The 144,179-nt window shown below is 40.5% G+C and overlaps 1 protein-coding gene across 5 annotated transcripts; it reads right to left on the reverse strand.

The window, feature by feature from the left end:
- Nucleotides 1-4,427: 4,427 nt before the first annotated feature.
- Nucleotides 4,428-110,398, reverse strand: ADRA1A (adrenoceptor alpha 1A). 5 transcript variants are annotated; one of them, XM_082616118.1, is made up of 3 exons: nucleotides 107,075-110,398; nucleotides 12,045-12,430; nucleotides 4,428-7,349 (listed from the first exon to the last, which is right to left on the reverse strand). In XM_082616118.1, the coding sequence occupies exons 1-3, from the start codon at nucleotides 107,955-107,957 to the stop codon at nucleotides 7,341-7,343; spliced, it is 1,278 nt and encodes a 425-aa protein (XP_082472244.1). In that variant the 5' UTR covers nucleotides 107,958-110,398; the 3' UTR covers nucleotides 4,428-7,340. The 5 variants fall into 5 exon arrangements, 4 of the variants coding, with proteins under 4 accessions (XP_082472244.1, XP_082472243.1, XP_082472242.1 ...); XM_082616117.1 differs by lacking the exon at nucleotides 4,428-7,349 and having other exon boundaries at nucleotides 8,460-12,430; nucleotides 107,075-108,616; nucleotides 109,892-110,398; XR_014293573.1 differs by lacking the exon at nucleotides 4,428-7,349 and adding an exon at nucleotides 90,980-91,118 and having other exon boundaries at nucleotides 12,349-12,430.
- Between the last annotated feature and the right edge of the window lie 33,781 nt (nucleotides 110,399-144,179).

Below are 144,179 nucleotides of genomic sequence, written 5' to 3' on the forward strand. Positions count from 1 at the left end.
ACGTTTTATCAGCACTTGAGGCGTTTTCACCTCCACCATTTCATTTGCTTACCCATTTCACAGATGAGGAAGACCAAGGGGGCCAAGAGAGGTCACATGACTTGTCCAGGATCACTCAGGTGCAGAGTTGGGGCTTGAAATGAAGCCCAGGCCTTGTGGCTCCCAGGCCCCTGCTTACAGAATCCACCAGTTCCCCTCCTATGATGGGCTCTGGGGTAAAGTCAGGCCAAGGGTTCAGCACACTGGCTGCCCGCCCGCACAGGTGAACCCCAGAAAAAGGTGCACAGAGAGCTCAACTTTTTCCAGTCTTTCTCTTTTTCCTGAACTCCCTTATGATTTTACTGTTTTTATTCTTCTCACACCCATATCACTGTGGTGGTTCTCTGTGAAAATATTTCTTGGTAACGTGACTGTAAAAATTTACATTTTACCATATCAAAAATGTGCAGAGGGCTTGGCGCATAGCAGATGCTGGAAAAATGTAATTTTTACTCTTCAGAATTTATCTCTATGTATTCCATCACAGTGCCTTGTATGGAGCAGACTCGTTTCATTGTCTGCAATATTGGGTTAAGTAGGTGTGGTAATACTGGAAAATGGATTGCTTATGGCTTGTTATACCCCAGAGACAAGAGTAGCTATTTTCCTCCCTCAACATCTGATGAAGAAAGCATGTGTTTTGACTCAGGCTTTACAAGCTGAAGCAGAATTTCTGTTTCAGGATGGCAGCTCTCGTGTGCTGAAGTTTAGGGATCAAGGTTGTATGTGATGTTTTGAATAAAGAGGCAGAGAGTCAGGGGAGCTCTTAGGAATGGAGACAAGAGCAAGAAGGGGACCCCACTGTTTTCTTCAATGACTCCCTAACAAATGTTTAACTCCGTTAGGAAAGTATGTAGAAAACGAGCAATAACTTGTTATGTAAATATTTGTAATCCTTGCCTCTTTTGCTCTTAAAAATACTTCATCAGCCTACTTTTTAACAGCCTTCCTACTTATCAGATTGAATTTGAGCATCCTTATTTTTTATTAAATCTGCTCATTTATCTACCCAGTCAGCAGTGCTCCCTCTTTCCCAGCTCTTTACAACCCCTGTCACCTCTGCTATGACACGGGGCCTGGGTGGGGAGGACGCTGGGACTCAGATGCGTTTATACTGATGCTCAGCTTCTGATGAATGTGCCCAGGGCCTACCCACCCTTGAGACTTCAATTAGCCAAGCTGCAGAGCTAAAATCTTTTCACTATTAAGGTAAGGCTGGGTTTAGCAAAAGGCATGGGGACCAGAGTGGGGAGGAAAAATAGTTCTTTCTTTTTACTGGATAAATCAATAAGCCATTGCGACACACATTCAAACCTATTTTTGGATGGTATGGCTTAAATACACTTAATGGTTTTGTAGGACCTGCCTTTTCATGTGATTTTTCCTCCTGTAATTTCTAGATTGGATTGAAGCTGGCAATCCACGTTACTCTAGACAAAACTGTGTTCCCTTGTGATAGATATTGTGGAACCAGGAACACTTCCCATATGAGAGTCTCTGGGGAGGAGACGGGGGGACGGGAACCGAAGTGGCATTGTTCTTCGTCCAGAAAGCATGACAACAGACACTACGCTGATTCTTCCAAATGAGGTTAAATGCTCGTGCTTCTCAGCAAAATCCAGGCAGAAGAGAAGGCATCTCTCTACGGCTGTCAGGGAAGCACCATGTAGGTAATAAATTTGTCTACAATGAGGGGCTTGGGGGAGGGTTGATGAAACAGAAATGGGACCAGGCCAAGGTACTGTAATGCCACACAGAATGGGCAGTGGGACCCAAGACGCAGGAGCTACAGCAGCTGAGATTGTACCACCACAGTCACTAAAGGTGTGGGCAGTAAGAGTGGGAGGTGGTCTTCAGAAGGCCTGAATGAAAAGGCCTCTGAGCAGGGAATGGCTGTCTACATCCTCATATCCAGTCAAGTCAGTGTCCTTTCCTTTCCTCTACTCTTAGGCTGTGAGACAAAGCAGAGTAAAAACAAACTGGAGGCTGGTTGGCACCCATTTTCGAAGCTAATCCTGATGCAGGGCAGGCGTTGTTGAAATAGCACTCACCCACTGCTGGGATTGGGGCCCCGTGGTGATCACAGCCTCCCACGTGCTCCTCAGTGACCCAACTCCCAGGACTGCTGGGTTCTGCCTTTGGTTCTTTTTTTTTTTTTTTGGCCACAAGGCATGTGGGGTCTTAATTCCCTGACCAGGGATCGAACCTGTGCCCTTGGCAGTGAAAGCACAGAGTCCTAACCACTGGATCACCAGCAAATTCCCTGGCTTTGGTTCTTGATCCTCTCACCTTCTCTCAGGGTCTAGAGTCTGTCCCATTCATTGATGGCTCTGGGGAGGGAGTCCGCGCCTGTGGGTCTGGAGACAGTCACTAGCCTGGGATTCCCCACTGCTGGGTTCTGAACCCTGATTAGAACCAGAAGCCTCTTGTCATCAGCTATTACCCGAGCCTTCCTGGTGGAGCATCTGGTGTTCCCAAGAACCTGTGGTCCTGGTCTCCCAGCCCCTACCTGTAACTAGTGCTTGAATTAGTGGTCCCTTGCTTTCTCCTTGCCTGCTTATGAGGGGTCCCAGTTCTCAGAGATGACCACCCAGGTGCTGAGGACTGCTGTGGGAATAGGAAGCCATATGACAGACACTTCCTGTTCTCCAAGAGTTTTCATCTAGTTGAGAAGACGAAACCTATATAAGTAGAGTGTAAAATACGTTTTAAAGTGAAAAAATAGTTATAGATTTTAAAAGCAACAGAAAGATCACAATAAAGTGCACAAGTAGCTAAATACATTTTATAGACAATCGCTGTAGGAACTTGGAGAGGGTGATCAGGCAGGGCTGCATTTGAACTTCTGATTTGGGAAAAGAATTGTGGAAGAATTTTTATGGGCAGAAAGAAGACAGAGGGAAGGAGAGTGTTATGGGCTGAATCGCGGCCCCCCTACATTTTGTATGTCGAAATCCTACTCCTAATACTGCAGAATGTGACTGTATTTAGAGACAGGGTCTTTAAAGAGGTAACTGCAGTCAAATGAGGTCATTGGCATGGGCTCTGATCCAACAGGCCTGGTGTCCTTCTAAGGAGAGGAGTTTAGGGCACAGACACACAGAGGGAAGGCCGTGTGCAGACACAGGGAGAAGGTAAGCCTGTAAGTCAAGGAGAGGGGCCTCAGAAGAATGAACCCCGCCGACACTTTGATCTTTGACTTCCAGCCTGTAGACTGTGAGAGAATAGACGAATGCTGTTTAAGCCACTCAGTGTGTGGTACTTTGTTATGATGGTCTGAGCAGACGGAGGGATTGCAAATGCTAGGAGCTGTGTCAGCAAAAGCAGGAGCACCTTTGGTAGGAGAGGACCCTTTGCTTGCAGTAGAAAGTCTCCCGGTGCAAGGATATGATGAAAGAATAGAAGGAGTCCAGGAACAAGGTCCAGGAGCAAATGGGCTGGTGGGATAGGGACGGGGCACAGCAGCACCAGAAAAGCAGGAACACCTTGTACCCAGTTGGGTTTTGCCTACAGTATTTCTTCTGGGGGACTAATCATTGTTTCACGCTAACATGAAACCAAGTTTACAAGATTAATCAAGGCCTCAAGGCCCTGAGGCACACATGAGAGGGAGGTGAAAGGAAAAACAGCCGCAACAACAAAGGCAAGAGACACAAGTTGAAGAAGAGAAAGAGAAGGGGACTTTGCAGGGTCCCTAAAGACTTCCGAACTGTCTGAGAGTGAGAGGTGGCGGATGGTGAAAGGAGAAACGCACACCTTGGGGGAGGGAATAGATACCACTCCTGACTCTTTTCTGAGATGTGACTGCACATGGTGTTTGTAGCCTTCATTTGGAACGAATAGTATAAGAAGACAAAGACAGCAATCCGGGTAGAGGGTAAGGGTCCTTGCGGAGGCCTCACTTGTGCTCTCAAATGGTGGGGGGCGCGGTGGAGGGCGGTGGAGGGGTGTCTCTTGCCCTGGACTCACTGGAGGGCACGGACCTGCCGTGGTAGGGGACAGAGCAGCTGAGGGAAGCCCCAAGTTGTCAGCACTGTACCCCGTGGGAACTGGCCCCCTCTGGGACAAGGGCACCTACCCCAGCATCACCACGGCTTGTAAGCTTGGCCAGAGAGGGAGGGCGGAAGGATGGAGAGAGAGGAAGGGATGAGACAGGAGACGGGAAGGCAGGGAAGGAGATGGTGAAGACAGACAGGGCCGGGAGGAGGTAAGGGACGCTGCCACACGGCGCCTGCCCCAGAGCCTTCCCTTCTGTGCCCACCACGGGCAGCGGTGCTATTACTGACCGGTCTCGACGCTCCCAGGTCCTTCCCGATCAGGTCTGCCCCTCCCCCAATCCCATGCCCCACCCCAGCGGAGTCTCATCTCTCAGCCCCGTGCAAACCCGGTCCTGGGCCAAGGGAACGGCACACATTGTTCCCCGCTGGGACAGCCTTCCTCGCTTGACTGCCCATCAGAACTGGGAGGGGCCGGGGAGGAAGCCCCGCCCACAAAGCGCCCAGCTCAGAGAAATAGGACTCCGTCATCCCAGGGGAGGTCTAAATATGTTCCCCATAGTAACGCCATTTCGAGGCTAGTTAGGTCATTTCAGACTTAAACAAAAAGGAAGAGAAGAGAAAGAGAAGGAGGCAGAGGAGAGCGCCTGCTGGTAACTAGCACCGGTCTTTTGGCTGCTGAACTCCCGTTTTGGCACCTCCTCTGGACCCCAGGTCCTCAGGAGCTCCAGGGCAGACCCTCAGAGGCCTGGGTGCCTGCGCTGTGGTGAGAAGGCCTTCCCAAGGAGCCAAGTGTGGCCCCTAAAGTCTCTGGGGACCCCCCTTCAGCAGGGTCTAGGGGGCTGGGAGGGATTTCACATCGACCTTGGTCAAAATGGCTCTGATTGGCTGTTGCTTCTCTCAGAGTTGGCCAGATTGTGCTGGGGCATTTTGCCAATGAGGGGAAGGGCTGAAAGACCCCCGTGGATGCCCCTGGGCTTCTGCTGACTTGCTTGTTCTGCAGAATACAGCAGTGGGAGAGGGGATGGAAAATCACAATGACATACTAAAGTTATCTTTTCGGTGGGCAGGTCATATGGGGCAGGAGCCAGCCCTGAACATGAACTTGTCACTTGACCTAACAACTCATACAGTTTGGGAATGTTAATGTAGTCAAGTGCAGATGTGGCAATGGAATTAAAAAAAAAAAAAAGCCTGTATATTGAACACCTAAATCCACTGCTTAGCATTATTTGTACCACACTGTAAACTAGTAATAGCAGAGATCAAGGATGGTAAATTGTGGCCCATGGGCTAAATCTGGCCCATGGCCTATTTTTTGGTATAGCCTGTGAACTAAGAATGGTTTCTACATTTTTAGAGGGTTGTCCAAAAAAAAAAAAAAAATTCAAACAAAGAAGAGTGTGTAATAGATCGTATGGCCCACAATGCCTAAAATATCTACTATCTAGCCATTTGCAGAAAAAGTTTGCCAATCCCTGGTGGACGTTAAATAGATTTTTATTTTTTGGTTTATCTGGGAACATCCTTCCCCGTCCCCGTTTAAAACAATGCCTCTTGGAAAAATGCAACAGATGAGCTTGGAACACACCCAGATCATAAGCTAGGGACTATCTGTGCCTTTCTGTATTTTTTTTGTGCCAAGTGCAGCACCTGGTGCAAGAGAAGAAGTGAACAGCTTGCTGATGGTGACGATCGGGGTGTATACAGTGCTCAGGCTCACTGGAAAACAAACATTCCCGAAACTCTCTCTCTGGGACCTTTCCTGAAGTCCTTAAGGTGTCAGGCACTGCTGGCTTTGCCTTACGTGTCACCCCGAGGAGCAACCCAAGAGCCCCCCGCCTTGCTAATTTCCTTAGCTCTTGCCGCCTATCTAGGGAGAAACAGAATTGCCTCTGCTTGTCTTTTAGTCCGTGAGAGAACCCTAGACAAATATGCACTCAGCCCCTAGAACAATCTTGATCAGCCCAGCCGCTGGCAGAGATACAGCAGGAGAGAAGGTACAAATAGAGCTGAAAATACGGTTCAAGAGGTGAGTGAGTGAATGTCAGAGTCTCAAGAAACGCAGTGGACCTTGGGGATATTGAAAGCATCATGGAAAAAGAAGTCAGAGGCTGGATTTGAAGATATTCAAAGAAATCCCGAAACCTCACGTCACCTTTCCCCTTGTTTTTTCATATGCTAGGTAAAGATAAGAATACCTTCCTTCTCTTTCTGCCTCACAGGGGTAACTCGAGATAGGCAAAAGTACTTTGGACCCATGTGAAATATTATATAAATAGAAGAAAATATTAAACTCATGTTGGAATTTTCTGTAGCTTCTTTTCTATCACATCGGAATGAAACTACTATATTCAGGTTTGTTTTTTTTTTGGCTGTACGCGGGCCTCTCACTGTTGTGGCCTCTCCTGTTGCGGAGCACAGGCTCCAGACGCGCAGGCTCAGCGGCCATGGCTCACGGGCCCAGCCGCTCCGCGGCATGTGGGATCTTCCCGGAATGGGGCACGAAGCCGTGTCCCCTGCATCGGCAGGAGGACTCTCAACCACTGCGCCACCAGGGAAGCCCCTCAGGTTTTTTAATAGGTCAGTGTCTTCATTATTTTTTTCCCTGCCAAATATACTATTAATTTGCTCTTAGATTTATTTTTACCTAATTAAGTATGTATTTCTTATAGTTTCACAATAATCATTTCCAGCTCATAACGTGCGACGTTGACTGTGATATGGAGGGAAAGTAGCGTAGTAACTCCTGAGCCACAAGTATAAGAAAGACAACTGTTTTGTCTTTGGAAATGAATAAGCATCAGCTTTAGGGAAGTTCCTCGTTTATCAGTTGCTGCAATGCATTATCGAACAGCTCTGAGCAATGTCCACAGTGAGGCTTCTTCCTCCTCAACAGCCCCCTTCCAACGTCATGACCTTCCTTTTAGGTGGGAGACTCAGTAGTCCATGTTGCAGTAGCAAAGAAGTGACATTTTCCTATATAGAACAGACAAGGTCCATCCTCAGCCCCCATGACATTTGGGTCTGGGGAAGTTTGAAAGAGGTAATGCTGATGGGATCACTGGCAAGGGCTGGTGTCCTCTGCTCAAATCCCAGCTGGCTTTCGCCAGCCCAAACCCACAACACTCATCTTGAAGGGACTTTGGAGGACCAGAGGCCATCGCTGCCATTGCGTGTTGAAGATGGCGGACCCCACAGCAGCCTGGGCTCAGCCCTGCTCCACAGCAGTTTGTAGACAAGGAGCATGGGGCCAACAGTGTTCCAACCAGGCTCGACCGGAGCTGTGTGCAGGTAGTTTCATGGTTAAAAGTCCTAGTAGTGTAAAAAGAAATCAGAGTAACAAGTGAGCATACCTCGGATGCCTTCATATTTACCACCGCTCTCTTCTTTTCAGTCTCCCTGGTTTTGCTTGAAGAATTTACTTTCCATGTGCTTGGGCTCCCTTCTCCCTTTGCTGACAAGCAGAGCTCTTAATTAAGTCAACAAGTACTCAGACACAGAGGCAGCGTCTCTTTTGGCAAGAGGATCTGAGCAGAAGCAGCCCCAGAAGCAAGTGAGAATGTTTGTCAAGCTGTGATTAAGCAGCTGTGATTAAAGAGAGAATAATTCCCTGCCCAAGCAAATAGTTCCTAACAAGTTATCGCTCCCAGGCCATAACCGTGAAAGCTATTGGGCCAGAAGGTCTGTGTGATGGTTCACTTTGAGGGATGGGAGTAGCTGGGACACTCAGGACTTAAAGCTTTCATTTGTGAAATCCAGGAACAAGAGGATGTCATCTAAGAGGCAGCCATAGCTGCCAACTGATTCTTCATTTTCAAAGATTGCCAAGTTCTCTGGCTACTCGAAGACCAGCATCCTGAACCATTTCCTCATGGTGACAGATATGAAATTCACATATTTGACACACTCTCTGGGCTTTGTGTAATTCCTGGTGAAATATCTATAATTCCTTCTCTCTCTCCAACTCAAAAAAACACTTTGTTTGGAGTACAGGTGATTGTAAGTGAGACTGCATTTGCTTTTTATTTATTTTAAATAGGGATATACTTCCTGAAAGTGTGCTGATGAACTGTGGCTGCGCGTCAATAACTTCAACACATTGCACAACGCGTTTTGCATCCACAACTGTGTTTGCTGTTCTAAGCCAAGCCAGTCTCTTCTGCATTCTCTTATATGTCCATCTTCACCCAGTTGGATATAATTTGTCCTTCATGCAAAGCCTGAAGAACATTCCAGGCCATTCTCCCCTACAAAAGTGGTGCCATCTGATAGTTAGAATTATAGGCGCCAAACCCTTCCCATTACGACCTACTCTTGGGTTTGGCTGGGATGGAGATTTGGCAGCATGTTTACTGAGATTGACTGGAAGCAAATCCCAAAGAAACAAAACATTAAAAAGTGTGGGTATGGTTTAGTATCCTCAGCATATACAATCCCAACTGGGGGAGCTTTGACTTTCATTACTTATGAGGCTGGGGTATTGGTGGAGATCATGCGGGCTCTAGGGTTTGGAAAACCTCAGGTCGAATCATGGTTCCTCCTTGGCCTTGGGTGAGTCCTTAGTCACATTTAACTATCAAATTTTTTATCTGTCAAATAAGAAGAATGGAATTGCTATGACATTTAGAGGCAATGGGTGCCAAATGCTCTGCCAGTGCCTGGCATACAGTAGCACCTAACCAGAAAGCCTTAAGAAAATATTTATTTACCCAAACATCACTGTCTACTATGGATGGACCAATCCAAGTAGGTGGCAAGAGCGTTAGGAGCCTTAATATCTTGGGGAGCGTTAGCAGATCCCAAGTGATTTACAGGCAGAAGCTGTCTTTAAATGAGACACAAGGGAGGTAAAAGGAAGAAAACTTGACACGTAAAATGCTTTTCTGAAATCCCTGCAAAGGTCTGGGGAAATTCTTGAGTAAAGAGATTCAAGGTCTCTCTTAAGGCGTGCAATTTGAATCGCAGGAGAAGCTCAAATTTCACCTATCCCACAATGTCAAGTTGATTTTTGGTGATGTTTAGACAATCCCAAAGCAACTGCTTTTTATAACACATTAGAGAAGATATTTTGACCACTGTTACTCTGGGTATGTTCTTCAAACTCCAAATAGAAGCAGTAAACATGTGAGTATAAATATGACGATCATTTATTTAACTGTGACAATTTTAGAGAGCTTTTGGCATGCTTAAAGGTACAGAGATTTTTGTGGATGAGTGAAAATATAACTCGTACATTGTTTATCCCGCTTTGGACTAAGTCTTGGGTGACATTATCAATTTCTTGTAAAATTGGCATGTTTATACCTAATATCATGTCATGGGAAAGGAAAAAAATGTTAAAGTTAGCCTCCCTGGAGGGAGTGGGGATAGAGAAGGGTGTAGCAGACAAGTATTTATGGATAGTTTTACATGAATACAATTGTCATGGCTTTTATCTGATGACCGAAAGATTTTCGAGTTATTTTTTTTGTTTTGTTTTCTGTTTTTTTTTGTGTGTGGTACGCGGGCCTCTCACTGCTGTGGCCTCTCCCGTTGCGGAGCACAGGCTCCGGACGCACAGGCTCAGCGGCCATGGCTCACGGGCCCAGCCGCTCCGCGGCATGTGGGATCTTCCTGGACCGGGGCACGAACCTGTGTCCCCTGCATCGGCAGGTGGACTCTCAACCACTGCGCCACCAGGGAAGCCCTCGAGTTGTTTATTTTGATTAGAAGTGGCATTAAGTCTAGCTTTCCGGTGATCCTGAGCTTCCTAGTATCTAAAATTTAAATTTGCCTGAAGAGGTGTTCAAAGAACATCTCAAATATGGAGCCATGTTCTGCTGAAGAAAAGCTATTACCCTTCTTTTCATGGGGACACACTTCCTGTAAGGGGGAGCCTGGTAAGATTTAAAAATTCAGATCCTAAAAGAAGTTCTTCTCAACAATGAAACTGAAGTGAGGTTTGCCTAGTCAAGTCCTTCCCTGATGCCTACAGGCATAATAGGACACCTACATCTGGGAGAGCTGTCAGGAGACATACAAACAGACCAGAAGAGTCTAAAAATCCAGCCAACGTCTACTGCCAGAATCCAAGTTACAAGCACAAGGCACAGTGTCTATCTGGTCAACAACGAGACACTTTCCAGAAAGGGCTGAGAAAGCAGTAACATTCTAGGTCAAAACACAACCAACAACCAAACTCAAATCCACACTCAAGGATACCTTCCAGGGCACTGGAAATTAGCCTTTTAGAAAGATTTCAGGAAATTATCATTTTGCTGCAAGAGAAGAAGGAAAGGATGATGGAGACACTACCTTTGCTGTGAAGGTTAAATAATGGCTACAATCTGCCTTGAAATTCTTACAGGGAATTACCCCAAATAGGGGAAAAAGGCCACAGGAATGGTCAGGAGTTTAAGACCAGTGATTCTAGTCAAGAATTATTTCAAAAACATAAATCTTCTTTTAAATTCTTACTGTGGAATGTGAAAATATTTTAATTTTTACATATAGTCACCATCTGTATCTTTGCAATATATGGAATTATTAAGGTTGACCAAAATTTGGTATACATAAAGCAAAAAACAGTGTGTTCCCCAAGTTCTTGTAAAAAGTGGGGATAGATTAAATAAACGGACTATTGGATATTTTATCAGCATAAATAGGCTTCTGTCAAAAACCATTTGCAAACTTCTGTTTCTGATGGGTTTTTGGTGACCAGAAAGCATCCTCCCAAGCTAAGCGTGTGTATCTTTCAAAGTTCTGGATCATCAGACTCATTCCAACATGACCCATGTGCCCCGGAGACTGTGGACTTCACTCATTATGCAGTAGTGAAGCAGCTGAGAAAAAATGGGAGTCGTGATGTGCCTTTCAAAATATTATAAGCTCTGGTTTTTCATAATGGAATTCTGGAAAAGGTAAGTGATTTGCCAAGAAAAGCCTTTCTAGGCCATGTTGAAAAGGCTGTGGAGTAATTTTGCAGCCTCTATCTTAGCATGAAATTAGCATACCCCAACCCAACCTCTTGATCTTTAAATATGTTACACAAGAAGCCTTCTTCCACCTGATCTTTGAGCCACTTAATGGAATTCTGTCCGTAGAAGTCAAGTTGAAAAATTGACCCTCATCTTTACTGTCTTCCATTAGGAAAAGCCATCTTTCCCCGACTGGTTCTTTCAACTCTTTCTAGACCCAAGTGTAGGTGATGTGCCTCCATTATATTAGAGACATAATGCGTGCCCCTCACTCTCATCCTTAGGGAATCAGAAGCAGTCACATTATAGCCAAAGGTAACTCTCACTGTCAAGTTTCACTCAAGCCGAGAAACTGGATGTGTCAGAAATGGTGGAGTTTAAAACTTGCTCTAAAAATAACGTGTCTGGATACCGGCCACCATCTTAAGGCTCTTCCTCTCCAGGCCCTTTCCCCGTAAAAACCCAAAGTGGTTCTCAGTAAGTTTAGCCTGGAAATAAAATCCCCTCACTCCATCAAGAAATAGCTCCAAACTTGGAGTGCGTGCTCAAAATATTCATGATGAAATCATAACCCTATATTTATAGTCTTTTGGATTGTGTATGAAATTCTGTTTCCCATGGTGTTTTTCGTTGAAAGGGCCAGACATGGAAAGCGGGCTCAGAGGATGACCCAGAGAGCATCAGCCTCAAGGAAATGCTGTTTATCATCATTGTGAATGGGATGGTTGTGTGACATCCTCCCTCTTCCCTAAGCCCTACCCACTGCCCAAGAGTCGGGTCTCCTCCCCAGCCCATTCCCAGATGGTCCCTGGTTTAATGGTCCTGTCTCATCATCCACAAAATGTGAACTGGCCTTCCCAGTAGGAAGTGGAGTGGGTGCCTAAGATCATGCCCCTGTCCTTCTGATCTTTCCTGTCCTCTAGACATCCTCCCCATTTTCACTGAGGGAGATGGTATGGATCTTAATGGTTGGAATTTGATGATTCTCTCCATGGCTGGGTGTCGAGGGCCCCATGCAGCAGCAGACCTGCAAAAAGCTTTTACTTCTCACCCGGGCAGTGGTGCAGGCTGATTGGTCTTTGGGCACTGTAATCCTGGAAGATCCACGGGGCAGGGAAGAGAAAAATTTCCATTCACAGACCCCATCCGTCTTGGAGATCTTATAGAAGGTCTCTCCGGATCCCACTGGAATGCGCACCAGGTCCTTGTGCTGCCCCTCCAGGACATGGCTGGGTGGGTGCAGAGTATAGCCCAGAGCATATTTGGAAGACTGCTTTCGGTGCAGACACTGGATTCTCAAGACATTCTGAAAGGCCTTTTTAAACTCTTGACTGGAGCATGGGTATATAATGGGGTTGATGCAGCTGTTTAGGTATCCGAGCCAAAATGCTATTTTAAAAACTGTTTCTGAGGGCCTGAAATCAGGAAAGAAAGACCCTGGAAGAAAGCACACAGATTCATACATGTTATTTGCAAGCCAACGGGCCAATTGGTTAGGAGAGTAAAGCAAACCAACCAACAAACACCGTATTATATCTTTAAAAAGTTTCAAATGATTCCCAATGCATTTGAGTTTTCACATTTGACTGATTGTCCCCTAGGAATGTAACCCTTTGGTAATATCCTCAAAGTCCATTCTCACTTGGTCCACATGTGCAATATTATTTAAGGGAAAAGACCCAAAGGGTTAGGGCTGTGCTGGATCTTAGTGATAAAACATTACTTGGTGTCTGCTATAAAGCTTTAAAAAATGAAAACATGAAATTTAGGCTGAGTCTACATATGCAAATTGTTTCTCCTGAATTTAAAAATAAGTTGAAATCCATTCAAAAAGTAATAATAAAATAGGGTTACCTGAATGTTCCCTTTGTTCTTTGATGCAGTATTATACAGGCACGGCCTAAATAATTATGAATGCTTTCTCTCCTGAATATTGGAGTTGTATATTTTAATGAGAATCCCAAATTTATAAAATATTGACTTGGCCAACTTTGGCCAATTATTTTTGATTATTTTCCTTTGATGATGCCTTTTGACATTACAGTATACTTGTCTGCTCAAAATACTCCAGTAGCAACCAAATGCTTGTTAATAGGTTGACATGCAGTGTCCTCCACAGTGCTAAACCTACTCTAGATTTCTAACATTAATACTTCCACTCTAAGCAGACTCACTACAAACTTTTCTCCAGATCATTGCTCATGTTTTTTGTTCTCTTAAGTTGGGTCCAGATGTCTAAAATGCTCTTTCCTGTCCTCTTCACCTATTTTAGGTGATTTAGGTGAAATCCGCTAATTTACACGGCAGGGATCAAGTTTCAGGCATCTTTACATCTTATGTGGTCACTATCTCATAGCTCTTGGAAGCAGAATGGCAAAAGCATGGAACCCTAAAGCAGGAACTGTCTTAGAGGTTATTTTATTCAATTATTCAATTTCCAAATTAAAAAAATGATGATTAAAGTGGCTGTCACAAACTTAATAGCTACAGTACTAACATAGTGATGGATAAAGAGATATAGAACTCCAAGCCCAGTGTTCTTTATTCTCTGCACAACTTTTTTCTTTTGCCTCAGCCGAATAAAGGTCTTGATTTTATGTCTTTCTTTTTGTCTCTGCTCTAGAGACCCATCAGAGTCATGACAAATTGATGGGTAGGCTTAAAAGTCTACTCTGCCAAGCAATGCCCTGAAATTTTGCAGAGAATCTCATAAATATAAACAAAGAATAAAGTTAAATATTGCAGAGCCAGAGAAGGCAAAATGGTACAGTGATTAATGAGAGCATTTTTTTAAATCTCTGAAACACACTCCCTGATAAATTCAGTGTGTCTCAAAGAAATTAAAACACACACACACACACACAACCACACACGCAGATGATGATGCTAAGTGAGAAAGCATTATTCTTTAGCTCCAAAGCTTTTAACATTTTCCTATAATTATAAGTTACTCATATGGAATGTCTGGTTTGGAACAGGCTAAATACTTTACATACAATTTAATCATCATTAGTAACATCAAGAGTTACATGATTCCTACTGTACAGGGAACTCTACTCAATACTCTGTAATGACCTATATGGGAAAAGAATCTAAAAACAAGAGTGGATATATGTATACGTATAACTGATGCACTTTGCTGTACAGCAGAAACTAACAACATTGTAAATCAACTAGACTCCAATAAAAATTTTAAAAAAGTTATATGATTCATATCAACATCCCCATTTTACAAATGAAGAAACTGGTTTAATGAGATTGAATAATTCAACTAAAGTCACTCAGCAGATGGTTACTGGTAGAGCTGGGATTTGAAATTGGGAAGTCTGACTTTGGGGCCTATGTTCCTTTATCGAGTCTCAAAATATATTAGAATAATACATCTCTAGGGAATGAGGATGTTGTGTAGAGAATGATGAGGTGTACAGTTGGGGATGTTAAATTGGAAAGATGGTTCTTCAAACTTAAGCAGAGAGGTGAAGAAAGCAGCCAATACCCACATGAATGGTGGTTTTGTGTGAATGTAGTCAGTTTCAGAAAAAATTCATCTTAATGATGATGCCTATATGTTGTCCAATATTTCTTCCTGATAGTAACAGTGACAGGATTACGGGAATCTACTTCACAAGGGCTCAGGCTTAATGAAAATATGTGAGAAGGGCATGCCCCAAGTTACCTTGTCTTGGAATTTCACTATTCTGTAAATCAGCTAGAGAGGGAAGTGTATTTCCCTTATTTGAAGAGCTTAAATTAAAAGAAAAAAACCCCACATGAATTATGAATGTGAATGCTAGTGAGGTGATTTGGGGTCCTTAGAATTTCCCTCAATTCCTTCAGGGACACTCTTTGTGCTCACAGAGCCCCGTTCTGCATTCAGACATCTCAACATTTCCTTTTAGTCCTTTTCCTCCCATTCCTCTTCTCTCCTTCAAGGCCCCCTTAATGCCAGGTCTGGCCGACCCAGCGCCAAGTCACTCTGGCCTTCCTGTTGTCCACAGCTTCAGAGGTAAGTACTAGTCCTTTCCCTCATGTGCCCTGCTCAAAACACCCATTTCCTCACTGCAGCTGAGGTATAGGGTGAGAAAGGAGATGGTTAAAATGAATTTACACTAAGATTTGAAAGTCAGATAGTCCAGCTCTAACCCTGCAGGAATACTGTGCAAATCTCTAGATTTTTGGCTTTTCAGATAGTGAATGGGAGAGTCTTCTGGCCAGAGGCTTTCCCATAAATGAAACCACTTTGTTTATCCCATCAGGTGTGTGACAGCATGTAGATGTGTTTAAACCTAGCATGATCTGCCCCCTACCAATCTGAGGGGTGGATCATGGGACCTACTTCTCCTGCCTGCTGTGTTCATCCTCCCTTGGGGGTGATTCTGTCTTGGCAGCTCCCAGCTGGGGTTAAGAGAGAGACTCATAACTGTGCTTCCTTCAGAGGCTTTCCAAAAGTTAAGAAAAGACAGCACAAGGCTGTTTCCATCCTTATTTATATTATTCACATCTTTAGATATCTTCCTTCCCTTCATTTTTCCTCTCCTAGGAAGAGAAGATTGAGCTGGGATCAGGCTTGGAAAAGAGTTGTTGCTTCCTGGTCCCGATCGGGGTGTGCTCATCTCGGTATCCACTTCCCTGCCCAAATCTTTCCACTCAGGCACCATCTCCTCTGAGCTCCTCACAATTTCTATTCCCAACCTCACTTTCTTCTCAGATCCCTCTCTTCTTGATGATGATGGTGTTTTTTAGACTAGGAAGGCAGTTGGACCATGCTTCTCTCTGTCGTCCACCCATCATGGCGTGGAGCACCAGGGTTGAACCTGCCTGGCTTAGGGATGGGCACCTCAGACCCAGTCACTAGGTTGTGAACTCCCTCTGAGCCGGTACCATGTCAGTTTTGCTTGCTCATGGAGCTCCAGAACCCAGCACACTGCTGGTATCTCAAAGGCATCCTTCTAATTTTTGCTGAATGAATAGCCGATTCCTTGAATGACCTACCGAATGAATGAACGATCCTCCCCATGACTCTGCTTCACAGTGTGGCCTGGTTTCTGCTGTGCCTGGGTCATAGCTCTTATTTCTCTTCCTGCCCCTGCCTTCCTTCTGTTGTCTCTTTCTTTTTTCTTCGACCCAGTTTCTGCTCAAACCTCTGCTGTTCTCTGGGCTGTTATTACACTATTTTATTTTTCCATGCTGCATCACCTGGTGTCTAACGCTCTAGTTTTTCTCACCATGCTTCATAGGAAGAGCCAGACTTTTGAATTATCCACAGAAGCATAAGGTCTCCTATTTTTCTTGTCACCGTAGGTATGTTGTGCTCTTCAACAACTTCTGTCCAGACTCTGGACAGCTTCAAGAGGAGCAAATAGCTTCCAGCTTAATTCCCGGGAACCCCTCGCCCTGCAGGCCCGGTCATCCTTTGCATATGAATTTGCCTCATTTAATTCTTGAGCTTTGGAAAATCCCCAAGGCCCTGGGGACTCTTCCCTTCACTGAGTTTTCCTCCACGATTTGATCCTGCTGCAGAATTTCTGACTCTTCTTTTCAGGACCCTCTAAACTCCCTGATCGACTAAAACTTGGCCAGACTGAGATGGGCAGAGCATGAATTTATCCATGAACACCATCAACATCTTCACCCTTGGAGAGTCAAAATCTTGGCTTCCATTGTCAAGGTCCCTAGATTCCAATGAGAAATTGAAACTGATGTGTTCGAAGGATGCCACTTAAGTCTCATCACTTGATGTCCCCTCCCTTGGAAGCATTTGACTTTTTTTTCTGATCTGGGGCTTATCTGTAGGCTTATGATGGTGGACACTGGGGACCATCTTAGTGAAGGCTGTGCCACTAGAGTCACATTTTAGCTACAAAGTTACAGCAAAATTTGCTCTCAATGCCCCCAATACAAAGAAAACCATTTTCCAGCCAGTGTTGGTCTCCTAAGTGAGTTTTCTCCACCAGTATTCCAGTTCACTCTAAAACACAGTGAGGATAAAAATGGAGTTCTCAAATTCCAACCCAGCACTGGTAATAGAAGGTTCCTCTTCAGCTCAGCTCTTGCAGAATCAGGGGACTCCGTATGGAAGCAGAAAACCATGAGTCAGTCTTCTGGGTTCTAACCTCCCAACTTCTAAGCTTCGTTTCACCTACCTGAAACCTTGACATCTTAATGACAACCTTGAGAGACATTGGGTTTCGACAAACCCTAATTAGCTGGAGTCACAGAATGCTAGGGTGTGAAGAGTGGCAGAAACCTAGCAGGCACTGTCAACCTGTCCTATGCAGATGAAGATAGTATGGATGGGAAGGGAAAGTGGTTTCCACAAAATCATCTGCTCATCTGTGGTCCAGTCAGAATGAGACCCAGACTCTGTTCTGCTTCCCCCATTTCTTCTCCTGATCTTGTGCACCACGTGGCAACCCCAGAGTGGCTGGGAAGTGTTAATGGCAATATGTCTAGCTGTGGTCACAAGATGACAACAGGTTCTGCAGCAATGATGAGAAAGAAGGGGGAGGAGAGTAGTATCATCAATAACTATATCATTTAAAAAAGTTGTACTGTTCAAACACTGGAAAAGAAAAACAGTGGGTGAGGATCTTGGAAGGGCTTATCTGAAGGGTATCACATTCTGAAGACTGGAGTTTAAATGACTCCAATTTAAAAAAAAAATGGACTCCAAAGCAGAAGCTAATGCTATGTGACCATAGGAGAAAATAACCCTTCATTGTTTCTCTTTGTCCAACCAGTAGTCTCTCCATATGTCTGGTACCAGTCCAATGTGGCCGGTATACCTCTAATGAACAGGGGAGAGACACAAGCTGGTACACAAATAGGTGGCTAGTTCCCCAGGCCAAGGAGCTCCAGTGCCAAGCAATATTTAGGCCAGATCAGTTGGCATCTTCTGGCCAGGAAAAAAGTTCTGTCCCATGGATGTAATCCCAGAGAAAAGCTGTTGGAATCAGAGTAGGAGCACAGACAGACCCAAGTTTATTGTCATCCTGGAGTCTACCAGATGCCTCCATGTTTGGCTGCTGATTTCCCTGTGTCACAGTCACTTGCCTGAGCCCTCCTGAGGTTTATCCAGGGGCCACACTTGGGCAATTCTCAACCAGACAAGAATATTTAGGTTAGCTACCTGGAATGGTGGTCAGAAATCTCTAAGAATGCTGACCGGATTAACCGCAGACTAGAACCCTAGGCTCTCAACCCAAGATTCATGGATAGACTTCCCATGAAATGAAATACAGTCTGTGTATGAACAGAGGTTTTCCTGAGAACAGGAATTCAGCTTTTGTCAGCTGCACACAGTGGTCTTGGAGACGCAAAAGATGGCTGAGCCTGCCTCCCGGCTACTGAGCAAAAGCTGAACCTCTGGCTGGTGCACGTCACTTAGCCCATATGTCCTGATAAGAGCATCCAGCTTACCAACATGGTAAGAGGATGCCAGTTTACACCTCTTTAGAAGGACCTGATCTTTTCTTCTCCTAGTTAACTGGGACTTGAAATAGCACAGCTCTCATCTTGTGCCTCTGAGGGCAGTCATCGGATTGCTCCCTGGAGAGAGTTAATATGTTGGGTCTTTTCTGAACTTTCTGGAGGGAAACTTGAATAGTAATCAAGGTGAGGAAGGATGGTGTGGGAGGGTGTAGTGAGCAGGGGAAGAGAGGCACATTGTTTGCTGGGTATATAGCATTGAACAGAACAAATCTGGAGCACTGTGGGGACCCAGTGGAGGATGGGAGCACTGCCCCTTTTCTCCTTTTCTGGGGACGGAGGCATATCAGCCTATGGTTACTGTTGTCAAAAACCACTGCTTCTTCCAACCATGGTGGGTAAAAAGGTCAGTTGGGGAGACATTTTCTCATACCTCATACTTCTGCAAGTGGGAGACATTCTTCATGGGATCTTTCTGGCTGGTCAAGTGTAATTCTGCAGAATCAGGGATTTTATCCTAGAGGAGTCAAAGCTGCTCGAAGTAAAGCTCTTCAAAGAGTTCCTCCCTCCAGTTACCGAAGCCCCAAACAGTATTTCTCCTTTTAGCAAAGAGGACTGTGTCTCCCAGAACATGCATGTGAGGCCCCCGAACCCACGATGACTCGGGAGAGAATGACTCTGACCCAGGTGCACTTGACTCACCATGTACATTTCCATAGAAGACTTCTTTGTGTTGCCTGTTTCCTTTTGAAATGAATACATAATTCAAACGATTTCAACAGATTGCAAGATTTTTTTCTCCTTTACTTAACAAAATATATTTTGATTCAGGAAAACAATAGTAATTAAGTCACGTGTTCTTTTGTAGGTTGTTTCCTCAAAAGCAATCTCCTTTCATAAACCAACTTATTTTCCAAACTTTGCCTTTTTTCATTAAGGTCACCGTTGTTTCATGAGTCTCACATTAGAAGCATCTTCTTATCATCTCTACAAAAGCTTTCTCCTACCACCCAGTGTAAAGAAGAGGCATCCTCAAGCGTACACCTGTGAGCATGGTTTATTTCTTTCATGGAGTGTAAGATTTCTTTTTTTTTTTCTTTCAAAAAATTTTTCTTTTTCCTTTTTCTTGTGATGAGGATGTTTAAGATCTACCCTCTTAGCAAATTGCAAATATGCTACTGCATTATTAACTATAGTTACCATGCTGTACGTTATATTCCCAGGACTTATTTGTTTTATAACTGGAAGTTTGTTATCTTTTGATCCATTCACCCATTTCATACCCTATAAGTCGTCTTGTTTACTTGTTTTCTTTGACAGTCTCATTCTCCAGAGTGTCTAATAAGCACTCCAGTGGTTTTCTTTTGGAAAACCAAAACTGTCAAAAATGATACCCAAGTCTGTGCCAGGAGGGATGATTAAAGAAATCTGTGGGGAGATGGCCAGAAGGGAAGAGAGCAGATTGAAAGGGGGGAACTCGAGGTCCTAGGTTAGGTTTTAGGGAAAACATCCTGATATCCATTCTGGAGATCTGTGTCTTCTGGAGGGAAAAAAGGCCTGGGAGGAGAAATCCCAGGGCTCTTGTCATGAGACACACCTGTGTAGAGGCATGTGTGACACTCTGAGGCCCAATGACAGTGAGTCACACTGAGTGGGAATGGCATTTGCTCTTCTGTGGTCCAGGCTGCTGGTGGCTCCAGGGCACCCGTGCTCCTTGGCAACGTGGGGGCTTCACACACGCACATCTAGGGCCTAAAGTGCTATGGCAGACGTCATCTGGTCACATCCAAGGGGACGGGACAGAAAGCAGTGGAAGCCATGAGGGAAAATTCCCAGAAACGACCAAAGGAAGGGGAGGTTTTTCAAGGGGATAAGGGAACCTCATAATAGTGAGATCGGCCAAGATATGTGTTGTACATGATCTTTTTGTTGCTGATAAGATCAAGTTCAAGCTCATCACCTTGTCATTCAAGGCCCTTCATCATTTGGTTTCACCAGCCTTAACACGACATTCTCTCCCCTTATTCATTCACTTAACAAGTAATTTGCTTAGTGCCTTCTAGGAGACAGGCGCTGTTGTAGACATTGGAGATAGAACGATCAGGAAAATGCACAAGGTTCCTGCCCTTGGAGTTTACATTTTATAAGTATTTCCAATAAATGCCTGTTGAACTGAATTGTGAATTTCCAACAGCAAGGCTATCTTCTTGCCATGGTTGACTTTTCACTGTAACTCTGTTAATGCACCAAGGTGACTATGGCCTCTGCTCTCATGGTTGTCACCTTCATTCTCCTGCTCCTCTCTCAGTGACCTGTCCTTCTCCCCTAGTCAAACTTGGATTCATTCAAAATCTCTGTCTTCAAAATTGTGCTTAAAATCCAGCTCATCCATGAACCTTTCCTTCTTGATAGTGTAACTTGTTTTCTCACCTCCCCTAAGCATTCAACTTTAATTCCTTTTCTCTATATAGCACTCATCACCATCTTCTATGCTTATTTCTTCTTTGTCCTTTTCCTTGAATATGAACTCCTTGAAGGCAGAGGTGTTATTTATTTGTTTATTTATTTATTTTTGCGGTTCGCGGGCCTCTCACTGTCGTGGCCTCTCCCATTGTGGAGCACAGGCTCCGGACGCGCAGGCTCAGCAGCCATGGCTCATGGGCCCAGCCGCTCCGCGGCATGTGGGATCTTCCTGGACCGGGGCACGAACGCATGTCCCCTGCATCGGCAGGCGGACTCTCAACCACTGCGCCACCAGGGAAGCCCAAGGCAGAGGTTTTTGTCTTTTCATTTCACTGCTATGTCTGCAATGCCAACAACAGTTTATAATGTATAGTAGGCTCACAACAAATACTGTTGAACAAATAACACAATCCTTATTTTTAATGTCTCTCTAAAGACACATACTACTCCTATCCTTCATTTAAATTTCCTTCAGTGACGAACAAAATTCTCAATAAATGTGTATCAAATCAATGGATGACATTTGTTGATGGGAGAAAATGACATTTTGTATAAAACTCCTGCTTCAGCCACTTAAAGCTGGAAATACACTCTTAAATGGAGAAAGAGAGCCTGTCTTAACTCCCATTCCAACACTTTATCTTCCCGATCTTCAAGACACTCATATTTACACAAAAATAAAACCATTCTACAAATTAATTTTATACAGCTAAGTTGTAGGCACTTCATAAAATGATTCCTTCCAGTACTTATAAAGACATTTTATAGGGCCCTGTAGGAAAGGTCAGAGCCTGTCATTAAGATGCGATAGTCATCAACAGTCTCTCACATTTGTGGGATGTGAATCCAAGGCCAAACACCACAAATCCGAAGCAGTGACAGAAACAACCAAAATCAGTCACCCAGGGAGGAAGCATGGGAGTTCCTCACGAAGATGTGCCTTCATGTTCAGCTTAAAGGCTACTGCAGGCTCTGTTCCAGAGTCTGGTCACCAGGGACATGGGGGAGTTGGCCATGTAAGAGGTGAGAGGTGAGAGGTGAGAGGTGAACAGGGGAGCCAGCAGGGACTGTTGACTCTGGACTGATGGTAAAGATATGGAATCTGAGTTCTCTGGACAAGTCCCTACTTGGAAATGACATCCCAGGTCCTCTCACTGGCCACTGGGTCACCCAGGGGCATGTCCCCTGATGCTGTAGGCCTCCTCCAGGAATGTCATCTAGTTCAGTTCAAGGTAGAATACGAAAAACACTTTGATCTCCACCGGGAGCTCCTGCACATCCCCTTCCCCTGCCTGGGTTACGCCAGGGATAGGGGTTGCCTTTGGCCCCTGCTACTTCTCCCCAGCCCTAGACTCAAGCTGGACCAGCCCATCAGAATGCCTGACCTCCATCAATAGCACAGAGAGATCAGCTCGGTGGTTTGTGACCACCTAGAGGGGTGGGATAGGGAGGGTGGGAGGGAGGGAGACGCAAGAGGGAAGAGATATGGGGATATATGTATATGTACAGCTGATTCACTTTGTTATAAAGCAGAAACTAACACACCATTGTAAAGCAATTATACTCCAATAAAGATGTTTAAAAAAAAAGCAGATGGTATTCAAACTGACATAACATACACGCATAGGCATTTTACTAGCTTATTTTTCCAAATGAAAGGTGCTTTTGGGGAAGCTGTAATCTGACTTCTAAATATAGCTGGGCAAAACTAATTTTAAAATGCAGAAAAGGGTTGGGAAAATTTACTTTTTAATTTTAAAAAGCAATAGAGTATTGCCCTGTTTTGATTATAGACACCTTTGAAAAAAAGAAATGACTATGCCTCCATCTTTCATAATAAATGCAATGCCGAGACATCTCAGTTTTGCTTGCAGGAGACATTCTCATTCTTTTCCAACTTAACCAAGCCTTTTGCAGTCTCAGCTGAGAACTGTCTGACACTCTAAGGGGAAAGATAGAGGTCAGGGAAGCTCATCCATTTCCATGGTTTTGATTTCTTTTTTTGCCTTGATGAATTCTCCGATCTCTATCCTGAGACCCTATCTGGCTCCTAAGCTCCAGTTCTGTGTACACAACTATTACCAGACATTTTTCCTTATGTTCCCAAACCATTTCATCCTTAACATAACCAAACTGAGTTCACTGTCTCTCACAAAACCTACTCTTTCTTCTCTGGTCCATCCTCAGTAGATGGCACCCCTTCCCCTTGGTTGTCCTAGCCAGAAACCCACTGTCATCCTCAACCCTTCACTCTCCCAACTCTTCCACTCCATCCAGCCACCCAGTGCAGACCACAGAGCCTTCATTCTTCTTGTCACCATCCATCCTAGTTCAGGCCACCATCATTTCTAGCTAGGATTCCTCATCAGTTTACTAACTAAGCTTCCTGATTCTCATCTCACTGCTTTCCAACCTACTTTCACATTGTAGCCAGAGAGCGTCTGAGAAAACAAAGCTGATTTTATCTTCCTTGATTAAATCATTTCAGTGACTCCTCACTGCATTCAAGATCCAGCACAAATTCTGTACTAGGACTTATTAGGTTCATGGGTCTGGGAGAGTGAAAATCCACTTTGCTAGATAACTAGTTAGTAGACTATGGTGATCCCAGCGCCATTCAAAGACTCTAGTTAGTATTATAGACAAGTAGAAAATTATAACCAACAGAAATAACGGTGTGTAACTGTTACCTCAAGTGAGTGACAGAGCATTTTTGTTCGCTAGGATATGGTTTAGGGTTACAGTGGTTGATGTACCATTAAGGAGTCCTTAATCCTAAGGAACAAATATTTGGCTTCCAGACAGAATCATGCCCACTAAAAAGTCTTCTCAAGGTCAAGGAATAGAAACCACTTATGAATTTCCGGGCGTTCCAGTGGTAGTGATGACAATGGTTCAGAGAGTTTTGCAACATCTGGAAGGTCTGAGTTGGGAATAAAGATGCCTGGAGGATAAACATGGAAAATGGTGAAGAAAAAGCAAAGACACAGACAAATGCCTTCGAGGCTTCCTGAAAAGAACGAATCCCTGGTGCACCGTGTGATTTTCTGTTACCAAAAACAGTCATGTTTCTAAGGAAAGGTTGTTCCCCACTGTGGTGGTTCCCCTCTGACATGCCCACCCAATATCTGCTCGTCAGGTGATTAATTCAGAGCTCACTAGATAATCACAAACAATATTTTTTGGATGCACTGTTAGGAAAAGTAGTTTCCCTCAGCAACTCCAGCCCAGCTGGGTTCAGTCCCCAGGCAAGTGTGGAAGCAGCAGAACTTTTACCTGGATTAGTTGTCAATTTGTCTCTCTCATTCACAGAAAAATTTCCATGGGAAGAGAAGAAAGCTACAGTTTGTCAACATGAAAATAATGATACTCATTGTCTCTTATTCCAATTTGATTCTGGTGAGTTCGAAGTTAGCTCCACTTTACGTCTCGAGATGGATATCAGTGTTAGCAAGTGGCTGGCTTAGGAACATGCTAGAACCTGGGGCTCTGGCAGGTTTCCATTTTCCTAGTATTTTGGATTTTTTCAGAAAGCTTACATATCTAAGAATAACTAAAGAGGGAAGCTATGAGCAGCAGAGAGACCAAATAGGACACTAGTACATTAATCTGTCTTAGATTTCTGACCAATGGCTAAAAGCTGTAGGAAATCAGATTTGGGCTGCCCTGAAAATAAGTCTTAGCATCAGTGAAAGTATCCTAAGATAGGCTGGATAACCACTCACTGAAGCATCATACTGGGGACCCAAGCATCATAAAGCATCCTATTAAAATACTCTTAAGGGAGCCTTCTAACCCTGAAGTTTTAGAACTCCCTAGGAAAGTTAACAGTACTGGGGGACAAAACATTGGTTGTTGTGAATGTCTTGCTTCCTTTTTTTTTCTTTTCTTTTTTTTTTTTTTGTGGTACGCAGGCCTCTCACTGTTGTGGCCTCTCCCGTTGTGGAGCACAGGCTCTGGATGTGCAGGCTCAGCGTCCATGGCTCACGGACCCAGCCGCTCCGCGGCATATGGGATCCTCCCGGACCGGGGCACGAACCCGTGTCCCCTGCATCGGCAGGCGGACTCTCAACTACTGCGCCACCAGGGAAGCCCTGGAAGGATTTTAAGAGGCACATACATATGAGAATATGGACATGTTATTGGATCTGACAATTTACTCAGCTGATTTAACTTTTTCTGGGAATGGGACTAGTCTGCATGTATTTCAATAATTTGTAAATTTTCTTCATAGTCTATTTGGGATCCAGCATACATATGTTGATCTAAATTGTTGTTGAAATTATTTATAACCACTTCCTATAAACTCTTGAGGCACCCAGAGCCAAGCGGACATCTGGGCTACAAATAGATAAGGATGTGAACATGCAGAAAGGCTAAGGCACGTGCTCAGGGTTACACAGCTGGTGAGCAGAAGGGCTAGATTAAGAATTCTTGTCTTCAGACTCCCGGTTCACAAACCTTTCTATTAATTAATACACTGAATTTTTCAATTGCAAGAGTAGAAATATCTCTGATTATTTGGGAGTGCTCAGAGAATCTGCTCTAAGAAATATGGATGCCATCAAGATTATTATCTGTAGCTAGCATTTAGATATTAAGTATATAGCTTGAGCCCTTGCTTATTTTTTGAGCTCATGACCCATACATGCATCTCCACTTAGATGTCTCACAGGAACCTCAATGTTAATCTGTCCAAAATGACACCCTAATCTGTTTGCCTTCCAGTATTCCCCATCTCTATAAATGATATTTAACATTCACTCATTTGTTTGTGACAAAAACATGGCAGTCAATCCTGATACCTTCTTGATATTTCCAGTAGACTATACCTCCTAACATTGCCCAGGTCTTTGCACATCCCTCTATCTCACTGTCATGGCCTAATCCAAGCCACCACCATCAATCATCTGCAAGAGAGTCTTCTCATTGGTCTCCTGCATGCAGGTGTCGTCCTCCTTTTCCTCTAGGATGATCTTTATGAAATGCAACTAACTCCAGTTCCATGACATCTCTGCCTATATGTCTCAAGTGCTTTCCAGTGCTCTTAGATGAAATCCACAATCGCTAACACGGCTCATCAGGCCATACAATCTGGTCTTGTCTCTCTCTCCTAATCTGCCTTGTATACCTTCCATGACTTCTCCAATCATCCTCACCGTCTCTCAATTCTCTGCCCCAGGACCTTCACACCTGCTGTTCCCTTTAAATTCAGTGTTCTCTCCATCTCCATCCCCTTTGTGCTTACTCTTCCTCATCCTTTAGGTCTAAGATTAAATTCCAGCTCTTCAGGAAAACTATCTCTGATCTCTCTCTACCCACCTACACACTCCGGATTCCATCTAGGAATTCTTTTGTTAAACCAAAACATCCTATATTCTTCATTCCTAACACTTGTCACAATTGTTCTTATATGATTACGTGTATATGATTTGCTTAATGTCTTTCCCTATATAAATTTCATCAAGATAGGAATTGTGCCTGGCACAGCATAGGCATTTAGTAAATATTCATGAAAAATACTCACATTCACTGAACACTCATATGCCAGACCTCATGCAATATATTTTGCAAACATTACCCCATTTAACTCCTCCCTACAGCCCTATGTGGACATATTCTCACCCCCATTTTACAGATGAAGAAACTGAGCCTTAAGGAGTTTAATTCACAACTAAAGAAATAGCTGAGCTCAGATTCAAACCCAGTCCTGTTTGACACCAAATCTTATGCTTTTAACCTCCAGATTACGCTTAAGAGTAGGTCTCTGCTTTGGGGGCTTTTTAATGAAAATAGTGTTCACTGTTACAATGCTCAAAGTTCAAAACAAAAACAATCATCCGAGTGGCCAAGAAAATTAATTACACATCTTATGTACTATTTTTCAGAAAGCAGCGAAATGTATAATGCAAATCATTAAAACAACAATAAATTCCTCCAAGTTAATAATTTTGTTTGTTCAGGTTAGACATGATTGGCCCCGTGAAAAACTGTGAACATTATATTCTGTCAAAAAACCTTTGACAAAACTCTATTAATAAAGTAGGCTTAGAAAACAATCAGGTTAGACTAGGTCAGAAGGTATGATTTGTCATTTATTAAAAAAAATTAGAGTTCAGGCCTAAAAGGAGAACTGAAATCTGTAGTTCTTGAACATAGAGAGTAGGAAAAAGTGAAAGAGAGCAAAGTGAAAATAGTTACCATCTACTGTGGTGCATAAAAATACCAATTCCTGCTACAGACTCTTTAGAGCTGCTCCTTGTTCCTGGGAAGGAAATCCTGAATGCTCACTTACTGGTCTACTGTTAAGGGAAGGTTTCCTACCTTCTCTCTGCCTCAGTTTCCTCCTACAGGTAAGCACAGTGCCTGGCTGTAAGCAGTCAGTACATTGGAGTGATTTCTTCTTGCATATACGTCAGTTCTGCATCTAGTTTCAGGGTAACTCCCTCATTCATTAGTGCTGATCTTGTCTATTTTTAACCTTCAGGGATACTTTCCAAGGTCAGAAACCAGACCTTCTGGTTATCCAGGAGTATATCTTCCTATCGAGATGCATCTGGGATTCTTGCTCTGACAGTAGGGTTCTGGTCTCCTGTGAGCCCTCTCTGACAACATTTCTACTTGAGTATCTCCCTAAACAATGATCAGCCAGGTACCTCACCTGTCAGTTTCTCAAAGCAGCTGCTCTGAGAATTCCCAGGTACTTCAAGAGAACTTTGACTCTTATTCACTGTATTGGTGGGAAAAGTACATTCACACTGACGTGGGTTCCCATTTCTTAAATAGCCTGCTGCCTGATAAAACCTAATTTTGGCAACAAAAAGGAAAGGTATACTTTTGTCCATTTGAGAATTTTCTTGGACAGGGTTGAGTCTAATTACATAAATAGTAGGTACTTTTCCAAGTTGTGCTGTGTCCAGACTAGGGCTAGAGCCACACGCTCATTCCATTGCATTTCTCTCTTGAATCCCCTCCTCACGAAGGGGCACCTGGCCTTTCTACCACCTGGCACTTTGTTTCTTATTTTTGTCTATATTAGATGAAAAGGCTCTTAGGAATGAGGCATAGTTTTCTTGGTTTTGTCTTCAAAATTTTTAAAGTTTCACGATCCCATAAAACCTGCAAGAATTCTTCAGAGACCATGGGAGTGACAATGGCGGTTCTCATAATAATAACAATAAAAATAAATGTTAATTATTGAGCACTTTCAAGTGTCCAGTATTGTGTTAAGTGCTTTTCATGAATCACCTCATTAACTCATCACAACCCTATAAGGTTATATTGTTATCCCCATTTTGCAGATGAGGAAAATGGGATTTGGGGAGTTTAATAACTTGCCAAAGAACAATCAGCTAGTAAGAGTGAAGCTGTGTTCAAATCCACCTCTGTTTGACTCCAGATTCTGCACTGCACCCCCTAATACTGAACTTGCCAAACAAACCAACCAAAAAATGAGAAAACCTAAATAGACATTTCTCCAAAGAAGACATACAGATAGCCAACAGGCATATGAAAAGATGCTCAACATCGCTAATTATTAGAGAAATGCAAATCAAAACTACAATGAGGTATCACCTCACGCCAGTCAGAATGGCCAACATCAAAAAGTCTACAAATAATAAATGCTGGAGGGGGTGTGGAGAAAAGGGAACCCTCCTACACTGTTGGTGGGAAAGTAAACTAGTAGAGCCACTATGGAGAACAGTATGGAGGTTCCTTAAGAAACTAAAAATAGAACTACCATATGACCCAGCAGTCTCATTCTTGGGCATAGGTCCCCAAAAGATGAAAACTGTAATTTGAAAAGATACATGCACCCCAATATTCATAGCAGCACTATTTACAAGGGCCAAGACATGGAAACAACCCATGTGCCCATCAACAGATGATTTATTTAAGAAGATGTGGTATAATATATTAAACACACACAATGCAATATTACTCAGCCATTAAAAAACCAATGAAATATTGCCATTTGCAGCAACATGGATGGACCTAGAGAGTATCATACTAAGTGAAGTAAGTCAGATAGAGGAAGACATATAATATATGGAATTAACAGATGCAAACTACTTTACATAAAGTAGATAAGCAATAAGAATTTACTGCACAGCACAGGGAACTATATTCAATATCTTGAATAACTATATTCAATATCTTGTTTTATATTTATATATATATCTATCTAAAACTGAATCACTTTGCTGTACACTTGAAACTAACACAATGTTGTAAATCAACTATATTTCAATAATAAAACAAAAACAATGACTACACACCTATTAGAATGGCCGAAATCTAAAACACTGACAAACACCAAATGCTACTGAGGAGGTGGAGCAACAGGAATTCTCATTCATTACTGGTGGGAATGTGAAAATAGTTCACCACTTTGGAAAATAGTTTGGTGGTTTTTTTTTTTTTACAAAACTAAACATACTCTTACCATGCAATCCAGTAACTTATGCTTCTTGATATTTACCCAAAGGAGTTGAAAACATCTCCACAGAAAAACCTGCACATGGATGTTTAGAGCAGCTTGATTCATAATTGCCAAATCTTGGAAGCAACCAAGGTGTCCTTCAGTAGGTGAATGGATAAATAAACTGATACACCCAGACAATGGAATGTTATTCAGTGATAAAAAAGAAATGAGCTATCAAGTTGTGAAACAACATGGAGGAACCTGAAATGCATATTACTAAGTGAAAGAAACCAATCTGAAAAGGTAAATACTGTATGATACCAACTATATATGATATTCTGGAAAAGACAAAACCATGCACATAGTATAAAGATCCATGGTTGCCAGAGGTTAGAGGGGAGGGAGGGAGGGATGAATAGGTGGAGCATGGAGAATTTTTAGGGCAGTGAAACATTTGTATGTTACTAGAATGGTGGATACATATCATTGTACATTTGTTCAAACCCATGGAATGTACAACGCTAAGAGTGAACCCTAATGTAAACTATGGACTTTGGGTGATTATGACATGTCAATGTAGGTTCATCAATTGTAATGAATGTAGGACGCTGGTCGGGGATGTTGATAATGAGGGAGGCTGTGTGTGTGTGGGGTGAGTATATGGGGAATCTCTGTACTTTCCTCTCAATTTTGCTGTAAATCAAAAACTGTTTAAAACTTTTATATAAAAAAGACAAAGCCTTTCAGAGTTAAAAAAAATTAAATATGTACTGTTTGTGAAAGAACCAAAATAAAAAACAAAATATCATTATATGACTAAAAGAAAAATATAGTTTGGACTTACACACACACACACACACACACACACACACAAACCAACATGGGGTAGCAATATTAGTGTCAAACAAAACAGAATTCAAAGTGCAAGGCATTTCATGGGATAAAGATGCTTATTTTATGTTGATAAAAGGCATACTTCCCAATAGAGCTATATTTGTTAAATTTTATGTACCAAATGGTATCAAATATATATGTATGTGTGTATATGTATAGATATTAAAATGCTCTTAGAAAAAAATTGATAAAGCTGTACTCATAGTAGAATGACTAAAATATAAACTCAGCAAAATATTTATTGATAATTTTCCAGTTGAAGAGTAAATCAAAACTGCAATGACAGACAACTTAGAAAATACTGAAATCTGAATTTCAAATAATTTTTATGTGTTATAAAATATATTCTTCTTTTGATTTTTTTCAATCATTTAAAAAATGTAAAAATCATTCTTAATTCACAGGCCTTCAATAAAAGGAAACAGCTTGTATTTGGCCCGTGGGCCATAGCTTGCTAATACCTAAAGAAGGATTTATCCCTCACTTTAAGGGGAATTTATTTGTGATTAGAAATATTTTTCCTGTTCTTTCCTTGATTATTAAAAATGTTTTTTATGAACAAAGGTGTCTAAAATTATAATTAATGAACAATGTTCTAGAAGGCACAGTCAATGCAATGGCAGAAGAAAAGAAACAGGGGATATAATGGAATAGACAACTTATTATTATTTGTATACTGCATACTAATGATTTGTTGCCTGGAAAACAAATGGTGTATTTTATCCTAAAAAATCATATTTCTTAGCTTTGACTACTAAAAAGACCTAGAAACAATGAACAATGCAGTGTAATAAGTCTCCTACTAGGCTGTGACCTCAAATACTGTTTCCCACCTAAAAGAACCAAGGATTCCTGGAGAAATCAGGTCTGGGCAGGAAACAGACAAAAACAGACACGAATATGGTAGTCATGAGAAACCATGGGATCATGTCAAAAGGACTCAGGAACTAACCTGAAGAAGTTGCCACTGGCCAAAGCTGGCACAGTTTGAGGCTTGATAAGGATTTTAAAAAAGTGTTAATCATCACAGTAAGGATTAATAATGTGTTTCAATCTATAAGTTTGAATCAAGCATTTATGCTGCCTCTCTTGTAAAATCTGTACCTCAACTACTCAAATAGTTGATGAGTGGAAGTTGCTCCTTTTAGATGTTTTCCAGCTAATCATAAATGAAGGTAGAATGACAGAGAATAGAATAGAATGTAACCATTTTGTGATCCTAATAAATAAAGCAAATTGATGAATCGAGGCAGAGGTCCTCATTATCGATAGAGAGAACCAATAAACATTATGTACCTCCTGATGGAAGTACACCATCTAAGCATTAATTTTAAAAGGAAATCAAACATCTGATAAAGGCTTTTGGTTCTAATGACCAATTTCCAGGAAATACAAGGAGAAAAGGAACATGACAACACAGGGATGAAGTCAGCGGAATCTAGACTACGGAAAACTGTGCATTCAAATAAAATAAAAATAAAATTTTTAAGGAAAAGGAAAAAAAAGAGTTGAAGGGGGAACTTGTAGGGTGAAAAAGACTTAAGACACATAAAACCAACCATAATATATGAACCTTATTTGGATCTCAATTCAAACAAAAAGATTATAATAGTATTATAAAAAAATTGGAGAAATGTAAACACTGACTGGATATTTCACAAGTAATTATTGTTGACTTTCCTCTTAGAAATGGTAATGATATTATGGTCATGCTTTTCAAAAACGAGTATTGTATAGAGGTACATAGTGAAAAATTTGCAGATGAATCAGTGTGCTGTCCAGAATTTGCTTCAAAAGCATCTGCATGGAGTAAGGAATTTGAATAAAAGAAATGGTCTACATCTCTATTTATAATTGTTAAAATTGGGTGATAGATAGGGCAGCCTCATTACCCTGTTCTCTCTACTTTTGTATTTGTATTTGATAATTTGATAATAAAAATTTTAAAAATTAAAAAAGAATGAAAGCATATAACTATCAAAACAGTTCACTTATTACCTGATTAACTTCTAATATGGTAACATCAACAGATGTAATCCACATAAACAAAAGCTCTTTGAGGGTCTCAATAATTTTTAAAATTGTAAAGGAGGCCTGAGACCAAAAAGTCTGAGAACTGCTGTACTCAAGTGTTTATTAAGGATACAGAGAAAAAAAAGGAAAAATGTCAAGGGAAAAGTGGTCAAGATGTAGTGATTATTTCAGTAAATAATCATTAAACACTCACTATGTCCAAAGTACTGAAATGAAGCTGGAGGGTTAAAAGTTATCCTCAGGCTGTCAAGCTGGCTGTCTGATTCAAAGTCAGACACAAATTGTTATCTGCATTGACAAGTAAGTTAGCTTTCAATAATTCCTAGTGATGATCTAAATTATCTGTTCTTTTAGCTGAGTGGATGGACAAAGCTTTGAACATCTCTTACTAAGAAAAGCATAGCTTTACTAACCCATGGAGAAAGAACGTGTTCTAAAAAGGACTCCTAATATATTCAGCAAATCCAAATACACTTATCCCTTTGCTTATACAAGTCATCAACACTAACAGTTCTCACCTACCTCCTGCTTATTCTCATTTACTTTTGTTCCAAGGACATTTTCATAGTTCATTTTTCTTGACATATCATTTAATGCATGGGTAGGGAAAGCCAACTTCTTTGATTATCTGGAGTCTAATGAAAAATAGAGCTAGAAAGGTATATGTCTGCAAAAAAGACACAAAGCTGTAAAATATTCTAAACCTTACAAGAAGAGTATATTTTAGGAATTATGTAGGTTACCATTCTTCAAAACCCAAATGGAGCGTTACTTCTTTAAGAAACTTTTCCAAAACACTTCTCACCCACCACCAACCCCATGTCAAAATTAAATACTCTCTTGTGCTCCTCTGAGCACTTTGATTTTCATCTTCTGTCCTTTATTAATTTCTTGTATATGACAATTTATTACACTACTTTCTCCTTTGCTTCCCTGCCTAGGGAGGTCTTTTTGAGCAAGTACTTTACCTTATTCATATTTGATTCTCAACAATGTGGTACATGGTGCCAATTTTCAGTAATGGACGTTAAATTTAATTAGCTAAAAAATCCTAAGAGTTACTTACCTATGTTGCATTTGTTTATTTAATGTGTGTAGTTCTGAACGTTACCAACTGCCTCGATCTACTGTCATTTATATAAAACATTACTTTCAAGGAGCGTGGGGTACATATTCTTTTTCAGTTCACATAGTGCACTCACCAAGATAGATCATAAGCTGCTTCATGAAACAAGTCTCATTTCATTTAAAAGTACTGAAATCATACAAAGTCTGACCACATAAGAAATTAATAATGATAACATATGTAAGAAAACCCACACTATCTTATAATTATGCAACATATTTCTAAATAATTCATGAATTAAAGATGAAATCAGGGGGGATATTAGAAAATATTTTGAACCAATAGCTAATGAAAATAAAACACACCAAAATGAATGGGATGCAGCTAAGGCAAGCAAAGACACAGCTAAAGCTTAGAGGGAAACTTAGAGCTTTAAATGATTACATTAGAAAAGAAGAAAGATCTAAAATCGGTGACCAAGCTTACACCGTTAGAAACTAAGGAAAAATAAAACCAGAATAGTAAATTAAAAATAAGTAGAAGGAAAAAATAATAAAAAGGAGAAATCAATGGAATAGAAAACTGACATATGGTAGAGAAAATTAACAAGTCAAAATCAGATTCTTTGAAAAGATCAGTAAAGTGGACAAATCTCTAGCTAGACTGATTACCCTCCTTCTCTGCCAAGAAAAAAGAGAGAGAGAGAGAGAGAGAGAGAGAGAGAAAATAGGAGTCACCAATACCATGAATAAGAATGATGCTACCACTACATATTATATAGACATTAAATGGATAATAAGAGAATATTAAGAGCCACCCTGTGTCAACGAATTTGACAACTTAGATGAATTGGACAAATTTCCAACAATATATGAAAAGGATATGACCTTTCATGTTATGACCTATTATATCCAATTATAGATTATTCCAGTAATACAAGCCTGGTTTAACCTTCAAAATATCAAATAATAAAATTCACCATATTAACAGAATGAAAGAGAAAAACTAAATGATCATTTCAATAGATACAGAAAAATCATCTGATGAAAGTAAATAATCATGATAAAAACTCTCAGTAAACTAGGAATGGTAATTGATAAATGACACCTATGAAAAACCTACAGCTAATGGTGAAATACTGAATTGTTTTCCCCTGATATCTGCTCAGGACATTAGGAACTAAAAGGCATAGAAGTGGAAAAGGTGAAGGAAAACTATCCTTATTTGCAGATGATAAGATTATGTATATAGAAAATCTCAAAGGCTGAGTCTACAAAATACAGAAACTAGGAAATGCATTTAGCGAACTCATAGAATACATGGTTAATATGTAAAAATCAACTGTATTCTTATATGCTAGTGGGAAACATTTGTAAAATATAAAGGTAATTCCATTTATAGTAGCACCTAAAACATAAAATACTTAGGAATACATCTAAAAATTTGTCAAAGACTTCTATACAGTTTTGTGTGTGATAACTGTACTTGAAATCACTCTCTTAGCAAATTTCCAGTGTTTAACACAGTATTATTAAGTATAGTAATCATGTCTATACATTCGATCTCTAGACTTATTCATCCTACATAATTGCAGCTTTGTATTCTTTAACCAGCATCTCCTCACCCTCTCCCGCCCCATCCTTGCCCAGCCCCTGGACCACTCTTTTATCCTCTGCTTCTATGAGTTGGATTTTTTTTTGTAGATTTCACATATAAGTGAGATCACACTGTATTTATCTCTCTCTGTCTGGCTTGTTTTACTTAGCATAATGTTCTCCAGGTTCATCCATGCAGTCAAAAAAGGCAGAATTTCCTTCTTTCTCATGAAAGAATAATATTCCATGGTGTATATATACCACATCTTTATCCACTCATCTGTTAATGGACTTGGGTTTGTTTCTGTAACTTGACTACTGTGAATCATGCTCCAATGAACATGGGAGTGTAGTTATCTCTTCATGATCTTGCTCTTATTTCCTTTGGTTAGATACCAAGTGAGATTACTGGGTCATACAGTAGTTCTATTTTTAATTTTTTGAGGAATCTCCATACTGTTTTTCATAGTAGCTGTATCAATTTACATTTCAACCCATAGTGCACAAGGGTTCCCTTTTCTCTACATCTTTGCCAACACTTATCTTTTTTCTTTTTGATAATAGCCCATTCTAACAGGTGATATCTTATTGTGGTTTTGATTGGCATTCCCTCATGATTAATGATATTGAGCACCCTTCCATATATCTGTTGGCCATTTGTATGTCTTCTTTTGAGAAATGACTATTCACATCCTTTACCCATTTTTAAATCAGGTTATTTGTTTTCTAACTATTGAGTTGAGTTTCTTACATATTTTGGATATTACCTGCTTATCATGAATGGTTTGCAAATATTTTCTCCCATTCTGTAGGTTATCACTTCACTCTCTTGATTGTTTCCTTTGCCATGCAGAAACTTCTTAGCTTGATACAATCCCATTTGTCTATTTTTGCTTTTGTTGCCTGTGCTTTTGGGGTCATATCCAAAAAATCATTGCCTAGATCAATGTCAAGACACTTTTCCTCTGTTTTCTTCTAATAGTTTTACGGTTTCAGGTCTTACATTTAAGTCTTTAATCTATTTTGAGTTGATTTTTCTATATGGAGTGAGATAAGGGACAAGATTCATTCTTCTGCATGAGGAAAACCAGTTTTACCAACACCACTTATTGAGGAGACTATCCTTTCCCCTCTGTGTATTCTTGGTACTTTTGTCAAAGATCAATTGACTATAAATACTTGGATTTATGTCTGGGGTCTCTATTCCATTCCATTAGTTTATGTGTATATTTTTATGCCAGTACCATGTTGTTTTAATTACCATAGTTTTGTAATATATTTTGAAATCAGGTAGTGTGTTTCCTCTAACTTATTTTTTTCTATTTCTGTGAAAAATGTCATTGAAATTTTGATATGGGTTGCACTGAATCTGTAGATTGTAGTGTGAACATTTAAAAATACTAATTCTTCCAATCCAGAAACACAGGATATCTTTCCATTTACTTGTGTCCACTTCAATTTCTTTAATCAATGTTTTACAGTTTTCCATGTACAGGTATTTCATGTCATTAGTTAAATTTATTCTCAAGTATTTTATTGTTTTTGATGCTACTGTAAAGGGGATTGTTTTCTTAATTTCTTTTTTGGATAATTTGCTGTTAGTGTATAGAAATACCATTGATTTTTGTATGTTGATTTTGTGTCCTGCTACTCTAGTGAACTCATTTATTAGTTCTAGCAGTTTTTTGTTAAGTCTTTAGAGTTTTCTACATATAAAATCATGTCATCAGAAAACAGAAAATTTTACTTCTTCCTTTCCAATTTGTGTGCCTTTCTTTCATTCTTTCTTTCTTTCTTTCTTTACTCCTCTCTTCTTCCTTCCTTCCTTCCTTCATTCTTTCTTTTCTTTTCTGTCCTTCTTCTTTCTTTTTCTTCCTAATTGTTCTGGCTTGGACTTTCAGTACTATATTGAATAGAAGTGGTGAGAATGGGCATCCTTGTTTTGCTCCTGTTCTTAGAAAAAAAGCTTTCAGCTTTTCATCATTGACTATGATGTTAGCTGTGCGCTTGTTATAAATAGCCTTTATTATGTTGAGGTACATTCCTTCTATATCTAATTTGTAAAGAGATTTTATCATGAAAGGATGCTGAATTTTGTCAAATGCTTTTCTACATCTATTGAGATGATCATATGATTTTTATCCTTCATTCTGTTAACGTGGAGCATCACAATTATTGATTTACATATGTTGAACAACTATTGTATCCAAGGATAATCTCACTTGATCATGGTGTAGGATCCTTTTAACATGCTTTTGAATTCAGTTTTCTAGTATTCTGTTGAGGATTTTTGCATCTATGTTCACCAAGGATATTGGTCCCTAATTTTTTTTCTTGTAGTATACTTGTCTGACTATGAGAATAATTTGTTATGAGAATAATTTTGGCCTTGAGATGAATGGATAAGTTCCTAGAAACATGCAACCTACCAACAGTGAATCATGAAGAAACAGAAAATCTGAACAGACAAATAATGAGTAAGGAGATTGAATCAGGAATCAAAAATCTCCCAAAAAATAAAAGCCAGGAATTGATGGCTTCACTGGTGAATTCTACCAAACATTTAAAGAAGTATAAATACCAATCTTTCTTAATTTTTTCAAAATATTGAAGAAGAAGAAACATTTCCAAACTCATGCCAAAAGGCTTTTTTGTTTGTTGAAATTAACAAGTAAACCTGTAAAATTTATATGGAAATATAAAACATCTAGAATAAACAGAGCAATTTTTAAAAGAACAAAGTTTGAAAACTCATATTACCTGATTTCAACACCGTAGAAAGCTAGAGAACTAAGACAGTTTGGTATTTGCAAGACATTAAGTATGTAGATCAACTACACATTATAGTCCAAACAAGAGCCTACATAAATATTGTCATTTGATTTTTGACAAGGATGCCAAGGTAACACGTAGTAGGCAGAATAACAGCGTTCTAAAGATTTCCATGTCCTACTCCCAGGAATCTGTGGAATATATTACTTTACATGGCAAAAGAAACTTTCCAGACATGATTAAGTGAAGGATGCTGAGATGGGAAGATTATCCTGAATTATCTAGGTGGACGCAATGTAATCATGAAGATCCTTGTAAGTAAAAGTGGAGGCAGGAGGGCTGGGGTTAGAGTGGAAGTAGAGGTCAGAGTGATGTGAGTGCTGACTTTGTAGATGGAGAGGGCCATGAGGCAAGGCACACAAACAGTCTATCGAATTCTCCAAAAGGCAAGGAACAATTTCACCTTTAGAACCTTAAGGAACACAGTCTTGCTGATTTTGATTTGATTTTCGTGCTGTAAGATCTATTTTTGACCTCAAGAACTGTAAGACCACAAATTTGTATTGTTTCAAGCCACTAAGTTTGCAGTAATTTGTTATAGCAGCAATAGTAAACTAATACATATCCAATGGTAAAAAAAAGTGTTTTTCAACAATGTTTCTGAATCATCTAGTTATCTATATGGAAAAAAAAAGAACATTAACCCTTATTTCATACCATACATAAAAATTAATTCAAAATGGATCATAAATCTAAGTGTATAACCTACACCTATGAAATTTCTAGAAGAAAACATAGGAGAACAGCTTTGTGACCTTGGAGTAGGCAAAGGTTATTCAGATAGAATACCAGAAGTATGAAATATAATGAAAAATATTGATAAATTGGACTTTATCAAATTTTTGCTTTTGGAAGACACTATTAAAAAAACAAAAAGACAGGAAGAAACTAATCTGCAACATATATATCAGATAAAGGATATGTGTCCAGAATATACAAAGAACTCTTACAACTCAATAATAAGACAATATATGTCACATAATAACAAAAAATGTGTAAAAGATTTGAAGATATCCTTCACCAAAAAAGAAACAAATGGCCAGTAATCACATGAAAAGATAATACATGTTGTTAGTCATCAGTAAAATAAAAAGTAAAATCACCATGAGATACCATTGTATACCCATTACAATAGACAAAAAAACCTGACAATAGCACATGCTGGTGAAAAGCAATTGGAAACCTCATACACTGTTGGTGGGAATGTAAAATAGTCGAATCGTTTTGCAAAAGACTTTGGGAGTTAAAAAGTTAAAACACACACTGAGCACATGACCCAGTCATTTCTATTTACTCAGGAGAAATGAAAACATATATCCACACAAAGGCTTAGATAGAAATGTTCAAAGCAACTTTGTTTGTAATAGCCCCAGACCTCAAAGAGTCCAAATGTTTAGCAATAGTTGAAAGTATAAACATGTTATAATATACATATTACTCAGTAACAAAAAGGAACTAACTTGATACACACAACATAGACACACCTCAAAATCATGGTGAATTAAAGAGGCAAAAAAAGAGTACATACTATATGATTCCATTCACATAAGACTCTAGAAATTCCAAGCTAATATATAGTGACAGAAAACAGATTAGTGTTTGCCTGGGGGCACAAGTCCATGACTCCAGAGTTGTGTTCTGAATTACTCAAACATATGTCACTGTTTGTTTAATGAACAAATGCTCATATAAAGTGGAGAATCTCTAAACTAAAAGTTTGGGGACTAATTTCAGAATGACCACTGACAAGTCAGGTAACCTCTGTTCAACCCATCAGAAGAATATCTAACGCCTTAGAGGTTGGTTGTATTAGAGATGAGATGACTTATGAAAAATAATAGCAATTATAAGGTCTGATAGAAATTTAATTTATTCTTATTGTTTTGTTATTAACAGCTAGAGAGAAGTCATGAAATTGGGATTTCATAGCTCATCAGTGAGCATCAACCATGGGTGTATATTAAAATCAACTTTGGAGTCATAGACACACACACACACACACCCCACTTGGATTCCACAGATGTTGATTCTGGAGATCTGGGGCATAGCTCTGAATTTTTTTCTAATGCCACCGGTTTAGGCTAGGATTCAAATCCTAAAAGATCAGTTAGATGGGGCTTCATTGTGACCACTGAAATTGGGGTCACGTATGTCTACCTATCTCTTTTACTTAAAGTCACCTTCCTAGTTTGCCCAGGGCAGAAGCAGTTCATGCCGGTTGTCTTGGCATAATTATTCATAGCCTCTCTTTCATTCTCTAAAGTGTCATGGGCTGGACAGCAGATTAACATGAATTGGTATTTGCTGGTTAGGATCAACAAGGTGGGTATATCATTTCCACCTTAAAGATGAGGCAAATGATTTGTTGTAATGAAGGGAACCCAAGACCAGGTCACCCAAGACCCAACATTTATTTCATGTTCACTCTGTGCCCAGAACTTTATAAATGTGTTCCATATATTATCTCACTTAATTTTCCAAGAATGCTATGAAGTAAAGTATTACTACAGATGAGGAAACAGGCATGAGAGGCTAAGGAACCTGCCTGACACCACTCAAGAAGGAAATGGAGGAAGAGGATTTGGACTCACACAACCCAGTGATCTGGAACCTATGCTCTCAGCCTGTACCCCTTGGCCTTACCACATGCAGCCACATTCTTTTTGTTTGAAGAATGAGCTGGCATGTTGATCTAACAGTTTTCTTCCCCGGAAGGAAGAAAGAAAACCTCTATCTCTCAGGCCACCATTCCTGCCCCACCTCTGCTCTCCCCCCAACCCCAGCATGACCCACTGTGGGGAATTATTACTGTTCTATTTTTAACTGGCTACAATTCATTCAGCCTCCTAACTGTGTTTGTATCAAAATAATTTCCACCACAGCTTTCCTTTGGATATGGTGAAACTAGCCCCAGAAGCTGAGTGTTTACGCATAAGAGTTTATTTTTTAAATTGAAACCAGGCTTCTGTTTTGCTCATCCTTTGAAGTATAATAGCGAAGAAGGTGTAAAAAGCTCTTTATCAGTTAATACAGTGGCCCTAGGTGGAAAAAAAAAAAAGCACTATTCAAGTTTTCTGTGGCTTCTGACTCAGTTTTAACGGAATGTAAGTACAATGCCAGAGCCTGATAAAAATAGAAATTCTCTGGTGTCCAGGCTCTTCTCCAGATGGTGCATGGGAATCCAGATAGTAACTCATCACTGAGAGGGTCACTATTAATTAGTGGCGAGATGTCAAGCTTTACACAGGGCAGTAAGTGAAAATAGCTTAGAGTTTAGAGTCGAGCTGTTGCTATGGCCAGAGAATCGGGGTTGCTCCCTAAGTGTCTTTGGGAGCAAGTCTCTGGATTAATTGACAGCTCGGTCACTATAGAAAGCAGCCACATGCCTTGAAGGATGAAACAAGAAGAGACAGTGTGGTTGGCCCTGGTTAGTTATGGCCTGAGGGCAAGTCCTAGAAAAGGAGAAAGAACCCGCCAGGTATCCACGGAAAGGAAAGTGACATTCTAGACCCCACTTAAAAGAATTGAAAGGAAAACAGGGCAGAGCCCTCCACCTCAGGTCACCAGAGTGGATGGGAGTAGGGGAAGCAGACCTTGTGAGCACTGAGAGAGGATGGGTGAGTGGGAGGGGGGCCGGGGCTCGGATACGTATGGACCATCTCCTTCTCTACTGAGGGCCTGCAGAGCTTGACTTTGGCCTTGTTCATACTGTAAAACACTACAATAGAAAATGTGTTCAATGAATGAGCTTAAAATTCCCAAAACCCGTGGCTCAATGACGTCCTATAACCAGGTGCAATCAATATAAGAAGAGAGAGCCTTATAATAGTTTTCACAACGATAATTATTTTCCTTCATAAAGATTACAAGCTTACCTGCCTCCCATTAAGCATAGCCTCCTAAGAGGAATTAACTTCCAGCCTTGGGCAAACCACTTACCTCTCCAAGTCTTCCTTCTTTATCTGTCTAATGAGGATGATCATAGCTATTTTCACAGGATTTCTCTTAACAATGAAATAACAGTGTACGTGCAAGAATCAGGGAGGGTGATTAAAATATTAATTTAAGTAATGAAAGAAATGCAAATGATTGGCACCATTAAGTTAGAATCAGAGCAAAACAACTCTTTCTTTCTGATTTGACTGCAGGGTATCTCTCCCCTAATCAATTCTTACTAATTTTCACTATTAAGAGTCAGTGTCATTTACAAGCAGGTCATGCAGCTCAATATCAAAAAAACAAACAACCCAATCCAAAAATGGGCAGAAGACCTAAGTAGACATTTCTCCAAAGAAGATATACAGATTGACAACAAACACATGAAAGAATGCTCAACATCATTAATCATTAGAGAAATGCAAATCAAAACTACAATGAGATATCACCTCACACCGGTCAGAATGGCCATCATCAGCAAATCTACAAACAACAAATGCTGGAGAGGGTGTGGAGAAAAGGGCACCCCCTTGCACTGTTGGTGGGAATGTAAATTGATACAGCCACTATGGAGACAGTATGGAGGTTCCTCAAAAAACTAAAAATAGAGCTATCATATGACCGAGCAATCCCACTACTGGGCATATACCATGAGAAAACCGTAATTCAAAAAGAGTCATGTACCACAATGTTCATTGCAGCTCTATTTATAATAGCCAGGAAATGGAAGCAACCTAAGTGTCCATCAACAGATGAATGGATAAAGAAGATGTGCCACATATATACAATGGAATATTACTAGCCATAAAAAGAAACGAAATTGAGTTATTTGTAGTGAGGTGGATGGACCCAGAGTCTGTCATACAGAGTGAAATAAGTCAGAAAGAGAAAAACAAAATACCATATGCTAACACATATATATGGAATCTAAAAAAAAAAAAAAAAGTGGTTCTGAAGAACCTAGGGGCAGGACAGGAATAAAGACACAGACGTAGAGAATGGACTTAAGGACACAGGGAGGGGGAGGAGTAAGCTGGGACGAAGTGAGAGAGAGGGATGGACTTATAAATACTACCAAATGTAAAATAGATAGCTAGTGGGAAGCAGCCACATAGCACAGGGAGATCAGCTCAGTGCTTTGTGACCACCTAGAGAGGTGGGATAGGGAGGGTGGGAGGGAGGGAGATGCAAGAGGGAAGAGATACGGGGATATATGTATATGTATATGTATAGCTGATTCACTTTGTTATAAAGCAGAAACTAACACACCATTGTAAAGCAATTATACTCCAATAAAGATGTTAGGAAAAAAAAAAGAGTCAGTGTCCCCTATCTGAGAAGCTGCTCTGGAATGCTATGCTACATCATTAACCTCAGTGTCTGTTCTTAATAGGCAGTGAATCCCTTCGAGAGAGGGACTGTGCCTCATTCAGGTGTGTGGTATGCCAGCATGTCTAGTGAATGGAGGTGCTTGGATATTCACTGAATAAAGGAATGAATGAAAATGTGTGTTGGTGAGAAACACTGGGCAGAGTACTCCCTTTGGTGGGAATGTGACATGAGCAAAAGAAGCAGCATACTTATGATATTCAGGAAGAGGCAGGGGAGGGTGGCCTGGCTGGAGAGCAGGGGTTGGGAAGTACTGAGAAATAGATCTGCTGGAGAGGCCAGGACTCACCTGCTTTTCCTCCTCGCCTGTAAATTCTGTTCCCTTCTTCCTTGTCACTGCCTCACAAGATGGCTAATTCTCTCCAGCATCACCTCCTTCTCCCCTCTGGACACAGACCCAGTTCCCAAGCCTCTTAGGCTACATCCTCTGCAATTCCTTATTTTTTTAAGTTCACACTTGAATGGCTAATACATTTACTTGGTTCAAAAATTAGAACAATATAACAAGGTAGGCACAGAGATGTCACACCCCTAGGCAATTCTGATCAGTCCGGTTTGGAAACCATTGGTGGAGAACTTGGTAAAGATGCAGAGATTCAGTCCTTTCGTATGGAAATGATCCTGGCATTTGGAGGCTCCATTAACTCTCCAGGTGATTCGGACACACAACAGACTTTGAAAACCACTGTTCTCAGAGAGATGTGAGGCCAAATATCAGAGCCTTCTGTGGTTGGTTTGTTTTTAATGCCAATTGTTAAATTATTATTATTATTTTTTTTTGTCGTATGCGGACCTCTCACTGCCGTGGCCTCTCCCGTTGCAGAGCACAGGCTCCGGACGCGCAGGCTCAGCGGCCATGGCTCACGGGCCCAGCCGCTCCGTGGCATGTGGGATCTTCCCAGACCGGGGCACGAACCCGCGTCCCCTGCATCGGCAGGCGGACTCTCAACCACTGCGCCACCAGGGAAGCCCCAGTTGTTAAAATTTTGCACAATCTTTTGAGACCTTAAAGTTCTCATCTGTATTAGCCTTTTCAGGTAGAGCTCTTATTACAATGATTCTTAAAATAATAGGAGAGTAACAAGTTCTCTGTAAAAATTGGGTTTTATTCATTGGTTTGAACCCCTGTAAAATCACAAATCCCACAAAAATGGGAAATAAGTTGTAAAAAAAAGAAAAGACTCCGTCTCTGCTATTCCCCCTCAGCCCTACAGGAAATCGTTTTTATTACTTTCTCGTTTACTATTCCAAAGCTTTATTTTCTGCAAACGTAAGAAAGTGTGTCTATATAGTCTTATTTGCTTACATTTCCTCCACAAAATGTAGCATACTATATATACTTTTACTCCTTTCTTTTTCTCACTTAATGCATCTTGGTACTCATCTCTTTATCAATGTGTAAAGATCTTTTCATCCTTTGTCCTAGCTGGATAGTATTCCACTGTGTGTATTTAGCATAGCTTATTAAACCAGTCCCCTATTGCCAAATTCTTGGCTTGATCCCTCCCTCTTTTTCTTACTATACACACTGTGGAAATGGATGACCTAGTAATTTTGAAGAGTTTTTGAATTTGGTCTTTTACTTGTTATTGCCTTGGTCCTTTGGTGATCTCAGCCATTCTTAGAACTCCACAGATGACTTCCACACGGTGACAAAGCCCTTTTGCACATGTATGCCCTCTCCCCTGTTCGATCTGCTTGCAGAATATTACAATGTTGTTACCTCAGAAATATCTCAACTGCAGCTCTAAAACTGACCTCATTTCTCCTCCGCCCTCCTCTGCTTAGTAGGTTTTCCTACTAAAAAGGTATATACACTGAGATGTCATGCTTGCTCCCCTACTCACTAAGATTTAAAACTTCTGTTGCCTGTGACTTCTTCCCTCCCTTTACCTCTACATCCAGTGGGGCCAAAAAACCTCATTTTTTTTTCCCCTTGTACAACATTTTGGACATACGTCCTTTCTTTTGGTTCTGATTGCTGCTATCTCGTTCAGGTTCTTGTTAACTCATACCTGGAGACATTTTAAAAACCAATGTATAATTAGTTTTTCCACTATAACCATGCAGAAAGCTTTGTGGGAGGCAGATCACCACAATTTTGATGGGCTTACTTCCTGTCATCACGCATATCCCACTGCTGGTGAAGAAAGTTTATATCGCTGCTGATGTGAGCTCTGTAAGAGTAGGAACCTGTCTGCCTGTTTACCATCCTACCCCTCTCATGTCTCATGGGGCAGGGCATATGGAATGTGCTAAGTATACAACTGCTGAATTTGCCTCTACAAACTAATTTCAGTGGGATTTTCCAATCTTACCTCCCACTAATCCTCTGACTGAACTTTAAACCAAAGCCACCTTGAACACTGTGAAAGATGCCTTTTGGGCTTCTATGTCTTGGGTTATGCCATCCTCTCTGCCTGGAATAGTCTTCGCTCTTCCTCATATGCCACTCTGGCCACATACTGAAAACCCATTATTCCCCAAGGTCCAGCCTCTCTGAGAAGTACTTTCTGATTATCCTAAAAATATTGAGGCCCCAAAGGAAGCAAGCTACTTAGTAGAGAAAACCAACCCATAATTCTGGTGTCTCAGCTTCCATGAGCCAAGAAACAGTAAGAGACTCTGCTGTTGGAAGCTAGTCATTTCTATTTCAGTGTCATCTGGTCCTAGACCCATACTTGCGTTACAGTTTTTATTGAAAAATAGGGAGAATCCCATGAAATAATAGATAGTAACCATTGGTAAAAACACAAAATCTTATCTACTTCAGTGATGCACAAAGGACACTTAAACTCAAATAAATAAACAAACATGTATTCAGCTTTTACCTCTACTCTGTGCTGGACACTGTGCTATACATGGAATGCAGGGATGGTCTGTTCCCTCAAAGAGCTGAGGGACAGTCATGGCCACTGAGTTAGCCTCATAAAATGCAAAGTGATGTCACCTACTCAAAGGAAGATCAAAGAGTGACAATCCCGAACATGGCTTATCTCTGTAAAAGACTTGCTGCATAATTTTGGCAAAGTCTCTCCAGCAATTTGGTCCTCAGATTTCCTAAATGGTTAATAGAATTTCTTCCTTAGATTATTAAAGTCTTTCCTGTGTCTCAGCGTGCAAATTTTATCACAGCAGTCGTACTCTCCAAGAAGGAGATCTTCCCCTGGAAACTGGCTGTCCCTCTCTTAACTATGCTCCATTGGCTTGTACACGTCTTTTTTTGTTAACCATTAATGCTTTCAACTCAGAGGTCAAGTCAATAAAAGCCAACATCTTGTAATGTGACTATCTCAAGTACCAAAGTAACTTTTTTTTTTTTTTTTAAACAAAAGAGTAGTTATGTAGTTCTAGTAATTCAGGTAATTTCCACTGTGGGTTAATTTCACATTGAATTTCTGAATTCCCTCTGCAGTTTCTACTGAATGTAATTGTGATTGCAGATTTTTCTACTTGCTCCATCTTAGGAGTTGGTGACAGGCAACAAGCTTAAAACAGCTGTTCCATTTCAACAGGGAGAGAGGTTGCACATGTACTCTGAATGAAACCATATGTTAGAATCTTCTAACAGTGTGTTAAGGAAGGAAATGGTGGGGAATACTTCAAGAAGCTCAGTTAAAGGTATCTGAGTATTTATGGGATGCTCTGAAGCATCTTAAATAAGAAGGCAAACCCTTATTAACATCTCACTCCTAAGTCACACTGGCAAGGCAGACCTGGCATATTCCAGCCTAAAGTATGCACAGTGATTTTTCCTTGCAGAAAACCAACTAGTTCATTAGAGAGATGGCATGGAGACTTTAGAAGAGACCAGAACTTATATTTCATTTCTACCTTCCAAATCCTACATATCCACTCCTGTGAATCATGTATGGACAACACATCTTTGTTCCTTGGATGGCAGGTTTTGCAATTGTTTTTAATACGTGTGCTTCCTACTTGACTGACCCCAAAGAGTTTGAAAGTAAAAAAAAACCAAAAATAAAGAGAGTTGTCTTAATTTAAACTATGATTAACCAATTATTTGACAAGTAACCTGAAAATAAAAAAAAATCAAGATTCACCTGGCATGGCATTTTATTCTTTCACGATTTCCTCCAAATGTGCTTCTGTGCTGTTAGGTTTTGGAGTTAACGTGACTTAACGTGAGCTAGCTCCAGTGCACGAGAGTATATAAGTGGGGCTCTACTTCAAATTTCTTGCATTAGAAAAAAATTGAGATTTAACTTAAAATTTGTAAAGTGCCCAGATCTTCAGTATCCAGCTCAATGGTCTTATATGGGTGTGAACACACAGGAAATTTCTAACCAGATCCAAATACAGAACATCTCCATCACCTCAGAATGACCCCTCATGCCTGCTTCCAGTCAACACTCCCCATAAAGGTAGTGGCTCTTCAAACCTCTAACATTATAGCTTATTTTACCTGTTTCTGAACTTCATATAAACAGAGTCATGCAGTTTGTTCTCTTTTATGTCTGACTTTGTTCACTCAACATTGTCTGTGTGATTCATTCATACTGTTATATATATATCAGTAGTTTGGGTTTTTTATTGCTGTATAGTATTCCACTATATGAGTACAACACAATGCATTTTCCTATTTAATAGGTGATGGGTATTTGTGTTGTTTCTTGTTGTTGGGCTACTCCAAATAAAACAGCTTGAACATACTTATAAATGTATTTGGGAGACAAAACCCTTTAAAAAATGTCTAATTTGATAAATTAGATATATTTAATGTACTTTCTCTTGGAAGAAAAAGGCAACGTGACCTGCTGCAATAGGCAGCTGAGAAAACAGGACTCTGATCAGATGAATCCAGAGGTAACCTCTGCAAAATTGTGTCTTTTCTGCCTTTGATATGCCTACTCCTGCCTCTTCCTCCCCTTCTGCATCCACTCCTAAGGATGGCCACTCTTACTCACCCATTCTTGTTCCGGGGCATTCTCCGTACCGTCTCCACATGCCTGCAACTTACATCTACTCAGAAAAAAATTGTAATCAAGTGACTAATACTTAGGCTTAAATAATAATGACACCACTCTCCGGATGATACATGCATATTAACAGGAAACAAAGCAAACATAGTGTAACTACAATTTTTAAGCATTAATTACAACCATATACTTCTAGAAATTATGAGCCGAAGGACAGGTAATGAAAGATTATACTCATTTTAATAGTTAAACATAGTAGAGGAAGGTTTTTCAGTGAAAGCTGTTCAGTTGCTCTGAGAAAGCAAAAACTGATACATATTGGCTTCGCTCCTATTATATCCGTGGTAGGCAACCTACTCCAAGCCACCAAAAGATCAGGTAAAATGATTTTCAGTAACATACCTAGTGCGAGGCTTTTAAAGGCAAGATTAGAAAGAAGGCATAATAAATATTTGGCACTCTTCTGTCTTGCCTTTTTCAGCCCTACCCCTCCCAAACTTTCTGCCTCACAGATTAATGAAGACTTAGTGAATTAATGAAGACTCTCCCTGTAAGGGAACCTGTGGCTGAAAGGGATCTTAACTACCCTTGCATCCATCAATCTATCTGTGCATGCATGCATCCATCCATCCATCTATCCATCTGATGCGTAGATCCCAGACCAGTACTCCACAATGTGGACATTCGGTCTGTGTTTCATTCTTTCTAGTGACATAGGATGCACACAAACCAAGCAGCCAGCTTATTCCTGACAAAGTAACAAGGTCATCAAGTAGCTCTGATAAGTTAGCATTCTTTTTTTTTTTTTTTTCTTTTCGGTATGCGGGCCTCTCACTGTTGTGGCCTCTCCCGTTGTGGAGCACAGGCTCCGGACGCACAGGCTCAGCAGCCATGGCTCAGGGGCCACGGCTCAGAGGCCTAGCTGCTCCGCGGCATGTGGGATCTTCCCGGACCAGGGCACGAACCCGTGTCCCCTGCATCGGCAGGCGGACTCTCAACCACTGCGCCACCAGGGAAGCCCAAGTTAGCATTCTTGTATTCTCATTATTTTATTCTCCATTGCTATAACCATTGTTTCGGCCACTGTGCAATAGGACATTAAAAACAAAAGGCAATTTCGTATGTAAAGGTCTTTTAAGACTGGAATATAAAACCTAGACAAAATGAAGGGCAAGTCTTAGAGCTAAAGATTTTCTATAAGATTTGGAGCAGGAGAATGATTTCTCTACAAGTGACAAGGTCCTGATTCTCAGTTTTGCAGTGTGGGGCTCACACATTTGCTTTGTTTGGCCAGCACCATATTTCTAAAATAATGAATACATTGTTAAATTTTAACATTAGACTATTTCACATAAAACTTGAGTCTGGCTTATCCTAACAGAAAGAGGACGCTTAATGATTTTCATGATCCTTTTTCATAAATTTAAAAGAATATCTTTAGTGATTACTATCTGATATAGTGAAGAAACACTCCCTGGAATGAAATGGTTCCTTTAATTTGGCTTTAATGTATTTTGTTTCTGCCAAATAAATTAAATTTAATACCTTAAAATTTAAAAGCATATATGTCACCATTTTATGTTTCTTTCCATCCATCCATCCATTCATCCATCCAACAATTTTTCCAGACTGTGTTGGCCAAGCGATAATGGCTGTTATTTATGGATGGTAGAATTTTAGATGGCCTTTAACTTTCTTTTTGTATTTTTCTGACTTGCTGTCATTTTTAGTATTCAACACATATTTTTACATAATAATAGTCATTATCACTTAACAAATTTCTTTAAAATTCAAATATATTTCTTTTCTTTTATCTCTTGAACTGAACTTTTTTTTAAAATTTTTTTTTTATTAGTTTCTGCTTTATAACAAAGTGAATCAGTCATACATATACATCCCTTCCCTCATGCATCTCCCTCCCTCCCACCCTCCCCATCCCACCCCTCCAGGCGGTCACAGAGCACTGAGCTGATCTCCCCGTGCTCTGTGGCTGCTTCCCACTATCTATCTACCTCACGTTTGGTAGTGTATACATGTCCATGCCTCTCTCTCGCTTTGTCACAGCTTACACTTCCCCCTCCCCATATCCTCAAGTCCATTCTCAAGTAGGTCTGTGTCTTTATTCCCGTTTGACCCCTAGGTTCTTCATGACATTTTTTTTTAATTCCATATATATGTGTTAGCATACGGTATTTATCTTTCTCTTTCTGACTTACTTCACTCTGTATGACAGACTCTAGGTCTATCCACCTCATTACAAATAGCTCAGTTTCGTTTCTTTTTTTCTTTTTTTTTTTTTTACTAACATACTATTTATTTTTTTTTAAATTTTTTGCCTTATAACAAATTTAATCAGTTATACATATACATATGTTTCCATATCCCCTCCCTTTTGCGTCTCCCTCCCACCCTCCCTATCCCACCCCTCCAGGCGGTCACGAAGCACCGAGCTGATCTCCCTGTGCTATGCGGCTGCTTCCCACTAGCTATCTACCTTACGTTTGGTAGTGTATATATGTCCATGCCGCTCTTTCACTTTGTCACAGCTTACCCTTCCCCCTCCCCATATCCTCAAGTCCATTCTCTAGTAGGTCTGTGTCTTTATTCCTGTCTTACCCCTATGTTCTTCATGACATTTTTTTTCTTAAATTCCATATATATGTGTTAGCATACAGTATTTTTCTTTCTCTTTCTGACTTACTTCACTCTGTATGACAGACTCTAGGTCTATCCACCTCATTACAAATAGCTCAATTTCATTTCTTTTTATGGCTGAGTAATATTCCATTGTATATATGTGCCACATCTTCTTTATCCATTCATCTGATGATGGGCACTTAGGTTGTTTCCATCTCCGGGCTATTGTAAATAGGGCTGCTATGAACATTTTGGTACATGTCTCTTTTTGAATTATGGTTTTCTCAGGGTATATGCCCAGTAGTGGGATTGCTGGGTCATATGGTAGTTCTATTTGTAGTTTTTTAAGGAACCTCCATACTGTTCTCCATAGTGGCTGTACCAATTCACATTCCCACCAGCAGTGCAAGAGTGTTGCCTTTTTTCCACACCCTCTCCAGCATTTATTGTTTCTAGATTTTTTGATGATGGCCATTCTGACTGGTGTGAGGTGATATCTCATTGTAGTTTTGATTTGCATTTCTCTAATGATTAATGATGTTGAGCATTCTTTCATGTGTTTGTTGGCAGTCTGTATATCTTCTGTGGAGAAATGTCTATTTAGGTCTTCTGCCCATTTTTGGATTGGGTTGTTTGTTTTTTTGTTATTGAGCTGCATGAGCTGCTTATAAATTTTGGAGATTAATCCTTTGTCAGTTGCTTCATTTGCAAATATTTTCTCCCATTCTGAGGGTTGTCTTTTGGTCTTGTTTATGGTTTCCTTTGCTGTGCAAAAGCTTTTAAGTTTCATTAGGTCCCATGTGTTTATTTTTGTCTTTATTTCCATTTCTCTAGGAGGTGGGTCCAAAAGGATCTTGCTGTGATTTATGTCATAGAGTGTTCTGCCTATGTTTTCCTCTAAGAGTTTGATAGTGTCTGGCCTTACATTTAGGTCTTTAATCCATTTTGAGCTTATTTTTGTGTATGGTGTTAGGGAGTGATCTAATCTCATACTTTTACATGTCCCTATCCAGTTTTCCCAGCACCACTTATTGAAGAGACTGTCCTTTCTCCACTGTACATTCCTGCCTCCTTTATCAAAGATAAGGTGACCATATGTCCGTGGGTTTAACTCTGGGCTTTCTATCCTGTTCCATTGATCTATCTTTCTGTTTTTGTGCCAGTACCATACTGTCTTGATTACTGTAGCTTTGTAGTATAGTCTGAAGTCAGGGAGCCTGATTCCTCCAGCTCCATTTTTCGTTCTCAAGATTGCTTTGGCTATTCCGGGTCTTTTGTGTTTCCATACAAATTGTGAAATTTTTTGTTCTAGTTCTGTGAAAAATGCCAGTGGTAGTTTGATAGGGATTGCATTGAATCTGTAGATTGCTTTGGGTAGTAGAGTCATTTTCACAATGTTGATTCTTCCAATCCAAGAACATGGTACATCTCTCCATCTATTTGTATCATCTTTAATTTCTTTCATCAGTGTCTTATAATTTTCTGCATACAGGTCTTTTGTCTCCTTAGGTAGGTTTATTCCTAGATATTTTATTCTTTTTGTTGCAATGGTAAATGGGAGTGTTTCCTTGATTTCACTTTCAGATTTTTCATCATCAGTATATAGGAATGCCAGAGATTTCTGTGCATTAATTTTGTATCCTGCAACTTTACCAAATTCATTGATTAACTCTAGTAGTTTTCTGGTAGCATCTTTAGGATTCTCTATGTATAGTATCATGTCATCTGCAAACAGTGACAGCTTTACTTCTTCTTTTCCGATTTGGATTCCTTTTATTTCCTTTTCTTCTCTGATTGCTGTGGCTAAAACTTCCAAAACTAGGTTGAATAAGAGTGGTGAGAGTGGGCAACCTTGTCTTGTTCCTGATCTTAGTGGAAATGGTTTCAGTTTTTCACCATTGAGGACGATGCTGGCTGTGGGTTTGTCATATATGGCCTTTATTATGTTGAGGAAAGTTCCCTCTATGCCTACTTTCTGCAGGGTTTTTATCATAAATGGGTGTTGAATTTTGTCGAAAGCTTTCTCTGCATCTATTGAGATGATCATATGGTTTTTCTCCTTCAATTTGTTAATATGGTGTATCACGTTGATTGATTTGCGTATATTGAAGAATCCTTGCATTCCTGGAATAAACCCCACTTGATCATGGTGTATGATCCTTTTAATGTGCTGTTGGATTCTGTTTGCTAGTATTTTGTTGAGGATTTTTGCATCTATGTTCATCAGTGATATTGGCCTGTAGTTTTCTTTCTTTGTGACATCCTTGTCTGGCTTTGGTATCAAGGTGATGGTGGCCTCGTAGAATGAGTTTGGGAGTGTTCCTCCCTCTGCTATATTTTGGAAGAGTTTCAGAAGGATAGGTGTTAGCTCTTCTCTAAATGCTTGATAGAATTCGCCTGTGAAGCCATCTGGTCCTGGGCTTTTGTTTGTTGGAAGATTTTTTATCACAGTTTCAATTTCAGTGCTTGTGATTGGTCTGTTCATATTTTCTATTTCTTCCTGATTCAGTCTTGGCAGGTTGTGCATTTCTAAGAATTTGTCCATTTCTTCCAGGTTGTCCATTTTATTGGCATAGAGTTGCTTATAGTAATCTCTCATGATCTTTTATATTTCTGCAGTGTCAGTTGTTACTTCTCCTTTTTCATTTCTAATTCTATTGATTTGAGTCTTCTCCCTTTTTTTCTTGATGAGTCTGGCTAATGGTTTATCAATTTTGTTTATCTTCTCAAAGAACCAGCTTTTAGTTTTATTGATCTTTGCTATCGTTTCCTTCATTTCTTTTTCATTTATTTCTGATCTGATTTTTATGATTTCTTTCCTTCTGCTAACTTTGGGATGTTTTTGTTCTTCTTTCTCTAATTGCTTTAGGTGCAAGGTTAGGTTGTTTATTCGAGATGTTTCCTGTTTCTTAAGGTGGGATTGTATTGCTATAAACTTCCCTCTTAGAACTGCTTTTGCTGCATCCCATAGGTTTTGGGTCGTCGTGTCTCCATTGTCATTTGTTTCTAGGTATTTTTTAATTTCCTCTTTGATTTCTTTAGTGATCACTTCGTTATTAAGTAGTGTATTGTTTAGCCTCCATGTGTTTGTATTTTTTACAGATCTTTTCCTGTAATTGATATCTAGTCTCATAGCATTGTGGTCGGAAAAGATACTTGATACAATTTCAATTTTCTTAAATTTACCAACGCTTGATTTGTGACCCAAGATATGATCTATCCTGGAGAATGTTCCATGAGCACTTGAGAAAAATGTGTATTCTGTTGTTTTTGGATGGAATGTCCTATAAATATCAATTAAGTCCATCTTGTTTAATGTATCATTTAAAGCTTGTGTTTCCTTATTGATTTTCATTTTGGATGATCTGTCCATTGGTGAAAGTGGGGTGTTAAAGTCCCCTACTATGAGTGTGTTACTGTCGATTTCTCCGTTTATGGCTGTTAGTATTTGCCTTATGTATTGAGTTGCTCCTATGTTGGGTGCATAAATATTTACAATTGTTATATCTTCTTCTTGGATCGATCCCTTGATCATTATGTAGTGTCCTTCTTTGTCTCTTCTAGTAGTCTTTATTTTAAAGTCTATTTTGTCTGATATGAGAATTGCTACTCCAGCTTTCTTTTGGTTTCCATTTGCGTGGAATATCTTTTTCCATCCCCTTACTTTCAGTCTGTATGTGTCTCTAGGTCTGAAGTGGGTCTCTTGTAGACAGCATATATATGGGTCTTGTTTTTGTATCCATTCAGCCAATCTGTGTCTTTTGGTGGGAGCATTTAGTCCATTTACATTTAAGGTAATTATTGATATGTATGTTTCTGTTCCCATTTTCTTAATTGTTTTGGGTTCGTTATTGTAGGTCTTTTACTTCTGTTGTGTTTCTTGCCTAGAGAAGTTCCTTTAGCATTTGTTGTAAAGCTGGTTTGGTGGTGCTGAACTCTCTCAGCTTTTGCTTGTCTGTAAACGTTTTAATTTCTCCATCAAATCTGAATGAGATCCTTGCTGGGTAGAGTAATCTTGGTTGCAGGTTTTTCTCCTTCATCACTTTAATTATGTCCTGCCACTCCCTTCTGGCTTGTAGAGTTTCTGCTGAGAGATCAGCTGTTATCCTGATGGGGATTCCCTTGTGTGTTATTTGTTGTTTTTGCCTTGCTGCTTTTAATATGATTTCTTTGTGTTTAATTTTTGACAGTTTGATTAATATGTGTCTTGGCGTATTTCTCCTTGGATTTATTCTGTATGGGACTCTCTGTGCCTCCTGGACTTGATTAACTATTTCCTTTCCCATATTAGGGAAGTTTTCAACTATAATCTCTTCAAATATTTTCTCAGTCCCTTTCTTTTTCTCTTCTTCTTCTGGAACCCCTATAATTCGAATGTTGGTGCGTTTAATGTTGTCCCAGAGGTCTCTGAGACTGTCCTCTGTTCTTTTCATTCTTTTTTCTTTATTTTGCTCTGCAGCAGTTATTTCCACTATTTTATCTTCCACCTCACTTATCCGTTCTTCTGCCTCAGTTATTCTGCTATTGATCCCATCTAGAGTATTTTTTATTTCATGTATTGTGTTTTTAATCGATGCTTGATTCATCTTTAGTTCTTCTAGGTCCTTGTTAACTGTTTCTTGCATTTTGTCTATTCTATTTCCAAGATTTTGGATCTGGGAAATAGAATCTTGGATCATCTTTACCATCATTATTCTGAATTCTTTTTCAGGTAGACTGCCTATTACCTCTTCATTTGTTAGATCTGGTGGGTTTTTATCTTGCTCCTTCTCCTGCTGTGTGTTTTTCTGTCTTCTCATTTTGCTTATGTTACTGTGTTTGGGGTCTCCTTTTTGCAAGCTGCAGGTTCGTAGTTCCCGTTGTTTTTGGTGTCTGTCCCCAGTGGCTAAGGTTGGTTTAGTGGGTTGTGTAGGCTTCCTGGTGGAGGGGACTAGTGCCTGTGTTCTGGTGGATGAGGCTGGATCTTGTCTTTCTGGTGGGCAGGTCCACGTCTGGTGGTGTGTTTTGGGGTGTCTGCGGACTTTTTATGAGTTTAGGCCACCTCTCTGCTAATGGGTGGCGTTGTGTTCCTGTCTTGCTAGTTGTTTGGCTTAGGGTGTCCAGCACTGTAGCTTGCTGGTCGTTGAGTGAAGCTGGGTGCTGGTGTTGAGATGGAGATCTCTGGAAGATTTTCGCCGTTTGATATTATGTGGAGCTGGGAGGTCTCTTGTGGACCAGTGTCCTGAAGTTGGCTCTCCCACCTCAGAGGCACAGCACTGACTCCTGGCTCCTCAATTTGGGATGATGTGTTGTCTATTCATGTATTCCACAGATGCAGGGTACATCAAGTTGATTGTGGAGCTTTAATCTGCTGCTTCTGAGGCTGCTGGGAGAGGTTTCCCTTTCTCTTCTTTGTTCTCACAGCTCCTGGGTCTCAGCTTTGGATTTGGCCCCGCCTCTGCGTGTAGGTCGCCGGAGGGCGTCTGTTCTTCGCTCAGACAGGACAGGGTTAAAGGAGCAGCCTCTTCGGGGACTCTGGCTCACTCAGGCCGGGCGGGAGGGAGGGGCACGGAGTGCGGGGCGAGCCTGCAGCGGCAGAGGTCGGCGTGACGTTGCACCAGCCCGAGGCGCGCCGTGCGTTCTCCCAGGGAAGCCGCCCCTGGATCCCGGGACCCCGGCAGTGGCGGCCTGCATAGGCTCCCGGAAGGGCGGTGTGGACAGTGACCTGCGCTCGCACACAGGCTTCTTGGCGGCGGCAGCAGCAGCCCCAGCGTCCCACGCCTGTCACTGGGCTCCGCGCTTTCAGTCGCGACTCGCGCCCGTCTGTGGAGCCCCTTTAAGCAGCGCTCTTAATCCCCTCTCCTCGCGCACCAGGAAACCAAGAGGGAAGAAAAAGTCTCTTGCCTCTTCGGCAGCTCCAGAGTTTTCCCGGACTCCCTCCCGGCTAGCTGTGGCACATTAGCCCCCTTCAGGCTGAGTTCTCGCCGCCAGCCCCAGTCCTCTCCCTGCGCTCTGACCGAAGCCCGAGCCTCAGCTTCCAGCGCTGCGCGCCCCGGCGGGCGAGCAGACAAGCCTCTCGGGCTGTTGAGTGCCGCTCGGCACTGATCCTCTGTGTGGGGATCTCTCCGCTTTGCCCTACCCAGGTATGTGGGGGGTTTCTTGCCTTTTGGGAGGTCTGGGGTCTTCTGCCAGCGTTCAGTAGGTGTTCTGTAGGAGTTGTTCCACGTGTAGCTGTATTTCTGGTGTATCCGTGGGCAGTTTCGTTTCTTTTCATGGCTGAGTAATATTCCATTGTATATATGTGCCACATCTTCTTTATCCATTCATCCGATGATGGACATTTAGGTTGTTTCCAGCTCCGGGCTATTGTGAATAGAGCTGCAATGAACATTTTGGTACATGTCTCTTTTTGAATTATGGTTTTCTCAGGGTATATGCCTAGTAGTGGGATTGCTGGGTCATATGGTAGTTCTATTTGTAGTTTTTTAAGGAACCTCCATACTGTTCTCCATAGTGGCTGTACCAATTCACATTCCCACCAGCAGTGCAAGAGTGTTCCCTTTTCTCCACAACCTCTCCAGCATTTATTGTTTCTAGATTTCTTGATGATGGCCATTCTGACTGGTGTGAGATGATATCTCATTGTAGTTTTGATTTGCATTTCTCTAATGATTAATGATGTTGAGCATTCTTTCATGTGTTTGTTGGCAGTCTGTATATCTTCTTTGGAGAAATGCCTATTTAAGTCTTCTGCCCATTTTTGGATTGGGTTGTTTGTGTTTTTTGCTATTGAGCTGCATGAGCTGTTTATAAATTTTGAAGATTAATCCTTTGTCAGTTGCTTCATTTGTAAATATTTTCTCCCATTCTGAGGGTTGTCTTTTGGTCTTGTTTATGGTTTCCTTTGCTGTGCAAAAGCTTTTAAGTTCCATTAGGTCCCATTTGTTTATCTTTGTTTTTATTTCCATTTCTCTAGGAGGTGGGTCCAAAAGGATCTTGCTGTGATTTATGTCATAGAGTGTTCTGCCTATGTTTTCCTCTAAGAGTTTGATAGTGTCTGGCCTTACATTTAGGTCTTTAATCCATTTTGAGCTTATTTTTGTGTATGGTGTTAGGGAATGATCTAATCTCATACTTTTACATGTCCCTGTCCAGTTTTCCCAGCACCACTTATTGAAGAGGCTGTCCTTTCTCCACTGTACATTCCTGCCTCCTTTATCAAAGATAAGTTGACCATATGTGCGTGGGTTTATCTCTGGGCTTTCTATCCTGTTCCATTGATCTATCTTTCTGTTTTTATGCCAGTACCACACTGTCTTGATTGCTGTAGCTTTGTAGTATAGCCTGAAGTCAGGGAGCCTGATTCCTCCAGCTCCGTTTTTCGTTCTCAAGATTGCTTTGGCTATTCGGGGTCTTTTGTTTTTCCAAACAAATTTTGAAATTTTTTGTTCTAGTTCTGTGAAAAATGCCAGTGGTAGTCTGATAGGGATTGCATTGAATCTGTAGATTGCTTTGGGTAGTAGAGTCATTTTCACAATATTGATTCTTCCAATCCAGGAGCATGGTACATCTCTCCATCTATTTGTATCATCTTTAATTTCTTTCATCAGTGTCTTATAATTTTCTGCATACAGGTCTTTTGTCTCCTTAGGTAGGTTTATTCCTAGATATTTTATTCTTTTTGTTGCAATGGTAAATGGGAGTGTTTTCTTGATTTCTTGAACTGAACTTTTAATGGATATGATTAGTGAAATCTAAATTAATAATAAAAATCATTTTTCAGATTATAAGAAAAACTTAAAATCCAGAGTTTCTCTTTTGGGTAGCTTTTACCTCTAATACCAACCCTTATTATTTAACTCATTTTAATAATTTAGAAAAACATGTATTTTATTCCTTTTTCTTTTTTTTTTTTTTTTTTTTTTGCGGTACGCGGGCCTCTCACTGTTGTGGCCTCTCCCGTTGCGGAGCACAGGCTCCGGACGTGCAGGCTCAGCGGCCATGGCTCACAGCCCCAGCTGCTCCGCGGCATGTGGGATCTTCCCAGACCGGGGCACGAACCCGTGTCCCCTGCATTGGCAGGCGGATTCTCAACCACTGCGCCACCAGGGAAGCCCTATTTTATTCCTTTTATTGGTCAATATCATTTAGACATATGGGCCAAAATGTCAAAAATTTTCACTACCAAATTCTCATCAAGACATACTGGATTAACTTCTATGATAAAAGATGGTAAAATAATACTCTTAAAGAGACTTAAAGATAACATGTAGACTTCCATTTCTGGAAATAGGACAGATGAGATATATTGAAAACTTCCTTTAACAGAACACCTAGACATAATGGGTAAAATTTAATAAGACCCCCTGTATGTACATAGCTAAGTTATAAGATAGCAAAAAGTTCTCCAAGGCCCAAGAACAAGAGGTTGTTGAAAACAGAGTATCAACATAACACTGACTTAATGTTGCCTTATGGGTGCTTACTGTTCTTGATTATCAAGAGATGTGAGTTTTAGGAACCACATGGGGACAGAACATGAAGCTTTGGGTCTGCATAAGAGTGGGGGGAATATAAACTAAGATCCTTGCATGAAACCTGGAATGCTCAAAAGGCTAGGCCTTCAATGAAAAGGTAGATGATTAGGAACCTTATCAGTCTCAGCCTGGATCCTGATTGTGGGAGAGAAAAGTCTTTGTTGAGAACTGAACCATAACAAAAATTAAATATATTCAAACTTGGAGGTCACAGCCAAAGCAGTACTTAGAGGTACATTTACAGCCTTAAATACTTCTATTAGAAAGGAAGAAAGCTGAAAATTAATGAGTGAAATATCTGTCTCTGTTCTCCATAAAATAGAGGTTGATGCAAGGAGTAAGTGCTAATGCTTTATTTGGAAGGTCTACCTCCATGGCAGAAAGAATGAGAAAAAAGGGAAGTGAGGCAGGAAAGGTGGGAAGCAAAGAAAAATGATGTGTTAGTACACTGGCCATTGATATATTAGAAGCCATGATGGGACTCAGCTGATCCTTTGACAGGTGTATCCATTTGGCCACCTTTTTGTGTTTGTGGATACAGGTGATACAGAGAAATAGTGCCTCAAAACAGAATCCTGAGAAAGTGTACCTTTTGGTGTAGGCCTGGGAGAGGGTAATATCAGCCCTTGCAGGAAAGGCATAAAATACCACCTGGATCCTTCTCTTTTATATTTCCAATGGAAACAAAAATCTTAAGCTGATGTGGGAAGGACATAAAACTCTCTCACCTTTAAAGCATTGGAGAAAACCAAGCAGGGTAAACACAGTAAAACATAACAAAAATTGCTGATAACCAAAGACAAAGAGAGAAATTTTAACACAGATAGAGGGGAAGAAAATGTACATTACATACAGGAGGATAAGAATTACAGAGTTCTTATCAGAAACAATGCAAGCCAGAAGACAAAGATGTGGCATCTTTAAACTGCTGACCCCAAAAAATCATTCCAGAATTCTATACTTAGAGAAAATATCTTTCAAAAGTGAAGGAGGGCTTCCTTGGTGGCACAGTGGTTAAGAATCTTCCTGCCAATGCAGGGGACACGGGTTTGAGCCCTGGTCCAGGAAGATCCCACATGCCGTGGAGCAACTAAGCCCATGCACCACAACTACTGAGCCTGCGCACTAGAGCTGAAAGCCACAACTAGTGAGCCCACGTGACACAACTACTGAAGCCCACGTGCCTAGAGCCTGCGCTCCACAATAAGAGAAGCCACTGCAATGAGAAGCCTGCGCACTGCAATGAAAGAGTAGCCCCTGCTCGCCGCAACTAGAGAAAGCCCACACACAGCAAAGAAAATCCAATGCAGCCAAAAATAAATAAACAAATAAATTTATTTAAAAAAAAAAGAAAGTGAAGGAGAAATGAAGACTTTCTCAGACAAATAAAAATTAAGAGAATTTGTTACCAACAATCCTGCACTATAGGAAATAGGAAAGGAAATTATTCAGGTAGAAAACTGAATCTACACAAAGAAAATAAAGACACTGGAAATAGAATAAATGAAAGTACATATAAAATCATTTCCCCTTATTTTTAATTGTTAACAGACACCTTCAGAAGTAATGTTTTACCAGCTATCTGGGTATCCCTTAGCCCAATCAAGTTGTCACATAAAATTTTAAAATAATTTAAATTAAAAATTTTAATTTAAAAATTTCCATGTTTTTGCATGAAAAGACATTATGGAAAAAGAGATCTATTCTCTCCAAATTAACCTATAATGAAAATCAACACACTACTTCATGGTCAAATAAAGGGCCCCAAATGCCCAGAAACATGTGAAACAAAAGAAGGTGGTGGAACTCAGTTTCCTAAATATCAAGATATTATAAAGCTCTTATAAAGTAAACCAGTGTTATGTTGGTTTAGGAATAGACAAACAAACCAAGAAAGAAGAATAGAGGGCCCAGAGACAATCATATATATATGGAATATTAATGTGTGACAGAGGTTACATTGCAAAGTAATGGGGAAAACACAGATGCTTCAATAAATGGCCCTGGTACAATTGGATATCCGAGGGGGAAAAAAGTTAAATAGGATTCCAATCTCATACTATGCATAAATATAAATTACAGGTGGATCAAAGACCTTTTTTTGCATTCATGTACTACTAATTCATGCAATAAAATGAATGAATCTCACATGTACTCTGCTAAATGAAAGAAGGCAGATTCAAAAGGCTACATACTGTATGATTCCTTTAAAATGACATTCTTGCAGTGGTAAAACTATAGAGATAGAAAATGGATCAGTGATTGCCTGGGGCTGAGGCTGGGGAGGCATGTTGACTACAAAGAAGCATAAAGAAAGTTTTGGGGATGATGGAACTCTTCAATACTTTGATTGTGCTGATGGTTACACAATTGTGTTTGTTAAAACTCATAGAACTGTGCAGCAAAAAGGAATAAATTATACTGTATATGAATTATGCCTCAATCAAATGCCCACAGGGAATTTCCTATTAAAAACGTAACAACCACTATTAATCTCTTAGCATGTGCCAGGTACTGTAGTCCTCATTCCTACATGCACACTTTCATTTAATTTCTCACAATCATCTTATGAAAGAGATACTATAATTATTTAAGTAAAAAAGATTAGGAGAGACAGAAGCATTCACCAGTTTCTTTTATTCTGTAAAGTTGCTTAAATTCCTTTAAAAAAATTCTTTAAATCTCCCCTTGAGGAGTAATTTCTTGATTAAATGACCTTGATCTCCTTCACCTACAGCTTCATATCCATTCAGCTGGACAGTACAAACATTCCTTTCTCTGTGAGACTTTTCACCACCTTACTAAGGCATGTACCAAGCATTCTCTGCTTCTCTGCTACTACCTACTACCTAACCAAGCCATGTATTTGTGGTTTCATATGCATATATATGCTCACATGTGTCAATATATAAATACTCTTACAAAAGAGAATTGGCTTCATTGGAATGATATAGTGTCTATAAGTAATGGGTGTATAATGGTGTGTGGGTGTATAAAAATTAAAATTTCTTTTGAGATAATTGTGGATTCACATATAGTTGTAAGAATATACAGAGAGGTCTCTTATTACCAGATTTTCTCCAATGGTAACATCTTGTAAAACTATAGTACCATATCACAACCAGGATATTGACATTGATACAGCCAAGATACAGAACATTTCCATCACCAGCATACCACCCCTACTTTGTTCCCAACCCCAAGTCCTCCTTACCCTCTGGTTACCATTAATCTGTTCTCCATTTCTATAATTTTTTCATTTCAATAATGTTTATAAATGGAGTCATACAGTATGCAATAATTTTGGAATTGGCTTTTTTCACTCAGTATAATTCTCTGGAAATTGATCCAAAGAATGTTGCATTTATCAATAGTTCTTTCCTTTTTATTGCTGAGTAGGAATGGATCAGTTTGTTTAACCATTCATTCACTAAAGAACATCTGGTTGTGTCTGGTTTGGGGCTGCTACAAATAAAGCTGCTATAAATATTCCAGTACAGGCTTTTGTGTGAGCACAAATTTTCACTTCTCTGGAATAAATGCCCAGGAATGTAATTGCTGGGTTGCATGATAGTTTCATGTTTAGATTTTTAAGAAATTGTCAAACTTTTTCAGTGTCTGTATCATTTTACATTGCCACCGGCAATTTATGAGTGATCCAATTTATCTGCATCATTGCCAGCATCTGATGTTGTCACTATTTTTTATTTTAGCCATCCTGATAGTTGTGTAATGATATCTAACTATTGTTTTCATTTGCATTTCCCTAATGGCTAATGACGCTTTTCATTATCATTCAAAAGTACATCTTTTCGTGTACTTATTGAGATGGATGTTCATGTCTTTTGCCCATGTTCTACTTGGATTGGCTTTATTACTGTTGTTTTGAGAGTTCCTCAGATATTCTAGATAGCAGTCTTAGGATTGCTGAATACAGGATTTGAAAATATTTCCTCCCAGTATGTAACTCATCTTTTCATCTGCTTAACAGGGTCTTTTGCAGAGAGAAATTTTTAAATTTTTATAAAGTCCAGTGTATTAATTTTTCCTTTTATGAATAATGCTTTTAGTGTCAAGTCTTGTCTAAACCTAGATGTCAACGATTTTCTCCTTTGTTTTTCTAAAAGTTTTATAGCTTTGTGTTTTTTAAACTTACATCCATGATACATTTTGAGTTAATTTTTGCTTAGTGTGTAAGGTTTAGGTTGAGGTTCAATTTTTGCCTCTGGGTGTCTGGTTGCTCTAGCGTTATCTGTTGAACAAGCTATCTTTCCTCCATTGAATTGTTTCTGCATCTTTGTCAGAAATCAATTGGGCATATTTGTGTGGGTCTATGTTTGGGTTTTCCATTTTGTTCCATTGATCTGTGTGTCTGTCCCTCTGCTTGGTTACTGTCACTATATAATCAATTTTGAAATCTGATAGAGTGATTCCTCTCACTTTAAATTTTTTTCCAAGTGGTTTTAGCTATTCTAGTTCCTTTGCCTTTCACATAAATTTTAGAAGAGTCTTATGTATAACTACTGATACAAAAAAAACTTGCTAGAATTTTGATAGTGACTGTATTAAACCTCTATATTAATTTGGGGAGAATTGATATCTTTGCTATATTGAGTCCATGAACACAATATGTCTCTCCATTTATTTACATCTTCTTTGATTTCTTTCATCAGCATTTTATTGTTTTCAGCATGCAGATACTGTATAATGCACTATTAGATTTAAACCTTAAACCTAAGTCTTTGTATAGTATTGATATATTTAATTTTGATGTCCATGTGCTCATTACTGCTACATAAATATATGTATTTTTTGTTTTGTTTAACTTGTATTCTGAGACCTTGCTGAGCTCTCTTACTAGTTCTAGAAGGTTTTTAAAAAAATAGATTCCTTTGAAGTTTCAATGTATATATCATATCATCTACAAAAAATGACAGTTTCATGTCTTTTCTTTCCTTTTCTTGCCTTACTGCATGGACTAGAACTTTCAGCAATATGCTGAATAAGAGTAATGAGAGTGAAGATCATTGCCTTGCTCCTGATTTAAGGGGGAAAGCATTTATTCTTTTACGATTATGTTGAATGTAATCTGTAGGGTTGTTGTAGATAATCTTTATCAAGGTGAGAAAGTTTCACCATCTACTCCTAGTTTTCTGAGGGTTTTCATAATATCTGCATATTAGCTTTTGTCAAATGCTTTTTCTACATCAATTGATATGATCATGTGACTTTAGTGTGTTAATATGATAAATTACACTGATTGATTTTCAAATATTAAATTAGCCTTGCATCCTTGGAATAAATTCCACTTGGTAATGATATACAATTATTTTTATATATTGCTAAATTCTATCTATTATTTTGTTAAGAATTTCTGCATACATTCATGAAAGATACTAGACTGTAGTTTTCTTTTTCTCCTTTTCCCCTTCCTACCTCCCTCCCTCCCTCTCTTTCTCTCTCTCCCTTCTTTCTTCCTTTCTCCCTTTCTTTCTTTCTTTTTCTTTCTTTTTTTCCTTCCTTCTATCTTTCTTTCCCTCCCTCCCTCCCTCTTTTCCTTCCTTCTTCCTTCCTTTCTGGTACTAGCTCCAAAATAAGTTGGTAAATATTCCATCCCTTTCTATTTTCTTTGGATATTATTTTTCATGGAAACCACCTGGGTCTGGAGATTTCTTTTCTGACAGTTTTAAGGTAACAAATTCAATTTCCTTAATAGTTATAGGGCTATTTAAATTATCTATTTATATTGTGTGAGTTGTGATAGTTTGCACTTTTCATGAAATTAGTCCATTTCACCTAAGTTGTCATATGGATATGTGTAGAGTTGTTTGTAGTACTATCTCATCCTTTTGATGTCTGCAGGATCTGCAGTGATATACTGCTTCACTCCTGATATTGGCAGTTTATGTCTTCTCTCTTTTTTTCCTGGTCAGTCTTATTAAATGTCTGTCAATTTAATTGATTTTTTTCAAAGAACTAGCTCTTTATACTCCATCTTTCTGGAAGAAGTCACTAGTCACATTTTGTCAGAATTTTTTGTTGCTATTTATCCATCAGAAGTAACATACACTATGGTGGGTTAGAGAGGAGATTTTGGAGTCAGACTAGCCAATATCCACCATGCTTCCACCATATATGACTTTGGCAAGTGAACAAATATCTCCAAGACCTACATTCTTCATCTGTAAGATTGTACTTACCTCATAAATTGTTTTAAGGGCTAAAGGAGATTACACATACAAGTTATTAGCATGTGGCTATTGAGAACTTGAAATATGGCTAGTATGATTGAGGAAGTGAAGCTTTTAATTTTAAGTCACTTAAATAGCCACATGTGGCTAGTAGCTACAATATTAGACAACACAGACTTAACTGTTATAAATGAGGATAAAAATAATCCTCACAGGATTGAGGTAAATAGAAATACAGAAAATAAAACTGCTTTGAAGACATTCTAGTATGTAATCTAAAATGATATTTGTAGTCAATATAATAAATCAAGGACTTTTTGGGTACAGACTGAGAAAGGTTTTTTCTGCCTTCCAACTGAGAACTGACTTCTTTTATTATAGGCATGAATAGAAAAATAAATACTTGGAGGTAGAGATTATCATACTAAGCGAAGTAAGTCAGAAAGAGAAAGACAAATACCATATAATATCACTTATATGTGGAATCTAAAATATGACACAAATGAGCATATATATGAAACAGAAACAGACTCAATGACATAGAGAACAGACTTGTGGTTGGCCAAGGGGTGGGGAGGGATAGATTGGGATTTGGGATTAGCAGATGCAAACTAGTATATATAGGATGGATAAACAGCAAGATCCTACTGTATCGCACAGGGAACTGTATTCAGTATCCTATGATAAACCATAATGGAAAAGAATATGAAAAATAATATATGTATGTATGTATAACTGTCATTTTGCTGTCCAGCAGAAATTAACACAACTCTGTAAATCAACTATACTTCAATAAAAATTTAAAAAAAGAAAAATAAATACCAGCAAGAAATGGACAAAGAGAAGGAGGATGGCAACAGGAAGCAAAACGTGCGGCTAGTCTTTCTCCAGAGTGTGCCCCTCTCTGTGACACACTCAGACACCCGCACAGCATGGCATCTTCCTTCCACAATGTCACCTGATGAGCTCCACCCTACATGGTGGCTCTCTGCTGGGGGTTGGGCACGGGTAGCAATTTTCTTCTGCTTCCTCACAAAGCATCATCTCACAGAATTCATTATGGAGATAGGTCACCCACAGGGATGTGCTCTGGCATGAAAAACTTGTCCCTGATTAGCCCCATCTCTGATTCCCCCCTCTCAAAAATGTGTACAAGGCAAGTAGTTGAGGTTCATTGACAGATAGTTCATTATTTCCCCATGACAGGTATAAATTCCTGAAGCAAAAGAACTTTTCTTCCATCTTGGAAGTGAGGACAAGTGGGCTGGATCCTGAAGCACTGGGAATGCTGTGAGGCTGCCCGGGTTCTCGACATATTTGTGCCACCAACTATGTATGTGGCACCAGGAAATTCAGCTCCTTTTCTTCCTGTGTAAAAGGGAGGATCAGAACTCAATGGCTCAAGATCCCCACCAGGACCACAATTCCATGGTTTACACTTGGCATGTACATTTTTATGACTACAAGGAAAAGGAAACATCACTCCCTGATGTATATCACAATTACAGCTGTATAGATGAGGAACCAGAGGTACACTAAGACCACGATTTGGTCAAAGCCTCACAAGAAGGTGGCAAAACTGGAAATGAAAACCTCAAACTCCAAGCCCTCGGGTCTTGGCCATATACCATGGTGCTCTGAGCTCATTTACTAGGTTTTTTGTTTGTTTGTTTGTTTGTTTTTTTTGGCCTCACTGTGCTGAACGTGTGATCTTAGGTCCCTGACCAGGGATCGAACCTGTGCCCCCTGAAGTGGAAGCACAGAGTCTTAACCACTGGACGACCAGGGAAGTCCTCTGAGCTCAGTTAGAAGACAGTACTGTTCAGGGCTGGAAAACGGAATGCCTAGTGAATATACCTGCTTCTCTCTCCTTCCCCTCCCTTTGTTGCTCAACCCCTACTTCTGTTAACGCGAGCCCTGGTTCAGATATGTAGAAAGGATGATAAAAGCAGAACAAAAGAAATAGGGAGCCAAAAAAAGTACAAAAGGTGCTTAATAGTTTCCATTGGTTCAGAAAGAAAGGCACTTAGAGTTTCCATGACAGTCAGCATCTTCATAGAATCATGAACAGTTAAAGAAAGGGAAGGCAGGAAGGTGAAGTGACTTGTTTCAAGTGACAGAGGTTTATTTAGTAAGTGGACACTAATAATGGACAGCAGAGCCTGGGAATTCAGGCCAATTCGAGTTCCAATCTCAGCTCTGCCACACTCCAGCTGGGAAACCTTGGTCAGGGCAGCTTCTCTGAAATGTTATTTTTCTCATCTCTGTAAAGGGGGTTGTGATACCGTTTCATAAGTTTATTGTGACGATTAAACAAGATAATGTATGTAACACAGCTGTCCAAGATAAGAATATAATAGAAGAGAAGATTTATTAGTTTGGACTAGAACCCAGATATTATTTCAATCAAGTGATCTTCCTGTTATAATATGCTGTCCCTCCTCTTCCCTCCCTCCTACCCCAATGCCAGCTCATTCCCTTAAGCCATCTAATTAGCTAAATAAAGCGTGCAGACAGGGTCTATGTAAAAATGCTCTCAGAGCCACGTGAAATCCCCAGGGATGCGAAGAAACCTACATGGCCAATTACCATAGCATCATTTCATTTCCTGGGAGTGACTAATATCCAGAGATGGTCGCTTAAACACTAATTGCAGGAGAACAGGTAGAAATCATGTTAAATGAGCCCAACACTATTTCTGGGGAAAAAGACAGCAAGCCTCTCTGATCCATGCGTATGCTTGCTTCTTAATCTACAGAAAGACGGTGGCTTCCATTTCCAACTGGACATAAGATTTCGATTGCATCGGTAATTGTTCTAAAGCTAGTGGGCAGATTTACAGCGTGGAACTGAATTATCATCACAAAAATGTGCCAGCTCCATTCTGTGGGCATGTGATTTTTCTGAATTCAAGCAGTGCATGAAACAACGATGCTTCAGAGAAGCCATCCACACCCACACCTCTTACCCTGCACTTGCTAGACCTTCCAGGGCCTCGTTGCCCACTTCTGTGCTGAGAGCAGGGGAGGAGAGAGCCTCTTCTTTAAGAGGGTTTTAGGGCAACTGTGAATCATCCCTCCCCACCCCCTAGCTGGCTTTCCACCTTCCAACAGTACCTTTGTTTCCATTCTTCTCTCTTCCTGCTTTTAACCATACATCCATCCAACACCAAAGACAGAGAGTTGGGCTGCATTACAAAAGGTGTAAGGCAAGCAAGGAGGAGGATGGATTTCCTTCACTTCCTAAGTCAGCTCCACTTCCTTACCTGCAAGGAGATCGAAAGCCCTTCTCACTGGTCAGCCTTGGGTCTCTCATCCCCCAAAGGCTGTGTTTACCCCACCCGCAAGCTGTCAACCATTCTTGTCAAAATGTCCTAATCCCTCCTACTTGTCTTATTTATTCTCTAAGTCCAGGTCAAGTACCACCTCCTTAGAAAGTCTTCCTTAGCTGCTTCAGCCCTCATACAACTCCTGTTGCTTCTTTAGAAAAACACAAAGCGTACTTCATAATTATATACAAATTGTATTGTTGTGTAACGTAGACTCCTTGTCCTGATTTAATGATCCTGAAGGAAGGAGACCAAATCTCGCATCACTCTTGTATCCCCCATGGGGGTCCTGGTTCAATGCTAGGCACAGACCTGGTTGCCTATCTGATACCTGCTTAAAACAGAAAACCCACCTCCAACTTCCACACGCTGGTGTTTGCATGAGGGCACGAACTTGGTAAGCCACAGAGACAGCTTTCCATGGTGCTAGGGTTCAATTCAACACAGAACCTATTTTTTTGAATTCCCCCAGTGTTCCAGGTACTGAGCTGGCCACTGGTCGTATCAGAAACACACTCTGTGCAATGCAGTCTTCACCTCTTCCTTCTCAGGAGATGGCCAACCCTACAAACTGGCCTTACTCTCATCACGAAGATCATGAAAACAGGATGCCTTACAGCTGAGCCAATACTTCATGTCTGTCGAGGCTCAGCTCAAGTTGGACTTCCTTCTGTGACTTTCCTCAGACTGCATAACCGTAAGTACCTTCACTTTCCCCAAGGAAATGAAATGAGGAATGTTAGAATAATTGACTAAGACGATTGTCCCACGAGATGATCTTTTGGTTCTATTTCCAGTCGGTGGCTGGGTGTTCTGACTGGCAGGCAGCTCTTCAGTAGACCCCTTCCACCTGTGCTCTGCCAACCCCGAAGGCCGCGGTGTCACCTGCGATCAGGAGACGGCAGTAGGGACACATTACAACTTTCATGGCTCTTCTCCATACAAAATAGTAAACATTATATTTTATGACTGTTGGTATAAAGATGAATATATTATGTATGAATACATTTTCTTTGACCTAAAAGTTTATTTTTTGATTCTGATTTTAAGGAAATTAAAACCTTCCATGAGGCCTTAAGAGCATCCTGGTTCCTAGGTACTGTTCTTATCCAGTCTGTGCTCATCTCTCCCTGGTCTGAAGCTCCATGGCGCTGGTCCGCCCATGCCCTTGGCAACCAGCTCGTGGGGACTTGCTCTGCCTACGTGATATGTACACATCAGACAGACAGTAGAGCCTTAGGCCTCTTGCTAGCTCTCCAGCGTATTGTACAGTGCTTGGTCCAGAGCTAGGGCTCTATGTGTTATTGATGACACAGCTGTGCACGATTGGACAATTTCCTTGACAATTTCTGTAAAATGGAGCTCAAGACTTGAATCTTTCTCATGGTATTGCTGGGAGGATGAAATGAGATGAGTCGTGCTTAACACAGAATCTGGCACATGGTAAGCACTGCATAAATGTTAACTTCGTTATTAGTATGAGTTAATATGATGATAACTCGTAGTTATAGAATGCTAGGGTTTTCAAAGAACTGCCACAGGATGATACTGTGTGGCCACAGTTTTCATGTCTCACTGCAGCCAAAGCTGGTTTATGGAAAATGTTGAGATTTAATCAAAAGGTTTTAGAATAAGACAGGTGTGGATTTGAATTCCACTCTGCCACTCACCAGCTGGGTGACATGTGACCTATTTAATCTCTCTGAGACTTTGTTTTCTCATCTATAAAATCAAATCATAATAGCAGTTGCTTTACAAGTACTAAAAAAAACCAACCCAGAGTTTGGGATTGACGTGTACACACTGTTGTATCTAAAATGGACCACCAACAAGGACCTACTGTATAGCACAGGGAACTCTGGTCAATATTATGTAACAACCTAAATGGGAAAAAATTTGAAAAAGAATGATACACGTATATGTATAACTGAATCACTTTGCTGTACGCCTGAAACCAACACAACATTGTTCATAAACTATACTCCAGTATAAAATAAAAATTAAAAAAATAAACCCACTTAGTTCATTTTGCTGTTCAGTTTAAAAAACAAAACCATCCGGGGTCTCCCTGCCACCAGATTGCCTTACTTTCTTGTTGAGGAAGAAGATTAGTCTAACGAAATCCCTCCCACTTGCCTGTGGTTATGAAAGCCTCCAAGTCCTCATGGGAGACCAGGAGATTTGGTACAAAGGTCAAGAATGCTGGGTCCTCTTCCCTGTCCCATCCCTGTTGAAATAAAAACACTGTCCTCCTGGAAGGGGTGAACGCCCAATCATCACTCGTTAACACCTTAACATAAACGTGCTTCTCGTCTCCAGAGAGCAGCTCCAGCAGCTGGTGAAGGGAGGGAGGATTTCAGAGTGCATGGCTGGGGGCTAAAGCCCGAGATGCTGAGGACTGACTGTGTTTCTTTCTTTAGGCATCTGTTGTTTCTGTGATACTGGCATGACCACAATATGATGAAATCCTCTTGGTTTTAGAGTGACTACGCTTCCTGTAGACCTCTTCTCTAATAAATGAAGCTGTGGGGTGTACATTTCAAGTCTCTCAAGTCTTTGTGGTCAGTGGCCAAGAGTCAGTTGACCTAAACATTGGAAATGCCTGTAGCCTAGTGAGCATTAATATTTGCTAGGGACACATCCTAACCACACACAGCGTATCCTTGATTAGAACCCAGGGCCTGATGCCAGTCCTGCCTTTGCCACATACAAGCCACATCACTTAATCATGGGATTCCTCCATTTCTGTTTCTTCCTTTAAATTTGAATCATAACAGTACCTACAGGGCTGTACGCATGAGGTAGTTCAGGTCAAGCTTACAGTGTCTGGCACATAATTTTGCCAGAAGCATTGTATCTCAGTACAGCAGAGCCATGGTACACAAACAATTGCTGGAAGCTGGGAAACACACCAGGAACCATGGTGCCTTCCAGCTTCCACCTGAGCCGGGGATCAAACCATCACCCACCCCTACCTGTAGAGCCACACGTAACCTGCCTGCCTCACTTGCTGGCAAAGCCAGAGTCTGGATGAACCCTGCTAGATTCAAGACCAGGTGACAAGAGGGGAAATATAGGGCTGACAAGAAAATGACCACAAAACAAGGCAAATTCTAATGGCTACCAGTAGTATCCATTAAGAGGAAGCAACAGGAAGACAAGACAGTTCTAGAACATTCCAAAAAAATGAGAAAATGAAGAGATATGCATGTCTCTTAAAGCAAAGAGCAATATTGCAAAGATTCCAATTCATCCCATATTTTTAATAAATTTACTTTTAATGGAATTTTCATCGGCACTTAAAATTATGTTATAAATTTCACCCATAAGAAAATATGGCAAGGAAGAGATGACAATTCAATAAATGGAGAAAGAAAACAACAACAGGGCTTCCCTGTTGGCGCAGTGGTTGAGAGTCAGCCTGCCGATGCAGGGGACGTGGGTTCGTGCCCCAGGCCGGGAAGATCCCACATGCCGCGGAGCGGCTGGGCCCGTGAGCCATGGCCGCTGAGCCTGTGCGTCCAGAGCCTGTGCTCCGCAACGGGAGAGACCACAACAGTGAGAGGCCCACGTACCACAAAAAAAGAAAGAAAGAAAGAAAGAAAGAAAGAAAGAAAACAACAAAGGAACACTAGGCAAAAGGATAAAAGGCTCAATCACATAGCAAAGAAATGCAGCTACGTAATCTTTGATCCCACTTCTGAACATATAGAGCCTGCATTTGGAGTTTATTGTGAACGTGGGCAAACAGCTAGTGTCGGGGCTCAGAAGACTACCTTACAGAACATGGAAACCTAGAAAACGATAAGTAATTCCATAACACGTACTCCTGGTAAGGGTCTTCAGAGGAAATACTGAAAACCCTTATCTAAGATGCAGGCAAGCTGAGTTGAGGCAGATTCATTAGGGAAATAGTGGCTGTACATTCCTAAATGCAGACAAAGGTGGACTGGGTATTGGAGGGAGAAGAAATGTCAAAAGCTTGAAGAGAACAAGGTGTGTGGGAACAAACCTCTAATAGACTCAACTCAACTCTTTGTGTCAGAACCGCGAGGACCCAGCCCAGCCCTCATGAGGCAGAATATCTGGGAGTGGGGCTGGGAATCTGTACATTTAATAAGCTTTCTAGGTCATGCTTATGCTCACCAAAGCTCGAGAACCACCACTTTAGCACCTGCCACCCAGACACCAACGGCTGCCTTTGGGCAGGGCCCAGTGGTCCCATGGGGTGGGGAGCAGACGGCTGGGTCAAAGCCCAAGACCACTGTTAGCAGAAGATGCTTCATGGCCTATTCCATCTTCACCTGCCCTTGATCCTTGGAGGCAGCCATGGATACCCTGCTTTTAAAGAAAGGGGAGGACCTGGAGGCACATGGCTATGAAATGAGGATGCTCTTTACGATCTAACACTTGTCGACCCGGTTCCAAGCCTTGCTTGCTTTTGCTGTCTCCAGAACCTCCAACTTAGTCATTGGGACCCACATCTGGACCACAGGGAAATGGCCCTGAAAGGATGAGGCTCTTGACGGTATTCTTTCAACTCAAAAAGGGGAAAAGTTAACAGAAGGTAAAAACCAAAGATGGTTTGGCTGGAGGGACAGCGGAGTCGGACCTTCCTCAGCGTGGCTACAGCCAGAGTTGGCAGAGACGATGCTTTACTTAAGGAATTAACTGAGAAATAGCTGTTCTGCCCAAAGTCATCTCAGCTGCCAAAACCTCAATTATTTTCTTACCCTGAAATGATCTTAGGAAAAGAATCACTCAAGCTCGGCCACAGGGTCAGCTACTCCCACTGGACTGTGTGGTAACCCTTTCAGAAGATTAAAATATGATTCTGCATAATGACTAAAAGGACCTTGACTCATGGGAAAAGCTCACAAATGTCTAAAATACCACGCCTTGTGTGATTCCACGTATATGAAGGCCAAAGGCTGGCAAAACAAATCTATCAGTTAGAAGTTGAGATGACAGTTACTTGGGCTGAGAGGAAGGGGGCCATTGGGGCCTCTGGGTTCTGGTGACGTTGGTTCTTAAGCTGGGTGCTGGATACCCAGGTGTGCTCACTTTGTAAAGATTTATCAAGCTGGACACTTAGGTGCACTTTTCTATGGGTATATTACGCTTCTATAAAGTTTTTTAAGTTAAATATATATATATACACACACACACACACACACACATATGTGTGTATATATATATATATATATATATATTTGATTCTGCAGCTTGGAAGCTGGTTGCTGCATAGCCTCCCAGATGGAGTTGGTTGGGGTCTTTTTTTCTCTCCCACGCTCTCTCTCTCTCTCTCTCTCTCTCTCTCACACACACACACACACACACATTTTTTCCTCTTTACTTATTTTCACAAGATTAAATTATTTGAATGAAGCCCAAGATATTGGTCTTCATAAGGTCTTTGTTCTCACTGATGCATCCTTACTTCCCAGACTTCGGGAAACGGAGGTCTTTTATAAAGAAATATGCTGGGAAGATGAATCGTTGGCCAGGAGGTGGGCGGGCAGCGAGGCTCCGGAGCCGGGGTCGCTGGAGCTGTAACCTAATCATGTATCCTTGGCAGCTAAGACAAGATCCCCTGCTGACTTGTCAAACTCTCACATGGACGTTAAGAAGATTAAGATAACAGCATGCCTAACATAGCTAATAAAAGAGACTTAAAACAATTGGCAAAAATAGACTGAGTTATGAAACGCTTGTTAGGGGTAATGATCCTGTGTCACAATAATAGCATATAGGGTCAGCTCAGTTTCACACACCAGAAAGAGGAGAGGAGGTGCCAAAGAAGACCAGCCAGGGGATATGCTTTGTGCCCAGTGCCCGACCAGGCAGAGACACACCCGCCTGGCAACAAGCTCCCCACCATACTCCATCACTGATCAAGGCCAGTTTGGAAAGGGTGTAGAGGTCATGGAGGTACCAGGTCACATCCAACATCTCAGACATGGGAGGAGGTGCATCTGTGCCCAAATATCCTAAATAGATTTTTCTTAGTTTAAGAATACTCACCTTGGTCTTCCCCCTGTCCAGCCTGGGTACATCAGCGACACGCCAGTTTTTTTCCTGTCTGTGTTTAGGGACAAGAAGAGCATAATTCCACTCATGGGGTACTAGCTAAGGACCCTTTCGGGCCCACTGTGTCTCCCATCCATTTAAAGGAAGGAGTCACCTGGAGGCCTCGGGACTCTCTCAAGCCCGTCAACCTTGTCTTTCCCTCACCAAACTCTCCTTCTTTCCAACAGGGAAGAGACAAGGTTGGCTCTGCAGTGGGAAATGACGAAGGCCTGAGCAAAGCGCTGATGGAAGATGAGCCCTTTGATCTTCAGCGGGGGAGCAAAAGCAGCTGGGAAGTCTCCTCCGTTGCTGGTGAAATGATGTCCCCGAGTCTTAAGAAGGTTATCCAGCAACGTCTTTTAAAATTGAAAGCACACATACCCTTTAAACCAGCAATCCTCCCCTTAGGGATCTATGTTCTAGAAGCCAAAGCACCTGTGTACATAAGGGAGAGTTGGCAAAAAAAAAAAAAAAGAGCAAAAGAATGACACTAAAAATTCAAGCAGATTGTATAGGTCAGGGAAGTGGACTGAGGTACAGACTCTGGGCAGTAGACTCCACTCCTTGGGAAGTAGACTCTGAGATGGAGGTTTGCGTGCAGGAGGTTTATAGGATGTGCCCTTGGGGTCACACCTGTAGGGCAGTGAAGCCAATCCCACAGGAGCTGGGAGAGCTCTGGACAGTTGCCCTGAATTAGGACGAAGACTGTCATTGGACGTGGGCTGCTCCCACCAGCAGAGGTGAGACTGAACTGTGACCTGTGGGCCATCAGCACTTCCAGCACCTAGAGGATGAGTGCTTTGGTCCTGGAGGCAAGGGACCCAATGGCCAGCACAGCATCCACTGCATGGGATATGATCACATGTATGTGTACTTGAGAAACTACAGATATAGTGTCTGTGCAGACATATAAAGGAAAAGCAGAAGCAGAAGAAAAGAGCAGCCTCTTTGACTTTCCAATTTATCTTGTACTTTGAACGTTGACAATTCTGAAGCCTAACCAGATTCCATATCGAGGAGAAACAGAGGAGATGCCCAGCCTGGGCAGTTCTGGTGATTTCCCCTGACCTTGTCAGAGTGGAAACCAGGCACCCAGTCTCCCAGCTGAACCAACTTCCACTCCTGAGAACTCTGCCTGCCTTCTATTTTTGAATGGGATGGAAATAGAACCAAGGGATAAATTTTATCTTCCTTTTGCTTGTCAGGGGTAGGTACCTTGCATACGGGTTTGAATTAAAGTCAAGTAGGAAATGCAAAGTAAAGACCTCAGAAGGACCCCCACTGTCTCCCTAAAGGGCAGAGCTATATAGGGTGCTGTAAAATTGGAGCAATTGCTCTGACCCAGCCCGCACTAGGGAGCCCCGCGGTGACTCAGGTAAGCACCCTCTTGAGACTAATTAAGATGCTATAAAATGTAGGAACCTCATAATTAAACTAGAATCAGTCCTTCAATCCCACCTTCTCCTTCTTGCCCCATATTATTAAGGCAAAGCCAAGAGAAAGCACTCAAGTTGCATATTTCTCCCAAGATTGCCTTTCACAGTCATCTGAACGAGATTTTACTTTTATCAGCCAAGTGTTTGAGAAACAATGGAGAGGAAGAGTAGGCTGACACAGAGCTTTAAAGTTCCATGTTTCTGCTGGTAAGAAAGAAAGCCTATCGTCCCAACAGGATATCTTCATTTATTTAACATCGTTCTAGAAATAACAGCTAATGCAATTAGCCAAGAAAAGGGTGAATTATATATATCGGAAAAGAGGACCACAGTTAGTAAGTGCAGATGATTTTTGTATACCTGGATAGCCCCAAAGAATTAGCTAAAAAATTACTAGAACCGTAATAAGAGAGCAGGAAGGTGACTGGTTAAACCTAAAGAGTATTAAAATCTGTAGCTTTCTTATCTACCAGCAATCATTAGAATTAGAATGCAATGGGGTCAAGATTCCATTCACAGTAACAATAAAAGTCTAAAATACTTAGGGATATATTTAACAGGAAATGTATAGAATAAACAAAGGGAAAGCTATAAAAATGAACTGACTTGAATGAAATGATACATGCTTGGATGGGAAGTCTTTATATTGTGAAAATATCACTTTCATATATTTTAATAGACAAGTTAACAGAGTTCCAAATTAGAGTTTATTTAGAACTAGGCAATTCTAAATTTCATCTAGAAGAATAAATATGGATGAAAAGCCAAAATCAGATGAGGATTGTCCTATTCGATATTAAACTATATTTCAAAGTTACAGTTGACTGTCAGACAACATGGAGGTTAGGGGTGTCAGTGCCCACGCAGCGGAAAAAATCCGTGAATAACTTTGCAGTTGGCTCTCTGCACGCGGTTGGCATCTGCAGATTTAATCAGCTTCTGATTGCGTAGTATGTAGGAGGTACTTATTTTTAAAAATCTGCATATAAGTGGACCTGTGCAGTTCAGACCCCTGTTGTTCAAGAGTCAACTGTGTATCAATTTATAAGTATCAATGCCAGAATGGAAAGCAGGCTGTCTGCTGATCATTTAGCCACTTCTGATGGTCCAGACATGGAAATTAGCATTCTCTCCTTCCTCAGCTGACCATGGCCTCCTGTGGATGGGATTTCTTCTCCTGGCTACCTCCACCCACGTGCCATTGGTCCTGTGGTCCTCGACACCACCTTAGGAAAAGCGCTTGTAGCCCTACACTCTGGGCCTTTATTCCTTTTGACGATACTGGGTCAGACTCCGAGGTTGGGACATTAAAGCATGTCCTCTGGTTGTGTTTACAAGACACCAGACATCTTCGAGAGAAGTGACCCATCCAGCTGGAACAAACTCTTACATTTTCCACTTCCTGTCAGCCTCTTAAGGGATAGGTAAAACATGCAACCCTTATTTTAATTTTTCACTTGTTTTCTGGATTTTTGATGCCCCACATACTACAGTTTCTCAAATCTGTGTGAAGGGCCAGTTTTTTCCAAATACAACATGTACCAGTCCTTTTTTTAAATGTAAGAAAAATAAATTTTAAAAAGGGAGAAAAATACCTTAAAGACCAAGCAAATACAAGCTCCTATTTTTATTATGATATTCAACAGACATAAAATTTCTGTCATCTTGCTATAAATGTCTCTAAATACTCTCTTCATAGACCAGTGACAACCGTCCCTGGCCAGGCACCCGGTCCATAGACTGCATGTTCTAAACCTCGTCACCACCAAACTGGCTACCACTTTAGACAAGGATTATTCATGCCCTGCGGTCTAGGTAACAAGACAATCCTACATTTGTATAACACAACTTTTTATAGCACTCAAATCTTCTCCCTCAGATGACTCTCCAAAAATATTCTTCTGAGGTAATTGAGGCAGCTTTTAAACAAACCCCATTCGTCAGGCAAGAAATTCAGATCCTGGCAGAGATATTTAGTGACGCAGCCAAAGTGGTTAGTGAGGAAGTTATATTCACTCACCTGGAGTGTTCTGATTCATGATCCCGAGATCTTCCCACGCCTTACAGGAGCCACACACGTGGCAGTGACCTGGTTACTGGTCTACGCAACGAGTCTAATCTCGTGGCCCTGGTCCACAGAGCATGTTTAGTACTCACACTACAGAAGTCCATCTCTACCTTTCTGGACCCCATATCCTCGAAGAGGAAGCCCACCAAATTGTCCAGAGCCCTAGGGCTAATGCTACTGTTCTTATACTGCGACACTGTGTTAGGAAACAAATTTCAAAGATCCATAGTTCTCAAAAACAATAGCAAAATCAAACTGCAACCATGGCACTAAAAACTAAAAACTCTCATTAAATTCTTTGAGAAGCACAGGAAATTATTTAGGCTCCATGGCCATAACTAAGGTGGCTATGCTCACCTCCTAGTTGTTTTTCCTACCTGCAGGTACTTTATGTAACAGCAAGTAAGTAGCCTCTCGTATGCCAAATTTGCAAATTAAACTACAAAGAAATCTCAGAAATTTCAAACAAAATCTCTGCTCATTATTCAAAAGGGGATGCTTTTCTCTGTCTTCTGCAGGAGGTGCCAGCAATGGTGTTTGGTGTGGGTGATAGCTCAGGTCACCTCAGGCTTCGTGCGGTTAAATGCAGCCCAAAAGAGCTGCAGGGAAGCACATGACCAGCTCTGGAAGGCAGTGTAGTGCAGGGGCAAGACCTTGGTTCCAGAGTCAGAGGGTCCTGGTTTGAACTCCAACTCTGCCGCTCCTTATTGGGTAATGGGCCTAATAGAACAACGATGATTAAACAAAGGTATATGGAAATGGCTTAGCACATAAGTGATGGAAAATACTTGTCTTTGTAAATAGAAAGAAAAAAGCAGGTAGAGTTCACTTCCTCTACCAGGCATCTGCCTGCATCTTTTTCAAAAGACCCTTCTGAAAGATTTTTGATTTATTTTGGTCCCACACAGATTCTATAGTATTAAAATAGCTTCAGGTGGAGTGTGGAACCTACAGGAAACTACGCAGTCAAAAGGAGAAGCAGTAAGAGGTGCATCGAATTCTGCACTAGCTATTGGTACTCAAATGCATAGCCGAAGGGCTGCTCAAAGTCCACAGTGGGGATGCTTTATTTGCTGTGGCTATTCTGACACCCACCCCAATGATCTAACACACAAGGAGAAGATGTATCATCTATGGCTCAGTGTTTCCACCTTTTCTGGCTTTGATTCCTGTCCTAAAACTTTATTCTCTAACAAGGCAACTCAGGACAGGGAAATAGAATTGTCTTTAAGTTATTGGAAGCACAACATACAATTAGGACAATTCAGATTTTTTCTTCTTTTTATTTTTTTTGCTTGAGTTGTTCCAGTTGGCTGTAGACACTGATCACAAGACTCCTGTTTCTCAGGGCTATGTAGTTAAGCCAAGTAACCGAGTACAAACCAGGACAGGCTTTCGATCATACAGATGTTTCACACTGTTTACTTTTTTTTTTAGTGATGTTTTACTTTTCTGGCACCAAAAGAAAACTTAGAGACTTTTTTAGTTTACAAGATCACATATAAGTGTTTTGGATAATTGAATTTTTTTTTCTTTTAAATTTAAATATTTAACAACACGAGGCTCGGGCCAGTCTTTGCCTGAAGCTACATCTGAAGATTAAAGTTGGACCAACTTAAAGAGTCAAGTCACCACCAAGTCTCTGTGACAGGGAGAAAACCCAAACTCTTGGTTCTGCTATTTATATACAATATGGCACAAGATCTCTGAACTCTACATTAAGACCTGTTTTATCATCTCATGTAGAACTGATTTTGAGTCTCTTTAAATTAATTCAACAAATATTTATTCAGTACTTACTACTGTGCATTGGACATGAGGATTCAAAGCTGATTAAGACAGATTTAGGTGAGACCTGTAGAATATAATACAGAGCTTAAGAGACATCACCTAAACCAGGCCCATCATTCTTTTGGTGAAGAATTGAGGTCTACAGACATAGAAAACAAACTTACGGTTACCAAAGGGGAAAAGGGTATAGGGAGGGATAAATTAGGAGTTTGGGATTAACAGATACACACTACCATATATAAAATAGATAACCAACAGTGACCTACTGTATAGCACAGGGAAATATACTCAGTATTTTGTAGTAACCTATAAGGGAAAAGAATCTGAAAAAAAAAGATATACATGTATGTATAACTGAATCACTTTGCTGTACATCTGAAACTAACGCAACATTGTAAATCAACCATACTTCAATAAACATAAATTAATTAATTAATTTTAAAAAGATGGACTTCCCTGGTCATCCAGCACAGGTTAAGACTCTGTGCTCCCTGCAGGGGGCACGTGTTCGATCCCTGGTAAGGGAGCTAAGATCCCGCAGGCCACACAGTGTGGCTAAAACATAAAAAAATAAATAAGTATATTAAAAAAAATAAGAATTGAGGCCAGGGGAGAAGGAACCTTCCCAGAGGCACATAGTAGCAAGTGTGAACCTTTAAAAGTCATGCTTCTGAACCAAGGTAATTCAAAAGTTCAAAATCATGGTTAACATGTAGGTGTCATTACTTTTAAAGAAATGGTAGAAAATAAAAAGAAGTGGTAGAAAATAAGAGTAGTGTATGCATGTCCCGTATTCTGTAGATCTGGGGCTTAGCTGTCAATCCATTTCCCAGCTGGATGCTACACACGCAGCTGTCCAGCCAGCCACTCCTTCACATAAACTGCCTGCAGATTCTCCAATCTGTCTCCTCAGTTCTGAAGGCAGAGTCAAGGCCACAGTGACTCTCACTATGTCCTCAGCTCTATTCTAGGTAAGTCAGTTATTTAACCCACAGTAATAAAAACCAGGTTTTCATGCTGAAGATTTTTGTAATCTAAGGAGATATCGAGACAGACTTGCATGCAGATGTGTGAATTTAAAATCTACATTTTAATTATGAAATGTGCATGCTAATTACATTAAAAAGATCATACTCATCAAGTCACTTCTCTTAGGAAGCCTTTTTGACATGCTGCCCCCAAATTGGAAAAGGAACCTCTTCCAACGGTACCTGTGTAATAATCACAGCTGTTTATTGGGCTCAGTTACTCAGGTCTCCACCTTGAAGTCAGGGTCTGCTTGCATCTGCCACCCAGTAGGCTCTCAATATGTTTCTTGCATAAAGTAAATAAAAGATATTTTGAGATCCTAGTCCACTCTGGGGTGGCTTCCCAGAAGAGGAAAGCTGGGATTTATTTTAAGAAATGGAAATGGTTTGGTGGAAGGAGGCACATTTCTTCCTGGGTTCCTTCGCTCTGCCTAGAAAATAGGAGCAGGGCGTGGGATGAGGGTGGTGAGAAGGGCGTGGGGAAGAGGAAAGGCATTCGCTGTTCCTATGATTCTCCCATGATCGGAGGGAAGTTCTCAGAGGCAGGCTCTTCTGCCAGGTTCAAGGGTGGGAACAGGAAAGGCATTCCTGACTCTCGGTGCAATTTCTTTTGCACTGTCATGCCGTATGTTCTCCATACAAGACACCTTTGTACCGAGCTTTGTAGGGACCTTGGGAAATCACTTCCCTCTGGAAGCTGGGGTCCGTCACAGGAGGGCAGGATGCAATTTCTCCAGTTTGCAATTGGCCTGGACTATCGAATCCCCGTTCTAACCCTTATGAAACACGATTGCCCAAGAGTACTGACAGATGCAACATTGGTAAATCAAAGCGTGTGGCTCTAACTCCCACCCAATGAACACAGTTAGATAGAGAGAGAAGTCACAGTTGGACGCAGCTGATCGTTTGACTTTGAGAGGACGGCTGACCCTGGGGAGCTCTGGGCACTTGGTCAGCACAGCAGCAAGGTACAAGGGTGTGGGGAGGCAGTGGTTGGGTGGAGAAGGTGTGCATGCAGTATTCTTCTCTCTGGTGTTTGTCCCAGGAGACCTGTCTGATATTGACACCTGAACTTTGTGACAGCTGGGTGCTGCTCCACTGCCGTCTATACAAAATACATGATGCAAACCAGCTGGGGTAAAAGCAGTTCCCATGGAAACCCCCGACTTTACTTTGGAAGGTAAAAGTGATATTTAGGATGACCACAGCTATGGTTTGTATCAGCGCACTTCCTGGGAAGTTTCTTTTTATCCTGAACTTGAGCATTCCTTTTTTTCCCCTTGCCCTGCGGAATTTGGCAACAGAAAAAATTTAAATCGTATTGAAAATATTACCTTCCCAGTTAAATAGCTAAAACAGGAGGTCTTGATTTATTCAAACCATACTTGTTAAAACAAATTTAACTCTAAATGGAGAAACTGTGTAAAGGTCAAGTTTTGTCTTGGATACTTCGAAGGGTTGCTAAGCATTTTGTCCCCCATGGAGGCCGGGTTGACACCAGGAGGTGTTATTTGTATTTCCCCATAGCCATTTTTCCACCTCTCAGTCACAGGAGGAGAATTACAGCTCTAGAGAGCAGACACATCCTTATGTGGGCATGATCACAGTTGTGGTCAACATGGTCACGATAGCAGGAATAGACTGGTCGCTTTAGCACACTAGCCTGAGAACACAGAGGACATTAAGGGCACGAGGGTTGGGCGCCAGAGAGAATCATGTTCCAATACCTACTCTGCCACTTGTACTTGCTGCAGGAACCTGGGAAAGTTACTTAACCAGCCTCTGCCACAACTTCCTCATCTCTGAAGTGAGAATCAGAGTACCTATTACTCCAAACGTTTGCAAGGATTCAATGAAATAATGCACACAAAGCATTTACTATCAGCCCACAATAAACTAAAATCCAAAATTAAATCAGTCTCTAACAACTGTTTACCCTAATGGCAACGAGGGCAAATGATCTCTGTCTGGCCAATAGAGCTGCCAACACATATGTATGCACGCATGCACACGTATTCAACTGTATGCATCTATTTTTAAAAGCAGCTCTTCAAACACAAGTGTAATTACTGATTTTTATAATTAAATAGTATTGAATTAATTGCCCCTATGTTCATAGTAGTGTGATGAGCCCTGTGCAGCTCAAGTTAAACTGAGCCCGTCCTTGTCCTTACAATCTAAAACAGATGACACGGGCTTCCCTGGTGGCGCAGTGGTTAAGAATCTGCCTGCCAATGCAGGGCACACGGGTTCAAACCCTGATCTAGGAAGATCCCACACGTCGCGAAGCGACTAAGCCCGTGCCACAACTCCTGAGCCTGTGCTCTAGAGCCCGCGAGCCACAACTACTGAGCCCGCGCCTAGAGCCCGTGCTCCGTAACAGGAGAAGCAACCACAATGAGAAGCCCGCGCACCGCAATGAAGAGTAGCCCCTGCTCACCGCAGCTAGAGAAAGCCTGCGCACAGCAACAGAGACCCAACTCAGCCAAAAATAAATAAATAAATAAAGTTTAGAAAACAGATGACACTGACCCGGACAAATAATAAGTGTACATGTAGAGTTGCAAGAGTTTTAGAGAAATCTAGAAAGCTAGGGAGTAATACTATGCATAAATGTTAAGGTCTAATGCATTAGAAAAAAAAGTCAGAATTAAATCGATCTGAAGGAAGACTCCAGTGGAAAGGAAGTGGGGAAGACAGGAGAGCGAGACCAAACTGAGCAATTCCCTGGCTTCATGCAACTCTTCTGATCTCAGAGGACAATGGCCACAAGCCCACCCACAGCTCCCCTGCTCCCCCATCCCCTGGGCCCCCCAAAGTCCAACCCCTCTCCTCATGCCCCCTTTCTCATTCCATCCCAACAGTAAAGGTGTCTGGTTTTCACAGGTACCTTCTTCTTCTAATCCTCTCAACCAATCCCTGAAGAGTCTCTCTTTTGTATCCATCTTCCTTTTCTTGGGGAAAGAAAGGATACTTGACTGTGACGCTCTTGGTGGTGACAGTCCCATCTGCTTCCTTCCTTTCCCTTCTCCCGGCTGCTGGCTCTTCTCCCCACATTTATTTTCTTCCTCCACATCCTCCTCACCAAGCCCTGGTCCCACCACTCTCCTGAAACTGTTCCTAGTCCCCGAAATCCTACCCCAGTCTCAGCGAGAGCGGGTAACATTCCTATTTAATCACATCTCTCGCTCCCTCCACCATCGAGTTTGATAGGTCACCAATGACCTCAGATTACTAAACACGATTTCTCTTCTGGTTCTCTCTCTCCGTGACGTCTCTGCAGCACTTGACATTGGCACCACTCCCTCCTAACTGACGTTTTCTCCTTGTTTTGTTGCCAGGATGTTATGCTATGCTGAGTCTCCCACTTTTCTAAAACCCAGGGCAATTTTTGTTTGTTCTTCTTATGCCTCATTCTCTCAACTTCATGTATGTCCTAAGGTTCATCCCTAGGCCCTCCTCCTTGAGAGATGACCCATTGAATTAGCATCACCATTTCCCCTTCCCATCCCAGGATCTACCCCATCACCAATATGCTGATATTTGCTACTGATGTCTAGATCAGTCCAGTTAACTGAACATCCCGAGATGATAGAAATTGTTTTATACCTGCAACTGTCCAATATGGTAGCCATTAGCCATATGTCACTAACGAGCCTTTGAAATGTGTGAGCCTGAATGAGGAGCTAAGTTTTTATTTTATTTTATTTTATTTTTATGGAACTGTGTTTGCAGCTGACATGGCATTTGTATCTGGTATGGGGTATTTCCAAAGCACGGAGAAATTTAGGGGAGAGAGGATGTATGAAATGGGATTTAGAGTGGAACCACATGGGAAAAATATTACATGTGTTTTTACAAGAACTAAGTTTTTGTTTTTGTTTTTGTTTTTGCGGTACGCGGGCCTCTCACTGCTGTGGCCTCTCCTGTTGCAGAGCACAGGCTCCAGACGTGCAGGCTCAGCGGCCATGGCTCACGGGCCCAGCCACTCCGCGGCATGTGGGATCTTCCCGGCCTGGGGCACGAACCCGTGTCCCCTGCATCAGCAGGCAGACTCTCAACCACTGTGCCACCAGGGAAGCCCAGAACTAAGTTTTTAATGTTATCTAAAGTCAATGAATTTTAATTTAACTTCAATGCACCACATGTGGCTAGAGTTTACTGTATTGAACAGCACAACTCTTGATAGTTTCACTTACACACCATGATTTCCGGCTGAACGTGGTCAAAACTGAAGGCCTTGCAGAAGATATTCATCCTCCCAGCGTCACTGTCCTTGGCACTACAACCCCACTCCGCACTCAAAGCACAAATGCTACGTTTTGTTTATCCCACTCTGATTCTTCACATGCAGCCTCTGATTCCCATAGATTCTACCTTGAAATATCCCTATTCTCTCTGTCTCATGGCCTCACCCCTGTTCAGGTTCTCATTCAAACATAGACAGTCAGCCTGGGTCTTGCCCTTACTGCTGATCTCATCTTATTCTAACACTTGCCCTCCATGCCACCTCCCTGCTCTCTACCCACAGTGACTCCCCAGTTTTTCTTAATTCAAGGCCAAAATACTTGTCTAGTTTTCAATAAGACACGCAGGAGAATGGCGTCCACCAAACCTGGTCATTGTTGTCTTTGATGGCTGTCCCTTGCATGTGTGCACTTACACACACACACACACACACACATGCTCAACCACACTCCCCAGGGGGATGAGCTCACTAGCGCATAAACATGCCATGTTGACTTCTGCCTTGGAGCTTGGCTTTTCAAATCTTACCTTTCAACACCCAGTTGAAGACTCTTTCCCTCCACAGAGATTTCCATGACTATCTAATCCCTGCCTGACCTATCTTGCCTCTGAATCCTAGAACTTGTTCTGATAACTATTGTTTCATGGGTGTCATCCTTTTCTTCCCAGTTAGACTTGAAGGCAGTGGGTCACCTTCTCCAGTATCCTCCATTAGACTTAGAACTGAGCACACAGCAGATACTGGGTGCTCCGTAAACACTTCTGATTAATCAACAAATTCAGGAGAGGAACTGGACATGGAAACATCTGAGAACTCAGCAAACATTAGACTCACATCGTTAATAATTTACTCCCTGCTTCCTCTCATTTTCTGCTGATCCCTCTACTTGTCCTGGCTTTTTCCAGCTTCAGTTCCTTTCATATAACTACTTTTTCCCTTCATCCAGGAAATTATACGAGCTAAGCATGACAGGGTCAGGGTAGATAGTGCAGGGTTTTCTGTTTTCTCCTGGAGATGATGGCCAAGGCTAATGCCTTGTTTGCCATATGATCGACATGGTTCTATTGAGGAAGTTAACACACCATAGAGGAAAAATCATGACGGACCTTCTGTTACTAGCTTGGTGGCACTGGTTAAACTCTTTAACACCTATGAGTTTCATTTCTTGGGCAGGTAAAACAAGGATAAAAATACCTCCTCACAACTTTATAGGGCAACTGTGGAGTTAAGGAAAATAATACTTGAATAATGGGCTAAGGATATAGGGTTGGATGTACCAGAGGAAGAATGAATGCACCTCATGGATGGCCAAGGCATTTTTCATTTTAAAGGATGTTCCAAAAGGGCAATTTTAAACCAAAAAAACCTCATAAAAGTGAAAAATTCCAGACTCCGTAAACTAGTCCAAAGGAGGAGAATAATCCAGAAATCACAAATAGCCCATGATGAGGTGAGGGGGTATCTGGGCAGATCTGCTGCCTCTCAGGAGCGATGATACAGAGCAGAACTATAAAAGGGAAAGGAGCAGTCCCCACACAGGAGCCAGACCAGACATCAGGAGAAACCTTCCTTTGGTTTGCCACCCACAGGACCTAAGCAGGACCTTGAATTCATGGCAGAGCTTTCCTTTTCAGTTTCTCTTGCTGCATAAAAAGAGGCTCTGAAAAACCACTCCAAACTTTTTTGACTACCAAGGGTCACTTTCTTATTTTTCCCAACAGAACCTGTGTTTTGAAAAATTTTATATGAGATAGAGTAGGTAAACATTGACTAACACAGATCATTTTGCCATAGATGTTAGTTACAGAAAACACATTGTGATTGTTTCTCCTCCTGTTTTTCCGCTCAAAGATAGAAAATCGTCAGAGTTTTGAGCATCATGAGATAACCAGTATTGCCCTAATAGAATGACACACGTCCACCATTCCTTTTCTTTTGGAGCCAGATACGTTTTGGAACCCAGGATGTTTCAGATTTTATAAAAGTAATACGGATCACATACTATACATTGAATAATACCATCAGAGAGGCAGGGGTACCCCACGATCAAACACATGCATCTTTTTGCAACTTGATGTGTGAATTAAAAAACCTAGATAAAATATAAATATTATATAAAATTTATTTAAAATATAGATTTTATATTCTATAATCTCTATATTCTGAAATCTATATTCTCATAGATCTCATAGAATCTACAGATTCATGTGAGTTCAGGTTAGGTTCACTGCTAAATGAGTTCTCATTAGTTCCAAATTAGTAATCTAGAACTTTCCATCTTTAGAATTTTTGAATTTAGGAATTCCAAAGGAATCATGCACTATTTTATGTAGCATTAATATTTTTTTTAAAAGAGGTAATATTTTTTAAAGCTTCCATCAAGCTTTAGGAAATGTAAAAATACTGGGTAGCAATCTCAAAACTACTACAAAGCTACAGTAATCAAAACAGCGTGGTACTGGCAAAAGACAGTAATATAGACATATGGAATATGTCCAGAAGTGACCCATATATCTATAGTCAATTGAATTTCTACAAGGATGCCAAGATCACTCAGTGAAGGAAAAGATAGTCTCTTCAACAAGTGGTGCTTGAACAACTGGATTTCCACATGCAAAAGAATGAAGTTGGAACCTTACCTCACACCACACATAAAAATTAATTCAAAATGGATCAAAGGCCTAACGGTTAGAGCTAAAACTAAAAACTCTTAGGAGAAAGGATAGGGATAAGTCTTTGTGACCTGGATCAGGCAATGATTTCTTAGATATAGCACCAAAAACGCAAGCAACAAAAGGAAAATTAGGTAAATTGGACTTCATAAAAATTAGACATTTGTGCATCAAAGGACACTATCAAGAAAGTGAAAGGACAATCCACAGAATGAGAGAAAAGTATTTGCAAGTCATATATCTCATAAGGTTCTAGTACCCTAAATATATAAAGAACTCCTACAACTCAACAACAAAAAAGACAATCAACCTAATTTAAAAATGGGCAAAGGACTTGAATAGACATTACACCAAAGAAGATACACAAATGGCCAACAACCACATGAAAAGATGTTCAACTTCTGTAGTCATCACTGAAACGCAATTCAAAACCAAAACAGATACTACTTTATGTCCAGTAGGATAGTTATAATTAAAAGATGAAAGGAAAATAAGTATTGGTGAGGATATGGAGAAAATGGAACCCTCATACATTGCTGGTAGGTATGTGAACTGGGGTAGCTGCTGTGAAAAACAGTTTGTTGGTTCCTCAATAAGTTAAACATAGTAGGACAATACGACCCAACAATTCCACTCCTAGGTATAGACTGAAAGAAACTAAAAACGGGTATTCAAACAAAAATTTTACCTGAATATTTATAGCAGTGCTATTCACAATAGCTAAAAGGTAGAAACAACTCAAATGTCCCTCAACTGATGAAAGGATAAATAAAACATGGTATATCCATATAATGATATTCAGTTATGGAAAAGAATACAGTACTGATACATGCCACACAGGGATGAGGCTTGAAAACATTATGCTAAGCGAAAGAAGCCAGACACAAAAGGCCACACAGTGTATGATTCCATTTATATGTACTATCGGGAATAGGCAAATCTATACAGACAAAAGCAGATTGATGGTTGCCGGGGGCTTGGGATGGGGGAAATGGAGAGCGACTTTTAAAGGGAACGGAGTTTCATTTTGGGGTAAAGAAAATGTTTTGGAAGTAGATAGTGGTGATGACTGCACAACACTGTTAATGTACTAAGTGCTACTGAATTGTATGCTATAAAATGGTTAAAATGGTAAATTTTACCAAAATAAAAAAAATAGTGAGTAGACAACTATTACTTTTTTAGGGACCTTGAGGCATCTGGAGACTGTTTTTGTTTGCTTTTTTTTTTTGGAATCACTAGCCAAGATATTGAAAACACAGTTTAAAAAAAAAAGTCTGAATCATAATCAGAATTGTTTTTTATTTCTTTTGCTTTGAACGTGGTGTTTCTAAAGATTTTGATTGATTTTAGGAATTCCTTTAATATAAACTATGGTTTATCAGTCTTGGCAATGTTGTCATTTGGGGCTGGATAATTCTTTTTGTGGGACCATCCTGCACATTGCAGCATGTTTAGCAGTATCCCTGACTTCTATCCAGTAGATGCCAATAGCACCTCTCACCCCAACTGTGACATCGTGACAACCAAAAATGTCTGCACACATTGCCAAATGTACCCTGGGAGTCAAAATCGCCCCTGGTTGAGAACTCCTGCTGTGAATTCTTTAGGAACGGTTTGTTATTCTGGGAGCTCACCCTCTCCTAGAGTTTCCTTTAAAAAAAATATCCATTTCTGAGATTGTCCTTTAGTTATCTCTTGATGACAGCAAAATCATTTTACAAAGCAAATGATTGCAGATGGCAGGTAACCTTCAAAAACATTTCTCATCATATGGGATCAAACTACATGACCAATTTGTAAACAGCAGGTTTCTCACTGGCAACTAAATGCCCCAGCGATAAGCTAAATGCGGAGAGTACACAAAAAAATAAAGAAAGTTAGTGTGCAATGTTCCCTTTTCAAATCCTTTTTGGGCAAAGACTACGGCTCTGCCAGCATTCCAGAACAATGACAGCCGATGTGCCCTTTGTCAACTTTTCCTCCTTCTCCTTTGAAAATGCAAACCGAACTTCTTCTGATACCCTTTACTGAGTGAGTCTGGAATCAGATACTATTACAGAGAGCAACCTGTGCTCCAGACGCCCCCAGCGGCCACTGCCAGTGGGAAGGCGAGGACTCCGTGTCCAGGACTCAGGGTTCCCTGGCCGCTTCCATGGGTGCAGCACCACTTTCATCCATTTCGTACCTTGAGCTTCTGAGTAGGATATCACTGGAACAAGGAATTGTGAAGCTGAGAAGCTGGAAATCTACTGGTCCCATGCAAGCCCCTTTTTCTACAGATGAGGAGCTGGAACCCAGGGCTTTTAACTCATGGCCAGAGCACTATCCTCTTTTCTAGGGAGAGCAGCCAGGTAGCTCCATCAGGATGTCATTTCCTCCTCCTTGTGCCTTGGTTTCCACTTCTCTACATGAGCCTGGCGATTTCTATCTTACAGGCTTTTTCTAGGAATTAAATTAGATGCAAAAAGCGGCCTGCAAGCACCACTGCTATGGACTGAATGCTTGTGTCCCCCACCCCACATTCATCTGTTGGAGCCTTACCCCTTACCCCTCACTGTGATGGTATTGAAGGCAGAGCCTCCAATTTGGGAGGTAAGTAGGTTTGGATGAGGTCACAAGGGTGGAGTCCCCATGATGGGATCCGTGTTCTTATAAGGAGATAAAGGGACCGGAGCTGATTCGCTCTCTGCGATGTGAGGACAGAGGGAGAAGCTAGCCATCTGTAAACCAGGAAGAGGGTCCTCACAAGAACCTGACCATGCTGCACCCTGACCTCGAAACTTCCCAGCCCTGAAACTGTAAGAAATAAATATCCGTTGTTTAAGACATCTTGCCTGTGGTGTTCTGTTACAGCAGCTTGAACTGACTAGGGCAACCACCACTCACGTCCCATACGTAAACTCCTTCATTTCTTTATCCTAGAAGAAGACTTGTTAAGCTCTTCACATGATTTCATCTCATCCACTTGTGATCAAGAGAAAGTTCAGCCTGCTTACCTACACAGTCTCTGCCCCATCTGACTCCATAGGTATCTCCCTCTGATTGCTTTGTCTTGAACCACAAGCTTCCATGAAACCAAAGGAAATGATCACATGTCAGGCTATTCTCATTTCTGCTTCACATTTTGATATCAACCTGAAAAGATGCCAGGGCTGAGGCAGTGATGTGTGGATCAAACTGCACTTCCTCATCCCTTTTCTACATTTTTAATAAATCTAAAAGAATACACATATAGGTGAAATTTTACATCACTACTAAATAATACTAGGGAAGGGCTATATCCTCAAGCTAGAACCTCTGAGAGATTTCTGGGAAATTTAATTCCATCACCACCAGCCTGAATGAAGGACTAATGAGTCCTCAGTTTACCTCAAGAAAAGGGGTGAAGGGAAGACGGCTCCCAACTGCTGCCAGGTGACACCCCCAGGGGCTGGGAATAGCAGATGCTAGAGATACAGGCAGACTCAGGGGTAGCTTTTCAAAGACAAATCATAACTGCACTCGAGTGTCTGAGGAGAGTACTGATGCTGAGGTCCACACAGGGTGGGAAATCCCTCGGGTTTCCCATCAAGACCAGCAAACAAGTAAAGGGAGGCTCTTCGGGACGTGGATCCCAGGGGGCCGGTCATCCCACCTGGAGGAGAGATCACTGCACCCACTGTGTCAGCCAAACAGGACAAGGACTCTTCTGCTGTGCAACAGTGAACCTTTGTCTTTCTACCTCCTCTCTGCTCACTCCGGATGAACAGATCGGTATACTCTGGCAAATATAAACTACAACAAAGACAATTCCTTCCTTCTCCCCTTAATATGGGTCTGAAAGATTTGAACCGGGACCCAACCAGTTCCAAACAGAACCCATTTCAAATTTTATCCCTATGTCACCTTCGGTGAGGTTGAACAAAAAGAGAAGAATTACTGTTCCTGTGAAAAGATTCAGCTGTTCAGGAGATGAGATCGATCTGAGGAATCTGAGATCCTCAAATATAAAACTCCATTTTGGGACTTCCCTGGTGGCACAGTGGATAAGACTCCATGCTCCCAATGCAGGGGGCCTGGGTTCAATCCCTGGTTAGGGAACTGGATCCCACATGCATGCCACAACTAAGAGTGTGCATGCCACAACTAAAGAGCTGGTGAGCTGCAACTAAGGAGCCCACATGCTGCAACTAAGACCCGGTGCAACTAAATAAATAAATAAAAAAAACCCTCCATTTTTAAAACAGTGATATGGAAGAAAATCTCTATGTTGTATTGAAATGTAACTTAAGGAGCTATTGGGTTTACAAATTCAGTGTAGGTGATAATGAAGATGGAACAATATGCCAATAAAATGGAGTGGACTGGAGCAAAGGTGGTGGAGGTAGCTACTAAGGCTAACTAGGTAAAATAGAACACACACTGGAGAAACGTGAGAAACTTGGAAGTCAGAGGAAAATAGCGAGAAGATGACTAATGTGACTAAAAGAGCAAGAGAAAAAGGGGGCAGGTACAGGAGATCCAAAATAGATCTAATATGAATTCCAAGAGAAAGAGTGAAGCAGATGAAGTGATCACCAAAGGATGCTATCTTTAGCTTCAGGACAAAAAAGAAAAATGTGCATGGGGTTCCAGGCAATCACAATGAAAAAGTTACCCCACAACCAGAAATGTCCAGGGGACATTTTTAAATTTGATTGGGAAAAAATTCTATAAATATCTTGGTCAAAAATAAACACATAAATAAAGAGAATACATGAGAAAAGGAAAACAATAATCAAGTTGGCCTCAAGTCATTTATAAAGCACTAAATACCAAGAGACAGAGGAGTAACAACAACAGTATTTTGAAATTAAAGAAAAATATAACTCGAGTTCTATACTCAGAGAAGTTGTCTTTCATGTATTTAGGCTCAGGCATATATGGGCTTAAAAAATGTGTTTGGCTTATGTTGTTATTGGTCAAAATTTACTTGGTATTATACTCTAATATAATAGCAAATATTTTAAACCTTGTGGGCCATGCAGTCTCTGCAGCAACTACTCAACTCGGCCACTGTAGCATGGAAGCAGCCATGGATGATTTGTAAGCAAATCTTCATGGCTGTGTTCCAATAAAACTTTATTTACAAAAACAGGCCATAGTGTGCTGGTCCCTATTTCACATGGTAGATAAAGCAAAATCCAGAGCTCATGAATGAGTAAATCATAGTATATAATCAGAAGGCTATTTGTATTACTAAACTAAATTACAGAAAGATACAAAAGACAGGATAGGAAATACAAACATTTAATAGCAGTAACCGACATTTAAAACACAAAAGTTTATTAACCAAAAGATGTAGGTTTCTGGAGGAAGGGAAAATAAGAGTGTGATAAACTTCCTCCCTTATGTGGGCAAAGGTGGGTGATAGGGATGGTTGTTTAAGAGAGAAACAAAGGTTTAAAAAAATGCTTTTGAAAAGCTCAAAGATAATCTCTAGTAGAATTAAAAATAGGAGACCACCTTTACAAAATACTGCAGAATTTAAAAAGCAAAGAATAAAATGGTCCAGTTTGCAAGAGACAGAAAACAAAGAAAAGGAAGGAAACATAAAACCAGGAGACAAAAATCAACCCAAATATATCTGTTACAATCAGTGGAAATTATATTTTTACTAAGAGACAAATACCCAGATAAGACACGTAGACACTGAAAAATCCATTTGATGCAAGTTACACAAGCTGATGTATAAAAAGACGGGCAAGGGGCCTCCCTGGTGGCGCAGTGGTTGAGAGTCCGCCTGCCGATGCAGGGGATACGGGTTCGTGCCCCGGTCTGGGAGGATCCCATATGCCGCGGAGCGGCTGGGCCCGTGAGCCATGGCCGCTGAGCCTGTGCGTCCGGAGCCTGTGCTCCACAATGGGAGAGGCCACAACAGTGAGAGGCCCGCGTACAGCAAAAAAAAACAGGGGCTTCCTGGGTGGTGCAGTGGTTGAGAATCCGCCTGCCAATGCAGGGGACACGGGTTCGAGTCTCGGTTTGGGAAGATCCCACATGCCACGGAGCAGCTAAGCTCATGTGCCACAACTACTGAGCCTGTGCTCTAGAGCTTATGAGCCACAACTACTTAGCCCGCGTGCTGCAACTACTGAAGCCCGCATGCCTAGAGCCCATGCTCCACAACAAGAGAAGCCACCACAATGAGAAGCCTGCACACCACAACGAAGAGTAGCCCCTGCTCACTGCAATTAGAGAAGGCCCATGCACAGCAACGAAGACCCAACACAGCCAAAAATAAATAAATTAAATAAATAAATAAATAAATAAAAAGACGGGCAGAAGTATGTTGGTAAATGCAAACAAAAATATATTAGAGATTGCAATATTAATTTCCAAAAATGTACATATCAAGGAAAAATAAATAGGACAAAAAGTCTATTAAATAAATAAATAAATCTAAATAATACTTTAAATTAAGGTATTATTGACTTAATCTCTTAAGTATCATGCATCCGCATCAACATGTATAAAGTAAAACCTGTTAAAAATATAAGAAATAATTGGAAGAATTATTCCCAGTAGGAAGGTTTACCATACCTCTCTCAATATGTAACAAATAAAGTAGATCAGGGATAAAGGTAAAGATAATGAATACTGGATAAAGATGATCTTAAAAACATCCCTGTTAACGTTTAATTAATATATATCTTTCAAACATTAAATCTATTAAATATGCTAATTATTGATCATATATCAAGTCATTAAAAAAACCTCAATTCATTTCATAAGCTAGAAATTATTGGATTCACATTCTCTGACCATTGTACAATAAATTCAAAATTAATTTTTAAAAACAGAGGATAAAAACACCAATTATTTTTTAAATTAACAATCAACAATAATACAATGAATCCTCTTCTGTCCACATAGGACTAAGGAGCTACTACTAAAAGAGGAAAAACAGAAAAACTGGATGAGAGTACTGTCTAGCAAAACATAAAGTAAGGAATTCAAGTCTGCTTGGAGGAAAATGTACAACTTTGGTTGTTTTTAATCTTAGACAGGAATAAATTAAAGTATGTGAACCAAACATTTTCCTCAAGTTAATATAAAAGAATAAAATATAACCAGAAAAATAACTTTCTAGAGATTAAATTAGTGCACTGGAAAACAGAGCAAAGTGATTAATAACTCTAGGACATGGGTTCTTTGAAAAAATTAATGAAATAGACAATCTTTCAAGATATCTCAGTGAAGACAAAAAGCAACAAAACACAAGTATATGATGTGGGAAATGAGAAAGATAGAAAAGAAATGAAAAATAACAGAGTTTCATGTAGAATTCTGTGCTAAAATGTTAAATCTCAATGAGAAGGAAAATAGAAAATAAGAAAACAAAGATTATCAAATCTGACAATCAGAATAGACCACTATCCATGGAAGAAATAGAAACCAGTCTCCTAGAGCTGCATCCATAAAAGGAGCTGTGTCCAAATGTTTTATGGGCAAGTTCTTTCAAACCTTCAAGGAACACATAATTCTTATGCTATTTAAATTGTTACAGATGGTAGAAAAAAATGGAGAGTGTCACAATTCGTTTTATAAAGTTAATATAAACTCAAAACCAACATGCAACAAAAACACACTGTAAAATAAAATGATATACTCATTTCACATAGAAATATAGATGCAAACCAGAAATAAAATACTTAGTATAATGCAGTAACATAAAAAAGAATAATGTCACTGATCAGATAGAATTTAATCCAAGAATATATGGATAGGTTAATATTAGGAAATAAAATTTATCAAATCAGTATCAATGAAAAATATTATATTGATGCATATTTTAAAAGCAGCATTTGATAAAAATTCGTTTTTGATAAAATTATTCTATAAACTATAGAAAGATACGTCCTTGACATGATGAAGGGTACTGATCTAAAAACCAACGTGTTGTATCTAAATTGAAATACCAAAGCAGCATTTCCTGACTTCACTGTAACAATCATTTTTCTAGGACATGATAGTAAGTGTGATTAAAAGTAAAGTTTAGCGCTTCCCTGGTGGCGCAGTGGTTGAGAGTCTGCCTGCCTATGCAGGGGACATGGGTTCGTGCCCCGGTCTGGGAGGATCCCACATGCCGCGGAGCGGCTGGTCCCGTGAGCCATGGCCGCTGAGCCTGCGCGTCTGGAGCCTGTGCTCCGCAACGGGAGAGGCCACAACAGTGAGAGGCCCGCGTACCGCAAAAAAAAAAAAAAAAAAAAAAAAAAAGTAAAGTTTAAACAATAGTCCGAAAGTAGTTTGGGAAGTAAATGGAGAAACATGTCATATATTTTTATTGAAGTAGAGTTGATTTACATATGTCATATTTCTTAACAGGAGGTCTCAATGTGATAAAGATGTCTCCTTTCAAATTAATCTATACATACTAAAAATTATGATTAACATGTGACAGGATTTGTGTGTGTGTGTGTGTGAGTGCGTGTGTGTGTATGTGTGTGTGTGTGTTGGTGTTGGTGGGGGTAAGAGATGTAACTTGACAAAATGAGTCCAGACTTTTCCTGGAAGAACGTGCAAAGACAGACAAAATCATTTTGAAAAAGAATATTCATCCAGAGCTTCCCCGGGTGGCACAGTGGTTAAGAATCCGCCTGCCAATGCAGGGGACATGGATTCGAGCCCTGGTCTGGGAGGATCCCACATGCCACAGAGCAACTAAGCCCGTGCACCCCAACTACTGAGCCTGCGCTCTAGAGCCTGCGAGCCACAACTGCTGAAGCCCGCGCACCTAGAGCCCTTGCTCTGCAACAAGAGAAGCCACCACAATGAGAAGCCCGCGCACCGCAACGAAAAGTAGCCCCCGCTCGCCACAACTAGAGAAAGCCCACACGCAGCAACGAAGAACTAACGCAGCCAAAAATAAAATAAAATAAATAAATTTATTTTTTAAAAAAGAATATTCATCCAGGGGCCTTAACGTAGAAAATATGAAAATGTATTATGAAGCCACAGTAGTTAAAATAATGTAGCACCAATATTAGAGAGATAGATAAATGTAACAGAAGTGGGAGTTCCAAAATAGATTCAGGATTCTCTCTAATACAACAAACGTAGTTTTCCAGAAAAGATGGGAAAGGATACATTATTCAATAAATCTTTTAAGAATATCTGGTTAACCTTTCTACATAAATACAGTTAGACATCACCTACCAAAATACAAAAGTAAATTCCAGGTAGATGACAAATGGTGCTTTAAAAGAACAAGAAGAAAATAGAGGTTATCTGACTTACGTGGGGGAAGATCTCTCCAAGCATCCCTGAGAAGGCACAATCCATGAAGAAACAGATTAAAATATGTGACTACATAAACATTTTAAATGTCTATGTATTTGTAAAAGCCACAAAAAAGATAAAATGCAAAAAAAAAAACCAATGGGAAAAATAGTTGCTGAATATGTATAAAGATTATAACATTGTTTAAAACTCCTGGTCTTTATTCCCTTTTTAGTGAACCTATCTCCCTCTCTCTGCCTGCATCCATTTGCCATTGCTGTTCCATAGAAGATGGATGCCCCCCAGGGAGGAAGAAGACATGGTTCTGAGGAGGGTCCCATTTAGCCAGAAAAAGGAAGGGAAAGCCTGCCACATCTGTCCTCCACAGGTGGACTGTGGGGAAAAGTGGGGAAGGAGTTAGTGAAAAGAGGCAGCCTGGTGTTTGTTCTGAGCTCCCCTCTCAACAAGGACCACAGAGGCATTTAAGAAGATAAAGGTGGTAGTGAAGGTGATTTTCCCCACTCTCCATTCTGGGCATCTGGGAGAGGACACAGGAGGGCTCTGGCACCCATTAAAGTGACAGCCAGTGTGGGTGGGCAGAGAGTAAGTCTAGGCTGGCACACCTGTTGGGTGTGGTGTGCTTGGGTGTGGAATGAGATGGTGTGGCATGGAGGGGTGTGGAAGGAACCCACAGGGCTCTCCATACCTTGAGACAGGGATGAAACATTGCTGAGGGTTTAGTTCAAAAGCTTGTGAAAGGTGATCACGGGGGCTGTTATGGATAAAGTGACTCCTTGGCTAATGGTCACAGAGCAATTGTCACCCAGCCAGGAGCCAAATGGAGACACACATCAACTTTGAGTGTCTGTAGTCACAGTAAGGACTGAGTGGGGCTGAGTCATCAGGTGGGTCAATGGTCCATGGGTGAGCACCCTCAGACTTATTGGGAGACGGCTGCGTGATGGCTGGGGACTAGCGCCTGGGGACCGGTCACTAGACTAACCCAACATCCCCAGTGAAGGAAACTAAAAATCACCATGAAAGGTCAACCGAGGGCCCGACAATTTCCTCTCTCCCCGACCCCAATAGCCACGAGGTTATGTGTGCCCCTGATTAACAATTTAGCAGGCAAACCTGAAAGGCTGAGTTATCCAAGGGAGGCTGAGTATATAAAGACGCTGCTTAAGTGACTGGATTTGACTGAACTTATTGGATTCAACTAAAAGTGTGTGTGTGTGTGTGTGTGTGTGTGTCTCCGCTGGAGTTCATGAAAAAGATCATATCAGTTTTTGAAAAATAAAGAAGGTACATTTTCTCAGCATGTCTGAATATAGCAATGAGAAAGCTGGCAACCCAGGATATGCAGTAATAAGTGATTAATGTTCAATGTATACAATAATCTTACAAAAAGAAAATAAGTGAAAATCAACGACTTAATAAAATGTGGCCAAAGAACACAGAGGAGCAATTTCACATCCCAAAATCGAAATACAAACGACTGATAAAAATATGGGGGGAAATTTTTAAATAGTAAAGAAGCAAGCAGTTTCAAAATGAGAAGCCACTATGTAAATGTCCAGTTAGAAAACCAAGTAGAAGGGCTAAAAGACGGTGAATCTGCCACACAAAGAAAACGCCTCAGGAAAACATCCTAGCATCTGAACCTGAAACTATGAAGTAACAAAACACAGCAATGCGTAGGTCACTAAGTATTGTCTCCTTCAAAGTAATGACTTGCCAGCGTGCAGCCGGTTTGAAAGAGGTGGCTATTGTTCAAAGCTTTGTTAGAACTTATAGTAGACGTTTTCTGAGCCTGCAGCAGATTCTTCTGAATATGACGGTAAATCTCTGTTGACACACTCGTCTTGCGGAAAAGAGCCACAATTAACTTAAAGCCAAGTCTGGTCAGACTATTTGAGATCAGGGAAAGCATTTCTCGTAAATCTGCTCGGGAGGCAACGACAGAAGACGCATACAAGAGCTATGTGGCAGCTCACAGAAATAAATATTTTCAATCACGAGTGAGAAGGATCCGACTTGGCAGGAAACCTCTCAACTGTCCTGTGTAAATGTCTCCCAATTGGTCTATCCACAGTCTTCTTTTCACTAAGCCTTTGATACTTTAAAATATAGACTTGATCATGTCATCTCTGCTCCTGGTCCTCTTCAGATAAAAACACAAACGCATAATATGACTTTAAAGGCTTATTTGGTCAGATCTCTTTTTTGTCCAGCTTCATTTGATACTAGTTTTCTATCAGCCTTTCATCTCTGGCCACACTGGCCTTCTGGAAAATCCTCATTAAGCATCAGGCCAGTCCTATCAGAGTTTTTACCCATCCCATTCCTTCCCTCCTCCTTTTAGCCAGTGAAGAGTTCCTCATTCTACAGATCTCAGCTCAAACGTCAAGCTCTCCTTCCTAGCAAGACTTTTCTGCCCTCCTGCCCAGGGTCACCCTTATCCACAGCGTAGGTTTCCAGGGTACCACCCCATCATTTTCACTGGACTTTTTATGTGGTTATCTGATTAATGTCTATTTCCCTGTGGAGATTAGAAGCCTGCGGGAAGGCAAGCACCCAGACTGGTGTTTACACGGTGCATTGTGTAAAGCCCAGCATATGGGGAGTTCTCCAAAAATAACTGGAGGATGAAAGAGAAATGCTATTTGATATGCTTGTGAGGAAGAGGTGCTGCAGGATGGCCACAAAAATCTCCTCATCCCGTTATGGATCTGCTCCCCCAGCAGGAGGTGAGTCTATTTCTCTCCCCCTGTTGAACGTATACTGGCCTCATGACTTGCTTTTCCTGCAGAGTGAGGGAGCAGTGACACTGGGCCTGGTCTGGGCTGCTCTCTTCAGAAGCCTGGCAGCTCCTGCCCTCTTGGAGAGAACTGCCACACTTCTGGAGAGCGAGTCTCAACCCCTGGAGGACGAGCGGCCACCGATTCTGACATCCAGCCAGACAGCCCAGTGAACTGGACCTGGACTCATCCCTGCCCCACAGAGTCACAAGCCATAACATGACTGCTGCTTTAAGTTACTATGTTTTGAGATGACTGGTGGTACAGCAAGAGTAACTGAAAAACTGGTCTCATGTTAAAATCACAGTGGCTCTTAGATTCTCTCCACACCGTTATCTCTCAGAAGTCAACCTTTTCCATACATATCAGGGGCCCGATCTTTTGTACCTGCAGCCAAGCAACCTAGTCTCGAGTAGTCTCGGGCATGCACAAGAGTCAGGGTCATTATGTCATTACAGGTACTCGCCCCTTTTCCTGGCTGTTTTTCACGTCACCATCTGAGACTTTGCTATGTATTTAATTGTGCAGATTTTCAGCTCCACTAGGGCAGGGATTTTTTTTTTAATGTTTACAGTAATCATATTGCCGGTTGTGCTGTTATTTTTATTCTGAGAGTGTTGTATGTATGCTCTGGGTAAAGCAGAAGAATGTTTATTTATTTATTTGGTCACACCAAGGAGCAGCATGCAGGATCCTAGTTCCCTGACCAGGGATCAAGCCAGTGTCCCCTGCATTGGGAGCTCAGCGTCTTAACCACTGGCCCGCCAGGGAAGTCCCGGCAGGGATTTGTTCATCTTTATCTCCAGGGATTCTCTAGCTGCCTGGCACATACTACACACTCAATGAAATTTTGCAGATTAAGTGAAGGAATCATTCTCTGCCTCACTGCTTCCACCTGATAATCTCCTTGCCAGTATAGCTTTTCCCCGAACACTCCATCTTAAAACTTATTCTCCCTCCTTACCATGTGCTGTCTGCTGTCTTTTTTACTTTAAACTAATTCTCAAATAGTCGATGTCCACCTGAACCACAGCTCAGCCCAACGCTGTCTCCTTTCATTCAGAGATAACAGCAATGGCTCAGTCTGACAAGAATGCCTATTTTGTATTTAAATCAGATAATGTGTCCAGAGTTCTGACACATAACCATATGTTCAGTAGATGTGGCCCCCCTTCATCCCTTTCTTTCTGATGTTTTCTTTTTCTCAGACCTCCAAGGGCATCCACTCCTCATGGCAACTTCCTGCATCAACATATGTCAGTGGGGACTTCCCTGGTGGCACGGTGGTTAACAATCCGCCTGCCAATGCAGGGAACACAGGTTAGAGCCCTGGTCCAGGAACATCCCACATGCCACGGAGCAACTAAGCCTGTGCGCCACAACTACTGAGTCTGCGCTCTAAAGCCTGCGAGCCGCAACTACCAAGCCCGCGCCTAGAGCCTGTGCTCCACAGCAAGAGAAGCCACCGCAATGAGAAGCCCGCGCACTGGAACAAAGAGTAGCCCCCGCTCGCCGCAACTAGAGAAAACCTGCGGGCAGCAACGAAGACCCAACTCAGCCAAAAATAAATAAACAAATTTATAAAAAAAAATATGTCAATGATGGTCTGTGAATCATATGAATTCAGATAAGATTAACATTTATTGCCAGTTGCTTTGTGTTAGGCGCTATGCTAGGCATATTTTATGAAAAAGAAAGCCTGGGTTGAAATCTCAGGTCAACACTTTTTCCACCCAGCACACTGCCTTTGGTACTGTTGGGCTCTAGACAAAAGGACGATATGAGCAAAGATGATGCACACACGACAGGTGCCCAAGCTTCCTCGTGGCACAGTTATACCCTTCCTTCTTTCATATGTTGAAGGCTAACACCTTCAAATTCTCTTTATTTAGCTTCATGATCAAAACTTGTTTTTTAAAAACATTCACTCTAAGGTATAAATGACTGATAACAACATGAAGCATGATCCCCCCACCTCCCCCGAAGGGGTTCTCAATTTCAACCAAACATTTAGGATGCAGAAAGAAAACAAGACTAGCAAGACTTAGACTTGAGAGCAGACAAGTCAGATTCCTACCTGCAATCACACTATTCAATCCAGCAACCAACCCAGCCCTGGTTGGGAGGAGCTGGGGAGAGAGTGAAGTGTAGAGTCCAGGAGGAGACAGAACCTTCTCATAAATCCAGAGGGACCTTCAGCAATGAAATGGAAAGTCCTCAGTCACCTGATTATCCTGGTCTGGTTCTTACACAGGTGGGTGCTTCACCTCTCAGCTTTGTACAGTACGCTCACTCACCCCTGCTCTGGGTTTAGTTTCCAGTCCCACTGTTCTCTGGCAGCCTAGCACAAACTGATAAGCTATTCTTCCCAAGAGACTACTTGTTATACTTAAGAGCTCCTGTCCCTTGTGTATAATAACATAATGGCATGTTTATCCTTCTATTCACATTTTGCATGAACTATGTACTTAAGATAGTTACTAAAAACAGATAACATCTCACTGATGGCCCAGCAGACGAAGTGCTGTCTTCAAGTCCCTGCTTAGTCAACTGCAATACTTCTAGAAGCTTCTGTAGTGATCTCCAGACACAGTTAATTGTTATATTCCTCAGCACTTGTAATACCACTTTGGGGACCAATTTCACAGATTTGTGATAATCTTTTCAATTTGTCTCCTTAACTAGATTGTGAGGCCCTTGAGGGCAGGGAATGTGCTTTAGTCATTATTTTTTTTTTGTCTAACGCAGTGCCTGGAACTTATTATACAGCCATAACTCCTGGAAGAAATCGTGTCTTACTAGTTTAGTGTCAGGAAGAAAACGTGGACCATAGATGTGGTAGGTTCGGTGATCTTGTGCCCGTCTTCACTTCAACATTACCAGGTCTCCAAGGCAGCAGATCCAAGAGGGAGGCTATGATTGGACCAGAGTCTCCCTTCCCCTGGAGAACCTCAAGACCCAGTCTATCATGCTCATCTCCTTGGATAGCTAAGCCACCACCAGCAGTCCCAACCTCCCAATCACCTATCTTTTCCCAATCACCTGAACTTTTTCCACCATCTAACTCTGTGTGACCCCTAATCTGATCTAGCCTATGTCCCTTCACCCACTCCTCTTTTTTTTTTAACATCTTTATTGGTGTATAATTTCTTTACAATGTTGTGTTAGTTTCTGCTGTATAACAAAGTGAATCAGCTGTAACACACTCCCCTTCTTTACCAGGGTCCCTAGACACAGTCAGTCATCAGCAACATTCCCTATCATCCTCAGCCTCTTAGCTGTGAGAAAGCAGCATCCTGCCTTCTTGATTGGCCTTCCTTTAAATTTATGACCCTAAGTCTCAAACACATCCTCAGGACCTCCTAAATTTCCATCATCTATTTACTCCCTCATCTCAAAGATTAATCTTTCACATCTTCTTTTGCTCCTCAAACCTCCCTCATTTCCTATTCCTTCCTCACTCTTAGGTGATGATCTTGATTCTTACTTTTTTCTTTTCAACTCAACTCAATTTACTGAAGATAGGGAATATAGATATCACAGGATAGTCTCATATACATTTAGATATTTGGTTCATTTATTTTTAAGAAGGAGCAGAATGATACAGAAGGGAACCTGAAGAAAGAGGAATTAAGCTGATGTCTAGTTTTATCTGTCTGACTACAATTTGCTCCTGATGTGCAAAGCAAAGTGCAAGCAATTACCATTACCCACATCTAAAATTTAACTCTCACAACAATGTTTTTGGCTTGGTAGTGAGGAACACCTGCTTTTTAAAAACTTGCATGTTTTCTATTCTCTTGGTCATTATGAAATGAAAAAATAACTTAGTTTAAAAAATACATAAAATTCATCAAATTTTGAGATGATCTTGATCCTTACTTCATTGAGGATATACATATATTTGGAGGAGATCTTTACCTTTCTCCCTCCATACCTACTGCCTCTGTGCTCATACACCCTGCTTTCCCTGTCACTTCTAAACCCTCTGGTCTCCTTCCTTGCCTACACCATCAGGATCTCTCTATTCCCTCATTTCCATCAGAATATAAATATGATATCCTGTCTCCCACCTTTGAAAATTCTCTCTAGATCATTCTAGCTACACTGCATTTCCCTGCTCCACTGTCTAGCAAAACCCTTCCAAAGAGTTGCCTGTTTTCACTGTCCCCACATCATCTTTCATTCTCTCAAGAAAGCACACCATCAGGCTTTTGTCTCCATCACGCCACAGAAACTACTATCCTCAAAGCACCTCCTCATATCACCAAGGACCTCCACATGGCCAAGTCCAATGTTGATTCCCCGTCCTCCTCTGACTTGGCCTAGCAGCTGCATGTGACACAGCTCATGACTCTTGCCTTGGTGAAACATTTCCATTCAGCTTCAGGGACATCAGGCTCTCCTACCTCCCTGGCCACTCCTTCCCAATTTCTTTTTCTGCTTGGTTCTCCTTTTCCCGACCTTCAAATATCAGGATGCCCCAAGCCTCGGCCCTTATCTCTCTTTTCTCTCCAGACTTTCTCTCTGGCAGATCCTTCCATTTCTGTGGCTTTAAGTATGGTGATGTGTCCCAAGTTTATATCATAGCCCAGCTTCCCCTCTTAGCACCAAATTCATGTATCTAACTGCCTACTTGGCATCTCTACTTAGACATCTAATAGACGCTTCTCAACATGGCTGTACAAAATAAGCACTTGTACTCCACACTCCCATCAGCCCCTTACGACCTTTAGTTTTTCCAATCTCAGTAAAACACACTACTATTTACCCGGTTGTTAGGTCCCCAGACCCGGGACTTATCTCTAGTCCTCTCCTTTTCTCATATCCCATGTCCAAACTTGTCAGCTCTACCTTTGAAATAAGTGCCAAATGTGATCACTTCACATCACCTCCACCTGTCTCACCTGAGTGCAGGGCATCCTCACCTTTCTCTCCTTGACATCTCCAACAGCCTCCTAACTGGTCTCCCTGTTTCCACTCTCACCCCAAAATAGCCCTCACTCCTCCCAGAAGCCAGAATGATCCTTTAAAAATATAAGACCAGCCACTCACCTGCTAAAGCCCCTTTGATTGGATGGCTTCCCATCACAATTAGAATAACATGCAAATTCTACTTTGACTTAAAAGATAGGTCAGGTTCCTTCCCACCTCTGCACTTGCTGTTCCCTCTGCCCAGAAAGCTCTTCCTCCCAGACTTTGCAAGGCTTGCTTCTCAATTCAGTCAGGTCTCTGCTCAAATATCACCTCTTCAGAGAGACTTTTCGCCACATCAATAGAGCACCACTCTATCCTCTTATTCTGTTCATTTTTAAAATACTGCTTATTAGTCCTTGACTTCTTAAGATATATTTATTTGTTTTTGTCTATTTCCCCCCAAAGATTGCAAACATCTTACTGCAAGGATTCTTCTGCTTTGTTCATCCTAAGTGTCTAGAACAAGTGCTTAATAAATACTCGACAAGTGAACAGATAGATGCATGAATAAATGTGCAAACTTCAGGAGGAAGGGATGGTATGCAGACAGGCAGGTAAGCAGCCAGTGGCTCAAGTAAAGAGTGTTATTTAAATAAATTCAAAACTCTGATAGAATTCTAGGAGCAGAGAAAGCAATAATGATGAAAGACCAGGGAGTGGACTTGGAAGGGCCTCTCAAGCAGCCATGCTGGGTAGAAATTTCTGCAGTGATGGAAATGTTCTATATCTCTGCTGTTCAAAACAGTAGCCACTGGCCACATGTGGCTATTGAACACTTGAAATGTGGCTGGTGGGACTGAATATTAATTTTCTTTAATTTTAACTTACATTAAATAGCCACCTGGGGCTGGTGGCTATGGTGTTAGACAGCAAAACTCTAGAACCCGAAGAATCCCTTCCCCCGACTTGTGATTACAGGATAATAATGCATACCTCACTGAGTTATTGAGAGGACTAATGATATAAAATTGTCAATGTCTGAAACATAGTTAGCCCTCAAAAAATAATAGCTGCTATTACTACACAGTGTCGCAAATTACTTTCAGTACATGCCATGTAAACTGGCTCTAAAGTACAGAAACAGACTTTTATTAATTTTTTATTGTAATTTTTTGTTTGCCAGAGTTAGTGGATAACCAATGTGTGGGTCTATATTTGAGCTCACAAACTAAAAATAGCAAACAACCATTTTGGGATCTCAGGAAGGCCTTCCAGAGATGGACGACGATTCCAAGTGGATCAGCTTGCTGATATTTATAATGAACTAATTAGTTTGACAACAGCTAACTTAGCGTTTGAGAAAATTGGATTTGTAACATTACTGTATTATTTTCAGTGTCATCTGAAGCTTCCTGAATGATTTTGGATAAGAGTAGTATTTGCTTTATTTAATACTTGGTATTAAAATAAAGCAGAATGTATTTACTTATTGGAAACATTATGTTGAATTCTTAAAAGGTTAAATTGGTTTGGACATAATATCGTTTTTTTTTTCTTGTCAGTGGCTCACCATGCTTTCTTCCACACTGAATCCAGAAAACAAAATGAACACAGATACAGAACATAAGCAGACCGTTATAACTAACCCTTAATAATCTAATCTAATAATAAAATTACACGTTTGTTCAGAATAAGCATGGTGCTTACTTTTAGGACACAAGAATCTGCAGTCCACAGCAGCAGAGGTGAAAGTGGCATTCCATGGCCCCTGCCTAAGTGCCTGGTGGAGACTGAGACTTGAAATCCGAGGATGGATGTATTTAAATTAAACACATGCTTTAAAGCATTAAGAAAACTTGACGTTCTTATTAAGGAGACCAATTAACCTGCTTCGGTAGGATGCCACTCTGCAGTAGTTGAAAAAGTGCCCTAGGACGTTATATAAATGAAACCCGGAGCAGAAAGGGAATGAAAATTTACTTTTCTACATAGGAGCCTTTCCTAACTGCCCTCCCTAGCTTTGCTGTTTGAAATGCAGATCCTTTTTCTTCCACCCGTGACTGTGAGTCTGGGGTACCATCATGGGAAGAGGGTGAAGACTCCTAAATGCTAAAATGAGGTGCTGTAAAGACTTACCAATGGGCATCACTAAGAAAAAGGGCAGCCAGCAGAGGACGAAGCAGCCGACCACGATGCCCAGTGTTTTGGCCGCTTTCTTCTCCCGGGAAAACTTGAGGAGTCTCACGGAGAAGTGTGTCTTGTTCTTGGCGCTGGACACCCCGCTGCCTCCGACCGGGACCTTTTTGCGATGGATGCGGAGCGTCACCTGCTCCGAGTCCGACTTGTCGGTCTTGAGGCCGGACTTGAGGCCCCGGCTCTCCCTCTTGGCCACCACGTAGACCCGGCAGTACATGACCAGGATGATGGTGAGCGGCACATAGAAGGAGCCGAGCGCGGAGAAGAGCACGTAGCCCGGCTCCTCATTGATCTGGCAGATGGTCTCGTCCTCGGGGGCCGGCTGCCTCCAGCCGAACAGAGGCCCGATGGAGATGACCAGGGAGAGCGCCCAGACGCAGAGCAGAGCCATGAGACCCCTCTTCTGCGTGACGATGGTGGGGTAGCGCAGCGGGTAGCTCACGCCGATATAGCGGTCGATGGAGATGATGCAGAGCCCCATGATGGACGCAGTGCAGCACAGGACGTCCACCGCCGCCCAGATATTGCAGAAGACCCTGCCAAAGGCCCAGTAGCCCAAGATCTCGAAGATTGCGGAAAAAGGCAGCACCGTGGACGTGAGTAGAAGGTCGGCCACCGCCAGATTGACGATGTAGTAGTGAGTGACCGAGTGCAGATGCCGGTGGCAGGCCACGGAAAGGATCACGAGGATGTTCCCCAGTACCCCGAAAAGGATGAGGCCCCCCAAGATCACCCCGAGCAGGATGGCCTTGGAAATGTTCACCGGTGGCGGCGGGTGGGTGCAGTTGGAGCTGTCCGAGGCATTTCCAGAGAGAAACACCATGGTCCCAGCCGGGGCCGGGCGAGGTCCGGCTGTTGAGGGCCACTCCGGGCCTGGGCGGAGGTGGGAGAGAGGGAGCGGGGACTCAAAAGGTCTCCGCTCCGGGGAGCCTTGCCTGCTGAGGTTGTCTGGCGGTAAGAGAGAGCGTACGGGTGGGAAGCAACCCGGGCCAGCTCTGGAAACCCTCAGAAGGCCACGCAAAGGGGCAGGGCATTAAAGGCAACATGGCCATGGGCGCGCGGGGCTGCCCGCCGACCCTCTGCAGCAGCAACGCTGGCCCGGGGCCCCAACTCCCTCCCTACGCGAGGCTCAGCGCGGAGCTCGAGGAGACGCGATGCAAAATGCAGTCCCAGAATTACGCGAGTCCCCTTTCTTGCACTGTCGGATCCGTCCGGGTGTGAAGATTGAGCATTCCGCACATAATTTGGAATTCAAAAATCCAGCGCCTGTCTCTCCCACAAACCACAGGCACGTACGGGTCTGCCGTCGACTCTCAAAGGCGGGGACCGTTGGCATCTGGGCGCTTCTCCCCACCCGCAGTTACCCTCAGTGTGGCTGGACTCATGGTAGATCCAGCTTCTAGGAGCGCAGGCCGGGGGACGTGGATGTGAAATGTTTGCCAAGACCGAGGCGGCTGCGGAGCGTCGTTTGCCAGCGTCCTCCTGAAAGAGCGCAAAGAGAAATGCGGAGTGTGAGCCAGGCGCCCTGGGGAGCGAGGCTGTGCCCTGCCTCGACTGGCGGTCGGACGCGGCGGGGAGTCCCGCCGACTCTGCGATCCCGAAGCGGTTCGCGCAGCAGCAGGCGAGCGCGCGGGAGGGGACCGCGAGCCGTGCCCCGCCGCTGGGAATCTGCCCTGGCGCGCTCCGCCGCGCAGCCTCTCGCGGGGTTCGAGATCCAAAGCACACACCCCCTAAACTGCAGCGCCCGGCGGCCGGACTGCTAGCAGCCGTGCAGAAATTAAAATCCCAGAGCCCGAGAAGCGCGGCTGACGGGCATGCAGCGCCGAGCCAAGTCGGTGGAAACCCGGAGGATCTACCACCCGGTTGCCACTTGAACAGGTTGCTTCGCAGTCACCTGGAGGAGGCGGCCTGGGAGAGGGAGCCGCTGCGACCCGGGGACCGCAGGGCCAGTGCCACGCGCACGCTCACGCCCGAGGAATTCACACTTGAGTGTGCGGAGAGCGTCGGTCTGTCGACCAGCCAAGCCGGCCTGAGAGCCGAGTCCAGAGCAAAGCCCTCGCGACCCAACGAGGGCTGAACGCGACCTAGATCGGTCCAGGATTCCTTTTCTACCCAGAGGATCAGCGGTCCCGGAGGACTCGAGCCTCAAGCCACACCCAGGCGGGCTCCGGGGGTCCAAGAGGAAGAGTGGGAGCGGGGAGCGTCATTCTGTCTAAGGGGCTGTGCAGGCGGCAGTCACTGCGGCTTTTGTACAGTAGGCGTAAAAATCAAGTCCGCGCGCCGGCGGACAGGGGACGCCTCGTATTTTCCGAGCTGGGGACCACGGTCTGCGTAAGAAAGCTAGGTTTCCACAGCTGCGGGCCGACCGCAGGGACTCGGGCAGGAATGCGGGGAGTGGGGACACACCTTGCCTTGTAAGGACTCTGCGGCTGGGCCTTGAGGCGGGATTCCCGGGCAAAGGCTGCTGTGAACATCACAAGTTCTAGAGCTCACAGGCGATACAAAAAGCAAGCAACTGCAGAAACCCGTTTCCCCTACCTCGGAGCGGTAAATACGGGGTTAAAAAACACACTTGTTAACGAGGAGATAACTTCCCAGAATATAAGGGAAACGAGGTGGGGGTAAGGGTGCGGGTGAAAGAAGCGGGAGGAGCCTGGGGAAAAGTGGGAGTTGGGTCTCGCCCTGAGGCCCAGGGAGGTTTTCTCTAATCCACCCGGCCCTGCTGGACGCCGGCGCCCGGCGCTGCAGCGCACTCACCTGGAGCGCGGATGCAGAGCCACTCGCGCGCGCGTGGCGGGGACTGGACGGGCTTTCGGTCCCAGGAGCAGCCCTGCTGCTTCCTCCCTCGGCAGAGAGGGAACCGTTTCCGACGAACCAATTCCTAGTCCTTTTGCACCCGCTGACTCACCCCTTTCTCTACCACAGACGTCTTTAAGCTCCTGTCTCACAGACGCTTTACCTGGAGATTTTAAAAATAAAGAGAGAAAACAGAAAAAGAAAAAACCAAATACTGCCAGGCAATAACTCCACCTTCACCCTTTTAATATTCAGCTCCCCGACATCAGCAAAGAATAGCAAGGAACTTTGCAGCTCTCGCTGACGTAACACAGTCAGTAGCCCCAGCTAGTACCGTAATCTCCTGCTGTTACCGTATTACTCCGAGGTAACAGGAACAGTGAGCACATCAGTATTTTTTTTTCTCTTGCCTTGGGTGAATTGGGTTCTCGCTTCACTTTAAGAAAGTGTGTGTGTGTGTGTGTGTGTGTGTGTGTGTGTGTGGCGTGGGGGTGGGGAGAGCGGGGAGAAGGGATTTTTTATTTGTAGTAAATAACTCTTTTAAATGATCTGATTTTAAAAGTAAAGAAAAATAGACACTTGCCAGACACATATTACTGTGTGTATGATGTGTTCAAAGAAATGCCCAGTAAAGTTATTTTGAACAGCTTGATTCAAGGAACACTTAGGTTCTGTTAAAATCAAAAAGAAGCATATGGTTATGCCAAATATGCAGGTAAATTATATTATTTGCAGATGTTTTAAGATGAATGTAAAATCAGATAAAATTCAATAAATCTGATTATAATAAAATTATAATTCTAGGAAAATAAAGTAAGCATATCTAAACCTTCTGAAATACGACACATCTCTCATTTCTTCAGACAAATGGACTTAGAAAGTATGATGGTCGTACCGCAGTTTCTTACGTGGCTTAGTGTTATTAAAGTGTTATTAATTATTTTCCAGTTTCTGTAAGAAAATGTACCCTTTAGGGCTTCCCTGGTGGCGCAGTGGTTGGGAGTCCGCCTGCCGATGCAGGGGACATGGGTTCGTGCCCCGGTCCGAGAAGATCCCACATGCCTCGGAGCGGCTGGGCCCGTGAGCCATGGCCGCTGAGCCTGCGCGTCCGGAGCCTGTGCTCTGCAACGGGAGAGGCCACAACAGTGAGAGTCCCGCGTACCGCAAAAAAAAAAAAAGAAAAAAAAAAGAAAATGTACCTTTTAAAAGAGTGTTACTTCTCTTTAATGCATGAATAGTTGGAGTATGAAAAGGTGACATCACCAGTCTTATTTACTTTTTTTTTTTTTCTGGTAAATTCCATGTTCTGTTTAGCTTAAAGTTGAAGAAAACCACCTGTGTTTTAGAAAATTGGGGAAATACCAGAATTTCCTCCACTCTGATTCCCACCTCCTAAGTCCCCGTCTTTCATCTTTATTGATTCAGACAAAACACACTGTTCATAAAGTAGTTAGTAGGTTCTCTTAAACCTAGTAATAAAGAGACAACTTTCAGTACAGGTAAGTAGGTACTTGAATTCCCTCACCTGAACACAAGTTTATTAACATTGTGACCTTTTCCAAGGGGGAAGTTTGGGAGACTTCGTTATAGCAGTATACCTCCAAATGCCTCAGAGGCATGCCCTCAGGAGGAGCAGGGAGCCCTGCTTCATCAAAGACCTAATATTTAGATGACCTCTTTCCTGTAAACAATGCCATCCCACCCGCCACATCTATAGGGGGGTGAATTTTATGTTGTAGGAAAAGCATATGGGGTGAGGAGACAGGAAATCTGGGTTCCCTCTAATTACTAAGTCACTTGCTGTCTGAGATGCCGTCCCCTCCGTGGAAGAGGCTTTACTACAGTTCCCTGAGACTCCTACATCTTATCATCAAATATGTATACAAAGTCTGTTCTTCAGAAATCCCATCCACCAGAGGATGATATTACTGTTTAGTTTCGTATTCATTAACCTTACACCGTGAATGCAAGCTTTCTAGTAAGACCTGTTCCGTGGCAAATAAGGGAAGTAGTGCTATCCAGAAGAGTGACTGAAAATTGCCCAACTCTGCAGGGTCAAAATGTACAAAGGCTTTTGGAACTCCCAGGACCCCACCTCCAACAAACAAGCATACTCACAATCCCACCCCCTCAACCAATTAGCTAGTGCCCAGACGGAGAAAAGCAGCTCTTTATTTCCACCTTGGCCTCTGTATGCTACCAGGTAGGTTTTCAAATCCACTTCCAAGCCGGTGAACACCAATCTTGGCTAAACTAGCTCTCAGAACCAATTTTTCCATGGCTGATCACAGACCTACAAACAGGAAACTATTCATCTTCATAAAGAATGGTTGATGCGGGTGTCCCAGAAGATGCTGAGATAGACCCATGGGAAGGTGGAGTGAAGAAAGAGGAGGCTGTGGAGTGGTAAAGATCTGCTCCTGCCCTCCTATGAAACCAGGGTGAAACTCAGCTTTTCTGAGCCTTGGTTTCCTAATTTTTAAAGGGAGACAATAACCCCCAACCCCAGGGTTATTTGGACTGAGTGAGATTATATCTCACGAAGCTTATCAACTCTCTTGTAATTAATCTTAGCCCTTTTCCTTTCTGCTTATTTTGTGTGCTACTTTAAAGTGAAACATACTTCTAACCCAGAGTGGTCCAAATTCCACATTTAACAAGAGCACAAAGTATTCAGCTGGAGAGGTGTTTGAAATGCCCTGCGAACTATGCCCTGGTCCACTGATGTAACCAGGGTGACCCTACACGGCAGAGTGGGAGAGCTGGCTATGACTCCTGTCTGCTCCTCCTCTTCTTCCCATCCCTTCTTGTCCCACGTCTTGAAGGGCTATGCAGATATGTGTGAACACTTCAGTGTGTACACCCAAACCGCTGCCTCTTGGCCTTGGGCCTCAGGGTGCACACACCTGTGATATGGTCTTCCCTTGAGAGGGTAGACCCGGAAAAAAGGCCTAAAGTCCTTGAAAGTGGTTGTGTGGCCATTTGGGGCAGGAGATGCTAGATCCCAGAGCATGACCTAGAAGAGAGGGCACAGGCTCCAGGCTGGGATATTATTCTACTCCTGTGGACTCTTTGCTCCACGGAAAGGGCCACAGCCAGAGGGAGTCCGAGCTGGGCTTTCTAAAGCACGAAACGCAAGGCACAGGTCCTATTACCTGGACCTAAGGGTGCTACTCTGTTCAGATGTGCTGGAACTTGAGAAATCTCCTGCAGGGGAAGTTCTGGGAAGCCTCATGGGATGATGTTGCTTGACTTAGTGCTTGCAGGATAAGCAGGATTCGGATTGGTAGACAAAAGTAAGGTAAGCAGATGAACAGCAGCTGTACAGTAGAGTGGGGTGTGTGTGTGTGTGTGTGTGTGTGTGTGTTCACAGACCCTGGGGGAACCAACCTAATTGGAGAAGAAGGGCTTGCAATCGACATACACTGATGCCTTAGACTGGCAGGACTCTGTTAGTGACTAGTGAGAAAGTCAGGTAGTGTGGGAAGCTTTGAAGAAAAAAAAGAATCTGTCAGTCATTATCTTACAGGACGATACACAATGAAATTAGGAACTGATTTCTGGAATTTATAATTCCACTGACAGGGTAGAGGGTTTAATGTTAGTATCCACCAAGAAGACCTGGCTTTTCAAGGCATTCTCCTAAGGCTTAAAAAAAAGTGTGAGGGAAATGAAAAACTGCTCAGAATGATACTGATGCAGTATCCAAGTCATGATTCTCCAAACAAACATTGTGTTCTAATCCTTGAATGAACCGAGAAGACTCACAGTGCACAGACACTGCTGAAGGAAGCCTAGGATGAGATAATGATTCTGTCTTTGGCATCATTCATCCCGATTGTTCTCGTCGCCCTGAGAAAATTACTTGCTTCAAGTTATGGGAGTCACAGCATCCCATCCCTACAGTGTATGTTATGGTGGAGTCAAGCCAGCCTGTAGCCAATTATACTTTTAAAAGAATAAAACTCTGCTCTTTGCATAGCAAATATTAGTTGATTCATATCAATCAAATTCTTTCAATACCTTTGTCCAATAATAACAGAAAGGGAATTGAAACACCTAAAGCAATATCTGTAACAAATTTAGAAATTCTTTATCTCATTTCTCCATCTGCTGACCTGCTCTTACAGGCACATTAAAATTCTTATTGACCTGAATTTCATTATAAAATATATGCTCAGAGTAACACATTTTAAAAAGTTAGAAATATATAAAAATAAAACTAATCTGTAATTCTGTCATTGGAGAAATAGACACTGTTAAATATTTGCAATATTTTCCCTTTTTCTAAACTCACATGTATAAATGACATACTTAGATATATATATACATGAAATATATACATGTATTTACAATATTATGTGTGTAAATATACATTATATACAATACTACAATCATACTGTATCTACAGTTATATATCTTGTTTTTTCATTTAATATTATTAACCCCATATTATTAAATTTCTGCCCAAACATGACTTATAATGGCTGCATAGCAATTCCATTGTGTGTATATGTCATGATAAATTTAAATATTTGGATAAATTTAATACTTGGATATTTGTTTTTAACAGATGTCTGATTTATAACTTGTACTGTGATAAATACCCATATATAACATTGTATTCTAATTTTTTCTTAAGAATAACTTCTATAAGTGAAATTAAAGAATCGAAAATTATGAGCACTTAAAAGGTTATAATACATATTGCCTTCTAAGAAGGTTTTACAAATGCAAATGGAAAGTGTAAACTCCTAAGAGTATGGCAGAACCTCCTTTTTTTTCCTCTTGTTAACCTTGAGTATTTATAATAAAATCGATAAGTACATAAATAAGTATAAATGAAATAAATCTTAGCCAATTTAACAAGTAAAAAAATCTCATTAAACTTTTTATTCTGGGGCTTCCCTGGTGGCGCAGTGGTTGAGAGTCCGCCTGCCGATGCAGGGGACACAGGTTCGTGCCTCGGTCCGGGAAGATCCCACATGCTGCGGAGCGGCTGGGCCCGTGAGCCATGGCCACTGAGCCTGCGCGTCCGGAGCCTGTGCTCTGCAACAGGAGAGGCCACAACAGTGAGAGGCTCGCGTACCGCAAGGGAAGAAAAAAAAATTTTATTCTGTAATTATAAGTGTATTTTTATACACTGATTTGACATTTTCATTTATACTTTTCTGATTTGCTTGTCCATGTTTCTATCAGTCAGGATTTAGTCAGAAACTGCTGTAGGTGTTTCAAGCAGGGAGTGATTTAATACAAGGAATTAGAGGCTCATAAGACAGTTAAGAAAGACTGGAAAACAGATCAGGGAGAGCTGCTATTTGCTTTCAGGAAATCTGTAAGTACAGCAATATCAGGAAATCATAATGGTGAGTTCAGGTGCCTGAAGCATCAATAACGTGCAGGACACCCAGAAAGAATCTTCTGGCAAATCCTCACATGTGCTGTGGGCTGAAGCCTTCATTCCTACATGACAGTGTTACATGGGGCACAATGGCTTCTGCTTCTCTTTTACAGGAATTCCTCTTATTGGTACATTGTAACCCAAAATCTGGTTGACAGAGATTCTTCCAGCTGTTGCAATGCAGAGAGGAGCATAGAAGGGGGAAAATGGTTCTAAGTGGCTGATGGTTAATTTGGTATAATGTCCACTGGCCATTTTTATATTGGTGTTTCCCCCTTTTGTCTTGTTGCTTTGTAAGTACTCTTTATATATATTATGGCAGCCATGCAAATGTGCCATCAGATCTCACACTTCCTATAGGCTGCTCCCTACCGATGGCTAAGCATAGCAGAAGTTCTAAAGCAGGCTTGTTACTGCAAGACCTGGGATTTCTTTTTTCTTTTTTCTTTTTTTTTTTTTTTTTTTTTTGCGGTATGCGGGCCTCTCACTGTTGTGGCCTCCCCCGTTGCGGAGCACAGGCTCCGGATGCGCAGGCCCAGCGGCCATGGCTCACGGGCCCAGCCGCTCCGCGGCATATGGGATCCTCCCAGACCGGGGCACGAACCCGTATCCCCTGCATCGGCAGGCGGACTCTCAACCACTGCGCCACCAGGGAGGCCCTTCTTTTTTCTTTTTAATTAATTTAATTTATTTTATTTATCTTATTCTTTTTTGGCTGCATTGGGTCTTAGTTGCTGGGCGCAGGCTTTTCTCTAGTTTTGGCGAGCAGGGGCTACTCTTTCGTTGCGGTGGGCAGGTTTCTCATTGTGGTGGCTTCTCTTGTTGCGAAGCACAGGTTCTAGGCGCGTGGGCTTCAGTAGTTGTGGCACACGGGCTCAGTAGCTGTGGCACATGGGCCTAGTTGCTCCGCGGCATGTGGGATCTTCCCAGACCAGGGCTTGAACTCATGTCCCCTGCATTGGTAGGTGGATTCTTAACCACTGAGCCATGCGGGAAGCCCAAGACCTGGGATTTCTTGAATAGGGGATTTTGTTTCAAGTGCTCCCCATCAGCTGGCCAAAACTTTCTTCCAACTGTGCAACTGTCTGACACTTTTCTTTCCCATTATTCCTTTCTTCCTCTCTGCTTCATAGGATTCTGACTTGGATCATGGTCTGAAGGCTCTCCTTCTCCAGCTCTTCCTTTCGCCTTCACAGGAATTTCCCCCTTATATCTTTTGTATGATTAATTATGTCTTGGTGTCTGCTTACTGGAGGACAAAATTAACACATACATTAAGGATGTCAGCCCTTTGTGATATATGTTGTCATTTCTTCCATTCACAGATATTTAAAGGAAAACATCTCATGAATTTTTAAATAAAACATAAAGAATAGAATTTTTTAGAAAAACTGACAAATTTACATCAATATTCAATACTTTTCAGTATGATAAAAGGGACAAAAGGGCAAGGCTAAATTATAACTTTAATTGGGAGCAAGTATTATAAAATGTATAACACACCAAAATTATTTTCCAGAGTGTGTATGTTCTACTGTCTAACCTTCATTGTTTCTGAGAAGTCAGACAAATTTATATCATTCTGTCACTGTAGATAATACACAGTTTTTTCTAGCTGATTCACATTGATCAGCTGGTGAAGATGTGACCAGAGGCTTGCAGAACCTAACCTCATATTTCCCGTAGGAGCAATGGTTCCATATTCACTAATTCAGTGTTTGCAGTGACTGTATGGAATATAACTATCACCAGCGTGAATAAACTGTGTGTGTCTGTCTGGGTATGTCTGTATCACACACACAGACATGTACACAGTGTGCATATACACACACATACATATAGATAGTCCAGGATTTATAATTGTTATGTGCGGGATAACTATGATAAAAATACTCCACCATTTCCAGAAGGTAGAAATGTCATTTGAATTTTAATGAGTTCATTGGTTTTCAACAAAAATATTAGTGGAATTTTAATTGTAATTGCAAGAGTTAGACTGTGGAGAATGAGCATATTTATGATAGTCCTATCAGCTACATTGGTATATTTCTCCTTTTACTCAAAATATATTCTTTAATAATTTTTAAACAATTTTTCATAAGCATCTGGCCTGATTTTGGTTAGTAATTTTTAGATATCTTATGTTTCTTGTTCTTATTATAAACAGTGTCTTTTCCCTATTAGATTTTGCTGACATATGGGAATGGCATTAATTTTTGTATGCTGATCTTATTTGCTGAATTTCTTCTATTTCTTTTCCTTTTCAAAAAATTATTATTGATTTCTAAAATTTCTGGATCATCTTGGATTTCCTACAAAGACAATTATCTATATTTAGTAACAATTTTATGCCTTTCTTTCAAATGTTTATACCTTTTCTTAGTTCTTTTATATTTAATTATAGCCCCAGTATAAAGTTGAATTTTAGGGATAATTATAGACATTCTTGCCTTAATCCTTACTTTAACAGGAATGCTTCTAGACTGCAATGTTTAGTATGATGTATATATATCTTTTGCTAATAATTTGTTAAATTGGTTCCCATTTATTTCTAATTTGTTAAGAGGCTTTTTAAAATTCTTCTCGCTCTTAAGATGATCATATGATTTTTCACTTATAATTTATTAGTATGGTGAATTATATGGATTGATTTTTTTTATATTGAATATTTTTTTCTGCTCTTGATATAAACACTACTTGGTCTTAATATAGTATTTTCTTTTATATACTTTTTGTTTCATTTTCTGTAATTTATTTATAATTTTTTCTAGTGATATTTGCCAGTAAGATTGGACTATGATTTCCTTTTCTTATGTTTTCTTTGTTCTGCTTTGAAATTATAATTGTACTCGCCCAGAAAATGATACCTGGTTCTCCCTCTTTTTCTGTTCTCTGAGACAGTATAAATAAATTGGAACTTCTGTTATTTGAAGGTTGTGCTAATTCAGGTACAAAACACTTGACTTAGTATCTTTTTAGAGGGGAAAGTTTTGTCTATTTCTATTTCTTTACTAGTTTATAGTTTACTTTGGTTTTAACTTTTTTAAGTTATATTTTAATTTAACTTTTTATGAAAATATGCATTTTCATGATATCGTCATACAACTTTTAAAATATTTATTCTATTTTATGTCTATTCATGTCTTTTTATTCCTAATATTGTTTAAATACTCTTTCTGTGCTATTTCATAATCAGTCTTTCAGGAGAGCCTTTTCTCTTTTTACATTTTTATTTGAGTATAATTGCTTTACAATGGTGTTAGTTTATGCTTTATAACAAAGTGAATCAGCTATACATATACATATATCCTCACATCTCCTCCCTCTTGCGTCTCCCGCCCACCCTTCTAGGAGGTCACAAAGCACTGAGTTGATCTCCCTGTGCTATGTGTCTGCTTCCCACTAGCTATCGATTTTACATTTGGTAGTGTATATATGTCCATGCCACTCTCTCACTTCATCCCAGCTTACCCTTCCCCCTCCCCATGTCCTCAGGTCCACTCTCTATGTCTGTGTCTTTATTCCTGTCCTGCCCCTAGGTTCTTCAGAACCATTTTTTTTTTTTAGATTCCATATATACGTGTTAGCGTACGGTATTTGTTTTTCTCTTTCTGACTTACTTCACTGTGTATGACAGACTCTAAGTCCATCCACCTCACTACAAATAGCTCAATTTCATTTCTTTTTATGGCTGAGTAATATTCCATTGTATATATGGGCCACATCTTCTTTATCCATTCATCTGTCGATGGACACTTAGGTTGCTTCCATGTCCTGGCTATTGTAAATAGAGCTGCAATGAACATTGTGGTACATGACTTTTTTTGAATTATGGTTTTCTCAGGGTAGTTGCCCAGTAGTGGGATTGCTGGGTTGTATTGTAGTTCTATTTTTAGTGTTTTTTAGTTTGGTTTTTTTTTCTGAAACACCAGTTTTGATTTTGTTGTTCATCTCTTTTTTTGTTTTGCTTATTTGTAGTCTATTAATTTCTGCCATTATCTTCATTCTTTCCTTCCTTCTTTCTACCACCTTTGCTTTTACACTTCAATTAATATCTTAGTTTTTTGGTGTTGAATAACTAATTTTAATCTTTATATTTTGACATGTATTTAAGAATATAAATTTATTTCTAAATGTCACTTTAGCTATATTCTAGAGGTTTGATGTCCTTACTTTTTTATTAAGTTCTAGATATACTTTAATATCATCAGGAATTTTCTTTAATTAGTTTTTTCAGTTAAACTTTTTCTTTTAGATAGTTGTAGATCACATGCCATTGTAAGAAATAATACAGAGAGATCTCATGTAGTCTTTACCCAGTTTCCACGTTGATAAAGTCTTGCAAAGTCATAGCACAATATTACAATCAGGATGTTGACCCTGACAGAGTCAAGATACAGAATAGCCTCACCCCACAAAGATCCCTCATGTTGCCCTTTTATAGCTGCTCAGATTCCCTTTCCCACCTCACCTGTCCCATTCCCCTGACAATAACTAATCTCTAAAATATGTCATTTCAAAATATTATCAAAGGAATCATGCAGTTTGTGACCTTTTTCGGTTGATTATTATGTCTCAGCATAATACCCTAAATATTCATCTAAGTGGTTGCATGTAACAGTAGTTCATTCCTGAACAGTATTTCAAGGTATAGATGTACCACAATTAGTTTAACTATTCTCCTTTTGAAGGACATATGCATTGTTTTCAGTTTTGGGCTATTACAAATAAAGGTGCTATCAACATTTGTGTACAGGTTTTTATGTGAACACGAGTTTGCCTGTTTCTGAGATAAATGTCAAAGAGTGCAATTGCTGGATTGTATGGTAAGTATATGTTTAGTTTTATAAAAAACCACCAAGCTATTTTTCCAGAGTGGCAATACCATTTTACTTTTTTTCTAAATATAATTTGACAGTTCTGTATTTTAATAGGTAAGTTTCATCTCTTCACATGCATTATGATTATAGATTGTTTGGATTATTTTATCTGTTTTCAAAATTGGATTTATTTCCATCATATCATTTTGCTTTCTGATTATCATCACTTCTTCCTGTTTCCTCCCCAGTTTTCCCTCTTTCTACTGCATTAATAAAGTTATTCTTTATTCTTTCCTTCATTTAATTTTTTTTGAATTTTTTTGGTATATTTTTTCCTATTCTGTTAGTACTTATTATCAAATTTTTGTTATTTGTAATTAAATATATGTTTTTCAAGCAAAAGCTAGACTTCTGCTGTGTTACTCTTCCTCTCCTAAAACTAACCATTTTCCATGCTTTAATTACCCATTGAACTACACTTCCCAATTCTGCATTCTTGCCAATTAGAATTTAATTCCACCTTTTACAAATAAAAATTAACAATATTATAATTGAACTTACGAGCATATTTCCTAATTTTTCCTCACTTTGTTTATTGCTACCTATTTTTTTTCCTGTTCACTTTTCTTCCTCATTCAGTAAATATTTATTGAGAATTTCCTCTGTACCATGCATTATTTTAGGCAGTTGAAAAATATCAATGATCAAAGGAGACAAAAATCTCTTCTATAGATTTTTTAAAAATTATTTTATTTTATTTATTTATTTTTGGCTGCATTGTGGTCTTCGTTGCGGTGCGTGGGCTTCTCATTGCGGTGGCTTCTCTTGCTGCAGAGCATGGGTTCTAGGCACACGGGCTTCAGTAGTTGTGGCACGTGGGCTCAGTAGTTGTGGCTCACAGGCTTAGTTGCTCTGTGGCATGTAAGATCTTCCCAGCCCAGGGCTTGAACCCGTGTCCCCTGCATTGGCAGACAGATTCTTAACCACTGTGCCACCAGGGAAGTCTCTCTTCTATAGATTTTTAAATTCTTGTTAAAATATAATCTCTAATAGTTCTTTCACAGAAGTTTTGTAGTTACATAAAACTTTCTTCATGTGTGTATATCTGTGTATATAAAACTATATATTTTTATTTCATATTTACTCTTGAAAGATAGTTTCATTGGTGATAAAATTCTGTCAACTTTTATTTTCTCTTTATTATTTAGAAGATTAATCCTTTTATGCTGTTATTCATTTTTGCTGATGATAACTTTGCTATCAGTCTAATTGGCATTTGTATGTAATCTTTTATCTCTCTAGTAGTTTTTATTTTTACCTTTTATATTCTGCAGTTTCATAAAAATGTGAATTTGTTTCTATTCTGTTGGGTACTATTTTGTCTTTTCAAAGTGAAGATTCATGTAATCATTTCTGGACAATTCTTATCTATTATTCTTTGTTTAAACTTTAAAAATTGAAATAAAACACATATTCAGAAAAATGCACCAGCTGTAAATGTGCAACTTGATGGATTATCACAGTGACCCAGGTTTTAAACAAAAACAGTGCCAATTCCCTAGAAGCCTCTTTCATAGGCAATTATCTTCTTCCCTAAAGGTAACCACTATCTTGATGTCTAACTTTATACTTATGTCTATTTTTGAATTTTATGTAGGTCATACAGTACATATTCAATCATATCTAGCTTCTTTAGTTCAAGATTACGTTTGTGGGATTCAATCATGCTTTTCATATAAATCATGGAGATCATTTATTGATGCTGTTTTATAGTATGTCAGTATATAAATAAGCCAATACTTATTTATCCTTTCTTTGTCCACTGTATAGCTATTATGGATAATGTTGTTATGAACTTTGTGTAAAGATTCTTGGTGCACATGGGCCAGATTCCATTGGGTATATTTCCTAGAAATTGAATCACCGGATCATAGGGCAAAGTGTAACTTCTAGATGTTCTACTTTAGTAGATATTGCCACATACTTTCCCATAGTAGTTGTACCACTTACACTCCTAATATAGGTACAAGAATCTCTGTTGTCAGTCTTCTTAATTTTAACCATTTTAGTGTGTATGTAGAAATAGTTTATTGTGGCTTTAGTTTACGTTTTCCTGATTACTAATGAATTTGAGAAACTTTTCATATGTTTATTGGTCGACTATCTTTTTTGTGCAGTGTTTGTTCAGGTCTCTTTCTGAAATTTCTATTGAGTTATCTAATTTTCTTTTCTTATGAGGTTTTATTTTTTAAATAAAATTTTTATTGAGGGATAACATGTGAAAAAAAACCCAGTAGAATCGTTAGTGTACAGCTAGCTAGATATTCACAAAGTAAACATCCTGATTAAGAAATACATTCTCACTAGAATCCCAGTAGGAACTTTCATGCTCACTCCCAATTATTATTATCTCTGTCCTTCCCAAAGTTAACAACTATACTAACTTCTAAGACCAGAGTTTACTTTCCTTATTTTTTTAATATTTATATGATTGGAGTCCCAAGCATATATATATTATAATGGATATATTATATATATTTTGCTTTCCAATAAACCTCTGTAATGATAGAAAATTTTTTATATTCTGTGCTGTCCAATTTGGTAGCCACTAGCCACATATGGCTACTGAACACTTGAAATGTGGTTAGTGTGACTGAGTAGTTGAATTTTAAATTTTTATTTAATTTTAAATAATTAAATTTAAATAGCCATATGTGGCTAGTGGCTACCATATCTAGCACATCTCTAGAATAATCTCTTGTATGAATATGCTACAAATTATTTATCAGTTCTACTGTTTATGGATGTAAGGATTACTTTAACGAAAAAGTTGCTGTCAACATTTTTGCATAAGTCTCTTGGCACACTTATGTACACATTTTATTGAGTATATACCTAGGAGTGAAATTGCTGAATCTTAGCATACATGTATATTAAGTTTTAGTGGAAAAATGTCAAATGGTTTTCGAAAGTAGCTCATACTAATTTATTCTCATAGGTCAGAATATGAGAATTCTAGTTCCTTCACCTCCTCAAATATCTTTATCATTTTAGTCGTTCTAGTGGATGTGTATTGTCTCTCACAGCAAGTTTAATTTGCATTTAATTAGTGCATAATGAGGTTGAACATCTTTAAAAATGCTTTTTAATTATTTGGAATATCCTAATTTTGGAAGTCTCTTATCCATTTTTCTAATGGGTTGTATTTTTCTTATTGATTTGTGGGAGTTCTTTATATATTCTGAATACCTGTGTTTTAGCAGTTATATGTATTGCAGATCACTTCTCCTGAGGTATGCCTTGTCTTTTTACTTTCTTAATGGTGTCATTTGATGGACAGAGGTTTCTTTTTTAATGTTAACATATATATCCATCTTTTCCTTTATGTTTCATACATTTTATACCCCAAGGCTGTGGAAATATTATCTCATCTTATCTTTTGAAGCTATATTATCTGCCTTTCAAATTTGGATCTTTAATCCACCTGGAATAGGTTTTGTGTTTGGTGCGAGGAATGGATCAAGGTGAATTATTTTGCATGTGATCCAAATTATTTTTTTATTTTTCAGTGTCCCAGAATCATTTATTGAAAAAATCATCCTTTCTCTACTACTCTGTGGTGTCTTTTTGGTCTTAAATAAATTGAGTATGTAAGGCTAGCATCTGGTCTCATTCTGTTTTACTGGTCTATTTGTTTATCATTGCACCATATCAAACTGGTTAATTCCTGCATCTTTCCAGTAACTTTGATAGTGAAAGTTCTATACTCTTGTCTTTCATTATTGTGTTAACTACATTTGTCCCCTTCACACTTCCATCTAGACTTTGGAATCCCTTGCTAATTTCTGAAAAAAAAAACCCATAAAAAACAAACACACACACACACACACACACACACACAAAAACAACAAAACAAAACAAAACAAAACAAACTCAAGTGGTAAACTTGGCTCTGGTGCATTTTTTTCCTCATTCTTTAGAGTAATAAAAGCTTTGTCTTTCTCTGTCTCTAAAATCTGGGTTCAACAAACCTGTTTAAAGCTTACTTACTACTTTGATCATATCTGTTTTTTAGATCCATAAAGGTATTTCTCTTGGAGTATGGTTTTATATGTTTAGCCTTTTAAAATGTTTAATGTTTTGTATATTGTTGCTGTTTATACGAGTGAGGAAGAGGGAGGGCAAATAAAAGGTGAAATTCGCAGTGCCAGTTTGACTAGAAATCTACAATACGTTTTCCCTACCCTAATTCTCACTCTTGCCCTTTTCTCACCAGCTGTGTTGAATTACTTGCCAATCACAAAGTTTTGTTCTCAGTGTTCATTCAGCCTTATTTGCTGCCATATCTACATGTGCAAATCAGCTCTGTATTTCAAAACTCAAATGTTACATCTTCTATGACCCTTCCCCTAATAAAATCCCCAGCCAAAATTAATCTTGCTCTTAAACTTCCAGAATTTTGGTAGTTATCACTTTGTACTTAATTTCAGAGTTGCTTGTGTTTATCTCCTGTAATAAGGCTTATATTCTGTGAGACGGGAACTATTTGTATTGTATACACCTTTGTATTATGTATGATTTCTAGTATAGTTCTTCGTCCCTAGCTAAGGTGATCACATGCTTCATTTTCTCAGGACAGCCCATGTTTATGCTGTCGTCCTGATGGTCCAACTAGTTAGCACTCCTTTCTACTCTCACCATTGTCCTAGTGTATATGTGGCACTATTTGGTCTCCCTACCCATATTAGAAGCTCCCCCACTTCAAAAGACAGAATTGACAATAACTTAGACATTAAATTGCTGTTTGATAAAAAGAAATACCTCGAAGTGACTGAGAAAATAGCTGGTGACATTTATGAAGGAAGTCAGGAGGAGAAGATTTATGAGGTGGATGATAAGTGTGATAAGTGTGGCTTGAATATGATGAGTTTGAGGTTGCTAGTGAGCTATGTGGCAGAATACAGTTCTACAGAGAATGCTGGGCAACAGTGGTGATTTAAACACTGGGTGTTGTTACTGTGAGCCACCTTCCATGTTTCTTGCATAGGGATTTAGCAGGAAGGAAAACAAAGTTCCTGTTCTCATGGAGCTTAAAATCTAATGGGAATAGGCGCATTAGACAACTATTTATAAGTATGAGTGATTTTGTTTTCTGGAGGATGCAGCTGAGGAGACAATTGGGTCAATCAAAAAACGTTGGCAAATACTCACGTTTTCAGGGTGCAGTAAGGAAGAAGAACCAGGGAAAAATAAAGAGCTGGGAGGATAAAATATCAAAAGTTTCAGGCTTTTTTAAAAAAAGCATGATCTGATGTCAAATGCTAAGGCTTAAAAGGAAAGACTGAGGCATTAGAGATAATTTATTATACACATTTTGGAAATGGACACACTATTTGCTATCACCATTTACCACAATTTGTTGATGTTCTTCAATAACTTTTTTTTTTTTTTTTTTTTTTGCAGTGCACGGGCCTCTCACTGTTGTGGCCTCTCCCGTTGTGGAGCACAGGCTCCGGACGCACAGGCTCAACAGCCATGGCTCACGGGCCCAGCCACTCCATGGCATGTGGGATCTTCCCAGACCGGGGCACGAACCGGTGTCCCCTGCATCGGCAGGTGGACTCTCAACCACTGCGCCACCAGGGAAGCCCTTCGATAACTTTTGAGGAAGGAGAAATACCTTAAGAGGCTCAAGGGTGGAATATAATTTCATTTTTTGTTTTGTTTTTGCCAAGTTTGGTGACATTTAAAAGCTCTTCAATTCCTGAATGTATTAGACAAGGTAGCATTGTGGTCACAATCAGCCAGAGGCATTTACTTGAATGTGCTTTTTCTCCTTACCAAATGTATTATATTAATTTGCAGTAAAATTTTGAATTTCTCTTTTTCTACAGAAATGAGTCTTCACTCATTTTAACTTCAGGAGGATAGAAGCTTTGGCATTTGAAAACAAATCTCTACAAATAGTTTTTGGAAAAATATATTTTTTTCTTTTGTGGTTTTTCTACTTTGAGTGTGGAAGGTTAAAAAACCACAATTTCTTTTCCGTGCAAGTAATTTCCCACATAAACCAAATAACAGCTTCTAAGAAAAGTTCGAAGCTTTCGAATAATTTATGATTCAAACCAAATATTTCTTTGGGATTTTTCCCACACTCTATCATTGGAACTATATATATACAAACTAAACCATAATGTCATCAGAGGGATTCTATTTCCTAAGAGTTCAATAACATTAAGAGCAATAATAGCTAAAATTTAAATAAAGTTTATAGTTTACAAAGAACTTTGACGTATGGTTTGTCACTGGGGTATTTGAACGGCCCTATATGGTACTCATTTATTACTCATATTTTTAAGATGAGGTCACTGAAGCTTAAGAAGTCATATGAGCTGGCCCAATCACACAGTGTCTTAGAGGTAGAAACCTAGGTTTTCAGAACCTAAATCCTTAACACATTTAAATAAGAAAAGGTCCAAAATAAGATGAACTTATTGTTGGTTCGGAGGTATCAATAAAATGAAAGAATAGTGCTAACATCTAGCACATCCATTTGGCGTTTTACAGGGTTGGTGAACTATGACCCATGAGCCACATCTGGCTCCTTAAATTATTTTTTGTAGATGTCCTCCAGCTAAGAATGTTTTTATATTTTTAAGGTTTGTGAAAACAAACATACAGAGAAGAATATGCAACTGATATGTATGTGACCTGCAAAGCCTAAAATACTTAAAATTTGACCTTTGCAGAGAAATTTTGCTGATCCCTGTTTTATGGCATGGTTGGTATTAGGACGGCCTGGAGCCACCTGCTTCTCTGGCAAATGCTCCTCTAGCCTGAAGAGTTTGGGAGGAGGATAGTCTTAGGAGTTTTCAGGGCACCTCTGGCCTGTACTTCCCAGAAAGTCTCTAGGAACTGACCTGTGTGACTTCTGAAGATAAGGAGCTGGTCCCCAGTAGAAAAGGGCCTGGCTTTTCCCTAGGCTTTTGTTTCAAGGGCAGGCTGGCTGTCCACCTTTGGTGAGGATAGGAGCAATTTTAGAGCCATTCTATATTTCAAACTATCCAATGATATTCTGGAACGTCTGGCTTAGAACCCTACATGGTGGCGGTAGCCTAAGGAGTATTTCCCAATAATGAACACAAAAACAGGGTAGTTTTCCCATTCTTATACTAGGGGGGTGATAAAGAGGTTGAAAAGCTTTCTATTTGAAATTTTTAAAAAAAATTTTTATTGGAGTATAGTTGATCTACAATGTTGTTTTAGTGTCTGCTGTACAGCAAAGTGAATCAGTTATACATATACATATATCTACTCTTTTTTAGATACTTTTCCCATATAGGTCATTACAGAGTATTGAGTAGAGTTCCCTGTGCTATACAGTAGGTCCTTATTTGTTATCTATCTTATATGCATAGTAGTGTGTATATGTCAATCCCAATCTCCCAATTTATCCCTCCCCCTTTTATATATCATTTAAAATATTTAACATGGGACCCATAATTGAGAAATGTAGTTTCTAAAGATGGCTTTTCCACAGACTTTTATTGAATACCTAGTATGGAAGGGCACTGTGCCCAAAGCTAGGAGTATGAAGATGAATAACAGCTATAGCTGCCCTTGGGACTTCATGGACAGGAGAAGGAGGTAGACGTATAAATAACTGCATTAACACATTATAATAAGTATTAAAGAGAAATTCAGTGAAACAGATAAATGCATTTTTAATATCAAATATGCCTGGATCTTGGCAACACCTGTAGCTTTTTTACTGCTAAAATGAATTTTAGAGATAGCCTTATATCAATGACTAGGAAGTGGAGGTCCAGGAAATTCTGCAAACATTTACTAGGAACATACTGTATACCAGGAAGGCATTTTGTCCTTCCAACTAAGAAAGTTCTACAAATAAAATGGCAAGTAGCACCAACGCCAAAAACCACTTAAGCCTCCAGTTAAGTATTGAGCCAGGAATCCTACCACTGCCGAAAGGCAACTCAGGTAGGCACTGGCAGCAGCCAAACCTGTTTGCTGTGTCAACCTGAGAAAGTTATAAGGAAACCAGTGGCAATTCACATCTAACGATCAAAGTGAGTTTGGGAACGTGAGAGGGTTTGGCAGAGGGAATGGCTGAGGCATTGGCTCATGGATACATTTGCTACATGACAGCTACTTGGGCAGGCTCTGTTCTTACTGTTTTGAATCACATGCAAATATAAGCTTTATCTGCTGCCATTGCAGACTGGCTCTGCTTTTTCACTTCCTGGTTTTGCTTACTCCCTTTCAGATGTCACAGCTTCTACTTTACACTGGAGCAAAAGAATCACCAGAACGAAACCTACCCATGGCAATTTTTTCCCCTCTATACTCAGAGTTTCCAAAGGAGCATTTGCTTCCATCTAAACTGGCCTCAAGTCCCTGGATGTTGCTGACTGGTGCTCACAGAATTATTCTCTCACGCTCTGGAGTTTCTTTGGCTATCAAGGCATTTTGAGTTGTCCCAGGCTTCCAGATGAATTATGAGAAATTGGCAGAGGGAGCGGTGGTATCAAAACCAGAGAAGCCGAAAGTATTGATGCCACGCCAAGTTCAAATGGAAATAGTCATTCTCCTTTTAGGCCAATGAAAACTTAGGTTTATGTGAAGCATTTAGAGGAAGGTTTCCTTCACTGTATCATCCAACAAATATTTACTGAGTGCAAACCCTGGGTGCAGCATGTACCCACTAAGAATCTCCTCCACTGCAAGGAAGACCACATGGAACTAAGTGAGCTGGAAAAGTAAGTGGTCTCTATTTCAAAGGTAAAGGCAAAACTAATCAAAGACATTTTGGAATTTTCCTATTTGTAGGAAGAAACGCAAATAGGTTCCAATCCCAGTTTGTGAGAAAGCTTATCCCCATGCTGTGCTGCAAACTTGTGGGAAGATACAGTGATGGCTGCTGACAGATGAACCATGATTTCAGGTGTGGGGTTATTGAAGAGGAAAAAATTCAGAGGTACAAGTGAAAAATCCCCTTTGCTTTTTTATTATGTCCGACTCAAGTCAATTTATCCCAACTCATTTTTATGGCAGGCTGTCAATGTCTATTACATACTTTCAGGGTGAATATGGGAAAGGGATGAATCAAAATCCATTGAGGAAAGTGGGCTGTCTTCTGAGGACTTTCTTTGAGCTAATCTTTGTGGAGTTCAATCAGAACCATAGATGCCTTTCCTGGGATTTTCAACCTCTCTGCTCCCTGAAACATACCACAGTTACCCAATAGCAGAGGGATTTGCAGCTCAATCCAAAGAAGGTAAACACCCCAGAGTCAGCTTGCAAACTAGAGCAAGTCACTTCATAACTCTTTGCCTTTACAGGAACAGATGTAGTCCTATTTCTTTATTTTTCTGGTTAACACTTGCTCAAAGCCCCACCTGCCATACTGGAAAGAAATCAGATAAATCTGTCTACATTCCCCACTACAAATTTTCCAGAACCCTAAGGACTTACACAGTCTTAAGGGAGGACACTGATGTCCACTCAGTGGAATGAATGGATGAAATGATGGGCTCTGTGACCAGACTTCCTGGGTTTGAATGCCAACTCTGCCATTTACTAGCTTTATGATCTTGGACAAGTTGTTTAGCCTCTCTGTACCTCTTTTTCCTCCATGGTGCGATGTATAGTAATAACACGTTTTCACTGAGTCACTGTGAGGATTAAATGAGTTAATCTATGCATCTTAGTGTGCTTGGGCTTCTATAACAAAATACCCTGGACCGTGTGGCTTAAACAGACATTTATTTCTCACAGCTCTGGAGGCTGGGAAGTCCAAGATCAAGGCACCAGCAGATTCAGTATATGGGGAGACCCCTCTTCTTGGTTTGCACACAGCCTCCTAGTTCCTATGTCATCATGTGGTGGAGAGATGGAGAGCTCTGGTCTCTCTTCCTCTTCTTAAAAGGACACTAATCCCATCGTGGGGGCTCTGCCCTCATGACCTCATCTAAATCTAATTACCTCTCAAATGCCCTACCTCCTAATTCCATCAGAGATACCAAGAGATAATAAATGTTCGTTGTTTTCAGACACTAATTTGGGGAGTAATTTGTTAACCAGCAATAAGTAATTCATACATAGGTTGTTAAAGTCCTCTGGGGGCAGTTGAGTGCCAGGTTCATACCAGGATGTTCCTATGTGGGCTTTTGTCTAGTTGATGCTCAGCTATTTTTCCAAGGTTAGAAGCACCATGACAGTGTGTTTGGTTCGGAGGAGCTCCCAGGATCAGCCCCACTGAAGAAACCAATCCTTTCATATGGAACCTTCAGTTCTTATCCTGAATCCTCTTCTTGAGCTTGCACTCCACTTTTCTCAATGAAATTGTATTTCAGGGACCTCACTGTCCTTCCCTGTAACTGGGACTTGGTTGAGGTCACGTTGGTTTAACACATTAGAACTCCTTAAGTTCAAGTGTTGAGAAACCTGGGTGGTTTTTGTTCTTTCTCTTCCATATTCACAGGTGATGACATCCAAAAATGAGTCATAAAAACTTATGCTGACATCCCAGAGTTTAAACAATGCACTCAGGTTGATAATCCTTCAAAAGATAGTGTGTCTTTTCCATTTGCCCTACTGGTTGTATGTTTCTTTTTCTTGATTTTTGGCTTCTTTTGGATTTACTATATTATTCCATTTATTTCTTCTCTTAGTTTGGAATTTATGCACTTTTTAACTCTTATTTTAGTACTTACCCTAGAAATTCAAGGATGTACACTTGAACTATCAAAGTCTAATTTTAATCGATCATTTTACCCTTCTCTGAAACAATAAAGGACCTAAGAACACTTGGCTTTCTTTTAATCCTCTCTTGACTTTTATGTTATTGTTCCCATTTAATTCAATCATAGATATAATATCCAAACAAGACGTTATCACTGTTGTGATAACATCGGTGCTCATTTTGGTTTACCTTTATATTTATCAGTTTTGTTGTTCTTCCTTGTTTTCTGCATCTTGAGCCTTCCGTGTGGGATTACTTTTTTTCTGCCTTAAGACCTTTAGGATTTCATTTACTATAATCTTTTGGAGGCAAATTACCTCATTTTTGTTTACCTGAAAATATCTTTAGTTCAGCTTGGTCCTTGGAGGTATTGAAGTTGAATTCTAGGTTGGCAGTTATTTTCTTTCAGTATTTTGAAGGTTTTTTTGTTCTACTGTGTTCTGATTCCTGTGAGGTAGACTATATCCGGTCATTCTTTTGAAGGTAGTCTGTTGTTTTAACTCTGACTGCTTTTAAGATTTTCTCTTTAGCTTTAGTTTCCTGAAATTTTACTATGATGCATCTAAGTTTCAGTTCTTTTTTATTTATTCCACTTGGAACTTATTGGGCTTCTTTTTTTTAAATTTATTTATTTTCTTTATTTATTTTTGGCTGCATTTGGTCTTTGTTGCTGTGCATGGGCTTTCTCTAGTTGCGGTGAACAGGGGCTACTCTTTGTTCTGGTGCACAGGCTTCTCATTGCAGTGGCTTCTCTTGTTGCAGAGCACAGGCTCTAGGCAGGCGAGCTTCAGTAGTTGTGACAGGGGGCTCTGTAGTTGTGGCTCGTGGGCTCTAGAGCACAGACTCAGTAGTTGTGGCACACGGGCTTAGTTGCTCCGTGGCATGTGGGATCTTCCTGGAACAGGGCTTGAACCTGTGTCCCCTGCATTGGCAGGCGGATTCTTAACCACTGTGCCACCAGGGAAGCCCCTTATTGGGCTTCTTAAGTCTGTAGATTGATCTCTATCATTGGTTTGGAAAAATTCTTAGTCATTATTCTTTCAATTTTTCTTTTTCTCCTTGTGGGACTTTAATCAACTATATATTAGAATTTGTTACTGAATTTCCCACACCACTTATCTGCTCTTTTTTAAATTTCATCATTTTATCACTCTGTGCTTTTTTCTTGATATAATTTTTGACCTATATGTTATTTACTAATTCTCTTTTTTCAATTGTGTGTAACTTGTTGTAAAACATATTTAGTTAAATTAGTAAATTTCTAGAGTAACTACTAACATAATAGCAAAACAGTGCCTAAATTCCAAAATAATTAAATTCTTACTTTTGATTATTATATTTCTCAGTTCTAGAATTTGGGGTTTTTTTTTCAATCACAAGATATTACTGTTATGTTCTAGTACAAAAAGCAATAGGACAGAGTTGTTCAGGAGGGTTTAGGACCAGGAAAACTTCAGGAGAGATGAGAGGACGTTTGGACGCTTGTGCAAGTTCTGACATTTGAGGAGGGAAGTCCTAAGAGGCCAGTTAAAGCAGGAAAGAGGAGGAAGATGAGGTTCAGAACCACCGTCTCAGAGAGCCATCTACAGTAGGACTACTGAGCATTGTCAATGGATGCTGAGCCTAGGACTGATTTACTCTTTCCTATATTATATGCTGCCTGTTGGGTGTCACAGGCACTAAATGAACTAGAGAGTAGGAAAAATCCCATTGCTGAAACTAATCCCTAATTGAGAAAAGGAAACTAAACTTCCTTACCAAAAGACTACATAGGCTGATGAAAGTTTTGTGGTAAAGAAAAGTCATAATAAAAGTAATGTTTTAGTATTTCTCTTTCTCTCTGAGTGCAGTATTTTGCATTTTTCAACAATTTCACTTTTGGTAACTTTCATTATAAAAATGAATGCATTAAAAAAGAAAGGAAGGAAGGACAGATGGATATTCATACTGTGAATCTAAAACGAGAAATGAGAATTGAATTTACAATTTTCAACTCTATAAATATGAACTGTGTAACCAATTTTCTTTTATAAGTTTAGGCATTTTGTAATTTTATACCCTGCCTAAATGCTTGCAGGGTCTTCCTGCTAAAATAAAGAACACACAACTAATTCATATCATTTCTTCTATTCATTGTCAACATAACTCAGAGATGTATACATTAAAAGAAAAAGCAGAATTACTACGTTAGAGAAATGCCAATATAGCTCAATTAATGTATCTCTTGGGAGTAAAGCATTTTTGGAGGAAATCCGCTTTGTTAAAAATGACACTGAAACTTCACTTCACTCTGGTAGAATCTCAGCAATAAGAAGTAGAGAAATTTGAGTGCCGTTAGGAAGAAGGGTCTGTGCTAACGTCTCATTGCTGAATTGTTGGTGGGGGCAGCATCTGAGCTGGGATGGGGCATAGAGATGGTGTTACTTTCTGAAGCTCCTGTGATTCTATAGCAGCAGCAGCAGGGACAACTGTGGTGATTGTGCCTGAGGCCACAGCAGATGCCCCAGAAGAAGTGGAGTTGGTGGCTCTGGAGTGGCAGCCATGTTGGCTTAGTTACATGTCATGTGTGGGCAGGATAGAACCTAGGAATCAGGATGTACTTGTAGAATGGTATCTGGGAGTGAGAAACCAAAAGTTTCTTCTTTGGCTTCTGTCACCAACCAATTATGTAGCCTTGGGTAACTTGCCAGCCATTTGAGGTAGCAATTTCCATATCTCTAAGTGAGGGTGTTGGAATAAATGTTCTCTAATACCTTTCACGGTTCTAAAAGTCTCTGATATTATCGATGTATTCTCAAGCCTTATATTGTTCCTACTGCTGCAAAGCTTAAACTTCTTATAGTAAAAAAAAATTTAAGCATAATGAGAAGTAGAAAAAAATGCTATAATAATCCTCTAAAAATTCCTCAGTTACATTCAATAATTATTAACATTTTTGCTTTATCTATTTTTGCTTAATTTTTTAAAATTTGGATACCTTGACATTCACCCCTAAACAATAAAGACATTTGCTTACATAGTCACAATACTATCATCACAACTAATAAAATTAATAACAATTCTTTGACATTGCTTAATACTCAGCCTTTAGTCAGATTTCCCCAAATGTGCCCAAAATACTTTCTACCTTTGGTTTGTTTGAACCAATTAGGGTCCACACATTTCATTAGGTTGTTATGCTTTAAAATTCCCTTTTAATACCAAGCGATCTCCTCCACCTTTTTTGTGTGACATTAACTTGTTGAAGAAAACAAAATGTTTAAAGGCAAATAAGCTGTTAGCCTGCATTCTCTCCAGTAGTAGAGGTGCAATATTATGCTGCCTTCGGTTGGATTGTAAGCACCATTTAACTCAAAGTCCCCTCTCCGATAACCCCGTTCTCAGTAAGAAACAAAACAGAAAAAAACTGACGTCTTTGGCTCAGACAGCTGTGACTCAAAGTAACCAGCTCCTGTCCCCAGGCCCTGGAGTCACAATTCTTCAGGGAGTCAGACTGGGGTGCAAGGTCCGTGGCTGATAACTGCAAAAGGAGACAGAAAGAAAATGTTTTCCTTGCTGAATGGGGAGAAATTTAATGGAGGACATTAAACCTGCAATATCATTTAAATTAGTTTCTACTTTATTAGATACAAGCTTAGAGTTTCTTTAATCCTAGGGGAATTTTAAAAACAGTCAGCTATCTTTTTCCATTACAAAAGCCATAATTTTTAATATGCTTCTTAAGGATATTTTAACCAAGTACTATAATGTTTTTGATTTTATTGAACATGATGAAGACGAGATTTTGGGAAGACTTTAAACTTTGATCAAACAATTTGGACTGAGGTTGTTCATTAGACAAGAGTCTCATTAGTGGCATCTTATAACAATGCTATTTGCAATACAGACTGTTACTCCCATATTTTGATATTTGCTATCAATTGAACATTTAAATCTTTTCTTTTTTGTTTATATATCAATTTATTGGAGAAATTTTCACTTAGGTTAATACATCTGTATTTGAAAGAAATGGAACACCAGAAATTGTCTTCCCATTTCTCAAAGTTCCTGATAAGACCCAGTGGACCCATTGTTAATCCTGCCTGCAGCTCAGTTCTCTGGAGATATTAATTTTGTCATATGTAGAATAAACAGAAGAGTTTTTCTTTCTTCTTCTTTATTTTTTTCATCAATTCAAAATGAACATTTAAATCTTTAATGCTAGCTATACATGTCTGCTTACCTTTTTCTTTGTTTTTCTGCCTACAGTTTGTATATCCTTTCTTTTTCCCACTAGTTGTACCCTGGTTATGATTTCATCATCCAAACAGCTGACCTCCCAGATTTGTGGTTACCAGAAACAGAGGTAAGAACAATTTTAAAATTCAGTTATGACTTAAAAAACTTGATGAAAATAGCTAAGCATAAACAGTAATTAATGTTAGTCATGGTCATTTATCTTCATTTAAAAAGTAACATAGACACATTATATAAAATTAATAACAAGTATAGAAGAAAAAAGGACCATCAATAATCTGATCATCTAAAATCTTTGCTGTTAAAATGGTAACATATTTTGTTCCATTTTGAGTTTATTTTGGTATATGATGTGAGAAAGTAATCCAGTTTTATTCTTTTACATGTAGCTGCCCAATTTTCCCAACACTATTTATTGATGAAGTTTTCTTTTCCTCATATATTTTTGCCCCTTTTGCCAAGATTAATAAGTGTGGGTTCATTTCTGTGTTCTCTATTGTGTTCCATTGATCTGTGCATCTGGTTTTGTGCCAGTAACATGTTGTTTTGATGACTGCAGATTTGCATTATAGTTTGAAATCAGGAGCATGATACCTCCAGCTTTGTTCTTCTTTCTCAAGATTGTTTTGGCTATTTGGGGTCATTTGTTGTTCCATACAAATTTTAGAATTACTCGTTGTAGTTTTGTGAAAAATGCCATTGGTGTTTTGATAGGAATTGCATCGAATCTGTAGATTGCATTGGGGATTATGGTTATTTTAACAATAATAATTCTTCCAACCTACGAGCATGGTATATATTTCCATTTATTTGTGTCATCTTCAATTTCTTTTATCAATGTCTTACAGTTTTTAGAGTACAGCCTTTCATCTCTTTGGTTAAATTCATTCCTACATATTTTATTCTTTTTGATTCAGTGGTAAATGAGATTTTTTTCTTCATTTCTGTTCTGATAGTTTGTTACTAGTGTATAGAAATGCAACAGATTTCTCTCTTTTTTTTTTTCAAATTCATCACAGGCTAAGACTTTAGAACTTTAAAAACTTCACCGGTATCTTCATCTTTAGCTCCTTGACCAGTGAAATAAAAACTTGGATCACTATTATTCAGTTGGTAAGCATTTGTGACCCTATCAGATGAAGAATAATGTTCCATGTTTTTTTAAGAAACTACAGTTACACAAGGTTTACATTCACAGTAAAACTAGACATGTGTTTTCAAACACATTTAAGCAAATTATACAAGCAACTAACTAGATCTCATGGCTGATTAACTAATTCAGCTTCTGTATAATGAAGAAATTTAAGTAGAAGGGAGCTGCTTTGGAGAGGAGCCCTCTGTGCTCTGAAGGAAGGCTCTGTCTGCCCTTCTGTGCAGATCAGGGTCTTCAAGTTCCACCTCTTCTATTCTTTATTAACTACTCAACATTCCTGAAACCTGCTCCCTGTGTCTGAGCTCATCTTGGATGCTAACCTGTTAGAGTCTTATTTCATTTTCTCCCATTATCCCTATGGTGTCTTTCTTGTACTCATCCATTTAAAAAAAAATAAGAGGTTTAACGTTTTTAGAGCAGCTTTATGTTTACAGAAAAATGGAGCAGAGAGTCCCCATACACCCCCTCCTCATCCACTACCCAGTCTCCCCTATTATTAACATTCTGCATTAGTCTATTTGTTACAACTAAGGACCAACTTGGGTGTAGTTTACATTAGTGTTCACTCCTGGTGTTGTGCATCCTATGGGCTTTGAGAAGTGTATAACAACGTGTATCTATTCTGTTACAGAATAATACAGAATAGTTTCACTGCCCTAAGAATTCCCTGTGTTTCATGTATTCATACTTCCCTCCCCCCGCAACCCCTGGCAACTACTGATCTTTTTCCTGTCTCCATTGTTTTGCCTTTTCCGTGTAGGGAGAATCCTACGGCATGCAGGCTTACACATCCATCATTTGTTACTAGTTTCACCCTAACTGCCTACTCACCCCCAGCCAACTCCACCCATTCTCTCTTCTTACTGGGCTAGCCCCTTGCCAGTTCTGGTCTTTTATGTTCTTCAGATGTATTGCATGCCCATCAGAAATGTGGTCCATCTTGACATAGCCCTCAACTGACTCTGCACAGGGAATGGATGTACAATTATTAATGTTTATCAGCCACTGATTGCAGATTGCCTAGGGAGTATTGGCTTAAAGATGACCTTGAAGGTGATCCAATTGTTTGGTGATTCCAGTGAATTTAAGTGTCTGACTTGGTTTGTTATTTCAGTGATCTATTCTGTCACTGGGTTTTAGACATTATGCCAGCTGAAAGGGGCGGTGTTGATCTTCAGCTAACTCAGATTAGTCTGAAGTCTCCTATGCTTCATTGTTCATCTCCAACAATAATATTTAATTGCTTTTCATAATGAAAATAATCAGCTGTTAAGGTGGGAATCAATTCTATTTGCAATCATTGTTGAAAAGGAGTCTTATGGCATCTACTCTTTTGAAATAGGATATGCACACCAGTAGGTGCATATTCGTGATGATCTATTTTGAGGAAATGTTTTGGTTAAAGGTTTCTATTGTTTTGATGTCAACAAAAAGAGTTACTACTACTACTATGAGCTGAGCCACTATGGAATGGTTCCTGGGAAATCAGTGAAAGATGAACACATGGATTACTGAGAGAGGGCAAACATGCAGGAAGAATCAACTCTGATGGTGGTGGAGGGCATTAAGTGCTGAAGTTGGACACACAGGACAAACATGAAATATAAGAAACTGAGAACAAAGATTACACAGTTTCTTTTAAATACCCCTGTTTCTGATAATAACTGTGGATTTCAGAAGATGACATTTGTTCCTTTTGTTGTGAAATCTTTGATGGCTTAAATAGCTTTCTGTTTACTGTCCGTTTAGGAGGAAGGTCCATGTTTGCTCAAGATTAGCTTGTATAGTTAGGATTTCATGATTTTGTGTGTGTGCTTTGTCTAAGACTGGATGATTTCACCTCTTCCTCAATCTTTCAGTCTAGAGGAAGGGAGACAGGAGTGCTCAGCTTTTCTCTGGTTTACCTCTTAGCAGTTCCCTTCTGGCATACCTCCATCCCCTCTTCAACGTCAGTCACCGTACAGCCTGACCCAGGCATCTCAGCAGGGACCTTCCCTGTGTTGAATCCCTAGAGGACCAGTCCCCTGATGCTTGCCATGATGTGTACTGTCTACATGGCTCCAGCTCACAAGAATGTCCAAATATGCTGGAAGAATGGAAATGTTTCATTCAGCTCTTCAATATTACACTGGATATTGAATATTGGAAGTAATACATCACCATCTCCCTCCACATGACCCCACCGCCTGTCAGTACTAATCCTCACTGCTTTGCATCCTAGGATTTTAATGAAGTTTTGCTAGATTCTCTTCCCTTACTTTCTGGGCAGAGAGCATGGTAGTAGATGATTCTTTCTTTTAATCCTATCCTATCTCACTATATCTGAATGATTTCTTCAATGTTTCTGGCATCTATCTATCTATCTATCTCTCTATCATCTACATGTATGTATGTATATACAATCTTTCCTTGAACTGCAGCACTGGAGGTCCTTCCATAATCTTTATCATCATTTCAGTAGGAATTGGGGAAAAGTAATTTGATGTTTGTACACATGTCATCATCTTGCCTGGTCTCCACATTGCTTCTGAATGCTCTCTGTTGAGTCTTGAATGTATCTCTAACTAGACCGCAGAGCAAGCCTTAGGTTTTGTTGCATTTTCAACACCATAACCAGAGCTTTGCATATCATTTACATTTTATAAACTGTGGGTGAATTGGATTGAATTCTAATGCAGTCTCCCCCACTTTCTTACCTACCTCCAACTCAGGATTTAAATATCAATATTTTTGCTGGCCAGGGATTCTTCTAAAATAAGACTTGAGTCTCCAGTTTTCTTTTTCAGTTTTAGGAATAAGAAGGTAATTCAAACACCAGATAAGAGAAATTTTCTGTAAGTAATTTAATAAAATAATTGGGTTAATATGCCTGAGTCTATATCATTATAAGTGAAATCCATGCTTCATTGCTTTCACACTGAGTGAATTACCCAGGGAAGCTGAGAGACTGAATTGGAAAACAGCAGCTTGTCTTTTCCTGACTGTTCCTGCCTCCACCTTCATATTCAGCTTGTGCTCAGAGAACAAGACAACAGGAGAAGATGGTTGGAATCTCTTCTGAAATGTTCATGTAGATATGGTTCTGATGGCTGTTATAAGTGTCAAGTTTAAGCCACTGAAGTGGTCGAGTGAATCACCTGTGAAGGCTATGTCTGAGAACGTGAGCCGACTAAAGATATTAATTATAACCCACTTCCCAGTTTATTCCTTATTCCTCTCTAAGTGACTGACACAACCACCTGGTGATGCAGATTAGCAGCTTGACTCCTGTTTTACAAGAGGCAGTAACTGAGGAGGGAGGGCAGTGTCTTAGTCAGCTCACTGCTATAACAAAATACTCTAGACTGGGTAGCTTGAATGACAGAAATCTATTTTCTCACAGTCCTGGAGGCTGGAGGCTGGGAAGTTTATAATCAAGGTGCTGGCAGGGTTTGGTTCTTGGTGCGGTCTCTCCTCCTGGTTTACAGATGGCCGCCTTCTCACTGTGTCCACACAAGGCCTTTCCCCAGTGTGTGCGGGGAAAAGAGCAAGAGAGTAAGCTCTCTGCTGTTTCTTCTTATAAGGGCACTAATTCTGTTAGAGCACCCTATGACCTCATTTAACCTGAATTACTTCTTTATGGGTCCTATCTCCAATTAAAGTCACATTGGGGGTTAGGGCTTCAACATATGAATTTGGAGAGACACAATTTAGTCCATAGCAGGTAGGCTCGGGGACATGGGTATATGTGGAGAGATTTGGACCAGGGATCAGAAAGCACATTGTCTTAGTTTCAGTTGTACAACAAAGTGATTCAGTTATACATATACATGTATCTATTCTTTTTCAGATTCTTTTCCCAATTAGGTCGTTACTCCAATATAAAATAAAAAGTTTTTAAAAAAGGATTATATAAAGATTTAAAAGAAAAAACATAAAGTTACTGTGAATTTAAAAAAAAAACCCATTATCTCCCCTGTTGCTATGTGAATTCAGCAAGTCATTTCACATTTCAAATCTTAATTATGTCATCTGAGGGAATTGCATCAGAAAAATCACAAGGCTTCTGTGCACTTGACCCTCCAAGGTTTTATGGGTCACACTAGCAGCAGACATGTCCCAGCCTGTCCAGTCGGGTCAGTGCACCAGCCATTGCTCCTTTGTCCATGGACATCACTACGTGCAGAAGGACCTTGTGTTAACAGACAGTCAAATGAGATCTCTCCAGTCCTTCAGAATATCTCAGATTCATCCATCCATTCAATTACTCTATACTGTTTTTTGTTTTGTTTTGTTTTGTTTCCTGCTTTGTTCCAGGCGCCATTTTAGTTTCTGGAGTTGTCCCTCCTCTGATGAAGCTTACATTCTACTGGGTGTGCTTGGATAAAAGGGACAATAAACAAACAAGCAAATACATGGTGTGTCAGATGGTGACAGGTGTTATGGGGAAAAATAAGACAGGGCAAGGGGGTAGGCTGTCCTGGAGGGGTGGAGGACCAGAAGGTTGTTATTTTCTATTAGAGGGTCAGGAAAGGGCTTTGTGCAGGTGTGCGGAGAATGTGAGCCAGTTAAGCATGTGTGAGGGAAGAGAGCTCCAGGTGGGCAGCACAGTAAGTGCCTGGAAAAGAAGGCGCAAGGGGGAGAGAGGAAAAGAAAAAATATCAGAAAAGTGGTGGGGACCAGGTTACACAGGGCCCTGAATCTCCCCCTTTTGTTGAGTTTCCACAAACCTCAAGTAGTTGCTTTTTCTTGTTTCACAGAGTTTACACTATTATATGTGGGAGACTGGTTTGTCAGGAGCTCATTCCTCTCCACCGGAAACAGAGCTCTCCGGATTTATACATCTTAAATGTAAATCGAATCATGTTAGTCAGTTGGTTAAAACACTTAAAAATTTTTTTTCTCCATTTTATTATTTAAAAAAACGAAACTTCGGGCTTCCCTGGTGACGCAGTGGTTGAGAATCTGTCTGCCAGTTCAGGGGACACGGGTTCGAGCCCTGGTCTGGGAAGATCCCACATGCCGCGGAGCAACTGGGCCCATGAGCCACAACTACTGAGTCTGTACATCTGGAGCCCGTGCTCCACAACAGGAGAGGCCGTGACAGTGAGAGTCCTGCTCACCTCAATGAAGAGTGGCCCCTGCTCGCCGCAACCAGAGAAAGCCCTCGCACAGAAACGAAGACCCAACACAGCCAAATAAATAAATAAAAATAAAAGGAATTTATAAAAAAATTTAAAAAAATAAAAACACAAAACTTCTCACCATATCCCTTTCTTACCATCCTAACCTCATGTTGGCTACTTCCCTCCCCCATGCCTTCCTAAGCTCCAGTCACACTGGCCTCCTTTCAATTCCATGAATCCTTCAAGTTATCTTCCTTCGGGGCTATTGATGCAAAATGTTTCCCCGGCAGGTCCTCACTTTTTACCCTGCAAGTCTCAGCTCAAATATCCTCTTCTCAGGTAGACTGAAAGTGACACTTTCATAGTACTCATAACAATTTGTAATTATTTAATTGATTGCTTTTTCCCTTTTTTTTTTTTTCTTTTATACTCTAAACTTCATGAGAGCAGAGACCACTTGCTAGCATTGTATCTAAGGGTCTGGAACATGACAGGTACTCAAAATATTTGCTGAATGAGTAACTGAGGACTATATGAGTTCCGTATTTGATAGTATTGCCTAAAGAAAACTCTGATTTTCTGTGGGTTTGGGGCTAAACTGGATGAGTGAAGGCATTCTCAGTCCTCATCTTTCTTTACTTATCAGCAGCATGTGACTCAATTGAACTTGCCTCTTCTAGATTAAAAAAAATCCAATTAAAATATAATTTTAATAATAGTCCTATTATAGATAAAATCTGCCTTTTCTCATCAATGATCTGTACTATTTGACTTTATATTAACTACATAAAAAGCATAATTTGTTGCAAGTATAATTTGTTGACAAATTAGGAGTGACTAACTTGTTTTGGTGTGGGAATGAAATGTGTATTAATATGCATATTAAAATGTAAATATTAATCACTTCATTAAAAGTGGGCAAAAAGCTGTCTTCTTGATCATGAATTAAAAAAATAACTTTTTAATTTCTATGTTTCTACATGATGAGACAAGAGTAGATTTTAGGCTGCTGTGTCCAATCTATTTCTTTCCTTCCCTCCTCCCTCCCTCCCTCCCTCCCTTCCTTCCTTCCTTCCTTCCTCTTCCATTGTTAAATTAAAATATAGTTGACTCAGAGTATTATGTTACTTTTGGGTGTACTGCATAGTGATTCGACATTTGCATAGATTAGGAAATGATCGGGAGGATAAATCTAGTAAGCATCTGTTCCCATACAAAGTTATTACAATATATCAACCACATTCTTTATGTTGTATGCTACCTCCCTGTGACTTATGTATTATATAACCAGAGGTTTGTGCCTCTTATTCCCCTTCCTAGTTCACCCACCTCAACCCTTTCCCTTCTGGAAACCACCTGTTTGTACTCTGTCTTTATGAATCTGTTTTCCTTTTGTGTTGTTTTCTTGTATGTCTTGTTTTTTAGATTCCACATAGTGAGATCATGTGGTATTTGTCTTTCTCTGTCTGACTTATTTCACTTAGCATATATCCTCTAGATCTATCAATGTTGCCACAAATGGAAAGATTTCATTTTTTTAAGGCTGAGTAATATTCCTTTGTTTATACACCACATCTTCTTCATTGCTTTGCTTTTTGATGGACACATGTTGCCCCCGTAGCTTGGTTATTGTAAGTGAACGTTGGAGTACACATATCTTTCAAATTAGTGTTTTCGCTTTCTTCAGATAACACCTAGGAGTGAAATTGCTGGGTCACATGGCAGTTTTATTGTTAATTTTTTGAGGAACCTCCATACTATTTTCATAGTGGTGGCCCCAATTTACATTCACACTGCAGAAGGGTTCCCTTTTCTCTACAATCTCTTGCTCCTTGGGGAGAACCTCAGCAATTGTAATTATCCTCCCATTTGTGGGTTGTCTACACAGGGGTGTGGGTCTTCATCATATCACTTCTCCAGCCCCTGCTTCCCATCTCATTGTGGTTCCTTCTGTATATCTTCAGTTGTGGAAAAATGTTTTCTGCTAGTCTTCAGGTTGCTTTCATAAATAGTTGCTCTGTAAATAGTTGTAATTTTGGAGTACCTGTGAGAGTAGGGGAGGTCAGTGTGTCCCTACTCCACTGTACTATCTTGGTCACCTTTCCAATCTATTTTCTTAAACAACATAGAGTTTTATTCTTTATATCCAATAAATGGTCAACTTAAATATATTCATTACTGTATTTCCTCTTTTTCCTTTTTTTAAAGTAGTAAATATATTGGTTTCTGCATAAGATCTATATATATGTATAAATCTGCTGCAAAGATAACTTGTTATTTATACAAGTTACAGATCTGGTGAAGAACAGTTTGAGATAAGATTGCAGAATTGTTATCTTTATTCTCCAAACTTGAATTTTGACATTATATTCTTAATGCTTTTTTTTTTTTTTTAAAGTCCATTATGGGTATAAAAGAAAACCTAAGACTACAGCTAAAAGCAATTCAAAACCATCATGGCTAGTGGGATACCATCGAGTAACAAACTGCATGAGACATGAGCTTGTTCACTTTGAAATTCACGGACCACAGTGGTCCCTGTTCATTAGGTATGAAGTGAGAAGTTAGCAAAGTGTTCCTTTGTGAAGAGAAGGATGCTTAAAATCATTGATTTATTTATTGATTAGTTTTGACAATTTTTTTCCTATTCTGTTAACTGATTGGTAAAACTAAAAAGGAACAGGTGCCATTATTGTGAATGACATAGACCTTCTGGAACTCTTCCGTTAACTCCCCAAGGCTTCTGTGACCACCAGCTGGGCAGAACCA

This window comes from Mesoplodon mirus (genome assembly GCF_964341445.2).
Source record: "Mesoplodon mirus genome assembly, chromosome: 1".
NCBI classification, from domain to species: Eukaryota; Metazoa; Chordata; class Mammalia; order Artiodactyla; family Ziphiidae; genus Mesoplodon; species Mesoplodon mirus.

What these genes read in the sequence shown, in the direction of transcription:
- ADRA1A (XM_082616117.1), bottom strand. Translation starts at nt 107,957, where the DNA reads ATGGTGTTTCTCTCTGGAAATGCCTCGGACAGCTCCAACTGCACCCAC. An exon ending in TTTCTTAGTGATGCCCATTG is followed by an intron (nt 12,431 to 107,074) that starts GTAAGTCTTTAC and finishes GCTTTCTTCCAG; the next exon opens with GGTCTTTCTTTCCTGATTTC.